The sequence below is a fragment of the Carcharodon carcharias genome, chromosome 11, assembly GCF_017639515.1.
Source record: "Carcharodon carcharias isolate sCarCar2 chromosome 11, sCarCar2.pri, whole genome shotgun sequence".
NCBI classification, from domain to species: Eukaryota; Metazoa; Chordata; class Chondrichthyes; order Lamniformes; family Lamnidae; genus Carcharodon; species Carcharodon carcharias.
The window spans coordinates 34,593,314-34,714,473 of NC_054477.1; the positions used below are offsets into that span (position 1 = coordinate 34,593,314).

The window sequence follows — 121,160 nt, forward strand, 5'->3', positions numbered from 1 at the left end:
GAGGACTGTAATTCAAATGTGTTATCTAATATGCTAAAGTGCTTAGAGCAAATTACACCACATGTCTCCAGTGTGTTATGTTCTTCAGTTAATTGTGAGGAGCTCTACTTTCCCTGAGTGGGCTTCAAAAACACATGCTCTCTAAAAAAGCTCCCAAATAATCCCACTTTCCCTGTTCTCTGGTAGGGCAATCCCCACCCACACAAATCTTTGTATAAAATACTTTCTCTTAACTTCTTTCTTGATTCATTTGGTGCTCTGGAGACTGACTGATCAGTGGAAACAGTTTTTTCTCAATTCATCTAATTAAATCTATGCATAGTTTTGAATATCTCTTCCAAATCTCCCCTTCATCTTCTCCAAGGGAGTGAAACTGCCCCAGTTTCTTTAATCTTTCCTCATAACTTCCATCTATGGTATCAGTTTGTAAATGTTTAATCAGTCAATAGCCTTAAAATTTTTCCTATCTGGTCACAGCTGGTTAAATTTGCTCAACCGGTTGAGCAAAATTCAGTGAGGGAAATCATACCAGGATGATCACACACCATTAACAGAACATAACTGATTTTACTCCATTTATTTAAAGGGAAGGAAAATATTGTGGTTTCTGCAAGGAACCTGCAATCCTTCATGCAAGATTTTCTTCTCTGTCCCTTTCAGAAGATACTTAACAATCAGGCAGCAAGGATGAAAATCTACCCTAAAATACTAACTACGGCTCAACCAAGGAATTATAATGCTTTCAAATCACTTAAGAACACATAAGAAATAAGAGCAGTAGTTGACCATTTAGCCCCTCAAGCCTAAGATGCCATTCAATAAGATCATAGCTGATCTTTGGTCTCAAATCCACCTTCCCTCAATATCCTCATATCTCTTGATTCCCTTAGTATCCAAAAGCCTATCAATTTTCGTCTTGAATATAGTCAATGACTGAACATCCACAGCTCTCTGGAGTAGAGAACTTCAAAGATTCACAACACTTTGAGCGAAGAATTTTCTCCTCATTTCAGTCCTAAATGGATGACCCTTTATTCTGTGTCTATGATACCTAGTTCTGGAATTGTCAGCCAGGGGAAACATCCTCTCATCATCTACCCTATCAAACCCCTTAAGAATTCTATATGTTTCAGTGAGATCACCTCCCATTGTTCCTAACTCCAGGGAATACTCAATAGTGGTCTAGTCAATTGCTCCTCATTGGACAATCCCCACATCCCAGGGCCATGTGCTTTTGCACTCTGTGCCCTCATTTTGTTTCCACTTTCACTGGTGGTGCATCTGTGTTGCACTTTCAACACAGCAGTGTCCCTGCCATTAAGATACAATTGAGACCAAAGAACTCTCTGTGGTAATATCACTATTACAGTTTTCTCAATTTTAACCATGAATAAACATTCACGCTGTCTTCACTATGGAAGATACAAATAGACATTCCAGCAATAGCTGTAAATTAGGAGGTGGAAGGGAGAGAGGAACTTGGTGAAATTACAATCACTAGGTACATAGTACTGAGCAAACTGATGGAGCTGCAGGCTGAGAAGTCTTCAGGTCCTGATGGACTTCATCTTAGGGTCTAAAAAGAGATGGCTAATGAGGTAGTAGGTGCTTTGGTATTAATTTCCCCAAATTCCCTAGATTCTTGAAAGGTTACATCAGACAGGAAAGTAGCAAATATAACCCCTCTATTCAAGAAGGGAGGCAGAAAAAGAGTAAACTATAGGCCTATAATGACACCTTTTGCAATCTCTCCTTTACTTCCACCTATCACTGGCCTTCTATCCAGCTTCAACTGGCCCACCCCCCTTAAACAGTATATTTTTCACACTTTTACTTCTCTTTAGTTCTGAAGAAGAGTCATACAGGCTCGAAACATTAACTCTGTCTTTCTCTCCACAGATGCTGTCAGACCTGCTGAGTTTTTCAAGCAATTTTTGTTTTTGAAACTATAGGCCAGTTGGCCTGATGTTTGACATGGGGAAAGTGTTAGAATCACTCATTAGGGAGGTTATAGCTGGGCACATATAAAAACTCAAGGTAATCGGGAAGAATCAGCATGGTTTTTGCAAAGGAGAAATCATGTTTAACCAATTTATTAGAGTTCTTTGAAGGAGTAACATGCACTGTGGATAAAGGGGCGCCTATAGATATACTTGGATTTCCAGAAGGCATTTGATAAGATGCCACATCAAAGGTCATCGCAGAAAATAAAAACTCATGGTGCAGTGGGCAGCATATTAGTCTGGATAGAGAATTGGCTGGCTGGCAGAAAACAGTATGCATAAATGGATCTTTTTCTGATTGGCAGGATGTGACAAGTGGAGTTCCACAGGATTCTGTGCTGGGGCCTCAACTTTGTACAATTTATATCAATGACTTAGACAAGGGGAGTGAAGGCATGGTAGCAAAATTTGAAGATGATACCAAGAAAGTTAGGAAAGTATATTGTGAAGAGGACATAAGGCGGTTGCAGACAGTTATAGATAGGTTGTGTGACTGGGCAAAAATCTGGCAGATGGAGTATAATGTGGGAAAATATGAAGTTGTTCACTTTGGTAGGAAGAATTAAAAAGCAGAGTATTACTGTAGAATTCCGAGGTGCAGACGGATCTAGGTGCTCCAGTGCATGAGTCATTACAAAAGTTTGTATGCAGGTACTGCAAGTAATTAAGAGGGCTAATGGAATGTTATCCTTTATTATGAGAGGAATTAAACATAAGTAAGGATGCTATGCTCCAGTTATACAAGGCATTGGTGAGACCACATCTCGAATACTGTAAGCAGTTTTGATCTCCTTATTTAAGGAAGGATGTAAATGCGTTGGAGGTGGTTCAGAGGAGGTTTACTAGATTGATATCTGGAATGAGTGGGTTGTCTTATGAGGAGAGGTTGGAAAGACTGGCTTATTTCCACTGGAGTTTAGAAGAGTGAGGGATGACTTGATTGATGTGTATAAGATCCTGAATGGTCTCGACAAGGTGGGAAGATTGTTTCCTCTTGTTGGTGAGTCCAGAACTAGGGGGCACTATTTTAAAATTAGGGGTTGCTCTTTTGGGAGAGAGATGAGGAGAATTTTCTTTCTCTCAGAGGGTTGTGCAACTTTGGAACTCTGCTTCAGTAGGTGGAGGAGATAGAGTCATTGAATATTTTTAAGGCAGAGCTAGATAGATAGATTCTTGTTAGGCAAGGGAATCAAAGGTTATCAGGAGTAGACGGGAATGTAGAATTTGAAATACAAACAGATCAGCCATGATCTTATTGAATGGCAGAGCGGGCTCAAGAGACTGAGTGGCCTACTCCTGCTCCTATTTTGTATGTTTGTAACAGTGCATGCATGATGACCTTTTTGTGCTGCAAAATTCTATTTATACTTTAAGAAATTATGTTACTTAGGATAGGATTTCATACAACATACCGCACAAAAACAGGATACTTGGCCCAGCTAGTCCATGCTGATGTTTATCTCCACTCAAGCCTCCTCCCATCTTTCTTCCTCTAAACCTATCATTCTAATGATAGGTGACATTGTGGTATTGTTGCTTGGACTAGAGACCCAAGGGACCCAGATTCAAATCCTGCCATGGCAGATGGTGGAATTTGAATTTAATAAAAATCTGGAGTTAATGTTGTAAAAACTTATCAGGTTCAATAATGTCCTTTAGGGAAGAAAATCTGCTCTCCTTGTCTGGTCTAGCCCTCTGAACAAGGGCAATTAGGGAATGGTAATAATAAATGTTGGCCTAGCTAGCGATGTCCACATCCCATGAATACATTTTTAAAAACTCTCTATTCCATTCTCCCTCATGTGCTTCTCCAGCTTCCCCTTAAATGCATATATGCTTTTTGGGTAAAGAGATTTCTTCTAAATTCCCTATGGGATTTCTGGGTGACTATCTCACATTGATAACCTCTAGTTTTGCTTTTCCCCACAAGAGGAAACATTCTCTCTGTGTCCGCTCTTATCAAAACCTTTCATAATTTTAAAGAGCTCTATTAGGTCACCCTTTTTTCAAAAAAGAAAAGAAAATTGTTTTACCCCAAGTGGGATAAGTTAGGGCCATGATGGGCACTGGGGTTCCAGTGAGTGGGAGAATCGCCGCTGCTGCTGTAAGGCTCAGCGTCCAGGAGGAGGTGGTGTCGCGGGCGCTGCTGCTCCAGGAAGTGAGCCGGCCCTTGGTGCTCTGGATCCAGGTCCTGGTCGGTGATGGACCGGTTTGTGTGGGCGAGCGGCTTGCTGGAGATTAACGAGACTCTGGTGATACAGCAGCGCGGAGTCCGCTTGTACGATGGTGACGACAAGGTAATGCGAGCGGGGATGGGCTGGAGTTTGCGGGCCCGAGAGTGTAGCCGAGTCCCAGGGTAGAGTCAGGCCTGGTCTGTCCCAGTCTGCAGCCCCAGAACTACTTCATGGGTTAATAAGTTGGAGCTGTGATGGGGGTGGGGGCGAAAAGAAGAAATCACAGACACTGATAGCAACTAAGGTCTAATTCTTACATGGGTGAACTGTAATAAAAACATCAAACATTTCAGAAAAGATTTAATGATTTTTTAAAAATTAAATCTGTATGTTTTACCATTTAAAAGGGTAATTGCCATGGCATTGCACCATGTTTGGTGGATATGTAACCTGAATGGGTGGTGGTGGTGGTATCTGAGGGGCAGTGGTGTCACTGGTACCAAATTAGAAGATGCTTTTGTGTTGCCCTCTGGTTGTTGGATGCCTACAGCCCATGACCAGATGGAAGTAAAACTGCCAGATATGGTTAGACCTGCAGCTAAGATGGGGACAGTTTACCAAAGCCCAACTTATCTGTGTCTGGTAAAGGCAATAGTGCCAGCGCAACCTTGGCATGCCCCCTCTCGTGTCAGTGCACACGTGCCTCTTTTCTGTCTGGCTTTTGTGTGCCGTAACGTCACTAATTGCTGACGGGCCTGTGCCAGTTGCCAGTTTGCCATGGAGCTCGGTACTTGTGCCGTCAATTCTCAGGGACCCAATGGTGCATTTCAATCGTACGTTCCAGAGTGTGGTGTTATCCTGTCACTTTCCCTAGACCTGGTCTTTGACAAATAAAGCCCAGTGAATGCTGTTATCAGCTCCCACGTTTTTCTGTCAGTGGGAAAGGTGCATATTGAGCCTGTCCTTTTGGGACAGCAATGGGATTGCACCACCTAAGCCAGCAGCTAGAAAATAAGAGTGGTTTATACCATTCTTTGATACTAGGCACTGTTGGTTCCCGAAGCATGGGTCTCATGTAACCTGGAGAAGCTCCGGTATGAGGCTCTTGGATTTGCTGACACAATGATGTTTTTTAAAGCACTTTTCTGAGGTAATTAAAGTTGCTGAGGTATAGCTTTCTCTTGGATCCCTGCATATGCCACAGTAGGCAAGTGCCTTGAAGTTTGTAAAAATACCTGTGGGTAGCAGCTAGCATGGATATGTGTTTTCTCCTTCCCTGAAGAAAAGTACTAAGCCTGTGTATGGCATCTCCCCAAACAAGATGGGACTCATTTTCTTAGGTGTTCAACTTGAAAATAAGCCTACATTAAATATTTTTTTTGTAAAATTGAGTAATTAAGCACAAACCTGTTACCTTCATGATTTCCTGCCCTAAATTGAACATTTTCATTTATTATATATTATAAATATATATTCAGTCATCTTTTCATTTCAGTGTTGTCAAATTTGCCTATGGGTTTCTCAATATTAATTGTATCTATTTTTTAAAATTCATTCATGGGATGTGGGCGTTGCTGGCTAGGCCAGCTTTTATGGCCCATCTCTAATTGCCCTTGAGAAGGTGGTGGTGAGCTGGTAATGCCTGCCCTATGCTATTGATTTTTTGGCATTTCTAATGGGATTTTCACATTCGTGTGAAAGCCTATTACTGTTCTGGCCACCAGGTGCCATTATGGAACAGAATTGACAACCTTGGTATGATTATTTTGATCTATTTCATTACCTGAAATTCTTATTTGCAAAGTGAGAGTTTAAACAAAATTTAAAATTTCAAAAATACCTATTTCACAACAACATGGTCTAATTTATTTACTGGATTGATTTTTCTCTCTTTTGATACCTTCATTCTAGCCTCAAGTCAGTGTCAAAAGTCCAGGCTTTGACTGAATATTTTCCCCAACAACAATTAAGTGAGAACTTTCAATCACATCTATGTGTTCTGAGCAAGTATAGTTTTCAGAAGTTCTGATTTGAATTTGAAGGTTGCAAAGGTATATCCCCACTTCCTGTGAGGCTTTGAGTGTTTCATTACGTTTTCTAAAAGATTTCAAAAGAAATTGAATTTTCCAAACTTTTATTTTAGGCAATTATGTATTTATACAGAAAAGCACAATTGCAATTCATTTGTTTAGAATGTGTCAGAACAACAGAGGAAGCATGTGTGAACAGATGTTTTCATGTGAGAGACAGCAATGAAAATAAAAACAGATGTTTGTGGTTTTTTTGGGGGGCAGGTTGATAAGAAAAATCAACATTAACTAAAAATATCAATTCTCTATAAACAATCTATCACTTTCGATTTATGTTATATATTCAGTTAAAAATATGTTCTGGACTCTTTGTGTGTCTGTGATTTTTTTTAAAATATAAAACTTGGAAGCCCCTTCCCATATCCCGAGAGCCCATCCAACCCACGATTCCATCCCAGTATGGCCAGATTTCTGAGTACTATCACCAGTGTCCTTGGCCTAACACCTTGATTCCTGTATAAACTCTCACTTGCAAGGGGCAATACCATTGGAGACCTATTAGTGTTGTGGAGCCCATATCTGATGTCATTTCCATTAAATGTACTCATTTCTTTATTGCAGACAAAGTTTGACTTGGGGACTCTTCTTCTTAGCACGCATAGATTACTGTGGAGAGAGCAAAAAAAACATGTAAGTCTGTTGAAAATAGGTTCAACTGTAATTTGCTAACATATTATATTTGACTTCTGATAAGATTGCATGTAGAGGAGAAATGGAGAGTCATGAATAGATCCTTTGGGGACTGCAGAGTTACTGGTGTGGGAATGGGCGGTTCTCTAGCCATGACTGGATAGGTAGGAATGGAACCAGGCGAGGGCAGTATCGCCCAACTGGATGTTGGAGGAGGATGCCATTTGAAACATTATATACATTTCAAACTCTGCCAATTTGATACAAGCTTTAGCCAGTCTGTACAGCTGAGCTTTCATATTGCCACGTCAAAGTGGATAGGATGATGCTTTTGTGTTTCAGAATTCAGGGATACCCACTACAAAAAGGATCAACCATAAGATTTGCAACACTTCTAGAGAACATGAACGAGGAACAACAATTGTAATTTTTCCTGATTTATTCCCTCATTGCTGGGAGATATCAACAAATAGCTGATCATCACCACTTGGTCCGAGCATCAGTGAAAATATTTAGTGTATAATTTCATACGAAGAATCATAAAGTTTTTTATTCATAAAACTTTATTTTTCCCTCTTTAAACAAAAGGTGATTTTAATGAATTCAAGTTTTGTAACCCAAGAAAATGAAGTTCTGTTGAATGGGAAATTATGGTTCATGCTCACCCTCAGCTGGCTTAATTGTGCATTTCTTGCCTACCACGCTCCCCACCCCGACCCCCCCACAACACCATGCTCGACTCCCACCCCCTTCCCCGACAGTGGTGAGTTGCTGATTTAAGAATATAAGAAATAGGAGCAGGAGTGGATCCTATGGCCCATCAAGCTTGCTCCACCTTTCAATACGTTCGTGCCTGATCATAGGCCTTAACTCCACTTTTCCACCTGATCTCCATATCTCTTGATTCTCTGAGAGGCCAAATATCTGCCTATCTCAGCCTTAAATATACTCAACAATGAAGCATCCGCAATCCTGTGGGGTATAGAATTCCAAAGATTCACAACCCTTCGAGTGAAGAAATTTCTCCTCATTTCAAATGGTTTGTGGCTACACTGGTTAGATCAGAGGCCCTTGGTCCCTAGGAGGGACAGTTTTAACCCGGGTGATATTTCTTTACTTCTTCAACTGACTACCTGTCAGTACTGCCTGTAGTTTCTCAGTATATCCATCCTTTCCACATGAGTGTAGAAAGGATAGTTAGCTTGAAAAACTCCAATAAGAACAATCAAAACTGACAATTGCACACACAAATAATTGGCAAGAAGTGTTTTAGTTATTCTAATATGTTAACAATGAAATGTAAAGTCTAGATTTTTAAATATTCTAAGTTACAGTAATCATGCTAAGTAGATTAAAATTCAAAAATAACATACTCATGCTTGAATAAAGTAAGACATAACATTGGTATGAGGCTATGTTATTGAAAATTATAGTCAACATTAAAAATGCCATTTTTCATCAATTTTCAATATACAGGTTTATCTTCATTACCTTGTAGGTGCGCAGTGTGTTCTATACATTTTTAGCATTTTGTTGTATAATTTGGTATTTTAATCTTTGCTAAATCAAAATGCTGAGCGTAAATTTGCAAGTCACACTGTTCCAGTTAAAAATGCTGCTGGGATTTTTTCACTAAATTACTTTCCTTTCCTACAGGATTGCTGCATTGCTCTGCCTTTGTCACAGATTATATTCTTTGAGGAACAGGCAGCTGGAGTAGGAAAAAGGTCAGGCTTTACCATCAAATACTTTTGAGACATTGGTCTCCTTTAACCCACCTTCTCTATCTTTTTCCATGGCCCTGTAAAACTGATGTTCAAATCTAAATAACCAATGATTTTAATGACGTGATGTGTTTTTTTTAAAAATTGCGACGTGGAATTCCGCAGGTTGATAATTTTACTGAAAGTGGTCAGTTTTAGCACAAAATTGGAAATGCCAGACTTTGTTTTCTCCCCCCAGTAAAATGAACAGAAATTGGAATTTCATGCCCAGTGATTGTGCAGCATGTTATTGCTGCAACTAATATATCATCGAATGACGGAATTCTTGGAGTTCTGACATGAAGCGCGCCCGGGATGGAGGTGTTGGGTGCTGGGAGAGGGTATTGTGCAGGGTAAAGGGTGATAATGGGGGAGAATGCAGAGCAAATCATGTTGGGTTCTCACAAAGCAGCCAGCATACTTACCCTGGGAACAATTCATTTTTTTTGCATTATATGATGGATAATTGAGCTTGAGTTGGCAGGGCATCTAAAATTCTGCGGTACATCAGTGTTAATTCTTACAGCAAGGCCAAGAATGAGAATAGATTAAATCTTAAAATTCTCATCCTCATGTTCAAATCCCTTTGTGGCCTTGCCCTCCCTATCTCTGTCGCTTTGTCCAGCCCCACAACCCTCAAGACAACTTTGCTTTCCTCCAACTATGGCCTCTTGTACATCTTCGATTTCCTTTGCTCCCTCAAGCTGGTGTCCATATGTTCAGCTGTCTTGGCCTAAGCTCAGGAATTTGCACCCAAAACTGTTGGCCTCTCTTTCTCCTCCCTGAAGATGCAGTGTAAAACCTACCTGTGTGGCCAAATATTTGGTAACCTGTCCTGTTGTCTCCTGCTTTGGTTCAGTGCCAGTTTCTGTCCTGTTCTGTACCTGCAAATCTTTGATTGTTTTCACTATGTTAAAGGAACCATTTAATACAAGGTGTTGGGAATTTAGGAACAGAAATAGACTATTCAGCTTCCCAAGACTGTTCCACCATTCATTTAGATCATAGCTGATCTGCCTCTTGACTCCGCTTACTCGCCTTGGTCCAATAACCCTTAATACCGTTACCTAACAAAAATGTATCGACCTCAGTTTTGAAACTTTCAATTGACCAGGCCTCTACAGCTTTTCAGAAGAGAGTTCCAGATCTTCATCACCACCCGTGGGACGAAAAGCTTTCTGACATCGCCCCTCAATGGCCTAGCTCTAATTTTAAGGTGCCCCCTTGTTTTGGACTCTCCCACCAATAGTTTCTCTCTTATCTACCTTATCAAACCCTCTAATTATCCTTAACACTTCAATTTTATATTCAAAGGAATACAAACCAAATCTGTGCGACCAGCCCTCATAATTTAACCCTTTAATGCCCCAGTGTAATTGTGGTGAATTTGTGCTGTGGAATTACTGACCAATGGCATCAAGGAATATGGAGATAGAGTGGGAAAGTGGCATTCAGGTAGACGATCAGCCAGGATCAAATTGAATGGCAGAGCAGGCTGGATGGGCCGAAGGGCCTGCTCCTGTTCCTATGTTCCTATAAAGGGCCCTGTTTTGTGGGAGGAGGTGGGGGGAGAGATGTGAAACGGTGATAGGGTAAGGACCTAAAAGGAGAGTTTAAGTTTGAAATAGAACAGGTGTTAGAGAAATAAAATATACTTAATGTTACCATAAGCTACTTCAAATGGAAAATGAATTATCACATGTAAGGAGTAACTTGTTTGAAAGCTCATCACTCCCATTGCTGTAATTCATTCTTAGTAAGATTTTTCTTGTGAGTTCAAACTTTTATCCATAAATTGAAGATTAACCTTCTGGAGTTTCCTGTACTCTACAGAGTTACAGTATAAAAATATACTCTCAGAAATGTGGTATTATTGTATTGAATGGATGGGCTGTGTGTAGTTTATGGTTTTGCTAACCACTATTTAGTTCTGTGGAATCACTATGGCCTTTAACTACATCTTAAGTAATCTGACCATATTCTAACTCCCAAAGATCTCTGGGGAAAAAAGTAATGGAAATGGATGAATTGCATTGTGAAGCGATGAGGATTGAAATCAAAACCAGAAAAATACTCTTATTTCCAGAGACATTATTTCCAATTTGGAATAGTAATAGTAATAGACAGTGTTTATTCCAGGAGATTCTATGTTTATGTATTTTTCATACTTAAAAGGATAGTGCAGTGTGTTTCTCTTGGCAGTGGAAGGAACTGAAGGTCTTGTTTTGCTAGGAAGCGTGTGCTTTAACAAAGGTTTTACAGTAATTAATGAGACTAGTTTATTATTCTTCTGGGAAGGGCCTGCAATCTTTTGGCTGTTGATCTTTGACTTTCCTAGATTAATGATGACTTTCCGGAAAAGGAGGGAGAGAGGAGGGAAAGTTGATAAAACATGATGCGCAGTTAATAATACAGCAGGTGGTCAGGTTTGTTGTTCAAGTCTGGATTTGAGATATTTAATAATTTCCAGCAGTCAGATGGGGAAGTTTTGTGACATGGCACCCTTATCATTCCATTATTTAAAAAAAAACAATTGTAACATCAACAACGTACTTTCGGCATCAACTTCATTTTAGGTTTTCAATATTGTTTTCTTTAAATAAGAATGTTTTATTTGATACATTTAAAATGTGAAACAAGGCCTTGTTGGAGAATCACCTGCACTGGTGTTTCTTCCTGCTCCCGCACTATTACTCTTCTGGAGTACCCCAAGGGATCACTCTTTGGACTCTCCGGTTTCTCATCTGCATACTGTCTCTTGGTGCCATCAGGTTCCACATAACAACACTGAGCTCTAACTCACCACCACCTCTCTCGATCCATCGTCTCTAAATTGTCAGACTGCTTGCCTTGATGTCCAGTACTGGATGAGCAGAAAGTTCCTCCAACTAAACGTTGGGAAGACTAGAGCCATTTTCTCCTGTTCCCACCAGAAACACAGTTTCCTAGCCTCCGACTCATCCCTCTCATTGGCAGATATCTGAGACTGAAGCAGCCTGTTCGCAATCTTGGTATCATATTTGACCCTCCGACCATATACCCATGCCAGTACTAAGATTGCCTACTCACACCTCAGTAGCATTACCCAACTCTGCCCCTCCCATTGGCTGCTAAACCCTCATCCACGTCTTTGGTAGCTTTATACTTTACTATTCCAGTGCACTCCTGGCAGACCCCCCATCTTCCACCCTCCATAAATTTAAGCTCATCTAAAATTGTGCTGGTCATATCCGAACTTACACTAGGTCCCGTTCATCTACCATCACCCCTGTGCACGCTGACCAACGTTGGCACAGCAAGATGTCAATTTTAAAATTATAATCTTTATTTTCAAATCCCCACATGCCCTCACCCTTCTCTATCTCTATAACCCCATCAAGCCTACAACCCTCCGAAATCTTTGCACTCATCTAATTCTGACATCTTGTTTACCCAAGATTTTCTTTGCTCCACCATTGGTACCTTCAGCTGCCCAGACCCTGAGTTCCAAAATTTTCTCTCAACTTCTCCACCTCTCTTTCCTCCTTTAAGACACTCCTTAAAACTTAGCGCTTTGACCAAGCTTTTGGCAACCTATTCTAACATCATCTCATGTGGCTCAGTGTCAAATTTTATTTTATAATCTTCCCCTGTGAAGTGACTTTGGACATTCCATTATATTAAATGTACTATATAAATGTAAGTTATTAAACCAGCCAACGGTTAGCACAGATAGGATTGGTTGATTGGCCTTATGAGCTGTAAACCTGTGTGGTTCTATGGCTTACAGTTTGTGTGTTTTTTAATGTTGCGGTTTCACAGACAAAATGTTGTAATATTCTATTTGTGTTTTAACTTACTATGACTGCATTATGGGCTCTGTGTGCTTCTCGCAAGCAGAAGAATTTCTAGCCCTATATTTCAATTCTTTTTTTCTTCTTTTTATTAATAGTTAATATCAGGAAGAATGTGCAGGGCTACAGGGAGAGGGCAGGGAAGTGGCATTAGGTAAATTGCAGCAATGGAGAGCGCAGCCACAATGGTTCAAACGGCTACCTCCTGTGCTGTAACAATTCTGTGGTTCAGTTTTTCTTACACCCTTTTGTATTATATTTGTCCCATGCCGAGAAGAGTGGGACAATAGCATACCTTGAACGTTCTTTCATTATCCCTGTATAATTACTTGTTATGAACCATGCAGCCTGATTTTTTTTTCTTCCTTCTGGGGAAATATCCAGCATTGTTGAGCATTTTTTTGGAGACAACCAACAGAAAATGAGGAATCATATGAACATCTGAAATTGGAGCAGAAGTAGGCCATCCAGGCCCTTGAGCCTGCTCCGTCATTCAATACGGTCATGGCTGATCTGCTTGCGTTTTGAATTCCACACTCCCATCTACCCTGGATAACTTTTAATTCTTGTTAGGTAAGGGAATCAATCTACCTCTGCCTTAAAAATATTCGATGACCCCACCTCCACCGCCTTTGGAGGCAGCAAGCTCCAAAGTCGCACAAACCTCTGAGAAAAAAATTCTCATCTCTGTCCCAAAAGGGCAATCCCTAATTTTAAAATAGTGCCCCCTATTTCTGGATTTGCCCACCAGAGGAAATATCCTTTCCACGTCCACCTTGTTAATACCATTCAGGATCTTATACACTTCAATCAAGTCATCCCTCACTCTTCTAAACTCCAGGGGAAACAAGCTGTTTGTCTAACCTTTCCTCATAAGACAACCCGCTCATTCCAGGTATCAATCAAGTAAACCTCCTCTGAACCACCTCCAATGCACTTACATCCTTCCTTAAATAAGGAGACCAAAACTGCACACATATTAGGATGTGGTCTCACCAATGCCCTATACAACTGAAGCATAGCTTCCTTTTACGTTCAAATCCTCTTGTTATAAAGGACATAATTCCATTAACCTTCTTAATTACTTATGGAACCTGTATACTAACTTTTTAAGGCTCATGCACTCGAACATTTAGATCCCTATGCACCTTGGAATTCTGCAGCTGTTCTCCGTTTAAGTAATACTCTGCTTTTTTATTCTTCCTGTCAAAGTGAACAACTTCACATTTTGCTACATTATACTCCATCTGCTAGATTTTTGCCCACTCACTCAACCTATTTATATCCATCTGCAATCTCCTTATCTCCTCTTCACAATATACTTTCCTACCAACTTGGCGTCATCTGCAAATTTAGCTATCATGCCTTCACTTTCCTTGTCCAAGTCATTGATGTAAATCGTAAAAAGTTGAGGCCCAGTACAGACCCCTGCAGGACTCCCCTTGTCAAAACCTGCCAATCAGAAAACAATCCACTTATGCATACTCTCTGCTTTCTGCCAGCCAGTGAATCTTCTGTTCATGTTAATACGTTACCCCCTATACCAAGGGCTTTTATTTTCCACGATAACCTTTGATGTGGCACCTTATCAAATGACTTCTGGAAATACAGTACATCCACGGGCTCCCCTTTATCCACAGCGCATGTTACTCCTTCAAAGAACTCCAATAAATTGGTTAAACATGACTTCCCTTTCACAAAACCATGCTGACTTTTCCCGATTATCTTGAATTTCTCTAAGTGCCCAACTATAACTTCCTTAATGATCAATTCTAACAGCTTCCTACAACAGATGTCAAGCTAAGTGGCCTATAGTTTCTTGTTTTCTGCCTCCCTCCCTTCTTGAATAGAGTGTTATATTTGCTAATGTCCAGTTTGATGGAACCTTTTCCAGAATCTATCCAATTATCTACTGCTTCATTAGCCACCTCTTTTAAGACTCTAGGATGAAGTCCATCAGGACCTGGAGACTTGTCAGCCTGCAGCTCCATCAGTTTGTTCAGTATTACTTCCCTGATGATTATAATTTCACCAAGTTCCCCTCTACCTTCCACCTCCTGATTTATGGCTATTACTGGAATGTTTAAAATATTTGTCCATTTCATTCATCATTTCCTTATTATCTACTATCAACTCCCCGTTCTCACTCTCTAGAGGACCAAGACTCAATTTACTTACTCTTTTCCTTTTTAAATACCTGTAGAAACTCTTGCTGTCTGTTTTTACATTTCTAGCTAGCTTCCTCTCATACTATAATTTATTTTGCCTGATTAACCTTTTAGTCATTCTCTGTCCTTTATATTTTGACCAATCATCTGATCTGCCACTCATTTTTGTGCGGTTATGTGCTTTTTCCTTAAGTTTGATGCTTTCCTTAACTTTTAAGTTAACCACGGATGGGTGGATCCTCCCCTAAGAATTTTTCTTTACAATAGGAATATGCTTATCTGGAGTATTCTGAAATATTCCCTAAATGTCTGCCACTGCTTTTCTATTGATCTATCCCTTAGACGTGTCTACCAGTTCACTTCAGCTTGCTCAACTTGCATGCCCACATGGCTGCCCTTATTTAAATTTAAAATACTAGCCTTAGACCCACTCTTCTCCTTTTAAACCGGATGTAAAATTCAATCATATGTCTCTGCCACCTAGGGATGCCTTCATTCTGAGGTCATTACTTAATTATGATCGGAGAAATTGTCTTTTAGTCCCTAATTGAATTGTGTAATTTTCTGGCTAAACGTGGATGAAGAGATGCCATTGAGACCATCTGTTGCCTGTATAACATTTACATTTATAACACTGCACTTGGTACTTGACCAAGTAAATTACTAAAAAACAAAACCCTTATATTTTGTTTCCAGTGCCAAAATAGTAGTTCATCTTCAACCAATTCCTCCCAACAAAGACCCTGGTCCGTATCAGAACAGCAAGTACTCTTACGTCAAACTGTCTTTCAAGGAACACGGACAGATTGAGGTAACTATAATTTTGACTGTTAAAATGTTGTGTAAAACAATTCACTTTTTTTTTCATTTTGTTAATATTTGAAAGAGGGTTTTACCAAATAAATGAAAATATATTCCATGGTTGGTGAGCAGGCAGGATGTAGGGTCCAATTTCATAGGCATAATTAATGTGCATTGCAAATTCCAAATGCCTGTTGGGTTGTTGGATTCCCAGAAGAGCAAATCACTCAAAAACATGCTTATCCCTCTCTTTCGCAATTATAGACCAGCAGTGGAAGAAGCTGAACATTGCCATGTTTTCTCAAGGAAGGAATAGTTGTGCCATATCTTAAAGTGGTGGGGGGAATCTTGCTCACAGCTATGATTACTCTCTTTCTCTGATTCCTTTTCATAATATTGTGTTAAAAATTATATGTAAAAGCAGTTTGTATATCTGAATCTATGAAGTGAAGATCTTGTTTAGTTTAAGAGTAAGATTCTGAAATCCATTGGCGAGTCTGTTTGTTTCAAGTTTGTTAGTGTTATCAATTAGAGTTTGTTATTTTTCCTCAATTAGCACACCTAAGAACTTCAATTGGTATCAGTGGTATTTAGTTAGCTGTCCACCCACATAGCGAAATCGGATTTAAGACAAGTTTTATATATCATTACAAAATTCCCAACTGTAATACATATATACTATAACATTGTTATGTCACATTAATACCTCTGTAACACAGAACCTATTATAGCTATTTTCCTTCTTACACCTCATAATCTATTGTTCCCACATAATTAACTCCCAACTTTGATCTTCCTAACAGCCTGCTCTTGCTTGTATTTTGCAATTGGTGACTACTGCCCTGTGTTTTTCAGCAATGTTTCCCTGGCTTACATTTTTCAGCTGCATTTATTTGCCTGTGTTTTTGAGCTGCCTCATTCTCCCATGTTGTTCTGCTGCTCTCTTGTTTATTTACAGCTGTTCCCCTTTTAAGCTAAATGATTTTATAGACATTTGTTAAAATCTCTAAGCAATTCACTTGGTTCCAAACATCCAACTTGCCTGACGTGACCTTGAACGAAGAGTCAGCCTTTGCTGACTGCGAGGAAACTGTTTTCTAGCATTTTTCATTTCCTATCCCTATATCTTATATCCTATTCAGGCTTCTCTCTCTTCCTCAACTTCCAAAGGTCAAAATTGACCTAACACAGTCACCCTTCACCTCACCTCTTGCTATCAATCAGACTACTGCAATTAAACTACATTTTCCCATGCACATCCAGCCAATACATGTGTCATGTTTAAATGAACTATCATTTGTTAGTGTATCGCTAAGAGAAGCCAGAATAATTTCTCTCAGGGCCCTTATTCCACTATTAGCCTTTAGACCTTCTGCCCCTTTAATATTACTACACCTCAATCCTCTCAATAGTCCTGAGTATAAATCTTTCCTTCTTTACTTTTTCCCCTCATGTATGTATCAAACTTCATCTTAAATGCATCAGTGCTATTTTCTTCCACCACTCCTTGTGACAGTGAGTTACCTATTTGCGCCATCTGTGTAAAGAAATTCCTTCAAAATTCTTTACTTGATCTGCTAGCTGTTATGCTATATTTATGCCCCCTTATTCTGGACTCTCCCACAAGTGGAAGCAGTTTCTTCCCACACTACTGGATGCCTTCAGAATTTTAAAGACATCTGTCAGTATTCTTCTTAGTATTAGAGAGTACGATGACATAGTGGTTATGTTACTGGACTCGTAATTCAGAGGTACAAAAGCAAAATACTGCGTATGCTGGAAATCTGAAGTAAGAGCAAAGAATGGCTGGAGAAATTCAGCAGATCAGGCAGCATCTGTGGAGTTATTGTTTTGGGTCGATGACCTTTCGTCAGAACTGATAGGTCATCAACCTGAAATGTTAACTCTGTTTCCCTCCACAGATACGTCCTGACCTCCTGAGTTTCTCCAGCCCTCTTTGTTCTTATTTTATATTAGTAATTCAGAGGCCAGGACTGATGGTCCAGAGACCATCAGCAGTGAGGAATTTATATTAATTAAATAAATCAGGAATTAAAACAAAAGCTAGTACCCCATCTGATTCACTAATGTCCTTTAGGGAAGGAAATCTGCCACCTTTATCCAGCCTGGCTTTTGTGACTCCAGACCCAAAGCATTGCAGTTGACTTTTAACTGCCCTCTGAAATGCCTCAGCAAGCCCCTCTGTAGTATTGAAGGAGGTTGCTCAATGTCACCTTCTCGAGGGCAATTAGGGATTGACAAATGCTGATCTTTGCCAGCCATACCCACATACTGTAAATAAATTTTTAAAAAAAAGAATTCTCATTTTCAGGGAAAGCCCAGCCTGCTTGATAATTAGACCCTCCAGTCTGTTAACAGCTCGTTAAATTCTCTTTTTGTATTCCAGTATCTTTTTATAGTTTGAAGACTAGATTGCACACGATACTCCCAAGTGTCGTCTAAACAAAGTTCTAGATAAATTTAACATTACCTCCCTGGTTTTGTATTCTATTTCTCCAGAAATAAATCTTGGTTGATATTGTATTGTTCCAGTGGCAACAGAAACCCTGTAATTAAGTGTCTTGTGAACTATCATCAGACTTGCTGCCTCTAAGCACTAAGACGGAAGAAGTTGACTGTTGGGGTTGAGGGGGATGGTGGGGGGGATGCCTAAGGCAGTGTAGCACAACTCTAAACAAATCTGGCACAGCAATATAAAACTATTTGGCAAGACTAATTGTTAAGTACAGGGAACCTCTGTCTGCTCTCATCTTCCTGTGACAACGGAGTGTACAAAGCAGCTTGTGGAGTAGACATGTTATCTAGTGTACATTAAGAAGACTTGTATTCTTGCAGCGACTTAGCATATTACTTATCAGGGACAGTGTTCATTAGCTGTGGTTAAAGGAAGTTTTTGTTCATTATAGGAGCAGTTCTTTTTAATTTTAACTAACTTAGTCTTTGCTGTTGAAATGAAACCTTGTAATCACTAAAATTTTGCAACATTTTCTTCTAATTATTGCCCAGCAGAAGTGATGATGGATTTGCCTTTCAGTTTCGATACTTAGGAATGCCGTTCTGCAAGTTATCATTTCTGAGCTTGCTCCCACAGGAACCAAATTGTGCCTGGAAAGATCAATCGGAGATTAAAGGGTTGATTTTAACTCTGGGTGCTTGCGGCAGGCAGGCCAATAGGTAGATCCAGGCCATTTTAATTCCTCATACATAGTGCCTCCTGCCCAAAGTAGAAGTGATGTTGAAGCTGGTGGTTGGGAGCCCGAGGATGCTGGAGATCCAATGGAATGGTCCTTAGCATGGTTAGTGATTTTTTGGGAGAGACAGGGCCAAGGTTGGGAAGAATCATGGAGAGCCTTGGGGACCATTCCTGCTCCTCCCTGCTCACAAAGAATTCCTAGAAAAGTTAAACTTTAATAATTACCAGGGATTTTTCTGGCCCCACTGCTGACTGCCACCAAGTCCTGTTGTCTACTTAAGCCTTGTGCCGCCTCCTGAATTTTATAGTTTAAAACTGGCTTGCAGTACCAAACCGAGCTAGCCAAAGCTTCCCCTGACCACAGCATCCTATTGGAAAACAAGGTTAAAATCGACCCTTATACAATAATTTAAAATTGAAAGTAGATGAGAGAAGCATAGGAGGAGCAGGAGTTGGCCATTCAACTATTTGAACCTGTTCTGCCATTGTATTAGGTCATGGCTTAAATATACTTAACTCCAGAGGGTGGTGGGAATCTGGAACTCACTGCCTGAAAGGGTGGTAGAGGCAGATACCTCATAACATTTAAGAAGTATCTGGATGTGCACTTGCGATGCCGTGTCATACAAGACTATGGGCCTAGTGCCGGAAAATGGGAATAGAATACTTAGGTACTTGTTTGACTGGCACAGATTCAATAGGCTGAAGGGCCTTTTTCTGTGCTGCAGACCTCTGTGATTATGACTCTAAGTAATGGCATTTTTTTAATGTCCCAGTTTGAACATAAAATCTGTTGGACAGCTGGATCTCTGTATAAATCCTAATACATTCAAGGTTTAAACTGACGCTGGGCAATGATAGATAAGCTTGTGATTTTCAAAAGCTTTCAAGCAGAAAGTCAGTTTTCTATCAGGTCGACCGATCAATGAAACCCTTGAATTCATCTCTGCAAGCTCCAACTGTGTGTATATATGATTAACGTTCTACCCTTCACAATTTTTTCCATTTCTGGTATCCCTCCTCAAAGGTGCTGATTCTTGCTGGTGTGTGGTTAACTGGTACCTTTGCTCCACCTATCTAGACAACTTGTTTATGTATGAGCCTAAAGAGTGTGTTGGAAGGTTATTTAACGAGGGAGAAAATTACAGTCAACCCCCAATCCTGCCCCCGCCCTTGTTCACATGGATATTTTCTACACAAGTAATGTCAGTTGTGGTACACGATGAGATTGCCTAAAGCTGGGAATCATATTTGGGGATATCTAGTGCGTATGCAGCTAAGATTTCTTAACAGCTTTGTAAGGCATATTCAAACCCCCGAATGTGGTATAATTAAACACCTTCTGTTGTTTTATTATGTTTAAGGCACTTCACAAATACAAGTTGTAATTTTGTTGTAGTAGTTCAAATTGTAAATTGTTATGAAGTATCTGAGAATAGCATTAGTGAAATGGTGGTTATCAACAACTATGATCAATGTTTAACATTGCTGTTAAAGTTTTACAGGCGACTGTCAGAAGAATTGTCTCAGAAGCGATGGGAGCATATTTCAGTATCTCAGCCTATGCAGTCACCCAGTAGATTGCAAGTAGGTATCAATGTGGAAATTTCTGCCCTGATTTATTGTGATCAGTCAAAAAGTCTACTGTAACTGATTGTATGAAAAATGATATAAGATCTGCCTGCATCCAGCACTAGTCTCATACAATTCTTTTTAAATGAAGAGATGGTTGGCGGGGTGAGCAGTGGTAATTAGGAAGGAAAGGAAACTTGGGATGGGGGAGGTGTGTTGGAGGGATTGGTTTGCTTACTGCACTGGCAAGTGTTGGTAAGTAGTGCATCTTTGTGTTGTTCATCAGAATGAAAATATTTCCAGATACAGCATGAATTTGGTAAGGTGCAGTTTTAGAATGCCATGATGATGTACCTTGATTTCAATCTCGGCTGACCTTTGTTTCAAATGAGTTGTTGGCCCTTTTCAGACAAATTGACAATGACAGGTACTTCATTTCAGTGCAGTCATATCCATTAGGAATTGGGTCATTTCATTTAGAGCTCTCTCATCTGAGAGCGAGAACACCTTTTGTGCTATCCTTCTTGCCTAGGTTTGATGTAAATTTTTAAAATTGAGAAAGCACTGGGACACCCACTTTCCTGCCACTCTCACCTCGCTTTTGAGCTTTAATGGTGATGTGGAACGGGAGAAAATTACAACAATACAATTTTTAAAAAAAATGTTTAAAAATGCATTAATAGTTAAGACAATTTAAATAGCAGAGCTATTTTAATATTTATACTGAGTTTGAATACTTGATAATAATGGATGAAATGATCCACTTAGATACACCTACTGGCAACCAGACTGCCCAATCTTATTTCACTTAGTGCACTTGAATCTGTAAGAAAGTGGGCTTTAAAGATTTAAGTAAGTATGTAATTGACATTGATTGATATACATAATTTATTTTATACCGAAACAATTGTACATGGATATCGGTTTTGTATGTTATTTATTGTAAATACAATCAACCACATTTATTATTTAAGTATTAAAAGAATATTTCATGGTTCAGGCCATTCAACGCAATCGGCACATGGCAGCATTTACCCTCCATGTGAGCAAATAGTTCTGATCCTCCTTCAACCCCTTTTTCTTCATCCACCAATCCAACCTACCCCAATTATTAACCATGGAAGTGAATTTCACAGCCTCATTACTCTCTGCAAAGACCTTGTGGCATCGAAGGCACAAAGTTTCACTTCAGAATAATGCATTGTTCACTACTTGAAATAATGTTTCTGTATTAATAAAACAGAACGTCAGGCTTAACCTGAGCATTGCCACAAGAAACAAACGTATACTTCAAAAAGTAAAAATTTGTAGAGCTTTGGGGAAAGAATAGGAGATTAACTGGTAGCTTATTCCTTGACCGAGCACAGCCACAATGAGCCAAATGGCCTCTTTCTGTGCTATATGATTTTATTCCATGGAGTGATAGAGAAATAATCCAACGCTGTAATTTCATACGCAGAATGAGTTCTTAATTTCAATTATGCCTATGAAGGAAAAAGCAAATCATAGGTTTTGTACTTTCTTCAGGCAGGGGAAAAAGTAACCTAGAGTCACTGGCACAAGAACAGTGTTGCTGGATGTTGAGGAGCAAGTTGCTTGACATCAGTCCCAGTGAAGGAACAGTATATAGCAGAGGCGAAAATGATTACATTTTAAAAAGTGACGCAAAAGCCAGACTGATATCTCAACTGCTGTTAATAAAAATAACTTGAGTTTCCTTCAAAGTTCATTTCCTGTGGGAGCTTTTAATAATTACATTTGGTAGGAAGTATCCGCATTTGCAAGAGAACAAAAACTTGAATAGAATATAGCCCACTTTTCATGTGAAATTTATAAAAGTTTCCTATTTTACAGGCAGGAAGAGTGAGGGCTGCTGGAATTGTGGGTATTGAAAGGAAGCTGGAGGAAAAACGAAAGGAGACTGACAAAAACATCTCTGAAGTAAGTTGTTGCAAAATGTTCAAGGCCAGCCATCCGTCTGGATCCGCTGAAACCATTTCCTGTCAAATGCTGGTGTGAATGCTGTGTCAAAACAGATCTCCTGAGATTGTTTCATCCTGAAAAGCCAGATTAGATGTCTGATATTTAGGAAGGAAATGTTATTTATATGAGTACACTTTTTTAGTGTTTGTATTTTGTTTTATGAGTATTATAAAAGTACAAGCTAAGATAAATTTGTTGCAGATTCAGTTTGTGCTTCCCTGATTTGGATGCTATATTATGCTATAGTACAGAACTAAAAATAGTAAATTTAAGGTACAGATGTTTCCATCCCAAAGCTGTAGTGATTCATGTATCAGCTCGTTCTGGATATTTTCATGTTGACACTAAGGCAACCTGACAGTTACATTGCGCATTCCTAAGAAGGTACTTGCTGCACTATGAAGGTTGTCTTTAAGGAATTGACAAAGGTTTGCAGAGATTGCTATTTAAAACATTTTATTGAAATATAATTTCTGGTTGATCATAACCCATACTATATTACAGAACCTAGTACTTTATCTATAATCTAGAGAGATTTTCCCAATATTAAGTCAGTGATGCAGGTGAATCTGGGGCTCAGCTGGCAAAGCAGCTGGTGAGTGTCAGGTCAGTAATGCTAACTGCTATCGATCACTCTGATAACCTTGAAGAGTGAGCCTTTCTTGTTACCAAACAGCACAGAATGAAGGCTGTGGGGTTTCTCTCTCAGATGAGGGAATGCAAGGGGGGGAGGGGTCCAAGTGTACCACCTACCAACACTTGCTAGGTGGCTATGATGGTCACTGGGAACATTCTATATGTCTGCAGCAAAATTCTGAAGGCCAAATAAATCTGAAAATGGAGAATAACATGCTCCCAAAGAAAAATGGGACTTGCTGAAGAGAGGATTCCAGTTTTCTTTTCTATTATAAGAATTATCAAAATCTTTACAATGTGTTGAAGGAAATTATAGAAACCTTTACAATAGGACCTAATTCTATGCCTTACAAAAAAAGAATTGCTTTGTAGCAGATTTCTACACTTTTATATTTTATTTTTTTTAATGTATTGACTGTGCACTGGTTATGTAACATGTGTTCTTATTGTTATGATTGAAGAGTCAGGTAACTCTTATTATTCAATTCTTGAGTTACATAAATCAGCAGAGAAGAAGTCAGATTATAATGCAGACCATACATTTCGCATATTAAAAACTGAATCCCATAGTTCTGTGACTTAATTTGAATAAAACAAAATCTGGTTTAATCCTCTCACTGGAAATATTTTGCTTTTAAAGTCTTGTAAACTCATTTCTTGTTTTAGGGGCGTGTATAATTCATACACTGCTGAAACAATGACATTGTATTCAGCAAAATGAATTGACACATTTCACTATATATTGGGTTAAAGCATAATTTCTCCTTCTGCCCTCCTCAAAAAAAACACACAAAACTCCACTGCAAAAAAATACTGTTTTTTGAATTTCTTTTCAAGTCCTTTGGCTATGACAAATGACTTTGATTTTACGGATGAATTATGTCATATTTAGAGACCCCAGGTTCTAGTAGAGGTTTCCTGTCAGAGCTGTTTGTCCCTGATAAGAATCCTGCAGTTCAATTCTGTTTATCACAGGAAGTTCCTGTTAGGTGTGTGCCCATTCCCTTTTGTTCCCAGAGTTTCTCTGAACAATTCCACCATTGGAGAAACAATGCTAAGTAGATTATTCTACTGCATGTTTTTTTTAAAGTCCTGGAACTTTCCACAGGGCCTTTCAGCTTATCATCTGGAAGAATTTTTAGTATTTTTATTCGCATTATTGTAGATCACAATGTTTACACTTGAGAGCGCAATTTGGATTCAGAATTGGGCATGTTTAGCCACACCCCTTACAAATAAGGATGACCTTATGGCTCATGACCATGAGTATATATTTTAAAATATCATGTAATATCGAAATACTAGATACTGATTTTTTTTTCAGTATAAATAGCCAGGAGCACTTGGGTCTCAGAATATGACTTCTATACATAATTATAATTTGTACCTCGCAGTTTAAGAGAGAAGCTTTACATTGCTTTCAGTAAATACAGTCAGATATTTAAAAGATTTGATTGCTTACTCGCACTGCTAGAATAGGTCTGAGGAATTCCCAAAAGGCAGGTTGCCTAGAACCTCCAGTTGCATTTTGTCTAAAGTACAAGGAATTAAAGGTGCTTTTACATTGCTGTGCATTTTACAGCAGGGCTGTGCTTTACAAGCCTATCTGCAACAATTTTTTCTATTTAATACTGACTTTTGAATTTGTCAGGATGTCTCAAGGCCTAGGAGAAAACAGGACTCCCTTCCTCTCAGAATAAAGTGCGGCGGAGAGGTTATGTTTCCACATGTAGTCAGTGGCAGAAGCACCGTGTATTTGATGTCATCTGCATTTTATTATGCAAAAGCACATTGAAACACGGTCGGACTTTGCAGGTCCATCACCCTGCTAAGTTACCATTTGTTTTGGAATGCTGATTCTAAAATTAAACCCGTATGTACAAATTTTCCCCCTACTGTCTAAGATGTTGACTACATACTGTATTTGGTCTCAATTCAATAAGTTAGTGTTCTTATCCCTTCTAAGGCAAACTTTCAGGTAAACAGGACAGTAATTTTGAACGCCAGCTTCTCATAATTCGACCGGCCCCCTTTTGATTGATTACTTCAGCTGAGCTCCATTATACATTTTGTTACATTGAAATTTACATTTGAAAAATATTCCAACAAGGCTTACTCTGTCACAAATAGGAGATTCTAATAGATGTTGTAGCTAAGCTGCACCCTAGCACCCTAGATCTTGCTCTCAAGGCTGAGGATAAGAAATTAGCATTTCAGAAATGGGAAATTTGAGGTGTAATTTTATTCTTTTACTTGCGAGTAAGATCAACTACTGTGAGGCTGCATAGCTTCTCCGAAGCTACAAAGTTAGAAGGGTGAATACTCCACATTTGGTGTTGAGCCACAAGTGGACTGCACAATAGCTGATTCAGAAGCCAACCATGTTCAAGTGAATTCGCAGTATTTTTATTTCTAACTAAGCTATAGTTGGAAAGTTTATTTTGTTTTTATATTTTATTTATTTCATTTTAACAAAATTTTACTTTTAACAAAAACTGTTCACAAAGAATTCTAATTGATGTCATTTTGGCTTTCTTTTGATTTCTCTGAATGCGGAACGGCATTATCATCTCCGCCACGGAAGGTGGGCGGAGGTAATTTTTTCACCCCTGTTTTTTATTTTTGGGGTTGGGGAGTGCATGGGGTAAAGATTTTTTCACTTTTACCCAAAACTGTTGAAAGGTCAGGGAGGCAGCTGCAGCTGGTTTGGGGAAACAGGAAACCAATTCATTCCCATACAAAACCACATGAGATGACAGAGTGGTTTGATGAGAGTAATAGGGTTGATGTGTTGTATGTGGACTTCTAAAAGGTATCTGATCAAGTGCCATATTATAGCTTGCCAGCAAAGTTGAAGCCCATGGAATAAAAGAGACAGTGGCAACATGGATGTGAATTTAGCTGAGTGAGAGGAAACAGAGTAGTGGCTTTATTGGACTGGAGGAAGGTATGTCGTGGGGTTCGCTCGGGGTTGGTACTAGGCCTGCTGCTTTTCTTGATATATATTAATGACCTAGACTTGAACGTACAAGGCAATTTCAAATTTTCAGATGATAAAAACTTGGGAGTATCGTCAAACCTGAGGAGGGTAATGCTAGACTTCAAGAGGACATAGACAGACTGGTGGAATAGGCAGACATGAGGCAGATGAAATTTAATGTAGGGAAGTGTGCAGTGAAATGTTTTGGTGGGAATAATGAGAGGCATATAAAATATATAGTGCATTTCACAACCGCCATATGTCCCAAAGTGCTTTACAGTCAATGAAGCATTTTTCAATTGTAGCAACTGTTATAATGTTGGAAACGTGGCAGCAAGGTAGTGCACTGCAAGACCCCACAAACAGCAGTGTGATGATGACCAGACAGTCTGTTTTTAGTGATTCCGGTTGACACTGGAGATAAGTCCCCTGCTCTTCAATACTTGTGTCCACCTGAGAGAGCAGGCAGAGCCTCAGTTTAATGTCTCATCTGAAAGACGCCACATCTGAAAGTGTGGCATTTCCTCAGTACTGCACTTGGTGTGCAGCATTGATTTTTGAATTGAAGTCCTAGAGTGGGATGTGAACCCACAATCTTCTGACGAGAGTAAGGTGAGACTACTACCAGTTGAACCATGACAGAGACACAATTCTAAAGGGTATGCAGAAACAGAGGGACCTGGGCATATATTTGCACAAACCATTGAAGGTGACAGGACATGTTGAGAAAGTGGTCTAAAACTTTAGGTTTGATATGAAAGCTTTAGAGAAAGTGGCGGAAAGATATACGAGTGGTTCCAGGGACGTGGGAGCTCAGTTAGGTGGATAAACTGGAGAAAATTAGGCTATACTCCTCTGAGAAGAGGAGGTTGAGAGGAGATTTGATAGAGGTATTCAAAATCACGAGGAGTAAAGACAGGGAGAAAATGTTCCCAATAGTGGAATGTTCGAGGACCAGAAGTCATTGATTTAAGCAAAAGAACCAATGGTGACATGAGGAAAAACCCTCTTACACAAGTAATTAGGGTCTGAAATGTGCTGCCTGAGAGTATGGTGGAGGTATATTCAGTCGTAGCTTTTGAAAGGAATTGGATAAACACTTGAAGAAACATTGGAGGGCTACAGAGAAAGGATGGGAGGAGTGGACGGCAGAACTGCTCTTGCAGAGAGCCAGCATGGAAACTACAGACTGAAAGGCCTCCCCCTGTGCAGAAACTATTCTATGAATCTTGTTGACAGTGTGGACCTGGGTGGAAGGAGCTGATTCCATAGTTGGAGTATCGAGCATACCCACAATATTTTTGTGGATCCAGGTGAACTTTTTCTCCTCTAGGTCCAAATCTTATGGGCCTTTCCTTGGGTGGATATCAATAGTTCTTTTTAGGCCATTCACTACCTGACACAAATGGGCAACCAGCTGTTGAAATCACCTCCACTGATTTTCCTTGCTTTCAGTGTGATTGCACCCTATGGGCTTTGTTCAGCAATCATGGGTGAGAACAACCTGTATTTCAGTAGTACAGCCAAAATATTATTAGGATTGGCATTCATGGATAGTGAAACCAAATGAAGCAGTCCAGCATAAACCACAAGACTAATTTTCTTACAGTGTCAGTGGTAGCAACCTCTGAGTCAGTTGGTTGTGGATTTAAATACCCACTCTAGAGACTTGAGCACAGAGTCAAAGCTGGCATTTCGGTGCAATACTGAAGGAGCAACTGTCAAGAGTTGCTGATTTTCAGAAGACATACTTAACCTAGGTGCTGTCTGCCCTCTTGGGTCAATGTAAAAGACCCCATGACATTATTTGAAGCAGAGCGGTTTCAGTTTTCTGGCCAACATGTATCCCAGAACTAATATCACTAAAACAGATTATCTGGTCGTTTATCTCATTACTGTTTGCAGGAGCTTGCTGTATACAAATTGGCTGCTGCATTTCCCTAAATTACTACACTTACTATACATCACAAAGTACTTCATTGGATGCAAAGCTTCCCATGTGGCAGTAATAGAAACAATGATACTTTGTGGAGAATTCCATCTAAAACCTTTTAGTACAAGCTCCTTGTTATTGTGGAAAGATGTAAATGGCTTTTTCCCCGATTCCAAATGGGATCTGGTGTTTGTTAATACAGTTACTATTAGTTGTCCTATTCAAAAACTTCACACTTGCACAATTTATATTTCATCAGTGCCAAACTTCCCTCTGATTTGAAGGTGCTTTATGTTTATTTTTGTAATATAATTGTGAATATTAGTTGGAGCTACTATGGACCAAACAATTGTAAGTTGTTCTTCCTGTTGAGGAAGCATAATGAAAGACACATTTCCCGTCCAAATATTGTGCTTATGCTTTGTTTTTTCTTGCTAGGTGTTAAATGTAGAACAAGAATACATTTATGGAAAGCATTTCACAATGTAATATGTCAAAATGTCAATATTTTTCCTTTAATTCTGAATTATTTACCATGTGATTATGCTGCCTTACATTGAATGACATAACATTTACATGGAATATACAGCAAGAAACAGGCCACTATGCCCCTCGAGCCTGCTCCACCATTCAATAAGATGATGACTGATCTGATTGTAATCTTAACCCTACCTTCCTGCCTACCCCTGATAACCTTTCACCCTTGTTAATCAAGAATCCATCTAGTTCTACTTTAAAAACATTCAAAGACTCTGCTTCCACCATCTTTTGAGAAAGAGAGTTCCAAAGACTCTCAACCCTCGGAGAGAAAAAATTTCTCCTCATCTGTCTTAAATGAGTGACCCCTTATTTTTAAACAGTGACCCCTTGTTCTAGATCCTCCCACAAGAGGAAACATCCTCTCCGCATCCACCCTGTCAAGGCCCCTCAGGATCTTAAAGGTTTCAATTAAGTCACCTCTTATGCTTCTAAATTTCTGTGGCTACAAGCCTAACCTGTCCAACTTTTCCTCATAAGGCAACCCACCCATTCCATGTATTAGTTTAGTAAACCTTCTCTGAACTGCTAATGCATTTACATCTTTCCTTAAATAAAGAAATAGATGTGGTCTCACCAATGCCCTGTACAACTGAAACATAACCTCCCTATTTTTGTAATCAATTCCCCTCACAATAAACGATAATATTCCACTAGCCTCCTCCCATGCTTCCTGATCTAACTCTATCAGCATAATCCTCTATTGCCTTTTCCCTCATGTACTAAATACCTCCTAAATCCAACTCTACTATTTGTCTCAATTTCAATCCACATTTTCGTCATTTTCTGGTATAAAGTTTCTTTTGAATTCCCTAATTGATTTATCGGTGACTGTCTTGATGGTCACCTTTATGTTTTATAATTTAGGTTTTTTTGCACTTGCATACCATTAATTTTCAAAATATGCAAATATCAAGCATGTCAGAAGTAGTTTTAGTCCCAACATCTTACCATTTTCATTTAATGTGGTTGGTAAGTAGGTGCCTTGCATCCAGATTTCACTAAACACTTTCCTGCAATGCTGCCTTATGCACATGAGCACACAATACTGCCAAATGAGGAAGGCCATTCGGCCCATTCTAATTAACCCATCCAGAATAACCCTACATTTTCCTCTGTTATCACATTCAATTGTTTCTTAATTGATTCAAAGGTATTTGGTTCCATCAGTCTGCCTAAATATCCATTTCAAGTATTGATCACTCAGTGAAGACCCTCCTGATATCAATGAAAAGGTTACCCTTTACTAGTTTAAACCTCTGCCTCATTGCCCTACTTCCACTATTTATCCAAATGAACATCTAGCAGGGCATTTACTCCTGTGCTGGCTAGGGTAGCTGTTCAGTCGCTCATGGTCGCTGAGTTGATGGCACTCACAAGATTTTGAGTTCAAGTCCCCCTCTAGAACTTGAGCACAAAACTCGATGCTGAAGGAGCACTGCACTGTTGGAGGTGCTGACTTTCAGATGTGGCGTTAAACCGAGGTCCCGTTTACCTGCTCGATTCCTATAGCACTATGTTGTGGCATTGCCAGCTGTGGCTCAGTTGGTAGCACTCCTGCATCCGAGTCAGAAGGTTGAGAGTTCAAATCCCACTTCCAAAACAAAAAATTTATCTGACTCTCCAGTGCAGTATCAGAGGTGGTTCCTTTTGGCACATGTGGGTGGCTCAGTTATTAGTACCTCCGCCTCTGAAGGTTTAAGACTTCACGCGAGGAATTGTTGACCTCAGAAAATGTGACTCATAATTTCTATATAATCACTTCTAGGATGCCTATTTTCCACCTGAAAAGCCCACCTTTTCTGCCTTTGTTTATGACACAGACCCTTAATGCTGGGTTCAGCCTCGAGGCTTTTCTCTGCAGTGTCAAGCATTTGAGTGTCTCCATTGTTTCTCAGTAACCAGAACTGCTAATATTACTCAAGGTGTGGTTTGACTTGAGCACTACATTTTGATCACTACTTCCTCTGACTTATTTTGGCTACCTGGTTAAACATTCTATTAGCCCTATATTAGTGTTTTAATTGCCATAAGCCTTTTAAGTTTTGTACAATTGTTCACGACAAAATAGAGATTTAGAAACATTTATTTGTATTTGTTTAGGGAAGTTTCTGCTTTTCAACAGGATAGTCACTTCAGTACATGTTTCAAATAGTCAAATGTTTTTATGATCATGATTGCTGTAAGCAGAATTGTAACTGCAAGGCTAATTTTTCCTCTTTGATTTCCAGGCTTTCGAAGACCTCAGTAAACTAATGAAAAAGGTAAGCTTCCTTATCCAACAATCCTAATCATTTTATAATGAGATTGTACATTACCTGAAAACAACTGGCATTTGACTTTGAGAAATAAGCTGATGAGTGATAAATGAAAGCAATGTGCACATTAATTGATATTGGATACCATACACAAATAGATAGCACCATGACTCCTCAGACATCACCTTCCAAACCCATGACCGCTGCCATTTAGAAAGACAAGGGCAACATGGGAACATCACCATCTGCAAGTTCATCTCCAAGCCTCACACCATCCTGACTTGGAAAAATATTGCTGTTCCTTCATTGTCACTGGGTTAAAATCCTGGAACTCCCTTTCTAACAGCACTGTGGGTTTAGCTACACCACATGGAGTGTAGCAGTTCAAGAAGGCAGCTCACCGCCACCTTCTCAAAGGCAATTGGGGTTGGACAATAAATGCTGGCTTAGCCAGTGACGCCCATATCTCATGAACAAACATAAAAATTATTATTGTACCTCTGAGGAAGCAAGACATAATTTTGACACAAACTGAAGTGACTACATTAAGTCCTCACTTAAAGTTGCGGTTCCCATCAGATTAATGTTGAAACTGGAGTTATCTTCTTAGGACCTTGTCAGAAAAAAGAATTAAAACATTATACCCTGTAACTTGAAAAATTTTAACACGTTAAATTCCTACATTGATAAATGAAATAACTTATAAAATAAAATAGATTTAAAAATATAAAAGAAAAAAGTAACTTTCTACCTACAGTACCTCCAGCTTGCTGCCAATCCAGCTTTCTGAACTTCCCACTCCCTGATCTTCTTGGTTGCTGCAGATCCTTCCCCTGCTTGTGGCCCCTCCCCAACTCTGACTTGCGGCCTCCCACTGTGCCCAACCCAGCCTCTCACAAGCCTCCTGCGCCCTGACTCACCCTCTCACTGCTTACCTCTCCTGAACCTGAGATCCCCTTCAAGATCCAGATCCAAGTCAAAGCCAGAACTCTGGAGTTGTGAAACTGAGCGTTCCAATGGTGCAGGAGTGCTGAGCTGGGGCTGTTATAATCCATGTTTTTTTTTAAATGCTCCTGCTCGACGTTTCCCTCTCCTCAACCCGCACTATGAGCAAGACCTGTGAAGCTGAGCAGCGAGGCAGGAGGAGCAGCTTCGACAGCCAATTTTAAAAAAAAAGCTTGGATTATAACAGTCCCAGCTTGGCATGTCCCAACAGGCCCTCCTGCATCTTTGGGACTCTCACTTTCACAACCCCCAGAGCTCCAGCATCAGATCGTATCTGGATCTTGAACAGGAACAAAGGTCAGGAGAGGGAACCAGTGAGAGGGCAAGCCAGGGAGCAGGAGGTTTGGAGAGAGGGCGGATTGGGCATGGGGGAGAGGCTGCAAGTTGGAGGTCAGACACAGGGAGAGGTTAGAGAGGGGAAGGGGCTTCAAGTCGGCGGATCAGGCATGAGGAGCGGCCGCAAGCCGGAGTTTGGGGAGGGGAAGAGACTGTAAGCTGGAGGGTCAGGGAGGGGAAGAGGGTGCAAGTTGGAGGCTCAGGCACGGGGAGAGATCACAGGTTGGGCATGGGGAGCGGCCGCAAGAGTTAGAGAGTGGGGTAGGCCGGTCAAAAATGGCACCAATCAGGTCACGCGAGAAGCTATGTTAAAACGAATCCTTCAACACTCAACAGGTTTACAGGTCCCATTAACTTACCAATGTTAAATGGGGTAATGTTAAAAGGGGACTTACTGTACCTTGTTGAAAAGCAGAAACTTTCATAAACAAATACTAGTAAATGTTTTTATATCTCTAAATCACTCATGAAACTTGACACCATGCAAGGCAAAGCAGCTTGCTTGATCAGCACCTCATCCGCCATGTTAACTGCCTCCAGCACTAACGCGCAGTGGCAGCAGTGTGTTCCATTTACAAGATGCACTGGAGCAGCTCACCAAGGTTCCAACGACAGCACTTTCCAAACCCTCGAACTCTGACACCCAGAAGAACAAGGAGAACAGACACATGGAAACACCACCACCTGCAAGTTCCCTTCCAAATTATACAGTGCCTTAACTTGGAAATATATCGCCGTTCCTTCACTGTCGCTGCGTCAAAACCTGGAACTCCCTTCCTAACAGCACTGTGGGCGTACCTATATGACATGGACTTCAGTGTTTCAAGAAGATGGTTCACCACCATCTTCTCAAGGGCAGTTAGGCATGGGCAATAAATACTGGCCTTTTCAGCAATGCTGACTTCTCAGCCACGAATTTAAAACAGTTCTTGAGACTCTTAGCTGAGGAGCAGGCAGAGACGGTCACTTGCCACCACCTGGAAATTATCTTCATCAAAGCCCATTATCACTGCAGTCTCCTGGCTGCTGCTTTGATTCTTTTTATGTATATGTGTTCTTGCTCAGCCCAATTTTTTTTTCAAATTCCAACACAAAGTAAAGACCTAAAAGCATAAGGAAAATTAATAGGTGGCAGCATCACCTAGGTATTGTGCCATAAAAATTGGGGCCCTAAGTTTGCCTTATCTGCTTTTTAATACATTCATGTGATAAAGGAGTCACTGGTGAGGCAAGCATTTATTGCCCATCCCTAATTGCCTTGGAAAAGATGGTGGTGAGCTGCCTCCTTGAACCACCGCAGTCCATGTGGTTTAGTACTTCCACAGTGCTGTTGGGAAGGGAGTTCCAGGATTTTGACTCAGCAACTGAAAGAACGGCAATATGGTTTGAGGCCAAGATGGTCTGTGGTTTAGAGGTGAACTTGCAAATGGCGGTGTTCCCATACATTTGCTACCTATATCCTAGAGGTTGCGCGTTTGGAAGGTGCTGTCTGAGGAGCCTTGGTAAGTTGCTGCAGTGCCTCATGTAGATGGTATACATTGCTGCCACTGTGCGTTGGTGTTGGACAGAGTGAATATTTGTGGATGGGGTGTCAATTGAGAGGGCTGTTTTGTCCTGGATGGTGTTGAGCTTCTTGAGTGTTGTTGGAGCTGCAATCATCCAGGCAAGTGGAGGTTATTCCATCACATTCCTGACTTCTGTCGTGTAGATGGTGGACAGGCTTTGGGGAGTCAGGAGTTGAGTTGCTCACTGCAGAATTCCCAGCCTCTGACTTGCTTTTGTGGCCACAATATTTATATGACTCAGTCCAGTTCAGTTTGTGTTCACCCAGTTATAATGGGGTCATGGTGGTCCTGTTGAGCCTAAGGTCCTCCACACAGAGGACAAGAACATTTGGAGTGATAAAAGCAAGATATTGCAGTTGCTGGAAATCTAAAAGAAAAACAGAAAATTCTGGAAAAACCCAGCAAGTCTGGCAACATCTGTGGAGAGAGTAACAGAGTTAACGTTTCGAGTCCATATGACTCCTCTTTAGAGCTAAAGAGAAGGAGAAATGTGATGGATTTTATACTGTTTAAGAGGGGGTGGAGCAGTTGGAGCAAAATAACTCAGGAATAGTTGCACATGGGCAACTGTCGGAGAGCTCCTGCGAACAGCATTCCCAAGGTTTTGTGGCTGTCCACTCACTCACTTAGCTGCAAGTGGTATGTGTTTGAGGGGGCAAAAGAAAACCCTAAACAAAAACTTGTCAAGAATCAAAAAAGAGGATATCAGTAGAAGCAATTATAATGAGACTGCACTCCTTATTTAGAGACGTAGCTTGGATGTGGATCGCAGCAGTGCACACTAGTAATTGTTGATGGCTAGTTTGAAAGGAAAGCTTGTTAATGGTCAGTAATAAAGCTAAGTGTTCATCTTGTACAACTTGTGTCACTGCTCATTCATGGTGGTTACTATTTTAAATTCTTCTAAAGTGTTTTTTTTCCTGATGAATGTATTCAGAGTGGACTAAGTAATCTGTTTTTCTTTAGGCCAAAGAGATGGTTGATTTGTCAAAATTAATAGCAAATAAAATCAAAGACAAGCAAGGTGATATTTCTGAGGATGAGGTAAGAAATATGCCTAACAAACTTTTAGGATTTTAGTTGACTTCAAAGAAAAAAAGAATACTTTGATAGCATCTGTCATGTTGCTCAAGAATATCATAGGTCTCTTAGCAGACAACCACTGTTATATAGACAGATATAGAAACCATATTGTACACAGAAAGATCCCACAAACAGCAGTGTAAACAGTGCCAATTTAATATGTTTTGTGTGCTGTTGGTTAAAGGAGAAACGTTGGCTAAGGCACTGGGAAATCCTCCCTACTCTTTAAGTGCCATGGGGTCATTCATTAATGCTCACGAAAACAACTGGAACAAGAAAATAGGACTTTGTTTCACATCTCACCTGGAGGGCAACACCCTTAACAATGCAGCATTACTTCAGCACTGTTCTAAAGTGTTAGTCTCAAATCCAGGATCAAATATTGTGTGTTAGACATGATTAAGTGAAACATGAGAAAAACTTTGCTTAAATTACCAGTCTAATAGCCCAGCCAAGAAATCGTTGCAAGTGCTTCTTTTGGTGATATAATCTACTTAGTCAACAGAGTTGCAAGCAAAAAAAGGCTGTTATGCATGGAATAAGAAGGTAGAACTATATTTCTCTCTAAGGGAAGTCAGCTTTTATCATCAATCTCTGTTTATCATGTGTTTTATCCTTTGATTCCATAATAATGTGTTAATCATATTTGAACTGGTCTCAACGAGCATAAGAACTTTAACAGTGTCCTCAAATTTGCTAGAACAAGACCTAACTTTAACTTTTAAGAGAAATGTAGTTTTGTATTTCTGTTTTGTTCAATGTCATAGTCATAATGGCACAGAAAGAGGCTATTCACTCCGTCAAGTCTATGCTGGCTCTCTGTAGAATAATCTAGTTAGTCCCATTTCTTCACTCTATGCTCATAGTCCTGCAAGTTTATTTCCCTCAAGTGCCCCTCCAATTTCCTTCTGAAATCAATGATTGTCTCTTCTTCCACCACCCTGGTAAGCATCAAGTTCCAGGTTATTACTACTGGCTGTGTTTAAATAAAAGTTCTTCCTCTCATTTCCTGCCATCACCATCACCTCCCCCTTATCTCTTGCCCAAAACTTTAAATCTGTGTCCCTAGTCCTGTACCATCAACAAGTGAGAGCAGCTTTTTTTGTCTATTTTATCCAAACCTGTCAGTTTTTCACACTTCTAACAAACCTTCCCCCAATCTCATTTGCTCCAAGGAGAACAATCCCAGCTCTCCAACTTAACTTTGTATTTAAAATTCCCCCAACCTTGGAATCATTCTGATAAATCTCCACCATACCTTCTCATGGAGCCTCATATCCTTGCTAAAGTGTGGTGACTAGAATTAGATACAATACTCTAGTTATGGCTTAACCAGAGCTTGTAAGGGTTTAGTGTAACTCCCTGCTTTTGTACCCAATACCTTTACTAAAGAAGCACAAGGTCCCATCTGCTTTGTTAACTACTATCTCATACCACCTTCAAAAATCTATGCACATGAACCCCTAGGTCCCTCTGTCCCTGCACACCTTTTAGAATTATGCCATTAAATCCATAATGTCCCTATCCCTTCTACCAAAATATATCACCTCACACTTCTCTGTACTAAATTCTTTCTGCCATTTGTCAGTCCATTCAGCTAGCCTGTTGTCATGTTGCAGTTAATTTCATCCTCACTGTTTGCCAGACTTCCAAGTTTGGTATCATCAATAAATTTTGAAATTTCACTCTGTATTCCAATATCCAAGTATTTTTTATTTTTTAAAAATATGGCCTTTGTACTGACCCTCCTACTCCATGAGCCTCAATTTTGTTAACCACCTTATTATATGGTGCTTTGTCAAATGCTTTCTTAAAATCCATATAGTCAACAAACATCTCATTCCCCTCATCTGTTAGTTCATCAGAAAGTTCAGTTAGCTTAGTCAAATAGGATTTGCCTTTTACAAATTTGTGCTGGCTCTTCTCAATTAACTTAAATCTCTCCAAGTGCCTGTTAATGCTTTCCTTGATTATTGTTTTTAAAACTCTTTCCACCACTGACATTAAACTGACTGGCCTATAGTGACTGGGAGTGTCCTTACACCCTATTTTGAACAAGGCTGTCACATTTGCCACTTTCCAATTATCTGTCACCTCCCCTATATCTAGGGGAGTGTGGAAGATTATGGCAAGCCCTCCTCAATTTTGATCAGGCGATTTATCTACTCTAAGCATAGCTAGCCTTTTCCAGTACATCCTATCCATCAGTTTACTCCCCTTCCATTACCTCCATCTCTGCTTCTACCAATATTTTGTCAGCACCTTCTTTCTTACACCAATACAAGCTACTCATTAAATATTCTAGCCTTGCCCTGTGCCTCTAAGCTTACTACCCACATTATATTTCCATGCCAGCAGAAGATGGTTGGGTTCCCCTTTACATTAGCTGCCATTCTATTTTCATATTCTCTCTTTGGCAGTCTTTTTTACCCTCTTGACTCCTCCCCACCCCACCCCCTTAACTTATTGCATTTGGTCTGTTTCTCACTTGAAGAATTAACCTGACATGAAACAAAAGAAAAAAGGGTTATGATGCATCATATTCTCCATTTCGTTCATCATCCAACGAGCCCTGGCTTTGGTTGCCCTTCCTTTCCCCCTTGTTGGAATACTACATATATTTCCCTGCCTATCTTTCTTGGATCTCATTGACTTAACTTTATCACTTCTTTTCGATATGCAAGATGGCAGTATGGAATTTGAAGCAGTGAATAAGATTCAATTGCTTTTTGATAACATCCAAGTCTTAATGAGGATGTACTGGGGCGTAAGTTGAGGCAAGACTATCAGGGCAGAAAGAAAAACCTAGCATTGAATCACAGGGACCCAGAACCAGGTTTCATGCTCCCACTTTCAGCTGGACTTGTAAGCACAGTCATTAACAAAGTAATCATAGGGAAACTGTGTGCTTGCTCACAAATTTTCAATTAAAACCTCTTGAAACAAATTGGTATTCTTAACAAATTTGAACAAAACTATTTGATTTAGTGTTTTGCAAACCTTCCTGCACTGGATGCTACCAAAAACATAATCTTGATACTTCTTTAGCTATTGGTAGTGGTAAACCAGCAAAAAGAAAACCTTTCTCCTCCTTCACTTTTATCTCTGTTGCTATTCTTTCTATTTTTCCTCTTTCCTCCTCCCCTTTTGTTTCTGTCTAGATCTTCACAGTTAACCACACCCCACCCCCGCCGCCTCTCTCTCCCCTGCCATCTCTATCTCATTCTCCTTCACATTTTCCATCTTCGGTTTCTCCCCTTCTCTTCCCTTTCACTTTCTTTTTATCTCCCTAATTTTCATCTTTCTCCACATTTACTTTTCTTCCTTCCCTTACTTTCATCTCCCCTTCCTTTGTTTTATTCTTCTCTCTCTCAATTTTTGTTTTCCTCTTTTTTTTTGTTCTGCAACAATTTTCTTTTCACTCTACTTCCTAGAACATTAGAGCAGAATGGGGGGAGGGGGGTGGGGGTGATGAAGGAGCTGGGTGGGGTGGCTTAACCATCTAAGGTGCGGGGCTTCAAACAATCATGGGGAAATGGACTCTTTTAAAAAAAAACCACAGGACAACAAAAGGAGAACAGGTTTGAGAAACTGACAGGCTGTTAATTATTAAGTGCTGGTTTGAGATTTAAGCCTTAAAATAGATTGGTGAATCAACATTCTTAGAGTTCCAGCCATTTTTCTCACTTAAATCAATGATACTTTCAGGAAAATAAAAATTGCAGGCAGATACAATCACTAGAAATATTTCCTTTTAATGTATATTTTTAAGTAACATAGGTTCCTTCATAGACAAAATAGGCAAGAAAAGTTGGCCCATTAGGACTGCTTCTTCCACATATCATGTGTAATTTACCCTTTAATGGGCTCCGTGTCACCCATCCAGTTTTTGAGCATGATTTTTTTGCATTACCATCAAAGGTATGCTCACCTATTCTCACACTTTACTATTCAACCCTGCTTTGCTGATCTCCACAAACAGCAGCCATCCTGGAGAGCAGGTGAACTTCATCTTTGCAAGGTGATAGAGTTGGTTTCATTTGAATTTCAGGATTATCAGGTCTCTGGCTAAAAATTAAATATGCTATTTCATAGTCAAAATCCAGCTGTCTGAGAATTGCTCCACTAATAATTGTAGGCTGGCATAAATGGCAAGTTGATGAGTTGTACTCATTACCTGTAGTTTACTAGTTCAGTTTTCAACTGTTTGTCAGCTGAACCCCATGGACACATTTTTTTTCCAAAAATGTATACTTTTAAAAATGTTATATTAGAGTTTTATCCACTTGTACTTCAGATTTCATGCAGTCATGTGATATGAGCCACAGTACGAAAATAATGCATTTTTTATGTGCTGTGAAATGAAAAGACATGTGTTCCCTGTTGCACAGACTATTCGTTTCAAGTCCTATTTGCTGAGCATGGGCATAGCTAATCCAGTCACCAGAGAAACACACGGATCCGGAACACATTACCACATGCAATTGGCTAAGCAGCTAGCAGGAATGTTGCAAGTGCCAGTAGAGGTAAATAATGCTCCTTAGTTGCTTTATCGCGCCCCTGTGATAAATATTCTGTACAGTAATTCCTGAATGTCAAATTAAAACATTGAATGATTGGACATGAAAAAAATTTAGGAGTTCGCAATTATACACTCGGCACCAGTATGTTACAACAACAACTTACACTTGTAAAGCACCTTTATAAAGATGTCATGTAACACCCCAAGGAGAGAACTCAAGCTAAAATTGACACTAAACCAAAGAAGAGGCTAAAGAGTTTGTTGGTAAACTAGTAAGAAGGAAAACAGTCTGAGAGTATTTTTGTGATCATTGTGAGTGTTGTACTTCCTTGCTTACTGAAGCGTGATGGGAGTTTTAAGTAAATATACGTGCTTGATGTATATTTACCCATATTTCATGAGCAATGAGTCAGGCAGTTTTTAAATAATGTAAATACATGTCAGTATAGCCATACTTGTTTCTGGGTAGCACTGTATTACAACAACTGCACAAAAATGTCCTGAAGTATTTCGTAGATAGTTTCATAACAAAATATAAGAAATTATGAGTTGTATTTTAAAACTTTTTACTAATGCAGACAATTTCTGACCTTCATAGTTCATAGGGTGCACTGCAGTTCAGATGTTTAAAGCACACTTCTGTGCTCCACTCTTGGAAATAGTATAAAGAGATAAAAGCAGGCATTTGGGACATATAGCCAAACTATCAGGCAATTGAAAATACTGCAACCACAATGTCTCCAGGCTGATAACTGACCCTGCATACTAATTTACTCAGTGTTTAATTAACATCAATTAGACTTTCTAGCCAGCAGAGAGAGAAGTACAAAATAACACATTGAGGAGAATTGTCAGCAGGCACGCACCCAACCCAACCGAGCGTAAAATATCGTGCAATGACATGAGCAAGCGTCCCGATGTCATCGCGCACTTGCACGATATTTCCGTTAGTGGGCGTGCACAGGAGTTGGCAGCACGCTTGCCGACAATTAAAAGGCCTATTAAGGCCATTAAAAAAGTTATTCAAAGAAATTTTTTGCCACCTGTCCAACCTTACAGTTGACGGGCAAGCGAAAAGGCCAAGCGGCCTTTGCATTTTTGGAAATCTCATCCACGAGCAGGATGAGGTTTCCAACAGCAAATAAAAATAAAATTAAAATTTTAAAATTTTATTTGTAACATGTCCCTGCTCATGGGCAGAATTTGGCCGTCGGTGAGCAGGGGGCGGGGCCCGCTCACCGACGCGTAAAATGATGCGGGATGATGTCGGATGGAACCCTCAACGTCACCACGCCACAGTTAAATTTTCAGGAAGGCAGGGCCACAGCAAAATCAGCTGGGAGCCCGCCGACCTGTCAATGGCCAATTGAGGCGATTGAAAGGATCAATTAAATAATTAAAGGACCTGCCCGTCCAACCTTAAGGTTGGTGGGCAGGAAATAGATAAAACATGAAATCTCATCCACCAGCGGGATGAGGTTTCATGCAGTGTTTTAAAAATTGTAACAAAGTTATTATGTAAATTATGAACATGTCCCATCTCACGTGACATTGTCACATAAGGGGGACATGTTAGGGAATTTATATTTTTCAATTAATATTTATAAGAGTACCAGCGATATCCCTGAGGCAGCACTTAGCCTCAGAGAGATGTGCGCTCTGTCGTGCGCATGCGCAAAAGAGCTCATTCTTGCTTTTGGGGAATCCCCCCCCCCCCCCCACCCCCCCCATCCTGCACAGGAAACGCATAGCGCTTCCCACCAGACATCACGCTGGGTGGGCCTTAAATGGCCCGCCCATGTAAAATGGCGGCGGGGCCCGCTTCTCAGCGGGGATCAGCTCCCTGCCCGCCGGAGATTGGGCCGGGCTCGCCCACCTGACAGGCAGGAAATTCTGCCCCGTGTGACATGAGGGAACATGCTTTATAACATTTTTAACATCTTTATTTTGAAAAATATTCATCTCCCTGAGGCAGCTCTGTGTCTCAGGGAGCTTTACCTGCGAGCACTCGCACACATGTGTGAAGCTCGTGCTCGCCCTCCTCCTCCCCGCCCCATCCCCACACACAGGTAGCACAGAGTTCTAATTTCACGCTGGGCATGCCTTAACTGGCCCGCCAGCGTGAAATCGTGGTCCGGCCTCGATCGCGGGCGACGCTCGGCTTCCCGCCCGCCCTGGCCGAACCTGCCTGACGAAGGAAAAACCCTCCACATTGTGTTGCAATGTGTAGTGTTTCTGTCTTCATAAAAATCCCACAAAATTTGCTACTTCATTGAAGCATGCCTATCCACACATGTGCAATGTGCCCATGGGCATTTTTCTGTCCTCATTTGCCTAAATCCTCCAAAAATTCAATGGAATCAGCAGCAAGTTAAGGCATACAGGATTTGTGCATGACACGCAAATATCACACTTCACTGACTCTATTTGTTAAAAAGCATTTGCCTTTGTAATACATTAAACAAAAAGAACCCCAGTTATATCCTGTTAGTTTTTATACCCCTTGGAGCGGAGCCAAGGATTTATAAATACTACCAATCTGCTGAGAGAGATTTATCCTCTAATTTACCAGACGACCTGCCTGTTTGCAGCAATTTGACCTCAAGCCTTCAAAAGCTAAGTAAGGTTACACAACGTTTCAAGACAGTAGCAGAAAAATACACTGTAGTATGCTATAGTGCTTCTCTACTAAACAATATTTGCTCCTGTTTACTGTGAATATCACGGATATCACTAATATAATGAAGAATAATTTTGTGAATTAACTGTTTGTCTTGGTTAAGAGAAAATGTAACTGTACTAAAGCAGTTTCTTAAATTAGATGAGCTTTACATTAACTGGAAAGAGGGAGGTATTTTGCAGCATCTGTCATGAGAAGAATTTGCATATCCCGGTCTTTTTCTGTATGAAAATGTTTTAAAATCACTCTCAAATTTTGACAGGAACAAGGTGGAATGATGGCACTGACAGAGGTTTATTGCTTGACAAACCGAGCGCGAGGCATGGAGGTAATGGCACAAAATGTGATAGCTTTAAGACAGATCAAATTTAGCTTGTGTGTATAATGTGGAACAGGTTAAAACTGGCACTAGCTTTTGGACATGAGTATAAATTTTCAGGACAGATCAATTGCAGATTTCACTCCTTCCATTTGAATTGATTAAGGTGCCATTATGGGATTGAGAAGTGTAGCAAATGATGTGGAGGGAGAGGAACTGAGTTAAAGTTTAGGTTGATGACCTTTTGTCAGAACTGGTAAAAGAGATATAACAGGTTTTAAATGAGCACAGGGGCAGGGAAAGGGCGGGGCAGGGGAGAAGTGATTGGGTGGAAGGCAGGAGAGCAAACATGAGCCGAGAAACAAAAAGCAATGAAAATGAGCAAGATAAGAAAGAAACAAATCCCATCAGAGAGAAGAGCATTGGGCATTCCAGGAAGGGAAGTAGCAGTGAATTAAGCACTTACACAAAAGCACAACACTGCAGATGCTGGAAATTTGAAAGCAAAGAAGAAGCTGTGCTCGACAGGATTTCTGTTTATCTATTTTAACTTTCTGTTGCCCTGCTTGTTTGCCCTCCTGCCTTCTAACTTAACACATATCTTCCTTTTTGGTCCCCCCCACTCCACCCCCTTCAATCTTTCCCTGTTTATGATTGTTTTTCCAGTTCTGGCAAAAGACTGTCAACCTAAATCTTTAGCTCTGTTTCTTTCTCCGCAGATGCCACCTGACCTGCTGAGTGTTTCCAGCATTATCTTTTTTATTTCAGATTCCTAGCATCTGTGATATTTTGCTTTTAGTTTTGACAAGTGACTGCTTTGAAAGTGCGACATTCTGAACCCATGACTTGAAGGCAGGCCATTAACATAACAATTCTGCTTCTCTGTACAATTTTGGTTCTTGGTCACTGAAATGGTGAAAGATATGAAACGGAACTTTCACCATCTGGAGGAAGTCAGGGTGGGCTGGTACTTGGTTGCATTAAATTGGAAAACTATTTGAACTGAGGACGTGCAGTGTCAAATGAAATTGTTCAAACCTCAATGACTATTTTTTGAGCTTGAAATTTGGTGCTTGGCACTTGGTCAGTGTTTAGATTTTGCTGTCTACCGCAAAATTAAAGTAATGCAAACTGTTTTTCCCCATTTTTTTTATTTTACAGCCTCTACTATTTATTATAACATTTACAAATAAACTTCCAATTATCACATTTTATTTTGTTTCCATTAGCTTCTCTCACCAGAAGATCTAGTGAATGCTTGCAAAATGTTTGAGGCTCTGAATCTACCAATGAGGCAAGTAGACATATGAGATTTTTATACCAGTCTCTCTCTCTCAAACTTTCGTGTCATAATGTTGTCAGGAGGGATACATAGTTTCTCATTCCATAGTAAGTTTTATGAACCTTTCAGCAGACTTTACATTGTATCAACTTGGTTTCTCGTGCATATATTTTGCATATCCTGTTTTATATCACGGGCTAATGAAAGCAGTGTTACCTTGAAGTGGGGATTGTATGTTGAACAGAGCAATTCAATGGGAACATTTGTTTAAACTGACTATTAGGAAATGATTGAAACAAGATGAGCATTCTGATCTGAAAATATGGCTTGTGCTACCAATCATTGTGATATTTCCACACTGCTGGATCATAAAGATTAATGGTGGCAAATATTTTAAATCTTGTGGTGAAGGAAAGGGGTGAAGGCAGAAGTACAGGAATTGGGACTCGGCCACGGTTGAGGGTCCTGCTAACCACAGTGGAAGACAATCTTCAGTTGAGGGAAAAGGGAGAGATTTCAGAAGTGCTGGTGTGGAAGGTGGCATCATCAAAACAGATATGATGGAGAAACTGCGAGAATGGAGCAGAGTCGTCACTAGGAGATGGGGTGGGAGAAAGTATAACCAAGGGAGTTGGTTGATAGATATCACTTGCCAGCCTGTTCCCAGAAATGAAGATAGAGAGGTCAAGAAAGGGAAGCTTTGGAGATGGACCAGGCGAGGGAAGGATGGAAACTGGAATTAAAATTGATGCCATTTTCTGGTTCGGGGCAAGAGCAGAAAGCAGCGACACTGATGTCAATGCACTGGATAAAGTGCTGAGGGAGCGGACCTGAGTAGGACTGGAACAAAGAATGTTCCACATATCCCAGAGCTATGATCCATACTCGTTTCCATAGCGACACCTTTTATTTGGAGGAACTGAGTGGAGTCAAAGAAGAAGTTGTTCAATTTAAGAACAGGTCCGGCTGGGTGAAGATGGTGGTGGCTGAGGACTGGTTGGCCTTCGTTCAAAGAGGAAGTAGTGGGCATTGGTGAAGGTTGGAGGTGTAGAGGAACTGAATGTTCATAGTAAACAGTAGATGGTTAGGGTCAGGAAACTGGAAATTGTTAACATGGCTGAGGAGGTCAGAAGAGTTGTGGGTGTAGGTTAGAGTCAGAGGTCTACAGCACAGAAAAAAGGCCCTTCGGCCCATCGAGTCTGCACTGTTCAAACAAGTACCTAACTATCCTGATCCCATTTTCCAGCACCAGGTCCACAGCCTTGCATGCCATGGCATCGCAAGTGCACATCCAAATACTTATAGAGAAATACAGTGAGCTGCTGGAGACGCTCAAGCCAGTAGATTTTCTGTTCTCTGACGAAACCAGGGACCTTTAGATCTTCAGTCTAACGCTCTCCCAACTGAGCTATTTCGAGTGATTGGGATGTAGGAGGAAGGAGAGAAAAATAAATGAAATAGGAATAAATAAGTTCCATGGGATAAGTATAGGCTGAAACTATATGTCTGCTGGGGCAGTCATGTTTGTGGACCTTGGGAAGGAGATAGAAGCAGCTTGTGCAGGGTTGGGAACTGAGTTTGGAACCGGTGGAAGGTCAGGTCTCCAGAGGAGGTGAGGATGGTGATGATCTGAGAAACAATGGTTTGATATACGGTTATAGGGTCATGTTCAGGGGGAATTAGGAGAAGGTGCCTGAGAGTTGATGTTCAACCTCTGCAAGATAGAGGTCTATTTGCCAAACAACAGCAATGCTGTCCTCATCAGTAGGTTTAATGAAAATATTGGGGTTAGACCAGAAAGAACAGGGTGCTAAAGTTTAGAGGGTGGTATATTTGAGTGAGTGAGGAGGGCAGAGAAATTGAGATAGCTGATGTTACATGGGCAGTTCCCAATGAAAAGATCAAGAGAAGGTGAAAGGGTGGCATCCAATTGGAAAAAGAGCTCTGGAGACAAGAGATGGGGATTGCTGTGCTGGGGATGACTCTTGGCCAAAGAAGTCCGGACAGTGGTAAAGGTTACAGAAGAAGTCAGCGTCATGTTGAGCTCGAAATTCAGTATTTAAGGTTTAGTTGGTGTTTTGATTTTGTTGTCTACTTGACAGCATTTCCAAAATTGCCCCATGACGTGCTAGCCAAAGCAATGATGCCATAGTGTCAGAAATTAATATCTTTATTGCAACAGTACTTCTTTAAATACAGGATTCCTAGTTATTCTTTTGACTAAGACTTTGAGGTGAGAGTGACTGCCTTTGACATCAAGGCAGCATTTGTTTGATTATGGCATCGAGGAGCCCAGGCAAAGCTGGAGTCATTGGGAATCGGGGGGGAAAACTCTGTGCTGTTTGGAGTTAGAGAAAGATGGTTGTAATTGTTGGAGGTGAATCATCTCAGTTCCAGGACTTCACTGCAGGAGTTGTTCAGGGTAGTGTTCTAGGCTTAACTATCTTCAGCTGCTTCATCAATGAAGGTCAAAAGTGAGGGTGTTCACTGATGATTGCACAATGTTCACCATTTGCAACGACTCGGATACTGAAGCAGTCTATGTCCAAATGCAGCAAGACCTGGACAATATCCAGGCTTGGGCTGACAAGTGGCAAGTAACATTCACACCACGCAAGTGTCAGGCAATGAACATCTCCAACAAGAGAGAATCCAACCATTGCCCCTTGATGTTCAATGGCATTACCATCACTGAATTCCCCACTATCAATATCCTAGGGGTTACCGTTGATCAGAAACTGAACCAAACTAGACATATTAATACTGTGGCTACAAGAGCAGGTCAGCGGCTTGGAATCATGCGACGAGTAACTCACCTCCTGACTCCCTAAAGCCTGTGCACCATCTACCAGGCACAAGTCAGGAGTGTGATAGAATACTCTCCACTTGCCCGGGATAAGCTGCAGCTGGACTGCTGTGGTTCAAGAAGGCAGTTCACCATCACCTTCTCAAGGGCAACTAAGGATGGGCAATAAATGCTGGCCCAGCCAGCAAAGCCCATATCCCGTGATTGAATTAAAAAAAAGTCAGGAGCATAATGGAATACTCTCCGCTTGCCTGGATGAGTGCAATTCCAACAACACTGAAGAAGCTTGACACCATCCAGGACAAAGGAGCCCACTTGATTGGCACCCTATCCATAAACATTCACTCCCTCCACCACCGATGCACAGTGGCAGCAGTATGTACCATCTACAAGATGCACTGTGGGAACTCACCAAGACTCCTTAGCACCTTCCAAACCCATGACAGCAACCATCTAGAAGGACAAGGGCAGCAGATACATGGGAACACCACCCCTGGAAGTTCCCCTCCAAGCCACTCACCATCCTGCCTTGAAAATATATTGCCGTTCCTTCACTGTCACTGGGTCAAAATCCTGGATCTCCCTCCCTAACAGCACTGTGGGTGTACCTACACCATATGGACTGCAGTGGTTCAAGAAGGCAGCTCACCGGCAATTAGGAATGGGCAATAAATGCTGGTCTTGTCAGTGAATCTAACATCCCATGAATAAGTAAGAAAAAATAGTGTTTTCAGGAAAGCAACTTGCCAACTCTACATGTGTCTCCTCCCATGCTTCACTGTTGACTTTTAATGCAACAAGGGGAACTAAGAATGGTAATAAATGTCAGTGCCGCCCTCATCCTGAGAAGGAAAAGAAATGGTTGTAGATTCAGTACTTGGCTGTTTGCAACTTTTGTTTAGCAATAAGGTGCATTTGTGATAGAGCATACTGACAATGAAATGCATCTTATGGTGTATTAAATGGAGACCACAAGCTTTGCTTCATTATCTGGTCTTTGTTGAGCCAGGGTAGCATTTTGGTTTCAATGCCAAAAAGATGGTGAGGGTTGTTGGGGGTGGGTTGAGTGGAAGGGAGGGGTTACGTGTTGCGGATAGAGGTGGAAAGAAGTAAGTGTTCAAGCTCCTGGTCCTGTACAGTAATTCCTATCTGGATGCCTATTAAAAGTGACCTTTGTGGTTGAATAGTTTGTTGACACTAGCTGACTATTGAGGCTCGCACAATTTGAGTGAGGGCTGCATGGAAGTAAGAGTCTACAGCCTCAGAAGAGGGGAGGAAATGGGCCAGGGATTGGTAGTGAATGGTTGGTGAAGAGAGCTACTATAAAAATTTGATATATGTTTACAGAATATATGGAGAACACAGTTATTATTTGTAAGCTTTTCTAAATGTAACGGTATGTTTCAGTTATTAAAACTAATTTATTTTTCCTGCAGATTGCGTATTTTTGACAGTGGAGTGATGGTAGTTCAGCTACAGTCCCACAATGAAGATGAAATGATTGCTTCAGCAGTGGAGACTGTAAGGAATCTTCCTTTTAATAAACAATAAACTAATAATGTTTAAACAGCCTAAGTTTTAAATATTCAACTACAGGCTATTCAATAGGGGCAGTGATCAACAAGAAATGAACCATGACATGACACCAGCCTAATCACATGAATGATGCCATATAAATAAGCACGGTGATGTCACAAAAATGCATGAATAAGTGTTGGTGTGACTCATAGGGCATGTAGAAACTAGCCTCGGTGGTAATGCAAAAATGGGAAATATTGGATTTGCCGCATGTTATACACAGGATCTGATATTCCATTTTATTGACTGCAGTGGAACTGAATACTGGATGCTGAGCTAATCTGGTGCTGCTTGTTTACCACTGTCACCTGAGGTGAATTTCTACCCCCAGAAATTTATAAGAGCACCAGGTTTTTAAAGCATATTTCAATATCCTATAACCCTTCCATTCTACATACCTGTATGCCTGTTCCTATCTAGGAAGATAAGCATGCAAACTGCACCTAATCAGTAACCCATTAAGAGGTGGCAAAAACGCCAAGGTAATTTGTCTTTACTTATTTTTTTCCTCCCTAGAGGAAAATACCCATTTTCTGGACACCCTTGCCTGACGATATGGTTGAAATTAGAAACTTCTTATGTAGAGAACTGTCCCTCCAGCATGCACAGCACATTTAATAAACCACCAGAGCATAGGTATTCAAGCTCTTTTTTTTTTAATAAAGGCAAAAAACTGCAGATGCTGGAAATCCAAAACAAAAACAAAAATACCTGGAAAAACTCAGCAGGTCTAGCAGCATCCACGGAGAGGACACAGTAAATGTTTCAAGTCCGAATGACCTGTTCTGTTGAAGGGTCATTCGGACTCGAAACATTAACTGTGCTCCTCTCCGTGGATGCTGCTAGACCTGCTGAGTTTTACCAGGTATTTTTGTCATTTTTTTATATTGCTCAGCCAACTAGTTGCCTAGCAAACTCAAGGATGTTTTCCCTTTCTTTCTACATACAGGTGTCAGAGAAAGGTTTTATTAATTCTGAAGAGTATGCTAAGCTCGTGGGCATTTCTGTACTCCTGGCCAAAGAAAGGTAAATAATTGCTTCAGAATTGTACGTTTGAACATTTTACCAAACATTATTCCACATTTGCCTTTTCACTTTGTTCATCCAGACTGCTGCTAGCAGAGAAAGTCGGCCACCTGTGTCGTGATGACTCTGTTGAAAGTCTGCGATTTTACCCAAATTTGTTCCTGACGCAAGACTGAAAATTCACCTGTGAAAAACTGTTCTGTGTTTTCCTTGGAGCCCAGTGACTGAACTATACGCAGTGTATCACAGGATTACTGGATGACCATTGAGTTCTGGATGTCATGCATTAAAATTCAGACTTCAAAACAAGCGCGTCATAGAAAAGTCCAGCCAGTGATATTTAATGAAGGTTTGGATTCTACTTCGTATGTGGATTCATGGCATAAGCAAGAGCTCTGGCCCTAGCTGTGCTTCTACTTTGAGTTGAACCAGATTTTTTCTGTAGCATTATGCAAGTGGTTTACTTCTGAATTCAAATCTGATGGAAACCAAACTAATGAAGTCAAATTAAAATCTTATCAGGGAAGAATTCCACAATTTTGAATTCTTAGCTCCCTATGCGCTGTATGAAGGTTCTTTTCAATCATGTTGTTATAGTAATGGAAGTCCTTATTTCATGTTCCAACAGTAATCAGTGTCAAGGGTTTTTTTAAACCTGATATATCAAAATTCCTCTCTGACAATATTTTTAAACATTTTTATGTTCTCAGCTATCATCAAAACACTATTTTGCCTTTACTGTTTTTGCATTCTTTCGGGTTAGCTTTTTGTGTTTTTCCCTAATTTAATTCTGACTTACTCAGTTGATAGTTTTCCCCTGTATGTTCTTTGTTTTTTACACTACCTTTTTTGATGCATTTCTCTTTTTGTTGCATTTTCTTTGTCACTGCTTTCGTTTTTTTTCTCTTATTTTTGAGCCAGTGTAAAGGGACAGGCAGGAAGTAATCAGAAAAAATCCTTAGAGGTGGCAGAATCAATTGGAAGGTTGTGGGAGAAATGTATGAGAGATTCGAAATCAAAAGAAGGGGGAGGACATAGACAAGAAAGAAAAGGAAATTATATACTTAGATCAAGCCAAAGCACAAAGGGTAGGGATGGGACAAAAGGAGAAAGGGGAGCTGATACAGAAATAAAATGTAGACAAGATTGAGTGAAAGAGGACTTTAGAACCAGCAAAGGATCTGTTGAATCTCCAAAACCTTTACAGGATTTAGTCGTTACTCTGCAGCGTGTGGGTTAAGCTTTCAAACTGGCAGACTATGGATTTTAGAGGATGGAATGGACACAGGAATAAAATGTTTTTTGGTATTTTTAAAATTGACCCATTATTACCTATAAATGACAAACACTCCTGTAGCTCTAATTTGTAACTATTTGGTGCCTGATTTTCAATTACTATCTTTACCTGATTAGGAACCTATGAATTTAGTATTGTTCCCGTAATATACTGAGGATCAAGAACAAAATTCAAAAAGGCGAATAGAGATGGGCCAGCGAGTCGTTTAAGCCGTGAATGACACGTGTGTGGCTAAGCAGTCAAATTAGTCGATAAATTACACCAGATTGATAATGTAATTAGAGCAGCAGTATTACACTATCCATGATACAGAAGAGTAGGCATGTTTAACTTGCAGCCCTGTGGTCACCTGTGACTGCTGCCACACCACCCCCCCTAATGAGTGCTGGCAATCAGTTCTCAAAGCTCAGGAAATTCAGACCCTTTTCGTATTTGCTAGCTTTTTCAGTGTTTCAATTCTGGAGCCTGGAAGTTGAAAGGAGTTGTTTTTAGCATTCATTGTGTATCAGAATACCAAGGTTTGTTCATGTTAGCAATTTGAGATCTTTGCTAATTAAGGTGACATGGGTTTAAACTTTATAGGTGGCTATTAAGTTTCCCTGGCATGTACTTAAGTCGCTTTTGATAAGTTTGGTGCCATTGGCCGGGAGTCTCGCCTGCTTGTAGGGCATAATGGAAATTTGGGGGTACACTGCCCATGATTTTCCAACCAAATGGTCAGTGGACGGCTGGAGATTCTGTTACATGCTTCTATCAGGCAACACTCCCGTATGGCAGTGTGAACTCGTACGTTTGAATCTATTATGTAAAATATGTCCTCTTACACTCCCATTTTGCTGTGATGCGTTGTATTTATTGCAGAAAAATAAATGGTATGTGCAGCAGGTGCAGATCAATCAATTAGTTTCAGTGATAAACATGCTACTATGGGGAGAAAGGTCTAAAATTGACAGCATATATTTAAAACAGTCTGACAACTTTTCTTGAGTGGGCTGGGTGGGAGGGAGGAGAGGGAGACATTTTAGATCCTTAAGATAAAAATTTGTACTTACCTCCATCTTTATTTGCATTTCCTTACAACCCCTGTCTGGAAGATTCTTGACTGAAGCATTAAAGATCAGAGCTTAGTCCACCAGAAAATTGCATCAATAATCAAATAAAAAACTTACACAATTATCCAGTGCAACACACCAGTGCATGCCATCAAACTTGGGGATATAATCAGCTTTTTTTTCCTTATTTGCAACTTTAATTAGTAGTCACAGTTTACAGCTGCTAAATCTACTTGCATTGGTACTTTTATAAGGGGAGCATTTGTATTAAGGAAAAAAAGAGAAGCAAAAATTGTCTACACAGCAAAACAAAATCATCATTTTCAAATTGTCAGCAAAAAAGAATTCCAAGTTCTGTGACCAGAATGTGTAGGTGGTTAAGCGTTTATGTTCTGTGATGATGAAGGCATTGCCCATCCGTGGACATCTTGTCCAGTCTATTTGTGTCTTTTGAATTTTGAAGCACTTCGAACTTGCGTGCTGAGAGGTATCGATGATGAAGATGTAATTTGTTTGACCAGATGATGAGCGAGAAAGTGGTGAGAACTGATTAAGAATGAACAAGCCTCAAGTGAGACCGTATTAGACCCCTTCCACACGCAAAGTCATGGATACACAGGTACCCAGTAAAAGCAGTTAGTGATGTCTAATTAAATGTTTTGAAAATGCTGGTTAAATATGTGGCTGGGAGCGGCGGTTAAAAATTTTAGTGATAAGTATAAATTGAGAACAAATGGAAAGGGCAGGAATAGACCTGATCCAACTGATTCATCAAGCCTTCTCCATTGTGCAACCTTCATCCATCATCAACCCAACTCATGCCATGAGAGAGGCAGAAAGCTGGTGGAAAATTCTCCAACCAGTATAGGAAAGTATGTGGAAAATTCCATTCCGCAAAGACAATTGAACAAGATTCAGGAGACTGTAGCTTGTGATATTGCATGCCGCAGCTATTCTGTCAACTTCCTATGACTTGAATGAACTCATCCAGCTTCCTTTTCAAGGCATGCAGCAAACTCACACTCACTCTACATTCCACAATCTATTTGAGATGTCTTTCACTCCCTGTGATAAGTAGTACATCCAGTCATTTAACCCAATTCTATTTTTTATATTTTGTAATGAAGCCTGTCTACTTTCTGTCTGTGCTCACTTAACAAAATTGTTTCTGCCCACCATTTGAAGTCTAATCATATCTCCTCAAAGTCTCTGCATCTTCAGTAGGGGGAAAAGCCCCACTGTACCCTGAACTTATTCTGATAGCTAAGAGTCCTCAGATGAAGCATCTTTCTGGTTGCTATCATCTAGACGTTTTCTACATTCTCAATATTCCCCACCATGTAGGGGAACTAAAACAGAGCCCTATATTCTAGATCTGAGCCTTCTCAAATTAAGAATTGTATTCTTCTAGTTTTGTATTTAACTGTACTAGTTAGACACTCTTTGTGAAATATAAATTCTTCTCCCTTCATCCTTCTCCATTTATCAGATAGTCTCGTGCTACCTCACTCCCTGTGGTTACTGCAATACAGTCAAGTTTTTGCACTACCACATAAAAAAAGTAACAAAATGTTTCTCGAGGCATGGAAATAGTGTGTAATTGGTTTCCTCAAAATCATCAAAGTATTGTGCTTAATTGCTGCCAGACCTGCTGAGTTTTTCCAGGTAATTCTGTTTTTGTTTTGGATTTCCAGCATCCGCAGTTTTTTTGTTTTTATCTCTGTGTTTAATTGACTGCCACTGCTCTTCAAGAAATGCCTACCTCCTTGAAGAAGTTCTGTTCCTCTGCGACAAGATTTCCGTATCTCTCTGTTGTCTTGCTCACCTTCCTTGCTTTCCATTTCACTCCTAGTGTTTGACAAGGTGTTTACTAAAACCCGCTTTCACAGCCATATCTCCTTTCTCAGTGACTGTCTCCGTCTCCGACTTACCCCACGTGGATTTCAACTGAAATTCCACCCCTCATGTTTCGAACCCACCCAGGATTACAGGTATCTCCGGGACATAAAACGTTTCTCGGACTGCTGTTCCCGTCACATTCTGAAATCCACACTCAGTGCCATGCGCCGCCATATGAACACACTCGACCTCTCCCTCCAGCAGCACCGCCGTACCCTTTTTCAAAGCTGCGCGTGCCCCCAGTTTCATTTTATCCTTCGGCTCATCCGACGCCTCAACAAGAAACTTTTTCTCTTTCTCTCAAGTGCTAAGGAACGCAAGCTGCAACAACTCATTGACACCAACACCCATCTAGGACCCTCCACCCCTGCCTGTTCCTCCGTCCCCACCCTTTCTTCCAATCCCAACCCCAGCCGTGTATTCACTATACCCCCTGACCTTCTCCTCTCCGATGCTGAACGTTCAGTGCTCAGCAAAGGACTTAGTTTCATACCCTTACGCCCTCACCTCAATGAATTTCGGGCTCGGCATGATGCTGAACTCTTCTTCCGCTGTCTTCGTCTCCGGGCTCACTTCTTTGGGCAGGAGTCCTCTCCCAGTTCAACGGATCCTTTTACCCATCTCCAATATTCTCCCTCCACCTGGACCCCTCCCTCTGGATTCTTACCTTCTCTTGATCTTTTCATTGAGAACTGTCGGCGCAACATTAGTCGTCTCAATTTCTCTGCTCCTCTCACCCATTCTAACCTGTCTCTCTCTGAACTTACTGCACTCCATTCTCTCAGGTCCAACCCTGACATTGTCATCAAACCCGCTGACAAGGGTGGTGCTGTTGTTGTCTGGCGCACTGACCTCTACCTCGCGGAGGCTGAGCGTCAACTCGCAGACACTTCCTCCTACCTCTCCCTGGACCATGACCCCACCACTGAACATCAAGCCATTGTTTCCAGGACTGTCACTGACCTCATCTCCTCTGGGGATCTCCCTCCCACAGCTTCCAACCTGATAGTCTCCCAACCTCGGACGGCCCGCTTCTATCTCCTACCCAAAATCCACAAACAGAACTGCCCCGGTAGACCGATCGTCTCAGCTTGTTCCTGCCCCACAGAACTCATTTCTCGTTATCTTGACTCCCTTCTCTCTCCCCTTGTCCAGTCCCTTCCCACCTACATCCGTGATTCCTCTGACACCTTACGTCACATCAACAATTTCCAGTTCCCTGGCCCCAACCGCTTCCTCTTCACCATGGACGTCCAATCCCTCTACACCTCCATCCCCCACCAGGATGGTCTGAGGGCCCTTAGCTTCTTCCTCGAACAGAGGCCCGAACAATCCCCATCCACCACTACTCTCCTCCGTCTGGCTGAACTTGTTCTCACACTGAACAATTTCTCCTTCAACTCCTCTCATTTCCTCCAAATAAAAGGTGTGGCTATGGGTACCCGCATGGGCCCCAGCTATGCCTGTCTCTTTATGGGGTATGTGGAACATTCCTTGTTGCAGTCCTACTCCGGCCCCCTTCCACAACTCTTTCTCCGGTACATCGATGATTACTTCGGTGCCGCTTCATGCTCTCGTCAGGACTTGGAAAAATTTATTAATTTTGCTTCCAATCTCCACCCCTCCATCATTTTCACGTGGTCCATCTCTGACACTTCCCTTCCCTTCCTTGACCTCTCTGTCTCAATCTCTGGTGATAGACTGTCCACCAATATCCATTACAAACCCACCGACTCCCACAGCTATCTCGACTACAGCTCCTCACACCCTGCTTCCTGTAAGGACTCCATCCCATTCTCTCAGTTCCTTCGCCTCCGTCGCATCTGTTCCGATGATGCTACATTCAAAAACAGTTCCTCTGACATGTCCTCCTTCTTCCTTAACCGAGGTTTTCCACCCACGGTCGTTGACAGGGCCCTCAACCGTGTCCGGCCCATCTCCCGCGCATCCGCCCTCACGCCTTCTCCTCCCTCCCAGAAACATGATAGGGTCCCCCTTGTCCTCACTTATCACCCCACCAGCCTCCGCATTCAAAGGATCATCCTCCGCCATTTCCGCCAACTCCAGCATGATGCCATCACCAAACACATCTTCCCTTCACCCCCCTTATCGGCATTCCGTAGGGATCGCTCCCTCCGGGACACCCTGGTCCACTCCTCCATCACCCCCTACTCCTCAACCCCCTCCTATGGCACCACCCCATGCCCACGCAAAAGATGCAACACCTGCCCCTTCACTTCCTCTCTCCTCACCGTCCAAGGACCCAAACACTCCTTTCAAGTGAAGCAGCATTTCACTTGCATTTCCCCCAACTTAGTCTACTGCATTCGTTGCTCCCAATGTGGTCTCCTCTACATTGGAGAGACCAAACGTAAACTGGGCGACCGCTTTGCAGAACACCTGCGGTCTGTCCGCAAGAATGACCCAAACCTCCCTGTCGCTTGCCATTTCAACACTCCACCCTGCTCTCTTGCCCACATGTCTGTCCTTGGCTTGCTGCATTGTTCCAGTGAAGCCCAACGCAAACTGGAGGAACAACACCTCATCTTCCGACTAGGGACTTTACAGCCTTCCGGACTGAATATTGAATTCAACAACTTTAGGTCGTAAGCTCCCTCCCCCATCCCCACCCCCTTTCTGTTTCCCCCTTCCCTTTTTTTTCCAATAAATTATAAAGATTTTCCTTTTCCCACCTATTTCCATTATATATAAAAAAAAACCCCACTAGAGCTATACCTTGAGTGCCCTACCATCCATTCTTAATTAGCACATTCGTTTAGATAATATCACCAACTTTAATTTTAACACCTATGTGTTCTATTGTACTATTGTCGTTGACATCTTTTGATGATCTGCTTCTATCACTGCTTGTTTGTCCCTACAACCACACCCCCCCCCCCCCTCCACCTCTTTGTCTCTCTATCTCTCTGCCCCCCACACACACACCTTAAACCAGCTTATATTTCAACTCTTTCTTGGACTCGAATGCAAATTCTGTCGAAGGGTCATGAGGACTCGAAATGTCAACACTTTTCTTCTCCGCCGATGCTGCCAGACCTGCTGAGTTTTTCCAGGTAATTCTGTTTTTGTTTTGAAGGATGATCAGTCCACTAAAACTGCATTTTTTTATGGTGTCATGTTACAACAGATGAATTTGATTTTAAAAAAGTATTTATAAGTAGATTAGGATTTTTTCATATCTGCCATGGCTCATTGTTCTCACTCTCGTGCCTCTGGTTGGAAGATTGTGGGTTCAAGCTCCATTTCAGAGACTTGAGCACAAAATCTAGGCTGACACTCCGGTGCAGTCCAGAGGAAGTGCCTGCACTATCAGAGATGCCATGTTTTGGATGAGACATTAAACTATCATCCTGTCTTCTCTCACATTTGGACATTAAAGATCCCATGGTGTTAAATGTTTGTCATAAAACTGGTGGGAGATCCCATGCTCTTTGTCAGTATAACACCATTTCTCAACCAACATCACAATAATAGATTATCTGGTCGTTAGCACATTGTTTTCTGTGGAGTCTTGCTGGGTGCAAATTGGCTGCTGTGTTTCCTACATCAGTGACTACAGATCAAAAAGTACTCAATTGACAAGGCAATTTGGGATTTCTTGAGCCTGTGGAAGGCGCTATATAAGTGAGTGTCTTTTGGTCATTAACACTGAAAATTGAATTTTGTAAAGGTGATTTTAAAAAAAGATATTGGAAACTTTATTTGAGTTACTTCCATTTCACAGCATGTTGCAATGGCACTTGGACTCTCAATCACATAGAATGGTGGAATGTGGTATTCTTCCTGTGATTCCTATACAACCAAGTCCCTAATCACAACCATGTTTATGTTGAATATGCCGGGAGGAGGTTTGCATTCTGCCTTGTGGGGAATCGAGGCAGTCATTACTGAGCTGCTTGTAAGGACTGAAGAGACTGAGGTTCTGAGGAAGATTAATTCAATAAAGGAAGGTTTTTGATCCTTTTATAACAAGTAAAAGTTCCCATATAGTTTCCATATTTAGGTATAATTTGAAATCTGGAAAGCATAGAAAATTGTTATTTTAATACAATACCCATCTTTGTGATAGTTAAGTTTTTATGATTCTGTGATATTTAAGTTTTTATGGTTCTGTTTTTTAAAAGTCAAATGTACAATTTTGTTTTGCAAATGATATTCACAACAAGCCCTGAAATGTGTTGTGTCTGGAGAGATCTGAAGCACAAGGAAGCATGTTAATCATTTTGTTACTTTTCTGTGGTGAAGACAGAAATAAGAAGGAATACTTTTTCAGCAAACCAACAATTTATCAGAATCAAATGCCTGAAAGCATAAAGTATAACTTATCTCAAGAATTCTAATTGGTTGCTAAAATTGGAATCAGATTCTGAACCATAGTTTACAATTGGTAGGAGTAGGGAGAAGCTTGAAACTTTTGAACCTTTTCAGCAAGTGGCCACTGGGATTAGATTTTTATAAATTACATTCTTACACGTGTTACTTGACATGTGAAGGATGAAATTCCTGTCTTTGCTAATTATAGCAGAATACTGGCTGTGTATGAAGTGATGATGTATCACTTTTAACCTGGGTATACATTTTTGCTGAATTATTGATGACAAATTTTGTTCCTTGTTCTCCCCCAGTCCTGTTTCTGTCCATGAATTAGTATTATTGAACAAATAACGGTAATAAATAAAATGACAGCTATCACTGAAGAAATAAGTAAAATGTACTTGGCATGAATAAAACACTTTCCAGCAGTACAGCTTCCTCAGGATTCAACAGATGTTTACCTCTTTGATGGTGTCCATCATGATGATTGCACTGCTGATATCATTTCTGAAACAAGTCTCAGCTTTAAGCATAGAATAGAATGCAAACACCTCTGAGCAACCATGAGACAAGAACAAAGGGTGTATCTTCACCTTTGGAAGCATCCACAAGCAACTTATGAAAATAGTTTTTAAAAGGCTTTGTGATAGATTCCTGCATAGCTAATTTAGCTAGAATATAATACAATTTCTAAGGTCCCAGAGCCCCTGGCTGACTGCTTTACATTAAAAAAATCACTCAATTTCAAGTCTGAGAGTGAGAGAATTAACAAATCAAAGGCCTAAACCAAATTGACAATCATAAGGGAGTTAAATTTGAGATATTTTAGCAACTATTTATTCTCATTAACAGTAAGGATATTGGGCTAATTATTAAACTGTGACTATATCCTTTTTGCCATGCACTGTCATCTCTTGTCATTTAGTGTTCTCATTCTTTCCATCCTATCATTGACCTTCTGTCTTTCTTTCCTTCAACATCCACTTCTTTCCCTGCCCCAACCCACCACCCATTTTTTTTGCCTTGCTTGAAACCTGCTACATTTCTAAATACTATCAGTTCTGACAACGAGTCATCAACCTGAAACATTAACTCTGTTTCTCTGTCCACAAATGTTGCCACAGTTGCTGAGTATTTCCAGCAATTTTCTGTTTTAATTCAGATTTCCAGCATCCACAATATTTCATCCTGACTACATCCTTGTCAGGTATAGACCATGTTTATTCCACTTACTGGGTTAGGACAATACCAGTTGACAGGGACCAGTGAAATAGACAAGCAGGGATTCTTTAGGCAGATTTTTGAGATCATTCTGGCCTGGCTTGGCTGGCTTTTCTTCTTGTACCATTGTATTAAATAGTTAGTACACTATTTTTATTTAACACTGTTAATTGCTTTTTAAGTTTGAGTAAATAATTATTCCTCACCCACTGTTCTAATAACAAGACATTAGATTTTACATATACCAAATGATTTAACAATGACTTTAACAATGGCAGCAAGACATTTTAATTTCAACCCCCTGTAATTATTTATTTCCCCTTTTCAGTCTCTCCCCTTCTTATTCTTCTTCTGAAAGTAGTGACTTATGTTGAAGTATGATTCATGGGCACCTGTATTTTGTCAACTTGTTTTTTTTTTTCGATAAGCAAGTCCAGACACCCAAAGTTGCCATACTATTTGACTGCAACACAGTCAGATCCTGTCCTCACTCTAAATCCAGCCATGGACTTTTCAAGCAGAAGTTACTGATAACATGTAGGAGGAAGAGCAATAATCCTATTTTGAAGACACAAGCAGATTGTACCTCGACCACCACATTGATGGAGGACTGCGTATTGAACATTCCTGTTTGCGTAGGTTGGTACTACATATGGTACAAATACTCACTGAACCATTGGGGAAGCTATGTACATTTTCTAACTTGGAGCTTAAGTCCTTGTTATTATGTCAAATTGTTGTTCTTGCTGTGTGCCAAGAATTGCATAATTCACAGGGGAATGGAGACTGTGATTAAAACATCTGCATTTCTTGCCAGCAATCTGAAACTGTTGTTGACCACTTTGTTCATTGAAAATATAGTCTATTTTAATAGACAAAACTGAGATTGAGGAATAATTAAAAATAACTTCCTCTGAATTAAAATAAACCAGTTAACAATGTTTCAGTGAAAATAATTCACTGCTTAGTATCCTGACTGGAAGGAGAAAAGGTGGCCAGTCCACAACTCAGAAATTCTACAATTGTGACTCACTATTCCAGGATCATTTGGGAATGCAGAGATAAACTCTGGCTTTATTTCTCTGTAACCAACTGTCTCCATGAGCCACTTTCCCTGCCTCTCCACCCTTCCTTCCAACAACAAGAGCACATACACTTCCTTGCTACTAACATTGAGACTTGTCTCTGCTTCTCCTTTCTCTCAGTTAACCCTTTGAAGGAAATTTGGTTTGCTGTCCAACGTTCCCACCTGTCTCAGTCATGAACACATGAGCTTCTGTCCTATCTCCCCTCATGTCCTCTTGGAGCTCATCTGATTCATGAGACCCACCTCCTGCTCTCTTAACCCCTTTCCCACTAAAATTTTTTACCATCCTAATCCCTTAGCTGACATTGTAAATTATTCCCTTTCCTTGGACACTGACTCCCTCCCTTTCAGAATCACCCACATCGAGAAACTCAACCCTCCACTTCTTTGTCCTTGCAAATGACAACATCATTTCCAACCCCCATTTCTTCAAACTCCTTGAATGTGTGTTGTCTCCTTCCAAATCTATGCCCACCTTCTCATGTAATCCCATGTCTGAACCTTGCTTCCAATTCCTTCCTGCTCCTGGTCACTGTCTCTGATTCAAGCTGATTGTTTGTGACCTCAGGCTCCTATCTGACCCTGAGGCTGAGCGTCCAAATCCATATTCCCTCCATCACAAAGTCTGCCTACTCCCGGGCTTCATAATGGTGCCTGTCCCTGTTCCACCTCAGCCCACCTGCTGCCAAAAAAACACCTGTAACCTCCAGCACCAGCTTTTCCAATGACCCTCCCATCACGTGCCCCCCAGACACTTCAGCTCATCCTTATCTGCCTGTTGCCCTTTCTCATAGCAAGTCGCATTCAAAGAGATGCTGCCATGGGGTGTGACATTAAACCTTCAGCTGGATGTAAGGTGGCACTCCTGGTATTATGGCCAAACAGTTGTCCCTCCGGGGGAAGGTGGAAGACGGGTCACTACCTCGTGCTGTTTGTGGGAACTTTGAGTGAAAACTGCTAGCTATATTTTCAATAGCAGAGCCAGTGAGCAACGCTTCGCTGGCTGTAAAACGCTTCGGGGCGTCTTGAGCTTGTGAAAGATGCTGTAGAAAAGCAAATTCTTTCTTTCGCCCTTGGCCTCAATGCCCACTGAACCACACTGGCTCCCTGTCTCCCAATTCCTCAAATAACATCTTCATCCTTATCCTCGTGTCGTGGGTCTCCCTTCATGTTCTCACTCTCCTCCATCTCTGTAACCACGTCCAGCCCTACAACCTTATGAGAACTCCAATTTTGACATCTTCTCTGTCCCCTCTTCCTTCGCCCCGCCATTGGCTGGGCTTTCAGCACCCAATATTCTGGAATTCCTCGTCTAAACCAGAATGTGCTCGTAACTCAGTTCCAACCATTATCTGCATCTATCTTTTGTTTTCCCTTCTCCTCCACTTTTGTCCTCTTGTTATTTTTAAATAAGTGAGTTTAAAAACAATTTAAAACCTGGAGTTTGGCTTTTCTTCTCTCCAGTGCGGACATTGCAGCATCACCAATCCACTCCCTCATGTCATTCACTTCGGGCCGGAAGAGCTCGCAGGTCACCGCCCACCATTATAGTCCCGCTTTAACCAAAAAAAGTTTCCCCATGCTGAAGAACTGAAAAACTAGCAAGCTGTACTGGTCCAACTACACAGGGGTAAGAGGGATTGGGAGATCAGAACTGAGCCGGACTGGGATAGGGAGAGAGAGATTCAGATAGAGGCTGTGGGATAGACCCGGACTGTTAGATACAGAGAGAGAGACCCGGACTGTCAGATACAGAGAGAGAGACACCCAGACTGTCAAACAGAGAGAGAGAGAGAGAGGGAGACCCAGGACCCAGACTGTCAGATACAGAGATAGAAGGGAGACCCGGACTATCAGATACAGAGAAAGAGAGGGAGATCCGGACTATCAGATACAGAGAAAGAGAGAGAGACCCGGACTGTCAGACACAGAGAGAAAGAGAGAGACCCGGACTGTCAGATAGAGAGAGAGAGAGACCGGGACTGTCAGATACACACACACACACACACAGACCCGGACTGTCAGATACTGAGAGAGAGACCCAGACTGTCAGATACAGAAAGAAAGAACTGGGCTGTCGGATACAGACACAGCAGGAGAGATCCGGCCTATCAGATACAGAGAGAGAGAGAGAGACCCAGACTGTCAGATACACACAAAGAGAGAGACCTGGACTATCAGATACAGAGAGAGAGAACCGGACTGTCGAATACAGAGAGAGAAAGAGACTGTCAGATACAAAGTGAGGGAGAGGGAGAGAGACCTGGATTGTCAGATACAGAGCAAGAGACCCAGACTGTCAGATACAGAGAGAGGGAGGGGAGAACCAGGCTGTCAGACACTGAGAGAGCAAGAGAGACCCGGACTGTCAGATACAGAGGAGAGAGAGAGAGACTGTCAGATACAGAGTAAGAGAGAGAGACCCGGCCTGTCATATACAGAGATAGAGAGGGAGAACCGGACTGTCAGAAACAGAGATAGAGAGCGAGACAGACTGTCTGTCTGAGAGAGAAAGACCCGGCCTGTCATATACAGAGATAGAGAGAAACCCGCTCAGGGAGAGACACAGAGAGAGATCCGGGCTGACAGACTCAGAGTCAGAGAGATCCAAATAGAGACTGGGAGAGAGACTCGGGCTGTCAGGTACAGAGAGATCCAGAGAGAGAAAGAGAGAGAGACCTGGGCTGTCGGAAGAGTACGGTCCAAGTGACAAAGTGAATTTTGAATTTTGAAGAATATATCGAATTACAAATAGCGCCTGACATCTTCAAGTATTTATTTGATAGACTGAATGATAGACACCATCTTCCTGATTTTATCACTTTTTCTGATTTATATTATAAGAGTAACTATGGTATGTTTAACGTGTTTGTTCTAAGTTAGGCGTTTTGCCCGGTTGTCATTTCTTTAGGGTTTGTTTGTGTGGGACGATCCCATTCCAATAATCATGAGGCTCTGAATGTGAGAGAGGGACATGACGAGCGAGAACCCGAGTTTACACCAGTGTTCGGAATGAAACATCCTCTGGCTCCAAGTCTCTCAGGTTTTACACAGGTGCTGCTGCTGGCTCTCTCTGGATACGGTGAGTGCTCCAAGAATCCCGCAAGGGACACATGAATATGCACCATTCGGGCCGAGCATGTTCAACAATATCTAAAGAGGTTGAAGCAAAGCGGCATATTCGAGCAAGGCTAGAATGTTACCTAGTGAAGAGGGGGATTTTTAATTCCCACTGTACTGCATTGTAAACAGGCCGCCACGTTATTCGGTGTCGGCCGTGGATCAGTCAGTAGCGCACTCTGCCTCTTGAGTGAGAAGGTTGTGAGTTGAAGTGCCACAATAAATTGTAGACCAATTGTTGTAGCGCAGTGGGTAGCGTCCCTACCTTTGGGCCAGAAGCTCTAGGTTCAAAGCCCTGGCTGGGCTTGTTGGTCACGGAAGGTGCATTGATAAGGTAGAGAGGCAGACAGGCCACATCTGTCTATAGCAGGTAGTAAGATTGGGAGAGTTCCCTGGTCAGTTGTCTGCAGAATGCATTTGCAGTACCTTGGACCAATCTGAGAAGCCCAATGCCCTTTCAGTACCATGATACCTGAAGAGAGTGATGGGGCTAAGAGGAGGCTGTGGCCCCATTTATCCTCTCAGGTTGATGTGAAAGACCCCATGGCTCTCTTTCCAAGGACAGCAGAGACATTCTAGCCAATAATTGTTACTCAATCAACATCACAAAAAAAAGACAATTTGATTGTAATCATGTTGCACACATGTTGGCTTCTGTGTTTAACAGTGACAACACTTTAGTGGTAGAGCACTTTGGAACATGCTGAGGTCATGAAAGTCACTATATAAATTTTTTTATATATTGTATCTGTTGTGTGAATAATAACTTGGGAACATTGGTAATGCTTATGTTTTACTATGGACAACTTATGCAAAGTACAAAATACAGCGCAAATGAAGAAAATCTCATAAATTCTTATCAACTCTTGTTCCTCAACAGTGCTAATTTCACTGCAGCTAAAGGTGTTACACTATAAACTAATCTCACAGACATTGTCATCAAGTTAAGAGCAAATGAACACAAAGTAATTGCAGTCATACAACACCCCCAATTTAAGATCAACAGAAACATAATTCTTAAATGCTGTATGGATACCACACATTAATTAAAGCTCTGGTCAATTTAAAACTTAAAAGAATTAAGAGTTTGGAATTTAAAAATCAGTTTTTTAAGTATTTCAATAAGTAATGAAACAAATTGTTCCCAGGTGGCCGAACAGAAAACTTTTAAGAGCTTTTAATAGGAAATGGACAATTCTTTCAGAATTCTTGGTCATTAGGTGAGAATAATCCAAAAATATCTCATGAGACAGAAGAATGAGCACATGGGTTTTCACAATGGAGCAATGACCTTCTGTTTGAAATACATCATTATGACATTCTAAAGATTACACAGTTGATAATAAAGTCAAATTCAGGTTAAGGTTTTGGAGTTTGAAATTTCTATTTTTTAAGAAAGATGCATTTTAGAGAAATCAGGTTCTCAGTGCTTCAGATGTGACCACTATAGCCTCTTTGTAACTCTCTGCTACACCCTACAGCAGCTTTCCTGCTAACAAATGAGTATTAATGTTAAACAATTAAATCCTTTTTTAGTGTTGGAAATTATGATAAAATCCAATTGCAAAGTGAATTGACAATGATTTTTTTATTATGTTAAGCTACTTTATATAATTTTATATAACATTATGCTTATCTCCTTTGGAAAGCACAACCTTAATCCAATTATTTTAACTGATACTTTAGCGACATAAATTTGAGGAATTTGAAGGGTTTCAGGAAAATATGTAATGCAGAATTAGTCATGCATCATTCTACACCCTCCTTATCACTTGTGACAGTAATACATTATTTTATGTTGTTTAGTGTAATGAATTATTGAATTAGTCACACTGGCAACTGAATACACACATGATTATTAATGAATATTTAGCACACATTAAAATTATGATTCAAAGCAAACTTAGAATCATTTTAAAGTGTGTGAAATATTTTTGTTAAACAACTACCTGAAAAATGCCAATTTTTTCCTATAGCAATATATTCATTTCACACCAGTTGAAAGCTCAGTTCAATTAAATTGTATTTTCTATCTCTATTATCGAGCCTGTTGACACAACCCCAGCAGGTCCAAAACGCAACGATATTTCTCCTTGTCCTGCACTGAGTTCTCATCCTCAATGACCTTCACTGCCTTATCAATCACTAGTACATTAAATTTAAGTTCCTTTCATCTTCAAATCTCTCCATGACTTTGTGCTTCTTTACCTTCCCCAACCATAATTCTCTTCCTGCACCTGTTGTTTCCCCAACTCCAGTCTCTTGTGTACCTCCCACAGAATCACAGAATTGTTATGGTACAGAAGGAGGCCATTCAGCCCATCGTATCTGCACTGGCTCACTCAAGAGCCTTTTCCTTTGCCCTATCATTAGTGGCGGTGCTGTCTGTCACTTCAGTCTTCTTATCTGGAACTTTTTCCCTAATTCCCTCCTCCTCTCTTTCCTACTTTAGTATCTTCTCAAAACCTACCTTTCCAACCTAGCCTTCAGTCACCTCTCCTGGCCTCCCTCCCTTGGCCCAGAGTTTATTCCCCTTAATATTCCTTTCTACGGTAATGCCGGAAGTCTTATATGTTGTTACTGTTTCTGAAATCTGCCGCTCAATTACTAAATTTCAATTAAATGTGTATACAAAACTGTGTGTAATGAATTACTCAATGATGGAATAATTTTTTTTAACAAGTGCTGGAAATAACCAGCAGAAATAATGGCAGCATCTGTGGAGAAAAGCAGAGTTAAGGTTTCAGGTCAATCATCAGAACAGTTCTGATGAAAGTACATCAACCTGAAATGTTAACTCTGCTTCTCTCTCCACAGATGCTGCCAGACCTGCTGGATATTTCCAGCATTTTCAGTTTTATTTCAGCTTTCCAGCATCCTCAGTATTTTGTTTTTGTACTCAGTGATGGAACTGGTTTCCATTGAACCAGTTTCACTGTCCATGATTAGACATTATTTAGTAATGTATAAAATCAGATCAAGTGTTAATCTGTCATTTACTTCATTTTACGAGTTTGTTGATTTTTACATACTGTAGACCGTGCAAAGATCTTACCATTTATACAGTGGGGCATAATATGGACAAGTATTTAAAAGCAACCTTGGGTGTTGAAATCCAGTTAAGAGACTACAATAAGCTCAATATAACTTTTCATTTTCGTTATGGGCTAGAGTTCAAGTGGCCATGTTTTGCCTTCTGCCTGGAACTGAAAATCCATTCATAAATCTGCTCATAAAACTGAATGCCCTTGATGACCTCAACCTTTAACTCAATTCAGTTACCCCTTGCCCCCTCATTTGACTTGCCTGCCCTTTGTCCTCAATTAACTTTACCTTGCATGTAAATTCCTGCACCGGCAACCTCACACATCCTTTTGACCTGAGGGTCTCTATCAGTGATAAAACAAACATACCAGTCAGGAGCAGGAGTAGGCCACACGGCCCCTCGAGCCTGCTCCACCATTCAATAAGATCATGGCTGATCTGAATGTAACCTCAATCCTCCATTCCTGCCTACCCCCGATAACCTTTCACGCCCTTGTTAATCAAGAATCCATCCAGCTCGGCCTTGAAAATATTCCACCATGATGTGCCATTCCTTAGGTGGAAGCAGGTACCTATCTGTACGTCCAAACCCTTGCAAGCTGGCTGTATAATTGGCCCTTAAATGCAAACATTTTGTGGAATAAATCTAAATCATCTCTTTTATTGCAGCTGTTTATGCCGAAGTCAAATATCGACTTTCGAGACAACCTTGGCATGTGGCTCTGAGCAACCAGACTGTCCATGTTGACTATAAAGCACTGGGCAATGTAAGCCTACAAAATTTAACCGTATCGCTCGTCGACATTAACACAAACCGAACTATCGCCACAAAAGCGATCACTGGAAACCGATCCCAGAGCTCTGTGGAGTTTGAGTGCTTTCATTTCAATTACGCTGGCAACTTTGAGTTTCGAGTCACAGATTTTACAAGCAACGGCACCGCCCAGTGGACAACTGACATATTGCATGTCAAATGGCCAGCCTTTCACACAAAAGTGGCCGGGAAAACGGACTCACAGAGCAACTTCCAGATCCAAGTATTTACTGAGGAGTATTTGTGCCCGTGGAAAGTAAATACGTTGACGTTATTTCTAGACGTTACAAGGATTTATCCTAATGAACCTGGAGCTTATAATGTGGACAAAGTTTTAAAGAAAACGATAAATAAAGAAATTGAGCTGTCTAATTCTCAGTGGGTGGTATTTGATTGCACTGATTTCAGCCAAGATGACTTCATAACGATCTCACTGAGATCTCCGAATACCGACTCAGTGATCTCATCAAAAGACCCAGTAGTATTTACCCAAATTGTTGGGTATAAGCTGCTTGTCGATCATTTGAAAACGGCAACATGTGAATCGTCTGCAGAGGTTGGTATCGTGACACCACCTTGCGCCCGTGCACCAGGCAAGATTTCTGTGTATAAAGCCCGGAAAGGGGCTTCGTTTGCAAGAGATAGTTTTGTAGCTGAAAAGTGGCTGCGCCCCAGGGATAATAAAACCGAATTCAACTGCTCCGTCTTTGACACTGGGAAAAATAACTACTGCTTCGAATACGTGAGCATTGTGAATCACAGCCACTCTTCCACCAAGGCTGTGAATTGTGTTGATCTTCAGAGATACGCAGGTTCGTATAATTCCGAATGCTTCCGCTTTTCCCTTTCTGTTAATTTATTCAACCACTTACCCCTGTTGCCAAGATAGGGGGACACTGCGCAGTGATAGATATTAAATAATTTGTTTAAACTTGCTGAATTATGCATAAAAGTAATAATATATTAATAAATTCCATTGAACCACCATATAACTATAACGCAGTCCCGCATTGATTTGACACCTTAAAAACTACCACATTGATGTACTTAACTCAAAGTTTATGATTGAAATTGTTTGTTCTCCCAAGAATTGGCAAGTGTGTTAGGTTGGCCTGGATTTTGTGGTCAGTGGTGAAGGGACAGTGGTCACCATTAGCCTTGGAGAAAGGCTGCCCACAAAGATTTAGCAGGCTGTTAAGTGTAACTCTTTTGAGTACAAACCCATTTCCATCTGTTTCAGATGAAGTTACATTGTTTCATAGTTTGCCATTATGAGATTTGAACTCTTGATCTTGGGGTTACAAACCCAGTACCATAACCACTTGGCTATTTAGTGTAGGCTCACCTTAGCCACATCGGTTTGAATTTGGCACCTTCTACAAGGGACCTATATCATCCAGCTACAGCATAGGTAGTTGGCAGGCTGATCAGCCAATCAGCTAGCAGAAGTCTCACAGACAGCAAAGCCCAAGTTAAACAGTAGGGAATATAAGTCACATTTAAGTAATTGCACAGAACGCAAAATAAAGATTGGGGCATACACCTGAGATTAAGGTAGAAACTCAAATGTCAGAACACAAAACTTTAACACTTAAAATCAGCAGAGTTTAAATTGTCTTTGGAAGGAATGAGACTCCAAATTTGTAAAATTGCTCCTCCAGGACAAGAGAGGTTGTTCAATAATAATTGACTTAGTACAACATTTCAAATTCAGTTATTCTGATTCAACAAGGCTTAACTTTTTCATTTTTTTACAGTGCAAGTAGTGAATGAGTAGTTTAAGTTCACAACAAATCAATGGTTTCTAAATTATTCCATCTGTAAATGTATATATAAGCTGTAGTAATGAGTAGTGCACCTGTTGAAGCATGCAGTAATGATCTGCTTTCTCTTTGTAATTCATGAATTGAAGTTGCAGCAATGTTATTTTTCACCACTGAGTTTTAAAGGGACGGGGAAGTATTGATCAGGTTTGAAAGAAATATATGGTTACATTTCCTTTTGTTGATTTTCTTTTTCTTCAAATGGCTCTGATTCTTACTGCGGTTCCATCCACTGCTTTGTCCAAATGCCAAGCTGTGTAAGTGACACAGTGAGTGTCTGAAGGTTAGTTAACATTATGAGAAAGCAGGAGCATGAAATCACCAAAGATCCCAAAAGCACAACCTCTCAGCAGGGGCTTACAAATAATTTAGAAACCATTGATTTATTGTGAACTTAAACTACTCACTCACTACTTGCACTGTAAAAAAAATGAAAAAGTTAAGCCTTGTTGAATCAGAATAACTGAATTTGAAATGTTGTACTAAGTCATAATTATTATTGAACAACCTCTCTAGCCCTGGAGGAGCAATTTTACAAATTTGGAGTCTCATTCCTTCCAAAGACCATTTAAACTCTGGATAATGGCAGACAAAGAGGTCTCTGGATAAAGGGATCCTGACAATTTTTCCACTTCTTAACTGACAGCTGCTGAGACAAGTGTAGCACCGACACTAACTACACTTAACTAATGTGTTGCAATATAAACCTGGATTGTACTGTTGGGGATATTAGTGGATGGATACTTAATGCATTGATATGATCTGTCTTTGTGTGTTATTTTAGCAGAGGTATGCAATAAAATAGCAGGTAATAAAAATGTTATGCAAACACATTCCTCTGTTAATATTTCTAAGCTGTGCTGTAGCTGCCTTGCTCCAACCCTTTATAAGTGCTGTTGTGTTGTCAAGTTCAACATGGTTATTATTGATTTTATCATGTTGCAGTTATCTAGTATTAACAAATTATTATATTGCAATTATGTAATATTTCTCTTTTAGCATAATTCATTTGGAAGTTGTGGAAAATATATTGGCATTGTATGAGCCTCCCTACACCTCTCCACCTCTTTACCTCACTTTCCTTCTTTAAGACACTTCTTAAAACCTACCTCTTTGATTAAGCTTTTGGTGATCTGACCTAAGATCTCCTCATGTGGCTGTGTCATATTTGTTTTATAATACCCCTGCAAAGTGTCTTGGGACATTTCATTACATTGAAGGCACCATATAAATATAAGTTTTTGGAGTTGTAGTAATAGTAAACTTATCACCATTGGTTGGTCCGGCTACTGTGCTTTTTACCATAGTTATCAATAATAATCTATCAGTTTAAAGAACAATCAATCAATGAATGAAAGAGTGAGTTGAAAAATTCATTTCTTACCAACCCATTGGCACTGTTTATTAGGTCACCGACATGCTGTGCCAACCACTGATGATTCACCGTATGGTGAGATCTGGATCACAGCCGGGATGTCAGGTTAAAGCAATAAGCGGAGATGTGGCACTTTCTGAGAATGAGGAAATAAGGTCACCAGAGGTCACCCTGGCTGCTCTTTTGTGTGATAGGAGATGCACATGCAGGCCATCCCTATTACATCACACAAGTTTTTAGCACTGAACTTGTTATTACACAATGCATTATGAATATACTAAAATTGCCTTCACATAGTACTTACAAAAGACCTTTACATGGTGTTGCTTTAGTTTGTACCAATGCTGTCCACAGTATTTACACTTCTTTATATACTCAATCGTGATAGACATTGATGCAGACCAGTCCCCAAAGTGTAGTCTAACCCATATATACATGTGGAACGCTACAGGTTTCACACATAGGTCATGTAGCCAATAATTCCCTGGTCTATCTACTCATGGGATAAACACATGTAGTCAGTGAGAAAATTTGAAAACAAACTGATTTTTTTTTCTTCTTCCATTTCTCTTTCTGATTTTATCTCTTTATTCCCTCAATTCTGAAACCAATCATTTGTATTTGAACACAGTTTGAATCCTTCCTTCAAATCACATGTGAGTGTGAACTGTGAGTGTGATTTGATCACAGCAATATCACACCTGAGCCCAGACCTATTGCCACTCACTATCCTTGCATATGTACTTTGAACAAGGGTCACTACACGAGGCATGAGCACCCTAACTTATTTTCCTAACAGACTTAACCTAAGTCCAAAGTGTGCTCCCATTGTTACTCCGCTTCATATCAATTAACTCCACATGATTCAGTCATCAGGGATTAAAATGGTGAATTTACCCATTGAGTCTTTTGGGAAAGTTGTGGGGGTGGGAGGGGGTTGGTGGTTGCTTAAAAGGGTTTTGTAAATCCTGTGGAATAGAATAAAACATGAAGCAACCCCAAAGCATAATTATTCAAGTAAACATAAATATTTTCAAGAAATATTAGGCAAGGAAACAAAAGAAACATTCAGTGTCAATAGACAAAGCACATTCATTTTAATAAATACACAGAGAAAAGTAAAATAATCATTTTCTCATGTTTGTAGAAAGAGGGAGTGTTTGGCTTTCATGGAGTCCGTGTAGTGTCACTTGCGGTGACGGACTGCGTGAAAGGTACCGACAATGCATTGTATCCTTCTCAGGGTCAATTGCTTGTAGCGGCCAAGAGAAAGAAGTCTCCCCTTGTTCACTTGTGGATTGCGCAGGTGAGTAAAAGCATCAAATGTAAATGTTCCACCTCAGAAAACATTCAAAGCTGTCAAACATTTGCCTTATTATATTTCTTGTTCACTTGCGTGCTTTTTACGTATATAACGGTAAAGCAGGCAGAAGAGTAGGATGAAGCTCAATGAATTATCGTGATAAGGGACTTAATAGTGATAAACCTGGATAAAGAGCCACGTGGGATGATAATGTGAGAGTTGCAATTTGTTGTTTTTTAAGAGGCTGAGGTAAGAGCTACCGAACAAACGGAAATTGAACTAAGGAAAGAGAAATATGGGACTCCTCGTGGAAACAAATGGTACTGGGGACAGAAGTTTGTAGATCGACTAAGGGAATGTAAAAGTATACAGGCTATGTTTTAAAATGACAATTGCAGAAGTTGCGCTAGTTTGCTTTCAGGGCTATTTGGCCATGGATAGAAGGAGAATTGTAATTGATTTTAATGAGTGGTTTTTGAAACTGATGTTGAAGATAAAATAGTTTTCTTGAGTAGAAAGTAATATTCCTGCTTATATAGTTCTTTATTGCATCACTCAAAAACCTCAACGTACTGTAGTTCACATTTAATGAATTACTTTTAAACGCAGTGGCTGTAATGTGTAGGCAAATGACCCCTATTGGGTAAGGTACCAAGGTGGCACTAAATTCATTGTGTGCCTGCATTAAGTCAGGAGAGGTTAGGGAGAAAATTCAAAGCAAAAAAATGCTGAGAACAATAAAAAGGAACAGACTACAAGTAGAAATATAGAATCACAGAAGGAGGCCCTTTGGGCCATTGTGGCTGTGCCTGCTCTTTGAAAGAGATATCCAATTAATCCCACTCCCCTGCTTTTTCTCCATAACCCTACAATTTTAAAAATTATTTATATAATTCACTTTTGAAAGTTACTATTGAATCTGCTTCCACCAACCTTTCAGGCACATACTCCAAACTGTAACAACTCACTGATTAAAACAAAAATTACCCTCATCTCCCCCCTGGTTCTTCGTCAAATTATTTCTGTATCTCTGGATACTGACCTGCCTGCCAGGGGAAATAATTTCTCCCTATCTACCTTATCAGACCCCTCATAATTTTGAACATCTCTATTAAATCTCCCGCTAACCTTCACTATTCTGAGAACAATCCCAGTAAGTGTGGAAATATGCAGTTTCTGACACCACTTGCATCACAGAAACTTGCGATAAGTGAAATAAGAGGCAGGGAAAGTTAAATATTTTATATTAGGTGGAGAATTTAAATTATTGGGAAGGTATGCAAAATTAAGAAGTAGGAAACCAAAGAAATTTCACTGCAGGAAGTGTCCACTGGTGCCAATCCAATTTGAATCTACCTATTGTAATGTAATTCCCTGCACATTCTACATTCCCTTTAATATCTTTCTCTATTTTTAATGGGGTGGCGGGGGATTGGATAGCACTCCTGCCCCCAAGCCAGAAGCTCCAAGTTTAGATCCCATTCCAGACTTGTTAACTATGGAAGGAGTGTTCATGAGGCAGTTCAACAGGTTGGTGAACAGCCTGATAAACCTTCCAACATTTCCCTGCCATTCCTCAAAGGGGTAGGAAAAAAGTGTGCGAATATACCAAACAAAAATTTGGGGGGGTGGGTAGGCTGAGGGGAGGCTAAAGGTGTAGGATAGGGAAAAAACTTAATCTGATTAAAGAATTGGTTTTGATATATTTAATTTCACGTGCTTGGCATGTTTGGTAGCACAGTTAGCTGCACTGCCTCAATTTTTTTGATTGTAATTGCCTATCTTGACTAAAATAGAAATAATCACACCAAATCCTGCCAGAGACTCATTAAATAGGCTTGTACTCCCCCCGAATATTGAAGATTAAGGGGGATTTGGCGGCATAATGGTAATGTATTGGACTAGAACTGGACTGGCAATCCAGAGGCCCAGCCTCATCCTCCGGGGAGACATGGGTTCAGATGGCAGCTGGTGGAGTTTAAATTCAATTAATAAAAGCAGGAATTGAAAGCTAGTCTCAATAATAGTGACCATGAAGCTAACATTGATTGCCGTTAAAACTCATCTCATTCATTAATGTCCTTTAGGAAGGGAAATCTGCTGCCCTTGCCTGGTCTGGCCTACACGTGACTCCAGACCCACAGCAATGTGGATAACTCTTAACTGCCCTCTGAAATGGCCCAGCAAGCCACACAGTTCAAGCGCAATTAGTGGTGGGCAACAAATGTTGGCCTTGCCAGTGATGCCCATATCCCGTGAAAGAATATTAAAAAAAAAAATTGAGTCGGTTCAGATGCTTAAAGGAGCTGATAGGATTAATAGAGAGAAACTCTTTCCCTTGGTGGGTCAGTACAGAACAAGGGGGGGCGTAACCTTAAAATTATAACTGTACACGGGTGATGCTGCGATGCAATTCTCCACAAAAAGGATAGAGGAAACCTGAAACTTTCTCCCCTGACAAGCTTTTGTGGTTAGGCCAATCGAAAATTTCAAAACAGATTGAAGAGTTTTTTGTTCAGTAAGGGTTACGGAATCAAGGTGAGTATATAGAGTTCAGGTCAGCCATGGTCTAATTGAATAGCAGCGTGGGCTTGAGGGGGATGAATGGCCTAATCTTGTTCCTGTGTTCCTAAAGTCCGTTTGTTTACTTAAGCGTTCAATTTCTTTCATGTTACAGAGCAGAAATTTGGACTTCCTGGAACAGTTCATAAGGAAGCATATAACACAGGCAATATAGTGACGATCACAGGCATTTCTCTCTGTTTGGTGATAATCATTGCCACCATTGCTATCACTATACGGACAAAACTATCACGTAAGACACAGAACTTCAATACTGCAGTGAGACAAGGTTCAGTATCTCAACACAATCTCAGGAAGAACCTTGAAGGTGAAAGGAACTTCTGTGACCCAAGCTATCAATGTGACTTTTTACCTGACAATGATCCTCCGCTTCACATCGAGGATGGTATGAGTATCCCTTTAAGTTACAGGAGGAGCCAGAATTTCATTTCAAATCAGGACACGTTAGCTGAGGAAAACCTAGGGCAACAAAGTGTTCAGAAAATGATCCCTCCAATATTTGGATACCGTTTGGCACATCAACAGTTGAAAGAAATGAAAAAGAAAGGGATAACGGAAGCAACTCAAGTGTATCATGTAACACAGCATCCACTAGATGATACAATCATTAATGAAACAGGAATTCCGGCTACAGAAGTAGAGCGAGTTAATTCCAGCACTGTTATTGCACCCTGTTTGGACAAGGAGAACGATGCAGAAAGTAACATGAACAGGTTTCGTATTAAATCTCCGTTTTTGGATCAAAAATCAATTTACTACAAACAAGCAGAAAAAATTAACCATGGGCTGGGTTATATGATTGCGCCATTTCCAGAACCATCTGGTGACTATTTCCTACCGTACCAGTCACAACAAATAAGCAGCACAATACCTTTTTGTGACGGAAGCAATAAAACACTTCCAAACAGGCCAGTAAAGTTCAGGCATTGCGAAAAGTTAACTGAGGTAGAAATGTATGACAGAGGGTATGGCAGAAACCCTAACTTTAGGAGAACGTCTAGCTTCAATGAATGCAAAACTGCTAAGTTCTACAGAGAACGAAGCATGTCCACTTGCACACAGAAGCTTCCATCCCTCTCACACTCCAGAGCTATTTGTAGGACAGCAACTGTGACTGACAGATTCATTGGTGATAAAACTGCAGCTCAGTCCAGATTTAACAATGCTAGCCCAGCAAAACTTCATGCCCGCAATAGCAGTGCACTCACACCGGAGACCTCAAAATATCAGATGAAAGGTAGTCAAACTGGAGCTCGAACTTGTAAAGCTGAGCAGGCAAGTGATCAGCAAACAACAAATGGTATTCTTAATGACTTAGAAACCTGTACAGGCAAGAGAAGGTCAAGCACACCAGCTAACCGATATAAGTTGACTACTAAAATCAGTGATCCCAACTCTGAGAACTATTCTAATTGCAGGTATCCACAGAGCAATCCATTACCTCGTCATCAGTACAGACAAGATCGTTGTCAAAGTTTCCCTTCTGATCCTAACTTTCTCCTCTATGACAATTCTGGTTTTGAGTTAACTGCATCAGAGCAGTGGATAATTGATTTGCCAGCACACATTAGTTCACATGTGAACGAGGATGAAGAGGACACTAGTACTTTAAGTAATGAAAAGCTGGTGATCTGAGGAACTTGAAAAATAAAAAACATCTTATGTCTGTGCAATGTAATTGTTCATCATGTCTCAATCCAAGAGCATCTATTACAACTGCTGGTAAAAGTAAATTTATTTTGCGAACAGTGAAGAGGTAGTTTTCACTGAATGAATCTTTTTTCTCTTGAGAATGAGAATGGATCCAGAAGGAAAGAGCATTTCTTTTCTGTTTGCCTCTTATGTTGATCTTAGATTCTCCAACTTTGAATTCTATAGGGGTACAATCCAATCTCCGTTTTTTAACACACCATCGCAATGGAAAGGACAAAATTTCAGGGAAAATTGTGTGGACAGTAATCTTACTGCTACACCGACTTCAAAGCCAATCTATGTGGGCCCGTGAAAATTTGTCCCAGGATTTCAAAGGAAACTTTGCTGAAAAGAGTTGGAGGATGGACTGTTAACCTGTACGCAACCATGTGCATACTGACATTGATGATCCATCTAGACATAGTGGTACTTTACATATTCAAATAACTTTATTAATGCGCATTGTGTTAGCTGAATTTCTGTGTACATTTGCACATCAGAGGTCAATGTGCAAAGGTTTTAACAATGCAGTTGAGTTTCTAGATGGTGACTTTCATTTAAAGAAATAAATTCCAAGCTGCAAAGCTCTCAAATATGATACTTTTAAAGCTGTGATTTCTAGTGACGTTTTACATGAAAGACATGTTTTGTTAGGATTCTGTTCTTTGAATCTTAAATCATATAAGATACATTTTAATACGTGAACTCTAAGTATAACTCAAAATTGTTATGCCTTTTGGTGATTTGATTTTAGGTTTTTGAACATTCCTCCCTCCTTTACCCTACCATTGGCTGTAGATGCTTAATTGCCTTGGGCCTGGTTACAGGGACGTTAATCCAAAGCCTTTTTCTTCCCAAATTCTCTCTTCTCTTTTAAAAGTCTTCTCAAAATCCTTCTTTTTAACCAGGCTTCGTCACACTTCCTAATATTTCTATCCAAGGCTCAGTGTCTGTTTCTCTGTCTTTAGTGCAGCATCTTGGGATGCTTCTCAGAACAGAGACACACTGTGTGTGTACAAGTTGTTGTTGGATGGGAGACAGAGGAATTAACAAGCGTTGAGGGTCATCATAGGTGTGCCATCAGTTTATTTGTCCCTTAGCTTGAATTTATGGTGGAGACTTTTTAAATCCTGCACTCAACTTTCTTCCCCTTTGTTCTCCCTTTACACGCCAATTAATCACTCTCCTTTCCCAAAAAGGATCAGACAGTAGTGTTTAATACACCGACTTTGTTATGGAACTAACAGACCTTCTGCTTGTGTGTTTAGTATGACAACAAAATGGACAGACACTATTATCCTGGTTAAATTAGCCATCCTTTATTTGACCTTCGTGTATTATGAAGAATATGTGCAGTATGTTGCTCAGCTCTGTTGTATCATACATTATAATGCTTTCTGATACTCTTATGAAAAAATTAAAATAAATTGGTTGAAAACCAAAAAAATTTAAAGCTGCAAAATCCCACAATTTGGATATCGCCTGGTTAAAAAAAAAATGCCATGATTACTTTTTGAAATAATGAATCCTGAAAAATAAATATAAATACAGTTCAACTTTGAAGCCATACATTTTAAAATTATAAAGTATTTTACTTGAACATCAAATGGACAAAAAATATCTCTACACCAAAGTGATAGCTTAGACCATGATTTTTAATTAACTGAATTATAAACACGTTTCTCTTTGCAATTAACTCCAAGTCTGTGAATTCCAATGTGAAGTTAGTAGTACGTGTACTTGCACAGGTGTAGGTCAATCAATTTATGCCATTTTAAAATTGCACATCCTGAAAATCAAATTGAGTTTATAATTTAAGAAGTTTTCTGCAAGTATTAAAAATATGGAGTATGGAATCCTGCAGCATTTATATTGAAATGCTATCTGATTTCCCCTCCACTTTTCTTAAAGCAAATATCGTTTATGTCTAGTACTGGCCTCAAATCTCCCTTGGTATTTCCCAACTTTCCGGAGCAAGCAGGGGCAGGAACTGAGTCTGTGGCTCTTCCAATTTTGGTTTTGGGGAAAACATAAAGACATCTTTGAACACAAATAATTGCCAAATCAAATTTTTAGTGAATGTTATTTAATGTGGGCGATACAGCTTTTCTTGTGTCGTATATCATGATGGTTCACTAACCCATTGGAGCATGGACCAGGAATGGAATTCTGCATAAAGAGTTTTCAAACTGTCAGGTTGATGGTGGAGTGGGGGGGTGGGGGTAGGTGTGTGGGGATGGGGAGTGATGCCAATTACACGTATGGTATTTTGCAAAACGCAAGGGAAAAGTGAAAAGGCAAGTCACTATAGACTATTCTTGCATATCTTTCAGAAGGCAGCTACTGACCAATATTAGTAGGCGATTGATGAAAGGTCACCCATCCATCGCATTGGACCTAGAATGGTGTATGGCAGAGAAGGGCTTAGAAGAATAGAGAAATAAAGGATTTGGTGATAATTATGAGCTTCCCAATGGCCTAGGATGCACATCGAGTCACACAGACCAGAAAGGTCCAAGTTTGATTATCTTCTTGGACTAGCCAGTCCCCTGCATGAACGATGATCCTCAGAAGTGGAGGTGTACAGGTGAAATCAGAGGGGAAAAGAACACTAGAAAGAAGATTCTTTGTATATCTTCCCTAAATTGTATTTTCCAAGTCTTCATTGATCAAAATTGCATCTTCCTGTGCATGTTCTGTACTGCAACTAATTGCAAACATACAAGATACATAGGAAGGAAAACAATCTGTTGACCGGAGGTCACCGGTAATGGTTATTGGCTTAGTACAAAGAGGAGAAGAGTCAATCGCTCTTTACTCTCAATTCACTTTATTCACATCATAAGATCATATAAAAAAACACAATCTGTCGAAGGGTCATGAGGACTCAAAACGTCAACTCTTTTCTTCTCCGCCGATGCTGCCAGACCTGCTGAGTTTTTCCAGGTAATTCTGTTTTTGTTTTGGATTTCCAGCATCCGCAGTTTTTTTGTTTTTATAAGATCATATGCGTCTGGTTATATATAGATATACAGTTTACAGCAGGTTATACAGTTTTATACCCAACCTAGAATCTAAACACCCACCCACTAGGTTTCTCTGACACTCCCTGAGTGGTCACAGAATATAAAAGCTAATACCCGAAGAGGAGAGCTGACGCTGGCCAGGCGTTCCATTCTGTCTCTCTCTCTCGACGTCGTCTCTACGTTGTTGACGTAGGTTCTTCCACTTCTGTGATGTTCTCCGGAGTCTTCGCTGGCTCCACGCCCGAGATTCTCCACTCTTATTCTGAATCTTATCTCTTCAAGCTGTGCTGTCTCTCTCCCATTGGTTTAGGCTTGCTTGTCTTGTCTGTGGCATCTTCACATTGGCTCTGTCCCAAGGACTTAGGTAGCATGACCTCATTACTCCTTTTCTAAATAAGGACTTGTGTCTTATCACATTCCCTTTGTTCTTCACGAAACTCAGTTACTTCAAACCGGTTCCAGCCAGCTCAGGCCAGTGACTGAACTCAGGTTACTTCAGGTCAAAAGTTGCTTTTGCCTATGTCAGCAGTTCGGCTGCAGCCCCTGGCCAACAAATTATTAAAGCCAAAGAACTGAACATTTTTTGTAAGGTGCGTTCTTACAACCGCACACCTTTTTGAAATAAATATTTATAGGTGATTCACCACAGATTTTTAGTAACGTATTGATTACTTTTAAAATATATAAATTGTAATATTTGTAAAATGGCTAATGTGGTTACTCTGTTAAAATAATGGCCTTTTTGGGTTTTAGCTTTTTGGAAAATAAGTATTTATTATATGTTGTAGATCTAATGTGGAGCTCTTGTGGCACCCTGCCTCTCAACCAGAAGCTTTGGGTTCAAGTCCCACTCTGGTACTCGATCGCCAAGGAAGGTGTGTTCATAATGTGGCCAATTTGAGTATCAATTTGTAAAACCTATGGCAAGCAGTCAGAATGGGGGAGTCTCCTCATAAGCCAGAACCTGCAGAAGGCAACAGCAAGCTATTGCAGTACCTTGCCAAGCATAACATGGACCAACACATGGAAGTCCATGGTTGCCAATGCCTTCTTAGGGCATGGTACCTGAAGGGGGAGAGTAGATCTAACATTAGGTGTGACATTGAAAGAAAGAATGGCAGGGGGGGGCGTGGGGGGGGGGGGTGGGTGGGGGGAGGAGGTTGTGGAGAGAGAATGGGAAAAATACAGAATGAACTGAATTACATGTCCATATGAGTTTACTTATTTACACTGTTTTATTTTAATTGTAAAGGGTTAATGGTACAGTAAAATGTTCTAACGTGTGTATAGCTTTAATAAGTTAATATTAGCATTAATTTCAGCAATTCAGCATGCGAGCTGAAATATGGTCAACCCAAAGGGACTGGAAGTAACTGCAATCTACTAAGAGTCTAAGAGTTAACGTTGTTCGGCATTACACATGGGATGAACAGAATTTGCAATTCCCAGTTTTATGAGAGAGAAGAAATGTTTATCAATGTTAAATACCGTGAGACTTTTGATTATTTCAAATGAGCATTTTATTGTGATACTTATTATACAAAGCATTTTCAGTCAGTCAATCACAAGAGGACAAGTATATGCAAATGATCAGTCAATTCTTCTTTCTCAGATCGAGTGCATTCACATTCATTTCAAAAATACTTCACGAATTCCAATGCTTTAAGGCATTCTTTATATGGCAATTAGAAATAAATGTTATTTTCAGTTAAAAAGCTCAGTTGAGCACAGTATCAACATGATTTAAACCCTAAAGATTTACTTGAATGTTTCCTCAAATATGCAAGTGCTCAATATTGATTTAAATGTCACATTTAATACAGTATGAAAATATATGCCTGAATATCTTTCAGATATTAGTTTCAGGATAATGAAGACCTTTGACCAGTAAATTTGATTTCTGTCCAGGACAGTCACAGAGTTGGTAAATATTGGCAGCGAGCTGTGGCTACAAAAACAGGTCGCTGGCCGGAAATCGGCTGCCTCTCATGTGGAGCTGGATATTAGGACAGGTCTAGTAGGTTATAAACTGATGTTGGGAACGGAGCATCAAAAGGGCATTGGGAATGGGCTGGAGTTTTATGGGGTCGGGGTCTGATGCTTCTTCTCGGTCCATAAAAATAAAAGGTTGTGCATTTCTGCTGGCGGCCTGCATTTGTTCCTATGGGATTTCGATTTCCACCCTTAGGTAGCTTTAAGCTCATTTCAGGAGACCAGGCTAGTCGCTCATTTATAGGTCCACCCGAATATCAAGTGGGCCTTAAACATTGTCATAAAATGGGTATCTGTTAAGTTAAATTACCCCCGCCCCCTTTTTATCCTTTTTTTTGCAGAATGTTGATTCCGCTAATTAAAATGGACTGACACAGGTTGCCATTTTGTCATCAAAATTATAAAGTAATTTATTGTCACAATACAAAAAGTTAGCTATAGTCTATTTAACGATGACACAGTTTACAAAATACAAATGTTTAACTCCATAGTATTTCTCTCTTATTTGGATTAAGTAACCTGGCATGTGATATTAAGGATCCAGTTCCTTGTCAAGTGAATACTACCCAATTTTGTTGCCATAATCTCCGCTTCCAGCACTTGAAAAGAAGTAGAGTGGTCGGACTTTCATGGCTGTGAATTTCAGAGAGTACCACCATCCTGTCCAGGTGTACCAGAGAATTCCATTATCATGTTTTGCAGTGTAGTTGCCACGTCGATAGTATTTTCCATTAAGGTTGGCCATATGGCATCTTTGATTTTGAACAACAATTAAAGAGATTGATTTTAAAGAAGATCAGCATAAAGGCAGAAATTTATCAGATTTATTTCAAACAAACAAGTTGGGCTAGAAATTCCTCTATGATGCAAAACGGTGATGTTGGCTTGATTGCCCATTGTACGCAGTGCCTGATATTTAATTCCAATGCGGGCAGCCAATCTGATATCTCCTATTTTGCATCCCCACCTCAGATGAATTTCTAGCCCCTTCAGTTCTCAGAGTGAAATAAACTGAATTTTTCACTTTTTATTCATTCACGGGATGTGGGTGTCGCTGGCTAGACCAGCATTTGTTGCCCATTCCCAGTTGCCCTGGAGAAGGTGGTGGTGAGCTGCCTTCTTGAAATGCTGCAGTTCATGTGGTGTACGTCCACCGTGATGTTAGGAAGGGAGTTCCAGGATTTTGACCCAGCGACAGTGAGGGAACAGTGACATAGTTCCAAGTCAGGATGGTGTGTGGCTTGGAGAAGAACTCGAAGGTGGTGGTGTTCCCATGCATTTGCTGCCCTTGTCCTTCTGCCTTTAAAGCTATTTATTTAAGAATCTTGCTCTTTTAGGATCTAGAATTTGACCTATTCCTCCCCCCTCCCCACCTTCTCAAAAGTTCAAGCATTGAGAGTTCATATGTATTAATCTGGAAACAACTTTTGTTTAATTCTTGAACACAATTTGTGTGGGAGAGAGAGAAAAAGAGATGTCTGCGATGAGTAACTATATCTAGTTTGTCCACCCAGGTTTGGAATCATACACTTCTGCTCTGTTACAGTGTAAATTCAATACTTGATACAGCTCCCTCTGTGCTGCCACCACAGTACACTTTCCGGTCAACTTTACAGCCACAGCCCCTTCTGCATGTGTATCACATTTCCGTTCGATCTGTCAGTGATAACTTTGAGTGAGGTAATTTGGAGTCAAATGATGCAACAGCACATTCCTTGAGCTATGCACATGAGACTGAGGCTAACCAAACATACTTTGCTTGAGGCTCTTGCAACCCATAAGAAAGAAAACATTCATCACTTCTGTTTGGGATGAACTTAAACCTCTGCAACAAAATGCAACAGATAGTGTCCCACAGTCTTCAGGTTAAATAAAATAAAATAAGTTGCAAGAAATCTGGAACTTTGGAATTGGTTACTAATGAATGCACTGAAACAGAAGGTAGATAGATTGTTTTAAAGAAAAATTTAAGTCTCAATCATTAATTTATCATTCAAGTTAGTTCAGTGGCTTTTCCATAAAGTTATTAAACAGGTTTTATTGCATTTCAGTACTAAAAGGACAAAACAATTCTAATCCTCTTTGTCCTCAACAATTCTGAAGTTATGATGAAATTGTTTCATTATTACTGGTTCTACCAACAAAGAACAATTGACTTGAGGTTTTGTTGACTTAAAGGCAAAGAAAAGGCTGCCTAAGTTAAATAGCTGTTTACATTAAATTTGTTGTGAATGTTTTATATGGGCATCAGCATTCTGTCACACAGTCATGCCTACAGCTGTATACTCTTACCACTAGGTGGAGCTTAATATGCTCCAGATCCCAACACTTATTATGCCTGCAAATCACTAATATTCTCGGAGGGAAATTTGCTTTACCCTAACTTTGTCTGGGCAATTTTTTTTTACTTATACAGTACGTGGTTAGGACATAGAATGCCCTACCTAAAACCATAGAGAAGCAGGATTTTGTAACTGCTTTTAAAAAGGGAAATGGATCGCTATTTCAAAAATTTTTAAAATAAGTGTGGGGATGGGACAGGGGATGGGGATGGGGACTCCCTTGCAGAGAGCTGCTGCCGGTGTGATGGGCTGAATGATCTGTATCTGTGGTATAATTACTATGATTTTATGGGACATTAAAACCAAATGGAGTCCTGTCTTCACCTAATGTCCACGCCTGTGCACTTCCAGTGGATGTCCCTGGATGGCCCTTTTAACAGTACAGGGGGTGCAAAAATAGGAAGGTTACATTAATGCTGTAAAGGAAACTGGGAGGCTGACTCTGAAATAATGGGCAGCATAATGTGGACAGCGATTACGCATGATCTGTTACATCAACCTTAATTCTGTTTGAAATGGTCACTGGGTACAAAGACAAATAAAAATGATGTGCCATAATTTGCTGTGGTGACTGACATGAGCTTCACCATTATTTGGATAGAAAATTATGGCCTGTTATATTTTCCAACCACAATTATTCTTTCTAGCAAAGAGTCTGTATATATACCTTCATACACAGTATTGCATAAATAAATGTAACTCTATACCTGTTAAACCACCAGCCAGATTTATTTTCTTGAGAGCAACTCCCCTGTAGGTATCTGTCGTTGTCCTGGTCTGATGTGCTGAATTGCATCCCATTGTGAGAAGCTGACCACTGCACCTGTGGCATCAAACCACCAGACAATGCATCCCCTGCATTTCCACCATAGGTTCCAAATGTTAGCCTGTATTTATCCTGGTTTAAATAACAAAACAACGTACATATTTAACTAAAGTGCTACATTCATGGTGTGATAACTTCATTGGCAATTGAAAATAAGTTCAATATCCATGACAAGTTTCAAATTCTCTTACCTTTTCATCTGAGATGCTAAATTTTTCATAGGTAGCATACCTCTTTTCTCCATTCCAATCAACGAGGTCAATCTTTATTAAATACTTTCCTGCAAGGAATTTATCAGTGGTCAAAATGTCTATTTTGTGATTATTAATGTTTCTAAAAATGTTTTCAAGCTGTATTTTATCCTTTACATTCGTTAGGGCTGATTCAACATTTCAAAGTTGAATATATTCTTACCTGCAGCCAGAATTTGGTGTATCTTTTCATTTCCGAGCCAATATTCATCTTTCCCACCTTGAAATGATCCAAAGCCTGATTTATAGTCATCCCAGCCTCTGAAGAAAGTATGAATTGCAAGAATAGCAAAGATAACTTAAATCTTGTTGAAGAGCAAAATCTGTTGACACTTCCAATAATTTTTGTCTTTGTTTCAGTTAAGTGCAGTTTACGACTAATCATTTTCAATAACACCTAACTTACATTATTATAGCACCTTAAATGCAATGAAACATACCAAGGCTCTTCATAGGAGCATTGTAAAGTAAGACACTGAGCCACAGAAGGAGATATTAGATCAGATAACCAAAAGCTTGGCCAAAGAGGTAGCTTTTAAGAAGCGTCTTAAAGGATGAAAGTGAGGGAGAGAGGCAGAGGGGTGTAGAGAGGGAATTCCTGAGCTTGGGGCCCAGGCAACTGAAGGCACCCTTACCAATGGTAGAGTAATTATACTGGGAAATGCACAAGAGGCCAGAATTGGAGGAGCACAGATATCTCAGAGGGTGGGGTTGGAGGAGATTACAGGAGATAGGGAGGGGCTAGACCAAGGAGGGATTTGAAAACAAGGATGAGAATTTTAAAATTAAAATGTTGCTTGTCAGGGAATCAATGTAGGTCAACGAGCACAAGGGTGATAGTGGGATGGGACTTGCTGTGAGTTAACACAAGGGCAGCAAAAGCTTTGGAAGACCTCAGGTTTCTTGAAGGTAGAATGAGGGAGGCCAACCAGGAGTACATTGGTCTAGTTGAGTCTAGAAGTAATGACTGTCAAATATTTGTTACACTCACAATTTTGCTACGTTCTATGATTTCTATGATCTGAGAGAACAATTATTAGTTTACTAATAAACTAATAATTCCCTGATGCTGAAGATTTGCCTGATAATCATAACATTAATAATACTTGAATGCTTTTATGTAAATAGAATCCTACCTCAATTGTACAATTAAAGTTAATGGGAAGTGAATTATTGAACACTCACTTTGAGTGAGGGCGCTAAGTTACTTTGATGAATCATGTGAGTCATTCAAAATCCTGACCGACAATTCGGCATAAAAGAGGGGATGTTAAAAAATATTTTAATTTCGGCAGCAGTACTTAGTAAAAGATAAGGTTAGTTGAGAGTCAATTTTACAATTAAGTGGAGACATTTTACACTCAGTGTACCACTAAGGATGCAGCAACAAAATAAGACTTTATTTGCAACTAACATGTACTGAGACTAATAGTAGTATTAAATGCACCAATGCATTGTCTTGTGAAAATAAAATGGCATTCAGCAGTGCAGATTGGCTGTACCACTGATAAATTAATATTCATCAGTAAAGCACTAATGTCTTGGACATTTGTATGGTGAGGAAATTCTAAATGGGGTCCAGTGAAGACACTTTTTATTTTACCACATATTAATGGTTGGAAGAAATATGCAATATAAGCCAAAGGGTTTCTGTATATTATAATTATATTTCATAATTATATTCTGTTTTATTTATCATTCAATATACAGTTAGAAACACTTTAAAACTACAGACATGCATAAATGGCGGTCATTTGTAAAATGCCCACTGGTGAGAAATTTATAATAAATGCGCAGTTCTCATTTGAAAAGAAAAGACCTGGTAATAAGAGAAAGAAGATAGCAGGTTAAAAGGAAAATTGGGAATACTAGAAGCTCTGGCCAGAGCAGGCTAGGAAGTGGGGGGGCGGGAGGGGGGAGTAGAAACAGGGTCCCTCCTGATTGGGTACCTGTGGCTTGCTGGCATGTTCCACACCCCGCTCCCCCCCACTGCCCCTCCCCCCCACCCTCCACCAAGCAGCAAGGGGTGCCCCTGCTGGAAGATCTCCCCTGTCTTTATGATCGATTCTCTCTCCATTCGCTAGAGTCTGCCTGATTGATCCCAGTGTGTCCCAAATCCACTTATGTGCTCTCTGGGCCTCCTCAATCATCGCTGGTCCGGTGCCTGCTGCAGTCCCAGCAGTGGCCACTGCTCCTGGTGGCGCTGCTGGGCTTGAGGAGCTTCCATGCTTTTGATTGGCTGGCAGCTTTGGAGGCGGGACATCCTGCCTCAGAGGTTTGGAAGTCACGACTGCAGGCGACTAATTGCCTGAATAACATAAAATTGAGTCGTGGCTTCCAGGGCCAGTGGAGGTAACATTGTCCCTGAATTTCCAGCCAGTGGGTGGGGTAACCACCAACATGCAAAAGCCCGGCCTCTGAAAAAGAACAAGTAGAATGACTTAAGAATCACCAGGAAGGTCTCCCTATGGTTTAGTTTGACATTAACATACTTCATTTACCTGTTAAAATTCACCTTGCCATTAGTGCGTCGTTGAATAACTGTCCATCCACCACCATCTGACATATCACAGTATGCAAGAAATGGTTCAGCAATAGATTTTGGCTTAATTCTGTAATATCCACTTGTGGTTTCGCCACTGATGTACATATCAGAACAATCTGCACAAAGTGGAACTTTGTATTATAATCAGTGCATGTAAGAACAGAAGTTAATAAGCCATCATTTGTTCCATTGTCTCCCAACAAACTATTTGATGAAGGCAGTGTTGAGCAGGGCAATTGGAGCCACAAGTGATATACTCTTGTATGCCGCATATGAAGAAAAGGGTCTACATGGCTAGAATGTCAGATCTGAAACTAATGGAGAAGCTTTGCTAAAGGAAGTTCCCCAGATGAAACAGGGGAGAGATTGCATAACTGCAACAGAAGTACCTTCTCTAAAGTCTTGGGTATTATTGGCTGCACTCAATTGGAGATAAAGGGGGCTTAAATTCAACATTGTTGCTTCTGTTTTACAGGTATAGAGCAGGTGCAACAATGACCAATTTGTTCTGCATTCAGACTGCTGCTAAATTCGCTGGGGGGCCCAGGTTTAGACAGCAAAAGCTCCGGCTAGTTCTTTTAGACTCTACGTCAGGCTAATCAAGTGGAACCAATTTTTCTTAAGCTTATCTTAATGTCAAGCTAGGTCCTCTTCCTGCCTCCATATTAACATTGCAGTCGCTGTCAGTATATGCTCACCCACCTCTTCTTTGCCTCCCCCCACTTACCTCATGCCCAATCCATTACCTGTGCTTACCCACAGACTGGCTCAGTATCCAAATTAGCTGAAATTTGAAAGCCCTATGCCAGCTGAATTATGGTGCCTACTTTGTGCCTGTAGCTTACTGGATTCATTCCACAAGCCAAAGGTGAATTTATAAAGGTCCAAGGGCCTCTCTGTTTGGGTCATGAGTTCATGTGCCAATTAATGAATGTCTATTATTGGCTGCTATCGGATATGGAGCCCATTATTACTCTATTGATCCAAATATCCAAATGAAGCAAGCAAAAAGAGAGAAACAGTCTTGTTGGACAAAAAAGCCGGAAGCCCAGTTGTTGAGTGTATAAATTCATATAGTGCAGAAGGGGACCATTCAGCACATGTTGCCTGTGCCAGCTGTTTGAAAGAGGTTTCCAATTATTTTGTCAGATCACATGACTGAGAAGCAAGAGACATCTGGAAGGAATAGAGGCTCCGCCCTCATGCAGAGATCCAAATGTGTAAATAGTTGCTGTAAATAAAAAGTAATAGTTTTGAGACTGAAGTAGCATACTTTGGGAGCATAGATAATCCCCAAAACACCCACCTATACCCAAACCACACAACAAAACATAGCCATTGCCCTTTTAAAGTTACTACAGTATTGAATCTGCTTCCAACACCCCAGCACACAGAGAGCGGACCTGCATGAAAAGGTCAGCGGCAGCGGGAGATAAGAACCGGCGGCAGAGAGTCCCTTCAACCTGTTTCAAACTATCAGACCTGAAGTGTGTTGTCACAGGAAAACAGGTAGGTGATTCGTGGGTATCTCTTTCCTGTCTCTTTTGATTGGCCAAGTGGTTTAACTCAGGAGCCGTTATTACAGTTGAAGAATACAGTTAAGAAATTCACTTGTAAAATATGTAACATCCATATTCATTAACTAAATAGAATAGAGATGGCTGGACAGATGATGCATTGCAGCTGTAGCATGTGGGAGCTGGTAGACACCGGTGCGCCCAGCGGTGACCACATCTGCAGCAAGTGTTGGCTGCTCGAGGAACTTTGGCTCAGAGTGGATGAGCTGGAGTCTGAGCTGTGGACACTGCGACACATCAGCGAGGGGGAGAGTTAACTGGACACTGTTTCAGGAGGCAGTCACGCCCCTTAGATTAATTATATCAAATTGGTTTGTGGTCAGGGACAGGAAGGTATGACTGCGAGTGAGGCAGGTATGGGGATCCAGAATTTAGCTTTGGAGGAGCCTCAGCCAGCACCATTGTCCAAGAGGTATGAGGTTCTTGCTCCTGGTGTGGACGAGGGCACAAACTGCAGGGAGGATGAATGAACTGAGCACAGCACCGTGGTACAGAGTGCGATTCATGTGGGGGGAGAAAAGATAACTGTAGTACTAATAGGGCATAGCATAGTTAGGGGAATAGATATTGTTCTCTGCAGAGAATTCCAAAAGCTGTATTGCCTACCTGGTGCCAAGGTTAAGGACATCTCTTCTGGCTGGAGAGGAATTGAAGTGGGAGGGGAAGGATCCAGTTGTCATGGTCCACATAGGTACCAAAGACATAGATAGGACTAGGAAAGCGGTTCTGCTGAGGGGCTATGAGCAGCTTGGGGCTAAATTAAAAAGCAGAACCACAAAGGTAATAATCTCTGGATTACTACCTGAGCCATGTGTAAATTGGCATAGGGTAAATAAGATTAGAGAGGTAAATGCGTGGCTCAAAGATTGGTGTGGGAAAAATAGGTTTTGATTCATTGGGCACTGGCACCAGTACTGGGGAAGGACAGACCTATTGGCACAGGCTTCATTTGAACCACGTTGGGACCAGTGCCCTGGTGAATCATATAACTAGGGTTGTAGATAGGACTTTAAACTAATTAGTGGTGGGGGGTGGGGGGCGGAATTCAATTGAAGGGAATTTTAGATAATCAAAAATAAGCAAGAGAGCAGAGGTGAAGAGGCGAGTGATAATCAAAGTGTGACAGGAAGGGGCAGAAAGTATAAGCAGAAGAGTGCAGCAGAAATTAGAACCAGGATGAATAACAATGGTAAAAAGTCATAGCTTAATGCTCTTTATTTGAATACATGCAGAATTTGTAACAAAATAGATGAGTTGACAGCACAAATAGAAATAAATGGACATGACTTGATAGCTATTACAGACAGGTGGTTGCAGGGTGACCAAGACTGGGAACTCAATATTCACAGGTATTCGATGTTCAGGGAAAATAGACAAAAAGAAAAAGGAGGTGGGGTAGCTTTGTTAATAAAGGAAGGTATCAGTGTGGTGGTGAGTAATGATATAGGTACAATAGATCGTGATGTGGAATCAGTTTGGGTGGAAATAAGGAATAGCAAAGGAAAGAATTCACAGGTGAGAATTGTCTATAGGCCCCTGAAGAGTTGCCTCACTGCAGGACAAAGTATAAATTGGAAAATTATGTAGGCATGTAAGAAGGGCACTACAATTGTCATGGGTGATTTTAATCTGCATATTGACTGGACAAAATCAGATTGGTAGGGGTAACATGGAAGATGACTTTGTAGAGTGCATCAGGGATTGTTTCTTAGAGCAATACATTTCAGAACCTGTCCAGGAACAGGTTATTTTAGATCTAGTGATTTGTAATGAGGTAGGATTAATAAGAGATATTGTAGTTGAGGATGCTCTAGGGGGTAGTGATCACAACATGGTAGAATTTCAAATTCAGTTTGAGGGCGAGCAACTTGGATCTCAAACCAGTGTCCTCAACTTAAATAAGGGCAATTACAGAGGTATGAAGAAAGAGTTCTCGAAAGTGGGCTGGGAAAATAGACCAAGGGGAAGGTCAGTGGATGAGCAGTGGCAGACATTTAAACAGATATTTCATAATGCTCAGCAAAAATTTATCCCAGTCAAAAAGAAGGACTCGATGAGAAGGATGAACCACCTGTGGTTAACAAGGGTGGTCAAGGAGAGTATGCAATCAAAACCTAAGGCACATAAAGCAGCAAAAACTAGCGGTAGGCCAGAGGATGGGGAATTTTTTTAGGAACCAGAAGTGGATGACTGAAAAGCTAATAAAGAGGGAAATATAAAAGAAATATAAAAACAAACAGCAAGAGCTTTTACGGGTGTATAAAAAGAAAGAGAATAGCTAAAGTGAGCATGGGACCCTTGGAGGATGCAACTGGAGAATTGATAATGGGGAACAGGAAAATGGCAGATAATTTAAATCAATATTTTCCACTGGTCTTCACAGTGGAGGACACTATAAACCTTCCAAAGATATCAGATAAGCAAGGAGCTAATGGAAGGAAAGATCTTGTAACAGTCTCTATCATGAGGGACAAAGTATTTGACACAATAATGGGACTAAAGACAGACAAGTCACCAGGACCTGATGGCTTGCATCCAAGGGTTTTAAAGGACGTGGCTGCAGAGATAGTAGAGGCATTGGTCGAAATATTCCAGGGCTCATTGGATTTCAGGAGGGTCCCAGCAGATTGGAAAAGCATAATGTGACGCCCCTGTTCAAGAAAGGAGGGAGACAAAAAGCAGGAAACTATAGGCCAGTCAGCCTAACATCTGTCATTGGGAAATGCTAGAGTCCATTATTAAGGAAGAAATAGCAGGACATTTAGAAAAGCTTAACGTAATCAAACAGAGTCAACATAATTTTGTGAAAGGGAAATCATATTTGATAAATTTGCTAGAGTTCTTTGAGGATAAAACAAGCAGAGTTGATAAAGGGGAACCTGTAGGTGTAGTGTATTTAGATTTCCAGAAGGCATTCAATAAGATGCCACAAGAAAAGTTATTGCACAAGATAAGAGCTCACGGTATTGGGGGTAATGTATTAGCATGGACTGAGGATTGGTTAACACACAGAAGACAGAGTAGGGATTAATGGGTCTTTTTCAGGTTGGAAAGACGTAACTAGTGGAGTGCCACAAGGATCAGTCCTAGGGTCTCAGTTATTTACTATCTATAATAATGACTTTAAAGAGGGGGCGGAGTGTAGTATATCCAAATTTGTTGATGATACAAAAATAGGTGGAAGGGCATATTGTGATGAGGACATAAGGAATCTGCAAGAGGATATAGACAGGTTGAATGAGTGGGCAAAAACTTGGCAGATGGAGTTTAATGTAGGAAAGTGTGAGGTCATAAACTTTGGGGAGGGTTCTGGAATGGTGATGTGTAGGTTTACAAAGCAAAAGGACATGGCAGCCTTGCAGGGCAGCTATTTAGGAAATGATACCCAGAGTGAGAAGGGACAGACTGTACAAATATAAAAAAACAGCAGCATATAGGGTCAAAATGGGAAAAAATGGTAAAAAGGCAAAATTAATGGCTCTTTACTTAAATGCAAGTTGTAATTGGGACTAAATAAATTAATTAATGTCACAAATAGAGGTTAACTGGTATGATCTTATAGCTATTACGGAGATGTGGTTACAAGGAGATCAAAACTGGGAACTAAATATTCAGGAGTATGTGACTTTTTGAAAGGATAGGCAGGACGGAAAGGGTGTTGGGGGTAACTTTGTTAGTACGAGATGGAATAAGTACAATGGCAAGAAAGGATCTTAAATCGGAAGATGTAGAATTCATATGGGTGGAGGTAAGAAATAACAAGGGGAAGAAGAAACTGGTGGGAATAGTCTATAGGCCCCCTAACAGTAGCTATATTGCAGGATTAAGAGAATAAATCAGTAGATGAAGAAGGCATGTAAAGAAGGCAGTACATTAATCATGGGTAACTTTAATCTTCATGTAGATTGGGAAAATCAAATTGGCAGAGGTAGACATGAGCAAGAATTCATAGAATGTATTCGGGACAGTGTCTTAGAACAATATGTTGTGAATCCAATCAGAGATCAGGCTATTTTGGATCTGGTAATGTGTAATGAGGCAGGCTTAATAAATGACCTCAGAGTAAATGACTCCCTAGGAAACAGTGACCATAAAATGGTAGAATTTAGCACTCAGTTTGAGAGTGAGAAACTTGGGTTGGAAACAATTGTGCTAAACTTAAATAAGGATAATTACAATGGAATAAGGGCGGAGTTGGCTGGAGTCGACTGGGAAAACAGTTTAGCAGAAAAGATGGCTGATGAACAATGGCAGATGTTTAAGAAAATAGTTCACGACTCTCAACAAAGATATATCCCAGTGAGGAAGGAAGATTCAAGGAAGGGGATAAACCAACCATGGTTATCCAAGGCAGTTAAGGCCAATACAATGTGGCAAAGGTTAATGGTAAGCCAGAGGACTGGGAAAGTTTTAAAAACCAACAAAAGATGACCAAAAAAAGAGGGAGAAAATAAACTTTGACGGTAAGCTAGCAAGTAATATAAAAATGGACAATAAGAGCCTCTTTAAATATATAAAAAGGAAGAGAGGCCAAAGTGAACATAGGCCCCTTAGCAAATGAAGCTGTGGAAATAATAATGGGGAAGCAGGAAATGGCAAAGGAGTTGAATAAATACTTTGTTTCAGTCATCACAGTAGAAGATACTAATAGCATTCCAAAAATACTAAATAATCAAGGGGCAAAAGTTGGTGGGGGGTAATAAATACAATGACTTATCACTAGAGAAAAAGTACTGGGGAAACTAATAGGGCTAAAGGCCAATAAATCCCCTGGACCTGATGGGTTCCATCCTAGGATATTAAAGGAAGTAGCTACAGAGATAGTGGATGCACTGGTAGTAATCTTCCAAGAATCCTTAGATTCTGGAAAAGACCCAGAGAATTGGAGAATGGCTAATATAACACCCTTATTCAAAAAGAGAGAGACAAAAACAGGTAACTATAGGCCAGTTGACTTAACATCTATCATTGGGAAAATGTTGGAGTCTATTATAAAGGATGTAATAGCAGAGCACTTAGAAATACATAATCTAATCAAGCAGAGTCAGCATGGCTTCATGAAGAGGAAAACATGCCTAACAAATTTATAAGAAATCTTTGAGGAGGTAACAAGCAGAATAGATAAAGGGGAGCCAGTAAATGCAATATATTTGGATTTCCAAAAGGCGTTTGATAAGGTACCGCACATAAGGCAACTTAATAAGATAAAAGCCCATGGTGTTGGGGGTAGAATATTAGCATGGGTAGAGGATTGGCTAACTAACAGAAGACAGGGAGTTGGGATAAGGGGGGCATTTTTGGGATGGCAACCTGTAACTAGTGGAGTGCCACAGGAATAGTGCTGGGGCCACAGTTATTTACAATATATATTAACGACAGATGAGGGAAGTGAATGTACTATCACCAAGTTAGCGGATGACACAAAAATAGGTGGGAAGGCAAGTGGTGAGGATGACACAAGGGGTCTACAGAGGGATATAGACAGGTTAAGTAAGTGGGCAAAAACTTGGCAGATGGAATATAATGTGGGAAAATGTGAGGTTATACACTTTGGCAGGAAGAATAGAGGAGCTGAATATAATTTAAATGGAGAAAGACTGCGGAAGGCTGCAGCACAGAGGGATTTGGCAGTCCTTGTGCATGTATCCCAAAAAGCTAACATACAAGTTCAACAGGTAATAAGGAAGGCAAATGGAATGATGGCCTTTATTTCAAAGAGAATGGAGTATAAAAATAGGGAAGTCTTGCTAAAACTATACAAGGCACTAGTTAGATCACACCCAGAATACTGTGAACAATTATGGTTCCCTTATCTAAGGAAAGATATACTGGCATTGGAGGCAGTCCAGAGAAGGTTCACTCGGTTGATCCCAGGTATGGAGGGATTTTTTTATGAGGAGAGGTTGAGTAGGTTGGGCCTGTACTCATTGAAATTTAGAAGAATGAGAGGTGATCTTATTGAAACATATAAGATTCTTAGGGATCTTGACAGGGTAGATGCTGAGAGGTTGTTTCCCCTTTGAGGGAAAGTCTAGGACCAGAGGGCATAATCTCAGAGTAAGGGGGCACCCGTTTAAAAGAGCGATGAGGAGGAATTTGTTCCCACAGAGGGAAGTCAGTCTGTGGAATTCTTTACCAGAGAGGGCTGTAGAGGCTGGGTCGTTAAGTATATTTAAGGCTGAGATAGACAGTTTTTTAATCAGTAAGGGAATCAAGGGTTATGGGGGAAAGTCAAGAAAGTGGAGTTGAGGATTATCAGATATGATTTAATTGGATGGCAGAGCAGACTTGATGGGCCGAATGGCCTACTTCTGCTCCTACGTCTTTTGGTCTTATGGTAGGAAAGATCAAAAGGCAGACTCCAGAAAAGTGTAGCACAGAGGGATGAGTGTTTTTGTGGATGAAACACAAAAGATTAGCCTGCAGGTGCAGCAAGTAATTATGAAGGCAAATGGAATTTTGGCCTGTATTGGTAGGAGGTTGGAGTTTAAAACTTGTTACAACTGTACCTTGGTAAGGCCACACCTGGAGTACTGTGTCCATTTTTTGTACCCGTATTTAAGAAAGGATATACTGGTACCTGGAGGCATTTCAAAAGAGATTCACTTGGCTGATTCCTGGGATGAAGGGGTTGGCTTATCAAGAACAGCTAAACAGGTTAGGCCTTTATTCATTAGAGTTTAGAAGAATAAGGGGTGATCTTATTGAAAGATACAAGATTCTGAGGGGGCTGGACAGGGCAGATGTTGAGAAGATGTTTCCATTAGTGGGGGAATCTTGAACTAGGGGACTTAGATACAGAATAATGGGAGACTCTTTTAAAACTGAGATGCGAATGAATTTCCTCTCTCAGAGAGTAGTGAATGTCTGGAATTCTCTACTCTAGAGAGTTGTGGAGGCTAGATCACTGTAAGTATTTAAAGAGGAGGTAGATAGATTTTTGAAATATCGTGGCGTTGAGGGCTATGAGGAGCTGGCACAAAAGAGGAGTTGAGGCCTGGGGCAGATCAGCCGTGATCTTATTGAATGGCGGGGCAGGCTTGAGGGGCCGAATGTCCTACTCCTGCTCCTATTTCTTATGTTCTTATGTTAGGGCAGGGCATTCCAAAAGTTTTATATCATTAGGCTATCAATAACTTTGCTGCCATTCATTGCAATATCCCAGGTAACTTTTAAAAGTGCAAGCCCAACTAATCAGTTTTCATTGGTGGAATTGAAGAACTGACTAATTGGGCTGAGTTTTCCTTAATTGGTGGGTTTTGATCCTGGTGCAAGTGCCAATTTTGTGTCACGAACCCAAAAGTGGCCATGGTGAGACATCAGGCGCGATCTTCACGAAGACGGCAAAGTAAGAAACAGTTCCAATTTGGGACGGTGGCTGGGTTCCAGCGTTGTGAAGTCCATTCAGCGCTGCCCGTGGGTAGGGCTCCCAGCTGCCTTCACAGTGTGGTCATTGCTGAGGGTCCAGTAGCAAGAGAGGCAGCTACGCCATGGAGTGGAGTGGCTGCCATTGGAGCAGGAGCTACATTAGCAGAGACATCAGTCTCTATGAAGTGGCTGCAGTGACATGCCTTCTGCTTAGGGGAACCGGAACATTGCTACTTCCTGCCTGCAAATTTATAAAAGACCTCAAAAAGTTCAAACCCCAGGCCTCCCGCTTTGAAGCCACCTCCACTGCGTTGCCGGCCGCTTGCTGCAGTGGGTTGGGGCTGTGTGCCATTGGGAAAACCATAACCCATTGCCAGAATTGTCCTAATGTCCTATTAACTACTGCCAGGTGGGTAGATGCCGCCTCCTGGAAAAGCGCTCAGAGGTGGGAGCATGTTGCGGAGCCTGCCAGACATGATTCCATTGAAATTTCGGTGCCCTGCCACCAAAATCACCTCAGCAGCTCTGGGATAATTCAGCTCATTGTTTCTGTGCCTTATCAAGTGATTTAAGGCATGTTCTTTTCAAAGACAGTTTGGTCCGATTAAAACTAAAAATGAGACATTGAGAGTTGCTTGAACATCCACACTCTCACCCACTACCCCTTTGTCTATATTGCCAATGATTGAGGGATCTATAACAGAAGGATTTAGATATAAATGTAAATGTTAGAAATTCAGGACAAGAAGCTGGATAAATTCTTTTATACAAGGGCTATGGATAACCAGAGTTAGTCATAGAAGCAGACAAATGTCTACATTTTAAGAAAAGTTGGTTCAGTAGTTGAGGGAAAAGGAGACAATGGGTGGAATTTTACGCTGGCGGATTTGACAGTCCGGCTGAAGTCAATGGACTTTTGAATAGCTCACACATTTTACCCCCCCACCCTCGCCACAATGGGGCTGTAAAATTCTGTCCATTGACATATGGAAACGGAATGGGCACATTGAAATCATTACTTATGGGATAGAAAAACATCTAGTTGGTTTCACAACGTGTTTCTGTTTGGTATTCTTTTGTAACTTTGTGATACACAATGAGGAATTTTGCTTGTGAATGCACAATGCCTGGGGACACAATTCCTGCTGGCTGTGGCATTTCAATATAATGGGACTGATTAAAGGCTGGTTGCTGGGAGATTTGGCTCATGACTTTATTACCCAATCATTGATACACAAAGTACATTGATGTAACCAGGAACAAAGTAAGACCTGAGAAGTCATTGAGCAATTCACTGATGTTGCCTTGCAGTGATTCCAATGTTTGGATAGATTGAGAAGGTGGAGCATCACTTTACAACCGAATCCAACCAGTGTGCACAGAAACATTGTCAACAAGCATTATCATGGCCATTGAGATGAGGCGTTATTTTAAACTGAATGAAAATAACATCACTCCTGTGTAAAGGAGGTTGAAAAATTCTCGATGTTTGAACCAGCAGAGAGATTGCACAAGAGGTTAGGATAATCCGATTGTAATCTACTTCAATTACCAAGGGGCAGAATTTAATTGTGGCTATGGGATCTTGTAGAACTGCCTGTCAGGTACTTAGCTGACCAGAGTCAGGCCTTCTCCGGGATTCAGGACCCCGTAGGAGGAACTCCTGTAAACTGAGAGCTGTTGGCCTATCAGAAGCGGCAACTTGCCATTGCTGGCAGCACCACCGGGAAGGTGATGGCTGCTGCCAGCAAAGCAGCCAGGAAGAGGCCGAGAATTGCTGAGGGACCCAGGTCACAGGTCAATGAGGATGAGATTAGGGTCGCAAGAAAGGGCAGGGGGCTGGCTCTCAGTGGGCCTCCACTTCTTCATGCCGAGTCCCTCAATCAGGCACCAAGGGCATTTGAACGAGGGACACCACCACCACCCCCTCTCCCCCATCTCAGGAGGCAACAAGCAAAAACAGGTTTGCTTGCCGGTCTCCCACCTGTCGCTGGTTGAATACTAGCAGTGACAGAACGAGGCCTCGTTATGCATGCTTGGCTGAGAGCCCAGGATCCTATAAAGGGTTTTACTTTTTTGACAGCTGGGGAAAGGGGAAACCGTTGCCTGATTGACAGCTTTATGATAGTATAGTAAGCTATTTTTTCTGTGATCTGTTTTGTCAATGGCTCAATGTTTATTTGCATAAGATAAATAGGTGTTAAGTACTTAGATCTTCTGTTACTGATACTTTAAAGGTCACCAAAAATTGAGGGCGTCAGGAATGGAGTGGCGGTGGAGGTCAGGTGGAATCCTGGAATTGGGTCCCATCCACCATTTTCCACTCCAACATGGTTGGAAGCATGAAACTCTGGGCCCAGGTTACACATAAACCCCATAACAACCTTTCACCTACAGGAGCCATTGCATAGACTTGTTTAGTATTGATTGCTTATCTTTTGTCTCTGGTTACAGCAGCCACAGCTGCTATTTCTGATTTCATTGTTGCTCTATGTCACAAAGATTCAAAGATGGTGATTTAAAATAATTAACGATGTGCTCAGTTGAGTAACACATGTGCAGTACTCTGTGGACCTCACTTGTAACCCTGTTAAAGGTTGGTTTCTGCTTTCCTTTGTTCTCATCACAACATTTTCAGATCTCCTGCCAGATTTGGATGGAACATTGAGCCTATTGGTGGTGCCCAACAAAATGTGTTTTCTAACATGTGTATTGGGGAAGATATGTCTTTGAGCCAAATGTTGTTCCCATCTACTTCAATTTGGGCAATCTCCAGTACCAAGGGGCAGAATTTGATAGTGGATATGGGGGTCTTGTCCACCAGTTAGAGAACTGCCTGTCAGGCACTTAACTGGCCAGTGTCAGGCCTTCTCCGGGATTCAGGACCCCGTGGGCGGAAATCGTGCAAGCCAAGAGCTGTCAGCCAATCAGAAGCAGCAGCTGTCTACTGCCGGCAACGCCACCGGGGGGGTGGTGGCTGCTGCCAGTAAAGCATCCTGGAAGAGGCCTAGGATTGTTGAGGGATCCAGGCCACAGGTCAATGAGGGAAGTGCTGGTAAAACAGGTGACCCCTGAGCCTGAGCTATGAAGTGTCTGACAGGGTATCTTCACTTGAGACTACTTTGTTCCCTACAAGGTATTCAATTCTTGTTGTTAAGTTGTCAAGATGTAACAAACATAGATCTGGACTGATTGGTTTATGAAACCTCACTAGCAGCAGGTATCACAATGGTATTCTGAGGAAACTACATTTTATTTAATATTCAAAGTTTGTTCACCTTAAATGTACAGTTACTCTGTTAAAGGCCCTCATGGCTGACATTTTGAAAATTGGACCTCTCATTTCTTATTTAGAACATATTTACTTATATTTGTGTATTTACCATGGCGATGAGCAAACGGATGTGAAGCATTGGGTTGTAATTCAGTGTCTTGTTCATTCTTTTCTGTTTTATTGTTTTCCATTATCCAGTAGAGATTATATTCTTTTACATTCTTCAGCCGCCAAGCGCCCAGCAGGAATTGATTCTGCAAACTTTGTAGCTGATGTCGAAGTTTGGAGACTTCAATCGGGCATCTTTCATCGTCCTGTTGCAATGGAAAACATAAACCTGGAGCAAACTTCACCAATGTACTATCAACCCTTGTCTTGTGTCTGGGGAGTCATTGCTGCAGCTCTTACATTATAATGTGCACTCAATGTAGGTTAAAAAGTAAATTGCAAAATTTCCACTGAGGCTTGCTGCAGTTTGAGAGGAGAAGTTGAGTGGGAACTAACTAAATACATGAGGAAAGAAGGGATAGAAGGATAGAGTTGGTTGATAGGATTAGATTAAGTAAGGTGGGAGAAGGCTCAAAGGGAGCACAAACACTGGCTTAGACCAGCCAGGCCAAATAGAATGTTACAGCACAGAAACAGTCTATGTAATTCTTTCCAGATACTGACAAAGTATTCTCCGGCACCAAGAAAATTAAACTGCAAACCAATAAAACAAAGGCAGAAACCCACCACCCCAAAGAAAATAGGAGTCCAGGTCCAACAGAAAAATTGAGACACAGAAGCTAGTGTCCTCTTTCCTCCCATGCTCATATGCAGGATAGAAACCTGGAACAAAAACAGAATTACCTGGAAAAACTCAGCAGGTCTGGCAGCATCGGCGGAGAAGAAAAGAGTTGACGTTTCGAGTCCTCATGACCCTTCGACAGAACGTTCGTTCTGTCGAAGGGTCATGAGGACTCGAAACGTCAACTCTTTTCTTCTCCGCCGATGCTGCCAGACCTGCTGAGTTTTTCCAGGTAATTCTGTTTTTGTTTTGGATTTCCAGCATCCGCAGTTTTTTTGTTTTTATCTATAGAAACCTGGTCCAGGTCTGTGCCCCAACAAAACACGTCCATGGGCCTCTGGTTGGTATCCTCAAGAAGGGAAAAAATTTAATCTTAAAAATGAGGCCTCAGCATCAACCCTCAATGTCCCAGATGATCTGCTGGCAGTTGGGCCCCTTTTTGCAGTGGGAATCATTCCAAATGCACCCACAGCATTCATCCTGGGAATCAAATGTTGCAGCCACCTACATGCTGCTCTACATGTCCAAGCCCTCTATCTCCCTCTGGAGAAACAGGAGATGAAGAGTCTTCCTCTCTCTCTTTCTCTCTCCCCTTGTGGTGGTCAGAAGGATCCAAACAGCAGCTAACTGAGAGTGCTGCAGGTTGTTCTCATCATCTCCTGACTGCAGCAACTTTTAACCCTTCTACCCTCCCTTCTCAAGATCTTTACCATAAAGGGGAAACACGTACAATACAGGACTTCCAAGTTCCAATGGGGACTGAGCACAAGCCAAATGCATAAAGATAGGGATTACATGAAAATGCTAATGCAATTGCTACATTACTTCCTGCTTAAACTACCCAAATCCACTGTCATCTAATGTCCATCTTGTTAACATTCCACATGATCCAGTAAGGTCCCATTTAAGATTTTCAAGCCTTTCTAAAAGACACAGGTCAGGAGTGTGATGGAATGCTCTCCAATTCCCTGCATGACTGCAGCTCCAACAAGGCTCAAGAAACTCAACTCGGAGCAGGATAAAGCAATCCATTTGATAGGCAGCCCACTCACCATCTCAAGACCCACTCTATCTACCATTGACATGTTATAGCTGCAGTTTATAACAATTGAAAAATGCACTGCAGCAACTTATCAAGAGCTTTTCCACTGGAGTTTAGAAGTGTGATGTTGAAGTATATAAGATCCTGAGCGGTGTTGACAAGGTGGATGTGGAAAGGATGTTTCCTCTGCTGGATGAGTCCAGAACTAGGGGGCACTGTTTTAAAATTAGGGGTTGCCCTTTTAGCATAGAGATGAGGAGAACTTTTTTCTCTCAGAGGGTTGTGCGACTTTGGAACTTGCTGCCTCTGAAGGCGGTGGAGGTGGGTCATTTAATATTTTTAAGGCAGAGGTAGATAGATTCTTGTCAAGCAAGGGAATCAAAGGTTACCAGGGGTAGATGGGAATGTGGAATTCAAAACACAAAAAAATCAGCCATGATCTTATTGAATGGCAGAGCAGGCTCGAGGGGGCCAGATTGCCGACTTCTGCTCCTATTTCGCATGTTTGTATATTCTTTGATAGAACCTCCCAAATCCATGATCCCCGCTGCCTAGAAGGGCTAGGGAAGCAGGTCCATGGAAACAGCACCAACTTCAAGTCCCCCTCCAAGCCACACAATATCCTGACTTCAAAATAAATCATTGTTTCTTCATCGCCACCACCTGAAACTCCCTATCTAACAGCATCACAAGAAAACATTTGCCAAGTGGATTGCAATGGTTCAAGAAGAAGGCTCACCATGGACAATTAGGGATGGTCGATAAATACTGTCCTATCTAGTGATACCATATCCTGAGAATGATTAATTATTTAGCAAACCCCTTTTAGAAAAATTAATTCAGAAAAGGTAATAGATTGTTGTTGGACACACATACCGAACCTCTGTGAGCTGCTAAACTTTGATCCAAGAAAAGTAGAAAGGCCAGTAGCATCATGGCATCCAATGCTGGCTACCTACAAACAATATATTTTAATCTTAAAAAACATCAGTAACAAAAGTATCATGGAGTGACCTGACCTCTGATTTTCTACATCTTTCAACCTCTGATGAGACACATTGGAGTAGATTATCAACTTGCTACCCAAATGTAAAACTGGTGTTGAGAATTGATTTCTCAATTGAATTATATTTCTTTGAATCAAATAAAAATTGGGCAGTTTTTATAATAGGTGACTAACCTGCAATATCAGCTTTAGCTCCGGAGAGGCAAGTTATAAATCTACTTTATTGAATGAAGTTTAAGTGCCTCTGTAGAGGGACCAAGTAAACTCTGCTCAATGGGCATAATTTCATGGGATCATTGGGAGTAGAAAATGTGGCGGGCTGGGTGACTTAATTGGTCGGGAGCTGAACTCTTGGCTTCCCAATGGTGGGTTGAGTTTAAGGGGGTTAAGTCAGCAGCCTACTCATAACCTCCAGTGGCAGAACCTCTTTCCAAACATTTGCACTGTATGCTAGTTTAATGAAGAGTGCAGGAGGGCATGCCAGGAGCAGCACTAGGCATTCCTAAAAATGAGGTGCATGCCAAACACCATAAGCAGCAAGCAATAGACAGAGCTAAGCGATTCCTCAGCCAACAGATCAGATCTAAGCTCTACAGTCCAGCCACATCCAGTTGTGAATGTTGGTGGACAATTAAACAACTCATAGGGAGGAAGAGGCTACACAAATCTCCCCATCCTCAATGATGGGGAGGCCAGCACATCAGTGAAAAAGGTAAGGCTGAAGCATCTGCAACAATCTCAGGTGAGGTAATAGATAGCATAAGGCAGCATTTGACTCAGTGTGTCATCAAGGAGCCCTTGCAAAACTGGAATCAATAGGAATTAGGGGGAAAACTCTCCAATGGTTGGAGTCATACCTAGCACAAAGAAAGATGGTTGTGGTTATTGAAGATCAACCATCTCATTTCCAGGACATTGCCGCAGGATTTCCTCAGGGGAGTGTCCTAGGCCCAACCATCTTCAGCTGCTTCATCAATGACCTCCTTCCATCATAAGGTCAGAAGTGGGAATGTTTGCTGATGATTGCACAATGTTCAGCACCACCTGAAATTCTTCAGATACTGAAGCAGTCCATATCCAAATGCAGAAAGATCTGGACAATATCCCGGCTTGGGCTGGCAAGTGGCAAGTAACATTTTTGCCACACAAGTGCCAGGCAATGACCATCTTCAACAAGAGATAGTCTAACCATCACCCCTTGACATCGCTGAATCCCCCACCATCAACATCCTGGAGGATCCTATCAATGACCAGAAACTGAACTGGACTTGCCACATAAACACTGTGGCAACAAGAGCAGGTTACAGGCTAGGAATCCTATGGTGGGTAACTCACCTCCTGACTCTCCAAAGCCTGTCCACCATCTACAAGGCACAAGTCAGGAATGTGATGGAATACTCTCCACTCGCCTGGATGAGTGCAGTTCCAACAACACCGAAGAAGCTTGACGCCATCCAGGAAAAAGCAGCCTGCTTGATTGGCACCCCTTCCACAAACATTCACTCCCTCCACCACTGATGCACAGTGACAGCAGTGTGTACCACTTACAAGATGCACTGCAGCAACTCACCATGGCTCCTAGACAGCACCTTCGAAACCCACAACTGCTACCATCCAGAAGGACAAAGGCAGCAGACAGATGGGAACATCACCGCCTGGAAGTTCCCCTCCAAGCCACTCACCATCCTGACTTGGAAATGTAATGCCTTTCCTTTAGTGTCGACGGGTCAAAATCCTGGAACTCACTCCCTAACAGCACTAAAGGTGTGCCGACACCACATGGACTGCAGCAGTTCAAAAAGGCTGCTCATCACCATCTTCTCAAGGGTAATTAGCAATGGGGAATAAATGCAGGCCTAGCCAACAATGCCCACATCCGATGAAATAATTGTCAGGAAGATATAATAAATGTTACTGGAATTTATTGCAAAATAATGATATATGTGTGTGTGTGTGAGACTTAAATGGATTAAAGGCAGCTGGTCTAAACTCTTTGATGTATTAGAAGATGAGCTAGGTTTGAAATGTTAAGTAGGTAGACATGGGAGAAGTTTAGAATGTAAGGTGTAAAAGGACATTTGCCTTTTTAAATAAAGCAGATTAGATTGTTTTCAAAGGAGGGGTGAACTATATCACCTAGCAAGGTGAAGTTCAGAAACAGTGTGTTTATTTTTCCCAAAGATTAGTGGTGAAATTGATACTATGATAAATTTTTTTGATCAGGGAGGTAAAGTCCCAAGACATAGTGAAACAATGGAAATTTGCATTCAAAGGGGAAAATATGTATGAAGGAGAGAAGGTTGAGTGTAAAGGCAGGCATTTTAAGATCTAACAAGTGTGAAAATCCCTCAGCATCTATGCCTCAAGCTGCTGCCTACAACGAACTGAAGTTAAGAAAACTCACTTTGAATTGGAATGTTCAGGGTATCATGTTTCTTTGCCTGGGTCTTTTAAAATCGGCACGTCTTACTGTTGTCTTAACAGAGGTGCAACCGGGAGTCAGGTTAATTAGGGGATTTAAAAGTTATTAGTAGTAATTTGTAGACATATGTATGTGCTTAAAATCATTTCTCTTATTAATAAATGTTTAATCTAGTTTTCTAAAAACCAATAAGGCTCGGTGGTCTTATTACTACTGAATTCAAATCCCACAACCTGAAACATACAAGTTGCAAAAATAGTTGTGGCAGTTGGCTCAAATTTCCCCCTGATTTGAACAACTCAGCATTTACCATTGGCTATGCCATAACAGAATTAAAAAAATCTTCAGCCAGAAGTGCCAAGTGGAAGATCCATCTCAGCCACCTCCAGAGGTCCCCAGCTTCACAGGTGCCAGTCTGGAACCAATTTGATTCACACCACGTGTTATCAAGAAATGGCTGAGGGCACTCACACTCCTGACTTGTGCCTTGTAGATGGTAGACAGGCTTTAAAGGAGTCAGGAGGTGAGTTACTCACTGCAGGATCCCCAGTCTCTGACCTGTTCTTGTCGCCACAGTATTTTTATGGCTGGCTCGGTTCAGTTTCTGGTCATTGTTAACCCCCAGGACATTGATAGTGGAGGATTCAGTGATGGTAATGCCATTGAATGTCAAGTGCTGGTCTCTTGTTGGAGATTGTCATTGCCTGGCATTTGTGTGGCACAATTGTAACTTGCCACTTATCAGCCCAAGCCTGAATGTTGTCCAGATCTTGCTGCATATGGACATAGACTGCTTCTGCATGTGAGGAGTCCTGAATGGTATTGAATATTGTGCAATCATCAGCAAACATCCCTAATTCTGATGGAGGGAAGATCATTGATATAGCAGGTTGGACCTAGGACACTACCCTGAGGAACTCCTGCAATGATGTCCTGGAACTGAGATGATTGATCTACAACAACCACAACCATCTTCTTTTATGACTCCAACAGAGAGTTTTCCCTCTGATTCCAGTTTTGCTAGGGCTCTTTAATGCCACAGTTGGTCAAATGCTGCCTTGATGTCAAGGCAGTCTCTCTCACCTAACCTCTGGAGTTCAGCTCTTTTGTATTTGTTTGGACCAAGGCTGTAATGAGGTCAGGAGTTGAGTGGCCCTAACAAAACCTAAACTGAGCATCACTGAGCAGTTTATTGCTGTGTAAGAGCTGCTTTATAGCACTGTCGACAACATCTTCTTTGCTGATGATGGATAGTAAACTGATGGGGTGGTAGTTAGCCAGGTTGGATTTCTCCTGCATTTTGTAGACAGTGCATACCTGGGCAGTTTTTCACATTGCCAGATGGATGAGGTGTTGTAGCTGTACTGGAACAGCTTTGCAAGTGGCGCAGCTAGTTCTGGGGTATATGTTTTCAGTACTACTCCCATCTGTCTGCTCGATGGCTGTTTGCCTGGAAGTGTGGTGGAGGCAGGTTCATTTGAGGCATTCAAGAGGGCATTTGATGATTATTTGAATAGAAACAATGTTCAAGGGTACAGGGAAAAGACAGGGCAATGGCATTAGGTCATAATGCTTATTTGGAGAGCCGGTGCAGACACGATGGGCCGAAGGGCCTCCTCCTGTGCCATTAAACTTCCATGATTCTGAGTGCTTGGCACTATTTTGAAGAAAGAGCAGGGGAGTTATTCCTGGTATCCTGGTCAATATCTAACCCTTGATCAACATCACAAAAACAGATTAACTGGTTATTATCATATTGCTGCTTGTGGGAGCTTGCTGTGCATAAATTAGCTTCCAGGTTTCCTACATTACACCAGAGACTACATTTCAAAAATACTTCGTTGGCTGTAAACTGCTTTGAGTTGTCCAGTGGTCATGAAAAGTGCTATGTAAATACAATCTTTCTTTAATAGCTGAAGGGGAATCAATGCTTTAACTTCCTGGTTTGTTGTCCATGAGAATACCTGGGGAGATGATGGAACAGTGGTATTGTTGCTGGACTAGTAATCCAGGGACCCGTAATGATCTGGGGAGCTGGGTTTGAATCCACCCATGGTAGATGGTGGAATTTGAATCCAATAAAAAGCTGGAATTAAAAGTGTGATGATCATGAAACCATTGTTGTAAAAAGAAATAGTTCACTAATGCCCTTTAGGGAAGGGAATCTGGTGTCCTTACCTGGTCTGGCCTACATGTGACTCCAGACCCACAGCAATGTGGTTGACTTTTAAATGCCCCCTGAATAAGGGCAATTAGGGATGGGCAATAAATGCTGGCCTGGCCAGTGATGCCCACATCCCATGAATAAATAATAAAAAAAAACTTCAATGTGATTGCCTGCTTGATGTGTTTGAAGATGTCACTGCTGCTGGTTGCTTGGAGATCTGCTTCACTTGGCACCAAATTTAAGTTGCCATCGGGAAAGGGAAAAAAGATCACCAGATCTTTGTGAGCAACTTTCTTCGAGGTCAGTGGCAAGTGCCATTGCTTCACCGTTGAAATCCGGGCCATTATAGGTTCAGTAATTGAGCTAATGGGCATCAAAGTTTTATAATAGGCAAATAGTTTTATTAAGGATAGATTTATCAGCATTGGAGATTGCCTCAGAATCTGACAGGCTGGGATGTGGTCTCGATGTTTAGCAGCATTTTGAATGGAGTCTGAAGCTTGGCTGAGGGGTATCCTGGGAGTATTGGAAAATATCCTTAGATCTGCAATTATGACAGTTATCCTATTATCCAGGAGTATTTGTGAGGGAGAATCCTTTACATTTAATTTAATAATGACTTATGAACTAGCATCATAAATAATCATGAAAGGAAAAAAAGACCACTGGACATATCAATGTGTTTAACAGCCAAGGAAGTACTTTTTGAAACAAAAACAAAAATAGCTGGAAAAACTCAGCAGGTCTGACAGCATCTATGGAGAGAAACACAGTTAACATTTTGAGTCCATATGACTCTTCATCAGAACTAAATGCCCCCTGAATAAGGGCAATTAGGGATGGGCAAAAAAGGCTGGCCTGGCCAATGATGCCCACATCCCATGAATGAACTTTTGAAGTGTGGTCACTGTTGTAATACTGGAATGCAGCAGCTAATATATGCACAGCAAACTCCCACAAATAACAATGTGATAATGCCCAATGAATGTTTTGTGATGTTGATTGAGGTATAAATATTGGTCAGGACAATGGGGCTAACTCCCCTCCGCTTCTTTGGAATAGTGCCATGGGATCTTTTACACTCACCTAAGTAGGTAGAAAGGGCACTGGTTTAATGCCTGATCTGAAAGACGGCACCTCCAGTAGTGCAGCACTCGCTCAGAACTGCACTGGAGTGTCAGCAAAGCTGTCAGATTGTTGTAATGATCCAACTTATTTAGTAATATCCTTTAGGAATGGGAACCTATCATCATTATCTGGCCTGTTCTACATATGATTTCTCTAAATTATCAGGCAACTAGACTGGGCAATAAATATGACCTTACCAGGGATTTAGAGAAGACAAGATCAAATGCTTCTGCTATTAATAAATTACGTAGAATATCTGAGCTGGCATTACAGAAGGCAGCATGATTTGGCTGTAAAACAGTTTAGTATAAAAAGCACACAATTAAGTAAAGCTAACAGTGAACCTTTTCATTCTCAACCTATGTTGACAGCAGTTTTCACAACCATTTTATAGCTGATCTATTTCAACACATGGAGGTACAAGATACATTGCCATTCATTCGTTGAACAGGAACTTCTGTGGTACCTTTAACTCCTAAACTGTATTGAAATTAGTAACGTTATGCCAATATAAACAACTTGTAGCTATTGTTTTCTTTGACTGTAACATTACTACTCATCAGATTTGCTAAATTGCTGAAGTTGATTCTTGAAAGCTTAAAAGCTAGATCATAATGTTTTGCAATAGCTATGACACCAAAATGCAAACAAATAATTGAAACGCTTTCAGTAAATTAGAAAAACTGTGCATTTTCATGAATGGCATGATTTAAAGCTTAGCTTGATTCAAAATAATTTGTGCAGCGATCAAAGAATGATAACAAAACTCACCCGAACTGTGGCAATAGCTCAGCTAGTTGTGGTATTCTCGAAGCGCTGTCTGTACTTGAAGACTTAAATGAATAAGAATGGCACTAAAGTTGTTGATATTACTGTGCTTAAGAAACCAGATGGTTTAAATTAAAGTCCCTGGAGTAAATTATTTCATCACATTCCAGTAATAGAGATCTTCCGCTCATTATGTTAAAGTGACAAAACATTTGCAATATTTTGACAAGTGAGAGCACATTTTCATCTCTTGTGCAAAAATCCATGTTCACAGATGTACAATTTCATCAAGCTCATACCCATATATTTTAAACTGAGAAAGGTGCATATCAAACTTGACTCAGTATCCATTTAATCATTGAAAGGAATGGCCAAAACAATTCATATTATTGGAAAATTTCTACTTTCTTCCATGTGATTACATTTCAAAGCAGCTGGGATAAATGATTCTACTTCAGTCCCTAATGATCAGTTTAGAGTCAATTGAAACAGCACATTTCTTGACTGAAGTGAGAACAACTGTTATGTATTTATGGTCTTTTATATATTTATTTAAATACCCCCTATACAATGCCAATGCCTAGGGCCACAACAAAATTAGGTTGGAAATTCATAAAATGCAAATACTATATATATGTGTATATATATATATATATATATATATATATAAAAACACAATCACAATTATCTGTTAACAATTGTATAGGTATAAAGCTGGTGACGACATTATTTTAATCTGAAGCTAGGTCATAACTGCATCAACAATGTTGTTTCTGCCAGTTTGCTTTCTCCATCAGAACTGAGAGGTAATGTAATGCAAACCATCCCCAGAGCGCTGAGCCAGCTGAGGTCCTAATGAAGGATTATCCCATCCAATTATTTTCCCAATGGAGAGTGCAGAGAGTAATATGCTCCATGGCCTATTCCACTAGCAAAAAGAATAGCAACCTGTGTTTCTTATTTTTTTGTTATTCATTTTTGGGATGTGGGTGTCACTGGCAAGACCAGCATTTGATGCCCATCTCTAATTGCCCTTGAACTGAATGGCTTGCACAGGCCATTTCAGAGGGCAGTTAAGAGTCAACCACGTTGCTGCGGGTCTGGATTCACATGTAGGCCAGACCAGGTAAGGATGGCAGATTTCCTTCCCTAAAGACCATAAGTGAACCAGGTGGGTTTTTACGACAATTGATGATAGTTGTCATGGTCACCCTTACCGACACTAGCTTTACATTCCAAATTTATGAATTGAATTCAAATTCCAATCACTGCCATAGCGAGATTTGGACCTGTGTCCCCAGGGCCTCTAGGTTACTAGTCCATTGACATTACCACTACACCACCATCTCCCCTAAATTAAATTGGTTGCTCCAGTCTTAAAATTTTTATTATTGTATTCTTTTCTCAAAAAGCTAACAATCACAATAACTTACTTACACAGTGATGTAGTGGCATTGTCACTGGACTGGTAATCCAGTGACCCAGGGTAATGCTCTGGGGAGTGGCATTGTCACTGGACTGGTAATCCAGTGACCAAGGGTAATGCTCTGGGGATGGTTTTGAATCCGACCATGTCAGATGGCGGAATTTCAATTTTTAAAAAAAAAATCTGGAACTAAAAGTCTAATGATGACCGTGAAACCATTGTTGATTGTCGTTAAAAACCCAACTGGTTCACTAATATCCTTTAGGACCTGCCTACATGCAACTCCAGATCTGCAGTAATATGGTTGACTTTTAAATGAGCTCTGAAATGGCCCAGCAAGCCATTCAGTTGTATCAAATGGCTAAAAAGTCAAGAAAAATGAATGAAACCGGACAGACCACCCGGCACTACCTAGGCACCGGAAATGACAATGGCAAACCCAGCCCTGTAGACCCTGCAAATTCCTCCCTTACTAACATCTGTAGGCTTGTGCCAAAATTGGGAGAGCTATCTCTGATATACTCATCCTCACGGAATCATATCTTACAGATAATGTCCCAGATACCACCATCACTGTCCCTCGGTATGTCCTGTCCCACCAACACATTGGCATACAGTCAAGAAAGAGTTGCCCTGGGAGTCCTCAACATCGACTCCGGACCCCATGAAGTTTCACGGCATCAGGTCAAACATGGGCAAGAAAAGCTCCTGCTAATTACCATGTACCACCCTCCCCCCACTCCAACTCAGCTGATGAATCAGTGCTCCTCCATGCTGAACACCACTTGGAGGAAGCACTGAGGGTGGCAAGGGTGCAGAATGGGTGGGGGGCATCAATGTCCATCACCAAGAGTGGCTTGGTAGCACCACTACTGACTGAGCTGGCTGAGTCTTAAAGGACATAGCTGCTAGACTGGGTCTGCACCAGGTGGTTGCGGAACCAACAAGAGGGAAAAACATACTTGGCCTCATCCTCACCAACCTGTCTACTACAGATGCATCTGTTCATGACAGGTAGGGGTGACCACCGCACAGTCGTTGTGGAGACAAAGTCCCATCTTCACATTGAGGATACTCTCCAACGTGTTGTGTGGCCCTTTCACTGTGCTAAATGGGATAGATTTCAAACAGATCTAGCAACTCAAGACTGGGCACCATGAGGCACTGTGGGCCATCAGCAGCAGCAGAATTTTACTCGAACGCAATCTGTAACCTCATGGCCCACTCTACCATTACCATCAAGTCAGGGGATCAACCTTGGTTCAATGAAGAGTGCAGAAGGGCATGCCAGGAGCAGCACTAGGCATACCTAAAAATGAGGTGTCAACCTGGTGAAGCTACAACACAGGACTACTTGCGGGCCAAACAGCATAAGCATCAAGTGATAGACAGAGCTAAGTGATTTCACAACCAACTGATCAGATCTAAGCTCTGCAGTCCTGCCACATCCAGTCGTTTAATTGTGCACCACCATTCACAGCTCACTGTTGGAGGATCCACAAATATCCCCACATCAATGGTGCAGAAGCCCAGCACAGCAGTGCAAAAGATAAGGCTGAAGCATTCACAACAATCTTTAGGCAGAAATGCCAAGTGGATGATCCATCTTGGCCTCCTCCGGAGGTCCCCAGCATCACAGATGCCAGTCTTCAGCCAATTCGAATCACTCCACGTAATATCAAGCAATGGCTGAAGACACTAGATCCTACAAAGGCTTGGGCCCTGGCAATATTCCAACAATAGTACTGAAGACTTGTGTTCCAGAACTTGCCGTGCCCCATGCCAAGCTGTTCCACTGCAGCTACAACATGGGCCTCTACCCGGCAATGTGGAAAATTGCCCAGGTATGTCCTGTACAACAAAGGCAGGACAAATCCAGTAAGGCCAATTACCATCCCATCAATCTACTCTCGATCATCAGTAAGGTGATAGAAGGTGTCATCAACAGTGCTATCAAGTGTCACTTGCTTAGCAATAACCTGCTCAATGACACTCAGTTTGGGTTCTGCCAGGGTCACTCAGCTTCTGACCTCATTACAGCCTTGGTTCAAACGTGGACAAAATAGCTGAACTTCGGAGGTGAGGTGAGAGTCACGGCCCTTGACATCAAGGCCGCATTTGACTGAGTGTAGCATCAAGGAGCCCCAGCAACACTGGAGACAATTGGAATCACTGAGAAAACTCCCTGTTGTTTGATGTCATACCTAGCACAAAGGAAAATGGTTGTGTTGTTGGAGGTCAATCATCTCAGCTCCAGGACATCACTACAGGAATTCCTCAAGGTAGGGTCCTAGGTCCAACCATCTTCAACCTTTTTTCATCAATGACCTTCCTTCCAGCATAAGGTCAGAAATGGGGCTGTTCGCTGATTGCACAATGTTCAGCACCATTCGTAACTCCTCAGATTCTGAAGCAGTCCATGCCCAAATGCAGCAAGACCTGGCCAATATCTAGGCTTGGACTAAGAAGTGGCAAGTAACTTTCATGCCACACGAGTGCCAGGCAATGACCATCTCCACCAAGAGAGAATCTAATCATCGCCCCTTCACATTCAATAGCACCACCATCGCTGAATCCCTCACCAACATCCTGGGGGTTACCATCGACAAGAAACTGAACTGGACTAGTCATATATATACTGTGGCTACAAGAGCAGGTCAGAGGCTGGGAATCCTGCAGCAAGTAACTTGCCTCCTGACTCCACAAAGTCTGTCCAGCATCTACAAGGCACAAGCAGGAGAGTGATGGAATACACTCCAACTGCCTGGATGGTTGCAGTTCCAACAACATTCAAGAAGCTTGACACTGACCAGGACAAAGCAGCCCGCTTGATTGGCACCACATGCACAAACATTCACTCCCTCCACCACCGATGCACAGTAGCAGCAGTGTGCACCATCTACAAGATTTACTGCAGCAACTCACCAAGGCTCCTTCGGCAGCACCTTCCAAACCCAAGACCGCTGCCATCTAGGACACGGGCAGCAGACACATGGGAACACCACCATCTTGAAGTTCCCCTCCAACCCACTCACCATCCTAACTTGGAAATATATTGCCATTCCTTCAATGTCGCTGGGTCAAAATCCTGGAATTCCCTCCCTAACAGCACTGTGGGTGTAGCTACACCACAGGGACTGCAGTGGTTCAAAAAGGCAGCTCACCAACACCTCCTCAAGGACAATTAGGGATGGACAATAAATGTTGGCCTAGCCAGTGAAGCCCACATCTTGTAAAAAAAATACAAAAGGGTAGATATTGCTACACAGACAGGAATTTACTGTTGACTATCTTGTGATGAATGTCTAAGCTAAAATTTTAAACACAGAATGACTACATTGGGGTAACTACACTTACAAGTGCAACCTCCAATAAAATCTTCCAAGTATGAGAAATTCATAACCATTTTTCCAATGGTTTTCAAAATAACTTTTCAGTTCTTTCATAAAATCCACTTTTATCTCTACAGGTGACAAAAATCAACATTTCTGGAAAACTCAATATTCACATTTCAAGGATTTTAGGGGTAATTTTAGGGATCAGGTTAAACTCTGTTTTGACACCCCAACCCATTTCTCTCTCCATTGAAATCAATGGAGTGCAAAATTGGCCACTCTATGAAACCTGCCATCTTCAGCTGCTTCATCAATGACCTACACCTTGCATCACTTTGATGATCGAGAGTAGACTGATGGGGCAGTAATTGGCTGGCCTGGATTTGTGCTGCTTTTTGTGGACAGGACATTGTCAGGTAGATGCCAGTGTTTTCCTGCAACAGTTACAGCTGGACAATCTATTAATCTAGCAATCCAAGGTCATCTCACGTTATTTAAAGTAATGTTATTTAAATAGGATTCAGGTTGGTCAAGAAACAGTGCTACTGTCAGCGACCTCAAAATAAAATAATTGTTTGGGGAAAAACATTTTTTGACAATGTTATACTGTTAATGACCTACCAGCATTTCAAGTCTATTGTGTATTCCCAGCATTTTCTGTTTTTATTTTGGATTTCCAGTACTTGTGGTTTTTATTGCAGTAAAATTGCAGCCTGCTTCTAATTAAATAGAGGCATCTTTTGTTGCTGATATAGCCCATTCCTTCTGCTTCCTGCAAATCACAATTTATTTACAGCTCAATCAACCAATTATCTACTTGCTTCAGAAAGCTGTCAATGTATTTAATGTTGAGCTTGCTTGTTTCTCCCTCTTGCTCCCTGGTATTGGCCAGTGCTTCCCTGACTGCTGAAGCTCTGGGAAAGATTTACACCCTGAACATTAACCCAGCCAAGGCTCAATGGTAGCACTCTGGCCTCTGAGTCAGAAATTTGAGGGCTCAAGTCCCACTCCGGAGACTCGAGCACAAAGTCTAGCTGACACTCCAGTGCAGTTCTGAAGGATTGCAGCACTGTCAGAAGTATCGTTCTTTGAACGAGATCACATGTCAGCCTTCTCAGCTGAGCACAACAGACCCCATGATACCACTTCAGAGAAGAACTGGAGAATTCTCCTTGGTGTCCAGTTCAATATTTATCTGTTCATTTTTACATTGCTGGCTATGGGAGCTTGCTTTGAACAAATTGGCTGCTGTGTTTCCTACATTACAAGTGACTACACTTCAAAGGTACGTAATTGGTTGTAAAGTGCTTTGGGATGGCCTAAGATCTTGAAAGGCAGTATATTAATGAAGACTTTTTACACTCAGCTGTCCTCATAGTATATGAAGCTGCTGCCACTGCTCCTGACATGTGTGTCTTATGCATCCAGCAGTAAAGTTCGAATGTAAACTTATCTAATAATAGAAACAATGTGCAGGGTTACAAGCAAAAGGCAGGAGAAGTTAAAATGTTCAGAGAGCTGGTGCAGACACGATGGGCTGAATGGCCTCCTTCTACACCGTAACAATTCTGTGATACCCTCCATCATAAAATCTAACATGGGGCTGTCTGCTGATGATTGTTCAGTGTTCCATTCCATTCATATTCCTCTGATTGTGAAGCAGTCTACACCTGTATGCAGAAAGATCTGGACAACATGCAGGCTTGAGTTAATAAGTGCCAAGTAACATTCAAGCCACACAGGTGCCAGACAATGACCATCTCCAACTGGACTGAGCCTTTTGACATTCTATTCCATTACTGTCACGAGATCCACTACTATCAATATCCTTGGGGGTTCATCATTGACCAAAACTTCACCAGCCAGGTAAATGCAGTGACTACTGCAGCAGGTCAGAGGCTGGGTACCCATTTGGCACATGGGTCATTTCCTGACTTCCCAAAGCCTGCCCACCACCTACAACATACAAGCCAAGAGTTGAATGGAATATTCTCCACTTGCCTGGATGAATACAGTTCCAACAACAAGCAAGAAGCTTGACACCATCCAGGAAAAATAAATCTACTTGATTAGCACCTCATCCACTAGCCTAAATATCAACAACTGGTGTATACCATAGCTGAAGCGTGTATTAGCTACAGAATACACTAGAGCAACTCACTAAAGCTCCTTTGGCAGTACTTTTCAAACTCAGAGTCACCACATTTAAAAAGACAAATGAACAGGCGCATGGGAACACCATCATCTCCAAGTGTCCTTCCAAATCCTGCACCAGTTTGACTTGGACATAAAGCACAATTCCTCCATTGTTCCTAGATCAAAATCATACACCTATCCACCCGATAGCATTGTAGGATCACCTGCACCATACAGTCTGCAGTGGTTCAAGAAGAAGACCTACCATTAGTAGGGCAACTAGTGATGGTCAATAACTGCCAGCCGTGCTAGTGGCGCCATTCCAAGAGTAAATTTAAAAGATAGTGTCAAAGCACTTGAATTTGAAGCATGTCATGAATATTGTTTTAAATATTAAGATTTATTTTGAAATCAATACACTGACTGGCAACACTTTTACCAATTAGAGTCCACCTGCCAACTATCGGCACTCTCTTTTCATACATATAAAGTTGTTACTTCCCCTGGCATTGGTTTTCTTATGATTGTCCTGATGAGTGCAGGACAAAAAGCTTCAACAAAAAGTCTTTTTCCTTCTGAAAATAGTTATGGAGACATAGGGCAAAGGATACCCTGAAATGACAGGAGTGGGTTTCTGAATTTGTCCTTTTTAGCAAGAATGTTGTACATCTGGAAAAATTATGCCCAAATAGGTGAAGTTGCCATGGGATCCCCTCTAGATCCTTTGCTTGTTAACATTTTTGTCAGTTTTCACAAGGAACACATTTTTGATAGAATGAGCCCTAACATCCTACCCTGTGCATATTTCCGATACGTACATGATGTTTGCAATCTTTGAATTTGAGCCACATGTAAGGATTTCCTTATACACCTTAATATACTCAAACCCACACTAAAATTCACTTTTGAGATGGAATAGTCTAATGCACTCCCTTTCCTCTATGTGCTAGTTGAAAAATCTGTTAATGGGTTCTCCATTACTGCCTACTGCAAGCCTAACTTCACTGATCAATATACATGTTGGGATCTGTATAGCTCCATGCACTATAAGAATGGTCACTATAAGAGTGGTCTGTCTTCACACTACAAGACACAAGTTTCATACCAGAAATAGACAGTAACCTAGCAGCTAAAACGAATGAGGAAATTAAGGAAATTAATATCAGCAGAGAAGCGGTATTGGAGAAACTTAAGGGACAAAAATCTGACAAATCACTGGGACCTGATGGCCTACACCCTAGAGTTCTAAAAGAGACAGCTGCAAAGATAGTGGATGCGCTAGCTATGATTTTTCCAAAGTTACGTTGATTTGGGAACAGTCCATTAGATTGGAAGTTAACAAATGTTACAATGCTTTTTAAGAAAGGAGGGAGAGAGAAAACAGTGAACTAAAGCCAGTTAGCCTAACATCAGTTGTTAGGAAAATGCTGGAATCTATTATTAAGGAAGTCTTAACAATGCATTTAGAAGAGCACAATATGTTATGAACACATCAATGTAGTTTTTAAAAGAGGGAAATCTCATTTGACAAATGAATTAGTTTTTTGAGGATATAACTAGCAGGCTAGATAAAGGGGAACCAGTAGATGTAGTACACTTGGATTTCCAAAGGCATTCGATAAGGTGCCACAAAAAAATCAAAAGGCAAGTTAAGGGCTCATGGAGTTGGGGGTAATATGTTAGCATGGATGAAGGATTGGCTAATGGATAGAAACCAGAAAATGGGCATAGATGGGGCATTTTCAAGTTGGCAGGCAGTGGATAGTGCAGTGTTGCAAGGATCAGTGCTGAGGCCTCAGCTATTCAGAATCTGTATAATGACTAGGATGAAGAGACAGAGTAATGTTTACTGATGATGGCAAGCTAGGTGGAAAGATAAGGTGTGGGGAGGACACAGAGAGGCTGCAAAGAGATGTAGATAGTTTAAGTGAATGGGCAAAAAAATGGCAGATGGAGTATAATGTAGGAAGTGTGAAGTTATTCACTTTGGCTGTAAGAATAGAGAGGCAAAATCATTTTTAAAAGCTGTGAAACTCGTAAGCTTGGTGTGCTTGTACAAGGAACACAAAATGTGGGTATGCAGGTGCAGCAAGTAATTAGGAAGGCAAATGGGATGTTGGCCTTTATTGCAAAGGGATTGGAGTAAAAGAATAACAAAGTCTTGCTACAGTTGTACAGGGTTTTGGTCAGACCACATCTGGAGTACTGTGTGCAGTTTTGGTCTCCACATTTAATAAAGGATATACTTGCATTGGAGGCGGTACAGCGAAGGTTCACTAAATTGGTCCCTGGGATGAGGTGGCTGTCCTCTGATGAGAGGCTGAGTTAATTGGGCTTATATTCCCTGTAGTTTAGAGGAATGAGAGATGAAACCTACAAAATTCGATAGGGTGGATGCTGGGAGATTATTTCTGCTGGTCAGAGAATCTAAATCATGGGGTCAGTCTCAGGATAAGGGGCTGATCATTTAGGACTAAGATGCAGAGAAATTACTTCACTCAAAGGGTTGTGAATCTTTAGAATTATTTACCCCAGAGGATTGTGGGTGTTCCATTTTTGAATACATTTAAGAATGGGATAGACAAATTTTTGGTATCTCAGGGCATTAAGGAATATGGGGAGTGGGTGAGAAAATGGAGTTAAAGCTGAAGATCAGCCACAATCCTTTTGAGTGGTGGAGCAGGCTCGATGGGCCATGTGGTGTATTCCTGCTCCTTTTCCTGATGTTCTAGTGGCCTTATCATCAATCTTCTAAACAGGGCCCAAGCCATTTGCTCACCTGACAAGGTTGATGCTGAAATAGGGACAATGGCTATCCTGATCAGATAATTGCTTGCTGTGTATCACACAAACTTGTAAATGGGCCAAAGGGTGCCACTTTTGGACTTGAAAAGTGTCTGGACTATCTCAAATTACCCTGGGAAGGCAAAATATCTCAACAATTTGAACAACAGGTTAAGCAATCCATTTCACATTGTTACTTTGCAGTGGCTACATAAGTGGTATTTTCAACTAATAGGATGCTGCCATCAGTCCAAAAAGACATTCTGTCTACCACACAATTGAGAAGTGTCATGTATGAATTTCACTGCTGGTGAGATGTCAGGTGCATCAGCTGTTCATCCCAACAATTGACAGATCGAATCAAATGGTGTTTTCCTCCTGTTGTATGTAACAGGCAGAGAACAGACTAATCTCAACCTTCCCACATTTTTAAAATCCAAAACAAAATGTCTATTGTTAAATGTAATTCTGCAATTGGACAGCACTTACTAAACAACCCCAAGTGTGCTAATAGCTACACCAATAACCAACTTAAGATGATCAGCTGAGCTTGTAATGTGGCTCATTTACACTTGTTAGAAGTGACATACATTCATACACTGGGACCATTATCTGCAAACAAAAGGAATATACTCAACACTTGCACCTTTTCTGAATCACCCAGGAGTTTGGAGAGCCTTTTGTTCCTCATTGCTTTCTCCATGGCAATGCCTCAGCCAATCAGAGTCAAATTGCCAACCAATCAGCACCTATTTTTCCTGTAGTATAAATTCTTATTCTTTGATAAGTTTATTGCAATTACTGGAAACTTTTCGTTCAATTTATGAAATTGTTGGATTTTTGTTATCAAATTCACTTTAAGTGAAATGTGCCATAGATTACATTGATTTTAAAGAAAGGTCACTATAACGTTATAAGAAGCCTTGTAAACAAGTAATGAATAAGGTTTGAATTGTTGAAAAATAAACCAATTATATGGGGTCTTCATAATTCATTTGCTTCCCTCTCCTCACTTCGTGAGACGTGTCCTGACACTGCTGCTCTCTTCATTCGACAAGGTTTGGCTTAATAGTTTGAATTTAATGGCTCCTTTCTAGAAGTCTATTATATACCGTTTCAACATTTTCCCCACTCAAGATTATAAGGCTAAAATTTGTTTCTAACGCAGCCCTTTTTACTGCATTATTCAAACTGTTTCTGTCAAAAGGTTCTGTGGAGGTAAGACCATTGTTAAACGTTTCTTGCTATTTTAATGTTTATGATGGATATGAACGTAATAAGGACTCTTATCGGAAGAAGAGTATTTATTTATACAACACTACAATGTATCCGTTCTCACTGCGGTTGTTTTTTTCTTCAGTTTGTGTTTCTATTATGAATTAACTATTCTCTTCTCTGCCGCACCCCTTATGTACAACTGTCTTTTAAAAGGAACTGTCCTATGGAGTACAGGGAAGCCAGGCTGATTATGGAAGGATTCGGTAGTAGTGCCAAATGCACTAAAATGGAAGAAGATTACAAACTGGAAGGCAACGTTGCACGGCTGAAAATGTTGTGGGCTAGTTGGAAGGTAAGAATCTCTCTCTCTCCCTCAAATGAATTGAGGGAAGGAAACACAATGTCACCTATGTATTTTGATGGGGAGATCATTTTTTACACCTATACTCATATCACTTCACTAATTGTAAAGTCCCAACAAGTGCTAACGATGTTGTCTAAATCAAAGAACTATTTGGGAACTATCTTTAAGAATGGTGCACAGCCTGCGAGGGAGTATAATGGCTGCAAAAATATTTTCCCCTTTTTATTTTTCTTTCCTCAACATCGTGTTATGGGCTACTAAATGTAACCATGACACGAATTTGGTGCGGTGTAACTCTTTCGAGTACAAACCCGTTTTCATCACGAACGGGAGGGACAGGAGAAATAACTACCGTTACTAATTAGTCAAATCTTTTCAACAAGTAAGGTTCCAATTAATGAATGCAGTTACTTACGCAAACCATAAAATCTCTGGAAATAAGAAGCTCCTGCAACCAATTTCAGCTGCAAACTGCATTTTAAATCTAAACAGACCTTGTGACCGAACACTGTCTCATTTACAAATGCAAAAGAAAAGTGTTTAATCCTTTGGTACGATGAGGACTAGTGGCTCACTGAAGTAGCACAAATTACTTTTGTTACTTATACTTGCATTAAGTAGAACATGCTTATTTTTTGGATACCATTTTGTAGTATATCTACTTTGTGTAGTCTACCTACATGTGCAGCCTTGATCTTCTCTAGATTATTGAGTTTACATTCTAATCCATTCCAGTTAGTTTTTAATGGGTTGTAAAGATCTCCAATGACATTAGTCCACCGGCAGTAGCTAATTTATATGAACATTGAAAGTAGATTACTGCTTTTGACAAGTTCTTAGTTCTTTATTTTCAAGAGACCATTATCTATCAGGCCTGAGAGCTGCAAGGAGTCACAAGGCATTAAGCAATTTCCAACTTGCTGTGTGTGACAAATTGTTCCTTTGTTTAGGATCCATTAGTACTCTATGTTCTACCGTGAACTCATGTCTTAAAACAGACACACAAGTGTCATGATTGTTACTGGACTAGTAATCCATGTGAATTCAAATCAAACCAAGGAAGTGATTGATTTGTATTTCCAGGTTTTTAAAAAAATATAACAATGAGACTGCACAGGGGAAGGAATAGGCTACATTTAGACAGTTGACCTTTGCCCAGAGAGCATTGAGCCTCTAAAATGTGTTGCTGACTGGTACCATGCATGACAATTCTGCATTACTTCAAGAAGCAACTGGGTTGGTTCTTCACTGGAGCAGAGATTGAGTCATAAGGTAAATGGATTAATGTGCACATGTTCTCCTGGACAGGTTCTGATCTGTTAAGGGGGTGGGTGGGTTAGAGAGGAATTTTCTGAAATTTTGGTATCCTTTATTGACCCTGTTTCTCCCCCCACCATTGTATTATTGCCTCTGCCAGGGGATTGTTAGGCAGCAAGTGTCTGGCAATGATGCTCCAGCCATCATAAGTGCCTTTTCCTGACCATTATTTTTATATTTCATAATTTCATAAGGGTTAGGATTAAGATCAGGCCATTCAGCCCATTGATCCTGATCTGCCAATCAACATGATCATGAATCTGATTGTGGCCTTAACTCCAAATTCTTGCCTGTCCCACTTAACCCTTGCCTGCCTTGTCAATCAAAAATCTGTCTAACTCAGCTGTAAGGAACATATCTTTTTATTTCTGTTAGACTGTGGTGAAGAACATATCCTTTTATTTTCTGTTGGACTGTGGTTTAAAATTACAATGGTTGCAGTTTGAAAGACATGTCCACTGGAACAGAATGAGAGATATATATATATATATACAATGTTGCAGTCCTGGAACAGAGGGTGCCATGAAAGACAGGATGGTGCCAGAAAGGAGTCCTGGATCAAGGGAGCTGCCTGGCAACAACACTTTAATTGGCCCCTGACCAGGTGGCCAGGGTTTGTGTGAAAGCAGTGTA

General features: G+C 40.9%; 3 protein-coding genes across 6 annotated transcripts; 2 read left to right on the forward strand and 1 right to left on the reverse strand.

The window, feature by feature from the left end:
• The first annotated feature begins 4,155 nt into the window (after nt 1-4,155).
• Nucleotides 4,156-50,958, forward strand: vps36 (vacuolar protein sorting 36 homolog). 2 transcript variants are annotated; one of them, XM_041199893.1, is made up of 14 exons: nt 4,156-4,300; nt 6,829-6,897; nt 8,554-8,624; nt 15,358-15,472; nt 20,174-20,263; nt 22,103-22,189; nt 30,549-30,581; nt 34,448-34,525; nt 38,956-39,090; nt 42,029-42,094; nt 43,315-43,379; nt 47,610-47,694; nt 48,701-48,777; nt 48,860-50,958. In XM_041199893.1, the coding sequence occupies exons 1-14, from the start codon at nt 4,205-4,207 to the stop codon at nt 48,951-48,953; spliced, it is 1,161 nt and encodes a 386-aa protein (XP_041055827.1). In that variant the 5' UTR covers nt 4,156-4,204; the 3' UTR covers nt 48,954-50,958. The 2 variants fall into 2 exon arrangements, with proteins under 2 accessions (XP_041055827.1, XP_041055828.1); XM_041199894.1 differs by lacking the exon at nt 20,174-20,263.
• A 667-nt stretch (nt 50,959-51,625) lies between these two features.
• LOC121284221 (thrombospondin type-1 domain-containing protein 1) lies at nt 51,626-76,021 on the forward strand. Of its 3 annotated transcripts, XM_041199506.1 has the most exons (6): nt 51,626-51,745; nt 59,010-59,220; nt 62,580-62,750; nt 66,503-67,459; nt 70,993-71,151; nt 73,826-76,021. In XM_041199506.1, exons 1-6 carry the CDS (start codon nt 51,734-51,736, stop codon nt 75,364-75,366), a joined length of 3,051 nt encoding a protein of 1,016 aa, XP_041055440.1. In that variant the 5' UTR covers nt 51,626-51,733; the 3' UTR covers nt 75,367-76,021. The 3 variants fall into 3 exon arrangements, with proteins under 3 accessions (XP_041055440.1, XP_041055441.1, XP_041055442.1); XM_041199507.1 differs by lacking the exons at nt 51,626-51,745; nt 59,010-59,220 and adding an exon at nt 61,198-61,298; XM_041199508.1 differs by lacking the exons at nt 51,626-51,745; nt 59,010-59,220 and adding an exon at nt 62,251-62,439.
• Nucleotides 76,022-79,959: 3,938 nt separating this feature from the next.
• fgl1b (fibrinogen like 1B) lies at nt 79,960-108,007 on the reverse strand. The gene is made up of 8 exons (XM_041198600.1): nt 107,951-108,007; nt 101,333-101,411; nt 98,734-98,938; nt 86,362-86,521; nt 84,024-84,121; nt 83,801-83,889; nt 83,491-83,681; nt 79,960-81,193 (listed from the first exon to the last, which is right to left on the reverse strand). Exons 2-8 carry the CDS (start codon nt 101,390-101,392, stop codon nt 81,004-81,006), a joined length of 993 nt encoding a protein of 330 aa, XP_041054534.1. The 5' UTR covers nt 101,393-101,411; nt 107,951-108,007; the 3' UTR covers nt 79,960-81,003.
• Between the last annotated feature and the right edge of the window lie 13,153 nt (nt 108,008-121,160).

Bases quoted from the DNA above. Each gene is read 5' to 3' on its own strand.
- vps36 (XM_041199893.1), top strand. From the start codon at position 4,205: ATGGACCGGTTTGTGTGGGCGAGCGGCTTGCTGGAGATTAACGAGACT. The intron at 6,898-8,553 runs GTAAGTCTGTTG...CCTTTCCTACAG, and splicing joins GGAGAGAGCAAAAAAAACAT to GATTGCTGCATTGCTCTGCC. The intron at 34,526-38,955 runs GTAAGAAATATG...CCTGTTGCACAG, and splicing joins GTGATATTTCTGAGGATGAG to ACTATTCGTTTCAAGTCCTA.
- LOC121284221 (XM_041199506.1), top strand. The intron at 62,751-66,502 runs GTGAGTGCTCCA...CTTTTATTGCAG, and splicing joins GCTGGCTCTCTCTGGATACG to CTGTTTATGCCGAAGTCAAA. The intron at 71,152-73,825 runs GTGAGTAAAAGC...TTCATGTTACAG, and splicing joins TTCACTTGTGGATTGCGCAG to AGCAGAAATTTGGACTTCCT.
- fgl1b (XM_041198600.1), bottom strand. From the start codon at position 101,392: ATGATGCTACTGGCCTTTCTACTTTTCTTGGATCAAAGTTTAGCAGCT. The intron at 83,682-83,800 runs GTAAGAGAATTT...TATTTAAACCAG, and splicing joins TTAGCATCTCAGATGAAAAG to GATAAATACAGGCTAACATT. The intron at 81,194-83,490 runs GTATAGAGTTAC...TCAAAATCAAAG, and splicing joins TCTGGCTGGTGGTTTAACAG to ATGCCATATGGCCAACCTTA.